General features: G+C 44.4%; 2 protein-coding genes across 3 annotated transcripts; one reads left to right on the forward strand and one right to left on the reverse strand.

The window, feature by feature from the left end:
- Positions 1-30,103: 30,103 nt before the first annotated feature.
- On the forward strand, positions 30,104-97,488 carry ANKFY1 (ankyrin repeat and FYVE domain containing 1). 2 transcript variants are annotated; one of them, XM_077296489.1, is made up of 25 exons: positions 30,104-30,248; positions 39,477-39,669; positions 44,006-44,124; positions 53,966-54,101; positions 54,283-54,406; positions 60,056-60,205; positions 63,510-63,675; positions 63,772-63,976; positions 67,168-67,236; positions 67,382-67,581; positions 79,339-79,436; positions 80,282-80,507; positions 80,643-80,741; positions 80,980-81,133; positions 81,458-81,626; positions 81,720-81,838; positions 82,275-82,431; positions 82,562-82,762; positions 84,294-84,470; positions 84,662-84,809; positions 90,210-90,300; positions 91,183-91,307; positions 91,999-92,145; positions 92,225-92,315; positions 96,641-97,488. In XM_077296489.1, the coding sequence occupies exons 1-25, from the start codon at positions 30,239-30,241 to the stop codon at positions 96,771-96,773; spliced, it is 3,507 nt and encodes a 1,168-aa protein (XP_077152604.1). In that variant the 5' UTR covers positions 30,104-30,238; the 3' UTR covers positions 96,774-97,488. The 2 variants fall into 2 exon arrangements, with proteins under 2 accessions (XP_077152604.1, XP_077152603.1); XM_077296488.1 differs by lacking the exon at positions 30,104-30,248 and adding an exon at positions 36,800-36,827.
- A 34,939-nt stretch (positions 97,489-132,427) lies between these two features.
- CYB5D2 (cytochrome b5 domain containing 2) lies at positions 132,428-139,003 on the reverse strand. Its single transcript, XM_077296492.1, has 4 exons — positions 138,668-139,003; positions 134,980-135,120; positions 134,666-134,849; positions 132,428-132,973 (listed from the first exon to the last, which is right to left on the reverse strand). The coding sequence occupies exons 1-4, from the start codon at positions 138,942-138,944 to the stop codon at positions 132,760-132,762; spliced, it is 816 nt and encodes a 271-aa protein (XP_077152607.1). The 5' UTR covers positions 138,945-139,003; the 3' UTR covers positions 132,428-132,759.
- Positions 139,004-144,179: the final 5,176 nt, after the last annotated feature.

The following is a 144,179-nucleotide window of genomic DNA, read 5'->3' on the forward strand; positions in this document are numbered from 1 at the left end:
ATGAGGCTTTCTATATTCTCGTGTATGGGGAATCCCTTTACAGTTTTGGGCTTTAACCCCCCGAACATGTCATCCTGTACAGAATGGCCCTCCACCTCCTCCTCCACCCCCATGGTGCCCCTCACCATAGACACTAATTCCTCCAAATCCTCGGAGGAAAAGAGGTATTTTTTGTTGTCAGATTTGGGAGCAGAGGTAGAGGCAGAACTCTCATTCTCTCAACGGTCCCCTGAGTCAGAAGTATGCACTTTTCCTGAGTCAGAGTCAGAGACTACAGGGGCTATTTTCCTTTTCTTAGCAGGAGGAGGCTGTGGTGTCGGGGGTTGGGAGAAGGTCGCCATGGAAGATTGAACTTCCTGCCTGATGAGAGTCCTGATGCTGTCCATAAGAGAGGGCTGTTCAGCACGCAGAACCTCGTCTGTGCATGGCTGGCAGAGCTTCTTTTTATGTGTGGGGGGAAGCTTGGACGCACATGCAACACACTTGCGACTGGGCACCTTCTTAGAGGCAGAAACTTTGTCTCCCTAAAAGAGAGAGAAAGACGGACTAAGTCAAATGAATTCTAGAAAAAATGGACAGCAAGGGACATCATCCCACTACTTACGGCAGGGGGGTGAGCGCTGGGCTCTGCAGAAGCAGAGTGAAGGGTTTTGTCGCCATCCATATCAGAGATCTGACTATAGGGAGTATAGACAGGAGGTCTTACCTGGAGGCTTCCTTAGCCAGGAATAAATAGGTTGTTACCGAGGCTCCCAGCGAGATTAGTGGTGCTCCTCCCCCTCGTGGTGTCCATTTGATGGGGGGGGGGGTCAGGAATGCCCCGTCCATGCCGCCGCTGCAAGTCCTGGGTCAGGACGCTGTACGGCGCGCGCGGGAGCTGCGGCGCAAGGAGCCGGCGAAAAAAACCGGAAGTTCGGCAGAACGTCACTTCCGGTGCGCGCGTGCCAGCTCCAGCAGCAGCGTGGAGGGAGGAGGAAGCCGGGGAGCTTGAGAAGGACCCCGGAGCACCGCACCGCCCTGCTTTGCCTCCCGAAAGAGGCGCGGGTAGGGCGGGCAGGGGTCCCAAGTCACGTGAAGGGACACGGAGATGGGAGCAGTCTGGATGGAGGAGGAGAGCGGAGCCCCCGACCTCGACTGCCCGGCTAAAGGTAACAGTGCTCCCGATCGCCGGCCACGGCAGCACTATCAGAGGACCTCTTCATGCCCCATAGGGGACAGGAAAAACACTGGTGGTTGCAGGAAGGGGAGGGGTATTTAACCTCTTTGTTCCTGTCCCCTATTAGGGCGGGGAGACATCCTCCGATACTGCTGTCGTGGAAGGTGACTGGAGAAATATATATATATATATATGTGTATATATATATGTATGTGTGTGTGTATATATATATATGTGTGTGTGTATATATATATATATATATATATACATACACTCACCGGCCACTTTATTAGGTACACCTGTCCAACTTCTTGTTAACACTTAATTTCTAATCAGCCAATCACATGGCGGCAACTCAGTGCATTTAGGCATGTAGACATGGTCAAGACAATCTCCTGCAGTTCAAACCGAGCATCAGTATGGGGAAGAAAGGTGATTTGAGTGCCTTTGAACGTGGCATGGTGGTTGGTGCCAGAAGGGCTGGTCTGAGTATTTCAGAAACTGCTGATCTACTGGGATTTTCACGCACAACTATCTCTAGGGTTTACAGAGAATGGTCCGAAAAAGAAAAAAAATCCAGTGAGCGGCAGTTCTGTGGGCGGAAATGCCTTGTTGATGCCAGAGGTCAGAGGAGAATGGGCAGACTGGTTCGAGCTGATAGAAAGGCAACAGTGACTCAAATCGCCACCCGTTACAACCAAGGTAGGCCTAAGAGCATCTCTGAACGCACAGTGCGTCGAACTTTGAGACAGATGGGCTACAGCAGCAGAAGACCACACCGGGTACCACTCCTTTCAGCTAAGAACAGGAAACTGAGGCTACAATTTGTACAAGCTCATCGAAATTGGACAGTAGAAGATTGGAAAAACGTTGCTTGGTCTGATGAGTCTCGATTTCTGCTGCGACATTCGGATGGTAGGGTCAGAATTTGGCGTAAACAACATGAAAGCATGGATCCATCCTGCCTTGTATGGAGCATCTTTGGGATGTGCAGCCGACAAATCTGCGGCAACTGTGTGATGCCATCATGTCAATATGGACCAAAATCTCTGAGGAATGCTTCCAGCACCTTGTTGAATCTATGCCACGAAGAATTGAGGCAGTTCTGAAGGCAAAAGGGGGTCCAACCCGTTACTAGCATGGTGTACCTAATAAAGTGGCCGGTGAGTGTATGTATGTATATATATATATATGTATATGTGTATATGTATGTGTATATATATGTATGTGTATATATATATGTATGTTTATATATATGTATGTGTATATATATGTGTATGTGTATGTGTATATGTATGTGTATATATATATGTGTATGTGTATATATATATGTGTATATATATATATGTATGTGTATATATGTGTATATGTATATATGTGTGTATGTATGTATATATGTGTATATAATTTCAGATAGCATAAAAGCCGGTAATTCAATTGCCGGCTTTTGCTATCTCTTTCACAAACCCGACAGGATATGAGACATGGTTTACATACAGTAAACCATGTCATATCCCTTCTTTTATTACTTATTCCTCTTTACTAATGTAACAAGTGTCTCTGTGTAAAATTTGGGGGCTCTAGCTATTAAATTAAAGGGTTAAATCCAGGAAAAAATTGGCGTGGGCTCCCGTGCAATTTTCTCCGCCAGAGTGGGAAAGCCAGTGACTGAGGGCAGATATTAATAGCCTAGAGAGGGACCAAGGTTATTGGTTAAACATCTGCCCCCAGCCACCCCAGAAAAGGCACATCTGGAAGATGCGCCTATTCTGGCACTTAGCCTCTCTTCCCACTCCCGTGTAGTGGTGGGATATGGGGTAATGAAGGGTTAATGTCACCTTGCTATTGTATTGCTATTACTCATATGAACTCGAGCCTGGGAAAATATTCTGAAAAGTTCCCAGGCTCGAGTTCATATGAGTTCATCCAGCAGGGGGCGCATCACCGCAACTCGAGGTAACTACAGGACATTCCCCTGCATTCCATTCATTCACCAAGTTTTACAGACAGGAGCACAGCTGCATTAGCAGAGCTCCTGGGTGTAAAATGATTTAACCCCTTCAGATGGATTTACAGCGTGGGACAAGACTGAACGACCGAACGTATGGAATATTGTTGTTTGTTTTGTTCAACTTTATTTCAGGTGACAAGGGTCTTCAGGTGGATTAAGAGTATAATAAAATATTAAAACACCATGTGTCTTTATTTCATTAAAATGCTGTTTAATAATGTGTGTTTTATTAACCATGTCATTCTATTGGATTAATAACGGATAGGTGTCATAATTGACGCCTCTGCATTATTAACCTGGCTTAATGTCACCTTACCATAGCAAGGTTACATTAACCCTTCATTACCCCATATCCCACCGCTACACGGGAGTGGGAAGAGAGAGGCTAAGTGCCAGAATAGGCGCATCTTCCAGATATGCCTTTTCTGGGGTGGCTGGGGGAAGGTGTTTTTAGCCGAGGGGGGGGGGGGGGGTCAATAACCTTGGTCCCTCTCTAGGCTATTAATATCTGCCCTCAGTCACTGGCTTTCCCACTCTGCCAGAGAAAATTGCGCGGGAGCCCACGCCAATTTTTTCCGGGATTTAACCCTTTTTAGTTTAATAGAGCCCCCAAATTTTACACAGAGACACTTGTTACATTGGTAAAGAGGAATATGTAATAAAAGACGGGATATGACGTGGTTTACTGTATGTAAACCATGTCTCATATCCTGTCGGGTTTGTGAAGGAGATAGCAAAAGCCGGCAATTGAATAACCGGCTTTTATGCTATCTAGCGCTATATGAAATATAAATATATATCTCTCTATTCTATGTGTACACATTTATTCTACCCATTCTATTCTGTCAGTGTGATTTTACTGTACACCGCACTGAATTGCCGGCTTTTCTAGAGAACACCGCTGCGTATTTCTCGCAAGTTACACGCATGGTCCGTGTGTAATCCGTAATTTTCTCGCCCCCATAGACTTTCATTGGCAGATTTTTTGCACAATACGCTGACAAACGCAGCATGCTGCGATTTTCTATGGCCGTACAAGACCGTATAATACGGATGAGTAATATACGGCTGCTATGAGCAGCCCCATAGAGATTCATTGGGCCGTGTGTAATGTGTATTTTACGGACGTATTTTCTGCGCTCAAACGTCCGTAAAACTCGCTAGTGTGACGCCGGCCTAAGTGTCAGGCGAGCATATATAGCAAAAGTGAGTGGCCAACACTGAACAGCTGAGACAATCCAAGTAGGAAAACTCCAGGAGCTTCAAGTGAGCAAATTAACGCGACATGGCATCCTATCTCAATTCCAGTCAATTTTGCATTGAAAAGTCAAACGGCACTCCTTCCCTTCCATGCACCCAAACAGTTGTTTACCCCCACATATGGGGTATCAGCGTACTCAGGACAAATTGCACAACAACTTTTGGTGTCCAATTTCTCCTGTTACCTTTGGGAAAATAAAAAATTAGGGGCGAAAAGATCATTTTTGTGAAAAATTATTTTTTATTTTTACGGCTCTACATTATAAACTTCTGTGAAGCACTTAGTGGGTCAAAGTGCTCACCACACATCTAGATTATACCTCCTAAGGAACTTCTCTCCAAAATGGTGTCACTTGTTTAGGCACATCAGGGGCTCTCCAAATGCGACATGGTGTCCTTTCTCAATTCCAGCCAATTTTGCATTGAAAAGTCAAACGGCACTCCTTCCCTTCCGAGCTCTGCCATGCGCCCAAACAGTGGTTCCCCCCCCCCCCCACATATGGGGTATCTGCGTACTCAGGACAAATTGTACAACAACTTTTGGGGTCCAACTTCTCCTGTTACCCTTGGTAAAATAAGACAAATTGGGTCTGAAGTCCATTTTTTGTAAAAAATAAAAAAAAGTGTTCTTTTTTTTTTTTTTTTTTTTTTTTTTTAAACATTCCAAAAATTCATGTGAAACACCTGAGGGGTTAATAAACTTCTTGAATGTGATTTTGAGCTTGAGGGGTGCAGTTTTTAGAATGGTGTCACACTTAGGTATTTTCCATCATATAGACCCCTCAAAGTGACTTCAAATGTGATGTGGTCCCTAAAAAAAAAAAATGGTGTTGTAAAAATAAGAAATTGCTGGTCAACTTTTAACCCTTAACTCCCTAAGAAAAAAAATGTTCCAAAATTGTGCTAATATAAAGTAGACATGTGGGAAATGTTACTTATTAAGTATTTTGTATGTCATATCTCTGAATTTTCATGCTCTTAAATCACAAAGTTGAAAAATTGCGAAATTTTTAAAATTTTCGCCAAATTTCCGTTTTTTTCCACAAATAAACGCGAGTAATGTTAAGAAAATTTTTACCACTAACATGAAGTATAATATGTCACGAGAAAACACTGTCAGAATCATCGGGATCTGTTGAAGCGTTCCAGAGTTATAACCTCATAAAGGGACAGTGGTCAGAATTGTAAAAATTGGCCCGGTCATTAACATGCAAACCACCCTTGGGGGGTTAAGGGGTTAAAATTAACCAAACGTGGATCCCACAGGACTTATCTGCATCTTTGGATGACTAGACAACTATACCAGCTGCACCCAGCCATTGTTCAACTCTATTTTGCCATTCATTTCATTTTGGTACGTCCCCAAATAATACAAAAAAAGTGTTGGCTACACCCTCTGCCTATTCAACCTACACCGCCACGTCTACCTTCTCCTCTTGGACCTCCGCCTGGTTCTAGAGCCTTATTTTTTGTTTGGTTAATTGTATGTTCTTTTATGTCAGTTCCATAGAAAAAAAAGGGGAAAAAAATAGTGTTGGATTATTCCTCCCTTGTCTCTTCCAACTACATCACGTCCAGCTCCACTTGGACCTCTATCTCCTAGGTCAAGATTTTTTTTGTCATTTTAAGTCATTTTTCTATCCACATTGGTTTGCAGGCAATTGTCCAGCACCTGTCCCCATTTTCTTAACTTTTGCAGCCCCCTAGCCCTTACTATAACCATTTTACAGCCATTTTAAAGCACCGAACATTGGGTCCCTATTGTCTTCTATTGGGTTCAGGGCCAAGTTCAGATGCCGAACTGAACTTTGAAATACCGTCCAAGATCTGCAATCTTGGACTTAAATTCTTACCAACGGAGGAAATGTTTGAGGAAGTAAAGGTGGCAGATTTTAATGAACTCAGAAAGAGGGTAAGAAAGGTCCAATGGTTGGATGTTCTAAATGATAGAAATGTACAAGAAGGATGTGAGATTTTGCTAAATGAAATTCTCACCGCACAACTCTGTAACAATCCCAAAAAGAAGGAAGAATTTGAAGCATTTAAAGAGACCAAGGTGGATGAACACAAAACTTAATCACTTGTTAAAAAGGAAAAAAGAAACGTAGATCAAATGGAAAGAGGGGGACATATCTAAAGAATAATATAATGCTGTTTACAGGGAATGCAGGGCAAGAGTTAGAAGAGCTAAAGCCAGTAATGAACTAAGGCTTGCAAGGGAGACCAAAAGTAGCAAAAAAGTATTTGGGGGGTATGTCAAAAGCAAAAGAAAAGTCAAAGATGCTGTAGGATTTTTACAGGATTAAAAGGGTTTAAAAAATGATGTTGAGAAGGGTGAACTTTTAAATTCCTTTTTTGCATCTGTGTCCTCTTAAGGCTAGGTTCACATTCTGTGCGCAGCGTATCTGCATGTGCAAACGCATGCCAAAACGCATGCAAAAGCATGCTTACCCCTGTGCAGCATCTTGCGCAAGACGCAAACAAAAACGCTGCATGTACATGCGTTTAAATGCATTTTGCCATGCGTTTGCGTTTATGTGCATGGTGGAGGCGGTGACATCATTTTCTGGACATGCGCAGTCTAAAGTACGCATGCGTACGCATGTCATTGCATACCAATGTGTTCCCATAGACAGTATGCTTTTTTTTGTTATGCACTCATCTGCATGTGCATGCATGCGCATATTTGATGGATTTTTGCCACCTCCAAAAATGCAACATGTTGTGTTCACTGCGCCCCACCGCACAATGACTCATGTGTACGCAAAAGCATGCAAATGCATATCCATGCGTACACCATGTTAAAGATATGTATGCATGGCGCATGCAGATCTATGCGGATCAAACAATATGCACAAAGAGGCAAATGTGAAATCAGCCTAAGAAAGATGATGTTCACGGTGCCATCGAACGAATAAAATAATCCACTCTATCCATAAGTAGAGAGGTGGTGAGGTAACACTTAGCTAATTTAATTGAATTTAAATATCCTGGTCCAGATGAAATACATCCTAGGGTACTGAAAGAGTTAGCAGAGACAATTGCAGAACCACTAGCCAAAATCTTGGAAAACAGGAGAAGTCCCAGAAGATTGGACAAATACACTGTGTGCAGAATTATTAGGCAAGTTGTATTTTAGAGGATTATTTTTTATTATTGATCAACAACTATGTTCTCAATCAACCCAAAAGAATCAAATATCAAAGCTTAATATTTTTGGAAGTTGGAGTGTTTTTTTTTTTTTTTTAGATTTGGCTATCTTAGGAGGATATCTGTTTGTGCAGCTAACTATTACTGTGCAGAATTATTAGGCAACTTAATAAAAACCAAATATATTCCCATCTCACTTGTTTATTTTCACCAGGTAAACCAATATAACTGCACAAAATTTAGAAATAAACATTTCTGACATGCAAAAACAAAACCCCAAAAAATTAATGACCAATAAAGCCAGCTTTCTTTATGATGACACTCAACAGCCTTCCATCCATAGATTCTGTCAGTTGCTTGATCTGTTAATGATCAGCATGGCGTGCAGCAGCCACCACAGCCTCCCAGACACTCTTCCGAGAGGTGTACTGTTTTCCCTCCCTGTATATCTCACATTTTATGAGAGACCACAGGTTCTCTATGGGGTTCAGATCAGGTGAACAAGGGGGCCATGTCATTATTTTTTCTTCTTTGAGACCTTTACTGGCCATCCACACTGTGGAGTAGTTGAAGGCATGTGATGGAGCATTGTCCTGCATGAAAATCATGTTTTTCTTGAACGATACTGACTTCTTCCTGTACCACTGCTTGAAGATGTTGTCTTCCAGAAACTGGCAGTAGGTCTGAGAGTTGAGCTTCACTCCATCCTCAACCCGAAAAGGTCCCACAAGTTCATCTTTGATGATACCAGCCCATATCAGTACCCCACCTCCATCTTGCTGGCGTCTGAGTCGGAGTGGAGCTCTCTGCCCTTTACTGATCCAGCCTCTGGCCCATCCATCTGACCCATCAAGAGTCACTCATTTCATTAGTCCATAAAACCTTTGAAAAGTCAGTCTTAAGATATTTCTTGGCCCAGTCTTGAAGTTTTATCTTATGTTTCTTGTTCAAAGGTGGTCGTTTTTCAGCCTTCCTTACCTTGGCCATGTCCCTGAGTATCGCACACCTTGTGCTTTTTGTTACTCCAGTAACGTTGCAGCTCTGAAATATGGCAAAACTGGTGGCAAATGGCATCTTGTCAGCTTCACGCTTGATTTTCCTTAATTCATAGGCAGTTATTTTGCGCCTTTTTTGCCCAACACGCTTCTTGCGACCCTGTTGGCTATTTGCCATGAAACGCTTGATTGTTTGGTGATCACGCTTCAAAAGTTTGGCAATTTCAAGACTTCTGCATCCCTCTGCAAGACATCTCACAATTTTGGACTTTTCAGAGCCCATCAAATCTCTATTCTGACCCATTTTGCCAAAGGAAAGGAAGTTGCCTAATAATTAAGCAATTATTAGGCAATAATAATTAGCTAATAATTAACCTATACCTTATATAGGGTTTTTATGTCATTAGACAACACCCCTTCTCATTACAGAGATGCACATCACCTGATTTACGTAATTGGTAGTTGGCTCTCAAGCCTGAACAGCTTGGAGTAGGACAACATGTATAAAAAGTATCATGTGATCAAAATACAACTTGCCTAATAATTCTGCACACAGTGTATTGTCCCTATCTTCAAAAAAAGGAAATAAGACAGAGCCAGGAAATTACAGGCCAGTGAGCATTACTTGTATACCAGGAAAGATTAAGATTTTAACAAATTATTAAATAGCATGTATGTAAGTACTTGGATAAGAATACAGTAATTACCATAGCCAGCATGGGTTTGTAGCAAACAAGTCATGCCAGACTAAGCTAATTTCCTTCGATGATGGAATCACTGACTTGGCGGATGAGGGAAATGCAGTAGATATAGTATATCTCGACTTCAGCAAAATATTTGATAAAGTATCTCATGCCATCCTTATTTTGAAAAAAATGACCAAGTATGGGATTGACAAGACTAATAACTTGATAACTGGCTCAGTGATTGTACTCAAAGAGTGGTAATAAATGGTTGCACATCCAATTGGAAAAGTGTTTCAAATGGGGTACCACAAGGTTCTGTCCTGGCCCTAATGTTGTTCAACATTTTTATAAATGATCTAGACAAGGGAACTGAAGGTAAACTAATCAAATTTGCAGATGATGCAAAGCTAGGAGAGATGGCTAACATTAGAAAAGACAAGTATTCAGAAGGATCTAGTTAAGCTTGAACAATGGACAGCGATGAATAGATTGGCATTTAACGGAGAAATGCAAGATTCTGCATCTGGGCAAGAAAAATGAAAATTACATCTATAGAATGGGAGGAGTAGAAATAAGCAACACCACGCATGAAAAAGACTTGGGTGTACTGCACTGTGGCTCAGTGGTTAGCACTGCACCATTGCAGCGCTGGGGTCCTGGGTTGAAATTCCACCAAGGACAACATCTGCAAGGAGCTTATATGTTTTCCCCATGTTTGCAAGGTTTTCCTCCGGGTACTCTGGTTTCCTCCCACATTCCAAAGACATACTGATAGGGATTCTAGATTGTGAGCCTCAATGGGGACAGTGCCAATAATGTTTGTAAAGCGCTGTGGAATTAATGGCGCTATATAAAATGAGTAAATAAATACTAGTAGATCACAGACTGCACATGAGTCAACAGTGTGATGCAGCAGCAAAAAAGGCAAACCCAGTTCTACGATGTATTAAGAGAAGCATAGAATCTAGATCATGTGAAGTAATACTTCCCCTCTACAAAAAAAAAAATCTAAAAAGTAAACCATATGGTGTGAAACTAGGATAAAAAGTCCTGTTTCATCAAAGTGTTTACATCAGAATTCTGGAATAAAATACTTCAAAATAATGTATACGTTTTGTGCAATGCAAGATTGTGCGACTTTGCAGTATTCATGGTACCTCTGCCAATATGCACAGATCTGGAGTGAAAAGTGGCGACACTGACTTAAGTTAAGTTATGATGAGTTGTGGTGTATCTTATGTCACAAATCTAAATCCAGTCCAACATGCGCATCTGACTCCCAACATGCCCACTCATCAGGATTGGCATGAATAATGCTGGTATTGATGAACCGAGGCCAAAGTGTCTAAAGATGTGCCCTGACTGAGGCAGTGTGCTGAAACGCGCATTGGGGAGGACGCCATCCAGGAGAGCGAGATCCATACCACCTGTGTAAGCAGCATTATTTTTTTCCACTTTTGGTTTGACTTTTACATACCGATATTTGATCTCTTCTCTATGCTTTACAGCACTCTTGCTGTTTCATTGTGCCTGCATGCTATCCATAACATTGCTCTTATCCACGCCATGGATTCATGTTAATATCCTCCTGTACTTTGCCTCACTAGAGATATTTATTTGCACTTAAGCACTTTATCAACATGACATCCATTCCACATAACTTCCTGTGTGCACTTTATTGTTTATAACCTTTACATTGTTACTGGCACTTTGTAATTGGCCGGTTTACATCTTATCGTTTATGGCCATTTCTCATCTGGGTGTGCGGCCTTGTTTTTAATGAACTTTTTGTGTACATTGATTTGGTTTTCCCATTGTAACCTGTATACTGTGTTAATAAATATTACTGATTTTTTTCACTGCACTTTGATTGGACTTTATGGGCGGCCCTTCTCTTCCGCATTTTGTTTCTCTGTGATACCCCGACTGTCCTATTGTAATGATATATAGTCCAGCTTCACGTTTGCAGGGATATTACCTTTAGTCAAATGGTACTTTGATTATTATTACACATTGGTACTCTGCCACTGTGAGCATTCCTTTGTACTGTTTCCTTTGTTTTATACAAAATGTATCAATTAGCATGACCCACTGTGATGAATTGGTGCATTTTCAGGTACCAGTCTCAGTTTACGATAGGATTAGTAAATGTGCCCCAGTGTCTCCTATTCTCACCCAGTTTTTCATTTGTTTTCGTATGCACTTTCTTTAAGGCATATTGATTTTTTGTTTTCTGCCCTGGAGCTTTGATGTCTACCATGTTTTTATTTTCTAACCTTCCCATTTTGTTTATACTTGTGCCAAATTTTACTCACAGCTGACTAAGAACAATCATCATCTTTTGCCACACTCCACACTGTATTTCCACTTTAAAAGCGCTGTACAATCATTTCAAAGGCAAAAGATGCTTGTAACCAGGGGTGTCTCTAGTGTCAGAGATCCATGGCTTTTGCCCTTAACTTTGCAGGTGTCTCTGGCTGACAGTGACACTTTAAACCGTGTCCACATCAACATGATGCCGAAACGGGGAGATAAAGTTCAATCCTGTGATTGAAGGAGTTTGTGGCTCGTTGCTCTATCACTTTCCATCTCATAGACCACAGGATGCTGTATGCCTATAGCTTTTTTTTTTTATAATTGTCAATTTTTATTGAAAATAAACATTTCCAAAGTGATTAACATATAACATGAATATAGACATTGTGATCGACACCGTATCAGACTCACCATCAGACACTGTACGCATGTCCATAGACGTGCTGGGGAACCCGGGGACTCCTGCAGTGAAAAGTGGACACGGCAGAAAATGTGGTGCAGGAGGAATAGGACCTGCAATCATGTGAGCACTGGGGGAGTGATTGGGGCGGAGCTAGGTCCCGAACTCCTAGCAGGGATAGTGGGACCCAGCAAAGCCGAGAGAATAGTCAGTAAAGTTAGACCAGAGGGCAGCACGGTAATAAGCGGGTAACACGAATAGAGTGGTAAGAAGCAAGCCGGGGGGTCAGAAGCCAGAGAAAGCAATGCAGTACCAGGGGAACAGGCAGGCGGGAAGTCAGGGACGTAGCAGGGGTAGAATCTAGAGTAATACAGTAAGTACAGAATCAGCAGATGAATATCAAACGGGAAACAGACCGGGTCTGTTGTGAACTCCGTTTTCAGGCTCCCTCTTGTGGTCACAGATGGTATTGTGTGACTTTGGTTTTTTTGCTCCCCCTGGTGGTTTGGTTTATTATCCTGTGGGTCTGGCTGGATCAGCTGCCTCGTTATTCACCAGGGAGGCTCCTATTTAGCTCTGCTTCACTTCCACTTGTTGCCGGCTGTCAATGTATTCAGTGCTATTCTGATTACTCCTGCATATCTCGTTTTCTGACTCTTCAGGATAAGCTAAGTTCTGTTTGAATATTTTTTGCTCATCTGCCTGCAATATGATTTCTGTGTATGATGAGTCTAGTCCAGCTTGCTAACATGTGATTTCTTTTTGCTGGTAAGCTCTGGGGTACGGAGTTGCTTTCCCTGCACCGTTAGTTGGTGCGGGGGCTCGAGCAATCTCTGCGTGGATATTTTGAATAGGGTTTTTTTTTTATTGACCGCACAGTTCCGTTCCTATTTTCTGCTATCTAGTATTAGCGGGCCTCATTTGCTAAATCTGATTTCATCTCTGCGTTTGTGCTTTCCCCTTAACTCACCGTTGATATTTGTGGGGGGCTATTCTATATCTTTGGGGTCATTCCACTGAGGCAAGTGAGGACTTACTTTCCCTCCAGGAATAGTCAGTTTCTCAGGCCGTGAAGAGACGTCTAGGATTGATTTTTAGGTAACGTTCCACGGCTGCCTATAGTTGTTTGCGGATAGGATCAGGTTGCGGTCAATCTAGTTACCACTTCCCCAGAGCTAGTAGTCTGTTCAGTTACTTAGCTAGTCCGACCTGCGATCCTTGCCACTAGGATCATAACACGGGTAGTGTTGAGCGATACCGTCCGATACTTGAAAGTATCGGTATCGGAAAGTATCAGCCGATACCGGCAAAGTATCGGATCCAATCCGATACCGATACCAATACAAGTCAATGGGACTCAAGTATCGGACGGTATTCCTGATGGTTCTCAGGGTCTGAAGGAGAGGAAACTCTCCTTCAGGCCCTGGGATCCATATTAATGTGTAAAAGAGAGAATTAAAATAAAAAATATTGCTATACTCACCTCTCCGACGCAGCCTGCACCTTACCGAGGGAAGCGGCAGCGTTCTTTGTTTAAAATTCGCGCTTTTCTTTCCTTACGTGAAGTCCCGGCTTTGTGATTGGTTGCGTCGCAGTCACATGGGCGACGCAACCAATCACAGCAAGCCGTGACGTAATTTCAGGTCCTTAAGGATTTTAAAATTACGTCCCAGCTTTGTGATTGGTTGCGTCACAGTCACATGGGCGACGCAACCAATCACAAGCCGTGACGTCACGGGAGGCTGGACACGCGCGCATTTTAAAATGCGCGCTTGTCCAACCTCCCGTGACGTCCCGGCTTGTGATTGGTTGCTTCGCGATCAACCAATCACAAGCCGGGAGGCTGGACACGCGCGCATTTTAAAATGCGCGCTTGTCCAACCTCCCGTGACGTCCCGGCTTGTGATTGGTTGCTTCGCGATCAACCAATCACAAGCCGGGAGGCTGGACACGCGCGCATTTTAAAATGTGTTGGTTGCGCGAATTTTAAACAAAGAACGCTGCCGCTTCCCTCGGTAAGGTGCAGGCTGCGTCGGAGAGGTGAGTATAGCAATATTTTTTATTTTAATTCTCTCTTTTACACATTTTTACATTAATGTTGTTTCGATACCGATACCCGATACCACAAAAGTATCGGATCTCGGTATCGGAATTCCGATACAGCAAATATCGGCCGATACCCGATACTTGCGGTATCGGAATGCTCAACACTAAACACGGGTCATACACAGAGCAATTGTACAGTAGCAGGCAATATACACAAGAATACAAGGGTCAGCTACTCAGCCAGGAACGGACGTATCACTGGCAACGAGTATAGCACCAGTGCGGTTACTTATAGCCTTCCCCAAATCAAAGAGAGGCCACATAGTTTTTTTTTTTTTTTTGTTAGGGAAGGTGGGAAAATGTTATGGAGAAAAATCTGGGGGTCCAGTGGCAACGTCAAATCCAAAACCTGACCTATCAATCCCTCCAACTGCTTCCAATATGGGCAAATCAGTAAGCAATCCCAGAATATGTGAAAAATCGATCCTCCCGAAAGGTTGCACCTCCAGCATAGGGGATAAATAGACGGGCCCAGCCCATGTAAGAATTCATAAAAAGTCACTACACTGTGTTCCAAATTATTATGCACAAAGAGTTTCGGAGTGATAAGGTTAGAATTTTTTTGTTTGTCATTTAAACTCATTGATGGTGATGTGTGACAGGGCTCTTTATATCACTGAAAGCAATTGCAGATACCTGTGCAAATTAGTTTGGCAGGTGTGTCCAAATAAAGGCAAGACTACTTAAGAAGTCTGTTCCACATTATTAAGCAGCCTACATTTTTTGCCAAAATGGGAAAGAAAAAGGATGTGTCGGCTGCTGAGAAGCAACAAATTGTGGAGTATTTAGGTCAAGGCATGACTACAATAAACATTGACAAGACACGTCATCGTGATCATCGCACAATCAAGAAGTATGTAGCTGATTCCCAGCACACACGTGTGCATGCTGATAAGGAAAAATTGAGGACTCTTTCCAACAGGCAATTGCGTAAGGTTAAAAGAGCAGCTGCAAAAACGCCTTGTCATAGCAGCAGACAAGTTTTTGAAGCTGCTGGTACCTCCAACATCCCCAGAACAACAAGATGCAGGGTCCTTCAGAGGTTTGCAGCTGTGCGTAAGCCATCCTGTCGACCACCTCTATCCACTGCACACAAGCAGAAACGGCTCCAGTGGGCCAAATGATACAAGAAGACTGACTTCCAAACTGTTTTGTTCATTGATGAGTGCCGTGCAACGCTCGATGGTCCAGTTGGATGGAGTGGAGGATGGCTGGTTGATGGACACCCCATGAAAACACAGCTAAGGTGCCAACAAAGAGGAGGTGGAGTAATGTTTTGGGCTGGAATCATGGGGAGAGAGATTGTCGGCCCCTTTATGATCCCTGAAGGGGTAAAGATGAACTCCATAATCTATGTGAAGTTTCTAAAACAACATTTCCTGCCATGGTTCAAGAGGAAGAACCGTGCTTTCCGCAGCAAAATCATTTTCATGCATGATAATGCACCGTCTCATGCTGCAAAAAACACATCTGCATCTCTGGCTGCTATGGGCATAAAAGAGGACAAACTTATGGTGTGGCCACCATCTTCCCCTGACCTCAACCCCATTGAGAACCTCTGGAGCATCATCAAAAGGATTGTCTATGATGGCGGGAGGCCGTTCACATCTAAGCAACAGCTCTCGAGGGTATTCTGTCTACATGCAAAACAATTGAAGCAGAAACCATCCAAAAACTGACAAATTCAATGGACGAGAGAGTTCAGAAGCTTCTTTCGAACAAGGGGTCCTATGTGCAAATGTAACATCACCTAGGATAAAGTTTCACGTGAAAACTGTTTGATTTCATTTTGTAATAAGCTGATAATGCTTATGACTTCACAATTGACCATTTTTTTGCACTCTGCTGTGCATAATACTTTGGAACATGCATTTTGAGTGTTTATTTTTTTTTAAAAAAGATACTGTTTTCATAGGCAGTTTGTTCCAAAACATTGCAATCATACTAGAATAGTAGATGACTGGAAAATAACAATGACTGCAATTCAGATAGGTAATTTAGAGAAAATATGCGGAAATATTATTTGCATAATAATTTGGAACACAGTGTATATATAACTGTACTGTAATCTCTTCTATGATTGGCCGGACTGATATCTACCACTATATGGGGGGATTAAGTGATATTTTTTCTTTAGGGACCATTTTGTACATTTCAGTCATTGTCTAATGGTGGTGGAACGGTGGTATTATTTGTCTTTGTACCGTGTGTGTTCAGTAGTGTTATAGCAATATTATCTACTCACTATGTAGTGGTGATTGTCTAGCAGTATTTTTTTGGCCTTGTGCATCGGTATTTCTACAGTTTGTGTTGTTCTGTAGATTATGGTAATGGTATATGGTAAGGTATGGTATAGTTATGGTAATATTTATTCACTGTATAGTGATTGCAGAGATAATGGTAGCGGTCATCATGTAGCTGCATAATTTGGGCCTTCTACAGTGGTAGTTTTGGCATAGTATGCTTTTGAACATATGTAATATTTAATCCTATTATAGCAGCAACAGTGGTATACGATAACTGTATACATACAGGTTTTATTGGAAATGGTGGGGGGTGTACATATAAAGAGACATTTCCTTTGGGGCTTGGGCCCCTTAATCTTTTAAGGCTACGTTCACATTTGAGTTGTGCGGCGCAGCGTCGGCGATGTAACGCACAACGCATGCACAACGCAGCGTTTTGTGACGCATGCGTTCATTTTTTGCATGATTTTTGGCGCAGAAAAAACTGCACCATGCAGCATCCTCTGCGCCCTGACAGTTGCGCCAAAATGACACATGCGTCACAAAACGCAAGACAACGCATGTCCATGCGCCCCCCATGTTAAATATAGGGGCGCATGATGCATGCGTCGCCGCGGCTGCGCCCGACGCTGCGCCGCACAACGTTAATGTGAACGTAGCCTTCGACAGTAGCAATGCCTCTGCTTGTGACTGACACAAGTACACCAAATTTAAATGTTATGTAGATTGGATTTTTAGGTAAAGCAACATGTTTTGTGTTTTTTTTTTTAAGGTGCCTGAAAACTTTTTTAACTCCACGGCAATGTGGAGAGTATAGCTTTGTTCAAACCCCTATAGAAACACCTTCTGAAATAAAGAAACAGTGAACACAGCATAAGGTACTACAGAAACATTTATTATATAAGGAACGCTGTCACTTTTGATTAATTTGGAGCTACGCCCGTTGTCTCCACAGCTTAGCTCATTTTGGAAGAGCTAACCAAAACTGTCAAAAAAACTCCAAAAGTAGCTACGGTACTTTTTGTGCAAAAAAAAAAAAAAAAAATCTGCACAAAAATCTAGTGACTTTTCAAAGCCCAAACTTAATCACTCTCTAGCCACCAACCTCTCCGCTGCAGCTTGTATTTCGCAATGTGCGATCTCTGCACCAGGGAGGGGGGACACTGAGGAGCTGCCAATCTTGCTAGCTGAGTGGAGACTGAGTTTACACATTTAAGGCCACATGCACACATTCAGTTTTTGGTCAGTATCTTACATCAGTATCTGTAAGCAGAAATCAGGAGAGGAACAATCAGAGGAAAAGTATAATAGAAACACGTCACCACTGCATTCATCACCCATATTGGCTTACAAATACTGAGGCAAAATACTGACCAAATACTGAATGTGTGCACGAGGCTTAAAAGGGATTATACAGCCATTCTGACATGGGTTTTCATAGTAAGTACACCAGCCTCATCAAGTCTTTGAAAACTATTCAGGTCCTTTTTAAGTTACTCATTTATTCCAGCCATATATGAGAATTCTAGTGGCAAATATTCTACTTGAGATGAATAAATATACAGTGACTTGGTTAAACATTTCCTTGATTCTTCAGTGGTGACAAGGTCCAACACCAAGCGATGACCACTATTGAATGCAATAATGCCATGCAGTGTCTGCTGTATGTCCTTATTGAAACGTGTTATATTCATTATCTGTTATATCCTTTTGGTAGTAAACATTTGCAATTCTAGATGTACGCGCATTATGTTCTAACATTTTTTTTGCTGTACTTTTCCTAATAATCTCTTCAATCCAGGTCCATGAGATGGTTCAGTCTCTCAGAGCTGGAAATGGAGAGCTGGAAATTGCCTAGCATCTTGATCAGTTACTTTAATAACTCTCATAGAAGTGAATGTAGAGAGCCGGCCATGTGCAGATACCTCTCCATTTCCAGCACTGTTAGGTGGGACTAACCATAGAACCTGGATTGAAGCAAATATTAGGAACAGTACAGCAGAAATTGTTAGTACAGAACAATGCTTGTAATGGGAGTATAGAACAAATTACAAAGCACCAGAGACATCTGAGGACTGACCTCCTCAGATCAGATCCTACGCTAAGGGAATGGTTGCCAACCCAATTCTTCTATTCTTCCCTGGTCAACTGATACAAATAGTGATATGTCTGCAGCCCATAAGACTGATATGAAAAATGACAACAGCTGAAATGAGAATTGCAATAAAAACCAGCACAAACCTCTCCTGCCTAAAGAAGTCACAGGAAAAATGGGCCCACATTTTAGGGACTGTGCAGCAATTTAAGGATAGTTGGTAACACTTGGCGAAGGTTATGTGCTCCTCACATTGCCACAAGCATGGCCAGCGTTAGGTGAGGGGTGTAAACTGGGAAAATGCCCAGGGCCCCCACACATAAAGGGGGCACCCTGCTTCTGCAGCTCCTTTATGAAGTGCACAGAGTGTGTACAACATTCCTTACAGGAAATAATGTACATCCTCTGTAATCCCGGCACACATCTCTCTCCCTCTATCTTGGGGTTCTGTGGACCCTTTCAATTGCTCCCTAAATTAGTATGGCTGGGTTCTCTCACAACAAATTGATTTTGATAATTTGTCAGCAGAAGCAATACAAGTGTTCACAAAATCGGGGACCTCTGATTAACCTACATTTATCCCTGTAGCTTTTCAGAATCTATTTAAAATCTTTAAACCACATACACGATCCTGGTGGGAAGTTGCTTAGTTTAGATTCCTATTTGAAACAAAGATTAGTGTATTGTGCTTTATGTATTTCTCTTTTACCCAACTCACATAAAGATCAAGAATTCTTAAAGGGTTGGGAATGTTTACTTACTGAAAATTCTTTACGGCTGATAAAATATTTGCTAGACTACGAAAAGAAGTATTTTTCTGAAAATTATCAGTAGAAAAGGAAATTGAGAAAATTAAACTATTTGCTACTAGTCAAGAATTCAAAGATTTGGAAAATAAATTACAGAAAAATATTGAAAATTTTAAAGGGTTATAAAAGAAAGAAAACATAATTAGTTTATCGGAGATTTGAACGACTTCTATACCGGTGTCATAGACCTGTCTGGTTCAATGAGGCGGCGTGGGGCAGTTGGCGCTGGCGGGGTGGGAGTCGGCGCTGTAGGCAGGCGACTGGCTGGGGGCCCCTGGGGGAACAGGGGCCCTAGGCAGCTGCCTGGTCTACCGCTAGAATGTAGCCCCATCAGAGTATGATGCAATCCTCCCCATAGAATATAATAGAGCCCCCCCATAGAATATAATACAGCCCTCCACCATAGAATATAATACAGCCCTCCCCCATAGAATCTAATACAGCCCTCTCCCACAGAATCTAATACAGCCCTCTCCCACAGAATCTAATACAGCCCTCCCCCATAGAATTTAATACAGCCCTCCCCATAGAATCTAATACAGCCCTCCCCCATAGAATCTAATACAGCCCTCTTCCATAGAATCTAATACAGCCCTCCCCCATAGAATCTAATACAGCCCTCTCCCATAGAATATAATACAGCCCCCCCATAGAATATAATACAGCCCTCCACCATAGAATCTAATACAGCCCTCCACCATAGAATCTAATACAGCCCTCCACCATAGAATCTAATACAGCCGACCCCCCTGAAAATGGCCCCACAGTCCAGAAATCACTCATTGATATATTTAAAAAAACACACACACAATCCTCACCTCTCCTCGTGCCCTGCGCTGCTCCCGGCTTGGCTCCGGTCTCAGCGGCTGCAGTCTGCCCGACACACAGCAGGTACGCAATGAAATTACGTCATCACGCACCCGCAGTGTCAGAGGCGAGGGGAATGATGGGAGAGGGACCGTCAGCTGACGCTCTCTCCTCCATCATTGCTTTGAACTCTACTGGCGTCTATGACGCCGATATAGTTCAGTGCGGCGGCAGGGGGGCATTTGGCGCTGGAGGGGGGGAGTCGGCGCTGGCAGCAGGCGACTGGCTGGGGGCCACAGGGGCCCTAGGCAGCTGCCTGGTCTGCCTGCCGCTAACGCCGGCCCTGTCAAATACAATTGCAGGACAGAAACAAATGGGCATATCAACAAATGCCAAAATCTAATTCAAAAAAGTGATCTACAAATCTTTAATCTGTCCTCAATTGTATTAACCGATAAACAAGAAGATCTTTTATGCAAGGGTTATCCTTTACTATGACCAAAATGTAATACACCTTTAATTGGATGAAAGGTTTAAACTTATTTGCTAGGAAGTTGGCACTCTATAAATTGCATAAATATCGTAATAAAAATTTGAATTGGCTCATGAGAAGGGCACAGGAGTCCGTGGATGCACTTCTTAAAGAAAATGAAGTAGGTACTCTAAATTGTTCGGGACCATTTACATCTCTTAAGCCAAGATCCTTAACAACTCATTCTCTTTCTACATATCACTCTGTTGCTAATTTTGTGGATTCGGTAACAAGAGATTTGGAAAGTATTCACTATTCCTATGATAACTGTGACTATATTACCCCCTAAGAACAAAAAGAAATTGAAAACCTCCTTCAAAATAAGAACATAGTAATTAAAGCAGAGGATAATGGGGGTAACATTGTTGTAGTGGATAGAGCATTCTAAATCTTCATGGTTGAACGTATTCTTCTTGATTAGGACACATATGAGAAATTAAAAACAGATTCGACCATGCAGTTTTTGAGTGTGATGAAGAATATTTTGGAGGAGGGAAAAAGAGGGAACCTTATCAGTGAAGATGAATATAAATTTATTTACACTACATACCCTACTATTGCAACTTTCTATGCACTACCTAAAGTGCACAAATGGGCAGCACGGTGGCTCAGTGGTTAGCACTGCAGCCTTGCTAGGGTCCTGGGTTCAAATCCCAAGGAATTTGTATGTTCTCCCCATGTTTACATGGGTTTCTTCAGGTTTCCTCCAACACTCCAAAGATATACTGATAAGGAATTTAGATTGTGAGCCCCATTGGGGACAGTATGTAAAGTGCTGCAGAATATGATAGCTCTATATATGAAAAGCATAATAAATACAGAAGAATAAGGTTAATCCTCCAGGGATATAAGTGTTTAACAGAGAAAGCCAGTATATATGTGGACAAAATCATTCAACCCTTTGTTCGTACACTTCCTTATTATTTAAAATATACTAAATACACTGTATGTAAACTTCAAAATGTATCCGTTTCCAATAATATGTTTATAGCCAGCCTGGATGTAGAAATGCATTATATCAGCATTAAACAGGATATCGGCATACAGGCTGTTGAATTTTTCTTAAAATCATGTGGTTCTCATCACCGTGAACACAATTTCTATGTTCTTGCACATTTGTTTTCGAGCACCATTTATTTATTTATTTGTTGTTCAAGAGATGAAGATTTTTTGGAGGAATGTTCTGTTCTCTATAAAAGGTTTAAAGATAAGGGCTATCTTCAAAAACCCCTTAAAAAAAGCTTTTCACTGTGCGATATATACTCAGAGAATCCGGCTTCTGCAAGTTAAAAAAACCCTGTCTACAGAATAAAGATGTACAATTGATATGATGCATTGGTACATGTATGATCAAGGTGCATTTGAGGTTAAAAAGATATTGATACTTTAAAGGAGGATAAGGACTTGTGTGATAGACCCAATTTACTACCATGATATTTTGAAGAGGACCCAATTTGAAGAATATGCTAGTTCCAATTCATTTTTCATAAGTGATTGAACCAAGTAATAACTGTAGTATGATTTAAGTGTGGTCATTGCAAGGCGTATAGTTATATTTCTACAATAAAACCCAAAACAGCCAGAAAAAAACATATGTTATTAAAAATTTTGCAAACTGCACCACCTCAGCTATAGTTTATGCAGCTAGATGTTCTTGTCCCCTTCTGTATATTGGCAAAACTAGTCAACAATTTAGAATACGTGTATTACAGCATATCGGGGCTATAAGAAATAGTTATGACACTCCAGTGTCACGACACATGAGATTTTGTCATAATTTGGACTCTCTAGCTATATAATTTTGTGGTATTCAAAAAATACCCTCAAACAGAGAAAAGGCAATCTTGATCAACTACTATTGAAAGAGGAAGCAAGTTGGATATGTCGTCTTGGTACCTTAAGTGCTTTAACGGGCACTGTAATGCTATGTCTTGCCTTTAGAATATATACTATATGTACTTTGAGTCGTTAACCTATGTTAAAATGATGTGTGAATATATTATAGGAGTACTATACCTTCTCTTATGTTTGTGCAGGTTTTTTAACCAATGAGAATATGTTGGTCATCTAAAGTTCTGCTATTGTGCAAAAAAAAGCTACCACGAGATTACTGCGACAGAGAGGAGCCAGAAGACTGCAGCGTCTGATTTCTCCTACTCCTGAACTTATTAGAAGCACTTCATCTTCATATTAAAGATGAACTTAAAGATTAAACTTCTGTCCCTTACTTCATCCTTTGGACTTACTCAGTGATCCTCCGCAGCCACCCACACAGAAGGACATACATTAGACCTGGTATTCACCTGTCTCTGCTCTCTATTTAACTTCACCACCTCCCCTCTCCCTCTATCCGACCACCATCTACTCACCTTCTCATCCCTGTCCTCCTCACCGGTCTCCCATGTCCAGCAACATGCACACCCCCGCAGAAACCTTGCACACCTAGACACCCACACACTCTCTGACTCCATCCTACCACTGGCATCCATATCCTCACTCCACGACACAGACAGGCTGCTTTCTACAATGCCACTCTCGCATCAGCTATTGACACGGTTGCCCCTCTCGTCCATGGCAGAGACAACCTTGGCACAATAACGCCACTAAAAAGCTCCTGCAAGTGTCCAGGGTTGCAGAGCGGCGTTGGAAAAAAACACACTCGCAAGATGACTTCACTGTATTCAGACAAGCAACACTCGCTTTTAAATCTGCTCTCACCTCTGCTAAACAGGCCTACTTCACAACCCTCATATCTTCCCTATCCTACAACCCCAAACAGTTATTCAAAACCTTTAACTCCCTCCTCCGCCCCCCACTGCCCCCTCCAACCTCCCTCATCTCTGCCGAGGACTTTGCCACACACTTTAAAAATAAGATTGACCAGACAAGGCAAGTCTTCATTGTTCAACCACCACAACCCCTTTGTATACCAGACCAATGCCCAAACCCCATAACTTCCCTATCCAACATCACTGAAGGGGGCTTAATTGTCTCTTCTCCAAATCGCACCTCACCACCTGTGCGCTCGACCCCATCCCATCTCCTCCCCAACCTCACTTATCCCATCCCTAACCCACCTCTTCAACCTATCACTAACTTCTGGCACCTTCCCTTCTGCTTTCAAACATGCCACAATCACGCCTATCCTTAAAAAGCCAACCCTCGATCCAACTGCTATGTCAAGCTATCGCCCAATATCGCTGCTCCCATTCGCTTCCAAACTCCTGGAGCAGCACGTCCACTCTGAACTTTCCTCCCACCTCTCATCTAACTTGCTCTTTGACAATCTACAATCTGGTTTCCGCCCCATCACTCAACTGAGACAGCCCTGACCAAAATCACTAACGACCTACTTACTGCCAAAGCTAATGGACAATACTCTGTACTCCTTCTAGACCTGTCCTCTGCTTTCGACACAGTTGACCACTGCCTCCTACTACAGATCCTCTCCTCCTTTGGCATCAAAGACCTCACCCTATCCGGGATCTCCTCGTACCTTTCCAACCGCACATTCAGGGTCTCCCACTCCCACACTACCTCCTCATCCCACCCTCTCTCTGTTGGAGTCCCCCAAGGCTCTGTTCTAGGACCCTTACTCTTCTCAATCTATACACTTGGCCTGGGACATCTCATAAAGTCCCATGGATTCCAGTACCACCTCTATGCTGATGACACTCAGATCTACCTCTCTGGCCCAGACGTCACCGCTCTGCTGTCCAGAATCCCAGAGTGTCTATCAGCCATATCCTTCTCTCGCTTCCTCAAACTCAATGTGGACAAATCTGAACTCATCATCTTTCCTCCATCCCATAGATCTTCCTTACCTGACCAATCTATCGCAATCAATGACATCATGCTTTCCCCCGTAACGGAAGTCCGCTGCCTCAGAGTAACCATTGACTCTGCCCTGTCCTTCAAACCGCACATCCAAGCTCTGTCCACCTCCTGTCACCTCTAGCTCAAAAATATCTCCAGAATCCGTCCTTTCCTCAACCGTGAATCTACTAAAATGCTTGTGCATGCCCTCATCATCTCCCTCCTTGACTACTGCAACATCCTTTGCTGCGGCATTCTGTAATGCTGTAGATAAGCCCCCGATGTATCCTTAAAGATGAGAAAAAGAGGTTAGATTATACTCACCCAGGGGCGGTCCCGCTGCAGTCCGGTCCGATGGGCATCGCGGCCCGGGGTGACATCTTCTTGTCTTCACGCTGCGGCTCCGGCGTACTTTGTCTGCCCTGTTGAGGGCAGAGCAAAGTACTGCAGTGCGCAGGTGGTGGGCCTCTGACCTTTCCCGGCGCCTGCGTACTGCAGTACTTTGCTCTGCCCTCAACAGGGCAGACAAAGTACACCTGCGCCGGAAGACAAGAAGAAGAGGACATCATCCTATGAAGATGGGAGGCACCGGACCGCGACGCCCATCGGATCGGACCGCCCGCCCAGGTGAGTATAAGCTAACCTCTTTTTCTCATCTTTCAGGATACATCGGGGGCTTATCTGCAGCATTACAGAATGCTGTAGATAAGCCCCTGATGCCGGTGGGCTTAGCTCACCTTCGATTTTGGGGGTGACAGGTTCCCTTTAAATGATGATAATTTATTTTAGCAGTGCAGGGGTAAGTCTGCTCAGTTGAAAGCTCCTGGTAACTTTCCTGTGTTTAGGCTCTCCACTGTGCCATCTCCTATATAATCTGGGCTTAACAAAATAAGTAATGTTTAACCTATTACTAATTATCAAAATGTACAAACAAAATAAGTAACTATTTACTGAACAATCAAATGTAAAACTGAGGCACATTAATGAGAGAGCTTGATATTACTATGATAAAAAACTTATACAGCTCTGAAAAAATTAAGAGACCACTGCAAAATGTTCAGTTTGTCTAATCTTTCTCTTCATAGGTATATTTTTGAGTAAAATGTAAATTGTTCTTTTATTCTATAATCTTCTGACAACATGTCTCCAAATTTCCAAGCAATGATTTTTGTATTTTTTTTTCTGACAAAGAAAAATGGTCAAAATAAAAAAAAAACAAAACAGTGCTTTCACACCTCAAATAATGCAAAGAAAACAAGTTCATAATCCTTTAGAAAAAACAATACTAATGTTTTAACTCAGGAAGAGTTCAGAAATCAATATTTTGTGGAATAACCATGATTTTTAATCACAGATTTCATGCGTCTTGGCATGCTTGCCACCAGTCTTTCACACTGCTCCTGGCGCATAAATGTAAGCAGTTATTATTATTATTATTTATTTATATAGCACCATTAATTCCATGGTGCTGTACATGAGAAAGGGGTTACATACAGGGTTATAAATATCGTTTACAGTAAACAAGTTACAGTGACAGACTGGTACAGAGGGGAGAGGATTCTTAGAATTGGCCCAATATTTATGGACGTAACTGTTTATCACCCATGGTAATTCTGCTTCATGTCACCTGGCTTATCCATGGTTTCTTTCCCCTCTTTTTTTTTTTTTTTCTCTATACTATGTTGTGCATAAATATGTGATTATTCAGAATTTGTTTTAGTCTTTGCCTGATGAAGAGACGTATGTAGTCTCGAAAGCTTGCAATTTGTTACCATCTTTTCAGTTAGCCATTAAAAGGTATCTACCACTGAGGACTCTCAATTCTAAGTGTTTTGAATATTAAGCTATATATCGTTCAGCCATATTTATCACCACCCCTGGTTATATAATTTTGATCTATGAGTAAATGTTATTGAAGACTAAAGGCAGTTTAATCCGAATTACCACTGTCAATCAGTCTGACAGTATCGCCGATCGTCCCCAATGTTGTCCCCTTCGAGGTGCACTTAGGGGATAATGAGGATCCGCACTCTGCTGCTATCCACTTTGTGCAGCTTAGAGCAGAAATGGCTAATGGATTAGCTAACATTCAATTGGCGTGCAAACACCAGGAAAAAAAACAGGGCACTGGTCAAGCACCAATGTTACTCCTGCAAGTCAAGCATTTAGAGACCATGCGAGGATGAGAATGGCCCGTTGAATAGCTAGGAGCACTAACCGCGTCTCAAATTTAGAGACCATGCGGGAATTAGATAGTATACTAGCTCCCTAGGGTCAATATTCACGTCTTGTACAACTAGATGTCATATGGAAGTCTCAGTGGTATGATGCCATTAATTGTCCTGCAGTCAAAACTAAAGACAGCACTGTCAGCACACCTAGAGCAGGTATGCTTATTTCCTAGAATCACTCCCAACGCCTCACACAATTAGAAATCCTGCGGGGGTGAGCGTAACATACTAATAAACTAGCAACAATGCCTGAGTCTCATACGTTCAGAGACCTGTGGGGATCAAAAGGTGCGCTAACTCTCTAGTGTGACTGCCTGCGTCTCATCAGGTCCGAGACCATGCTTGATTTGGAATAATATAGTGCAGATGGATAGCATCATGCCGATATTCGCAGTATCACACTATTTGATTAACAACCACTGCCTGTGTCTCATACATTCAGAGACCAGCGGGATCAAGGTGTGCTAACTCTCTAGTGTGACTGCCCGCGTCTCAATTAGAGATCATGCAGGAATCGGAGTAGCGTGGTGCAGGTGGATAACATAGTGCAAGTATTTCTTTGAAATCAATACATCTCAAGATTTTGTCCCTGACAGGTGTTTCGCTGGGGGAAATCGGCTTTCTCTAAGGGCGGGGGTCAGCCGCATTAGCAACCCATTTATACACTCAGTCATGATTGACAGGTCTATTGGCCAATATCAATGCAAGTTTCTTCAGGATTTATAATCCAGTTATGGGGCAAGTATGAGGATACACACGTGGTCAAAATTGTTGGTACCCCTCGGTTAATGACAGAAAAACCTACAACGGTCACAGACTTGAATCTGACAAAAGTAATAAATAAAAGATCTATGAAAAAGAACAAGTGAGAGTCAGACATTGCTTTTCAACCATGCTTCCACAGAATTAAAAAACAAAACAAAAACTCATTAAATAGGCCTGGACAGAAATGATGGTACCCTTAACTTAATATTTTGTTGCACAACCTTTTGAGGCAATCACTGCAAACGATTCCTGTAACTGTCAATGAGACTTCTGCACCTCTCGACAGGTACTTTGGCCCACTCCTCAAGAGCAAACTGCTCCAGTTATCTTGTGTTTGAAGGTTTCCTTTTCCAGAAGGCATGTTTCAGCTCTTTCCAAAGAGGCTCAACAGGATTTAGGTCAGGGCTCATAGAAGGCCACTTCAGAATAGTCCAATGTTTTCCTCTTAGCCATTATTGGATGTTTTAGGTCATTATCCTGTTGTAAGACCCATGACCTGTAACTGAGACCAAGCTTTCTGACACTGGGCAGCACATTTCTCTTGAGAATCCCTTGATAGTCTTGAGATTTCATTGTACCCTGCACAGATTCTAGACACCCTGTGAAAGATGCAGCAAAGCAGCCCCAGAACATAACAGAGCCTCCTCCATGGTTCACAGTAGGCACAGTGTTCTTTTCTTGATATGATTCATTTTTCCATCTGTGAACATAGAGCTGATGTGCCTTGCCATAAAGTTCCATTTTTGTCTCACCTGTCCATAGGACATTCTCTCAGAAGCTTTGTGGCTTGTCAACATGTAGTTTGGCAAATTCCAGTCTGGCTTTTATAGGATTTTTTCAACAATGATGTCCTCCTTGGTCGTCTCCCATGAAGTCCACTTTGGCTCATACAACAGTGCCATCTGACACTGATGTTACTTGGGATTGAAGTTCACCTTTAATCTGTTTAGATGTTTTTCTGGGCTCTTCTGTTACCATTTGTATCATCCGTCTCTTTGATTTGTCATCAATTTTCCTCCTGCGGCCATGTCTAGGGATGTTAGCTACAGTCCCATGGATCTTAAATTTCTAAATAATATGTGCAACTGTAGTCACAGGAACATCAATCTGCTTGGAGATGGTCTTATAACTTTTACCTTTAACATGTTTGTCTATAATTTTCTTTCTAATCTCCTGAGACAACTCTTTCCTTTGCTTCCTCTGGTCCATGTTGAGTGTGATGCACACCATATCACCAAACAGCACAGTGAGTATCTGTAGCCCTATATACAGGCCCACTCACTGACTCCAAGATTTTAAACACCTGTGATGCTAATTAGTGGACACTAGTGATGAGCGAATAGACTCGTTACTCGAGAATACCCGAGCACGCTCGGGTGTCCTCCGATTTTATTTGTAACTGCTCAGAGATTTAGTTTTCTTTGCCGCAGCTGAACGATTTACAGCTACAAACCAGCTTGATTACATGTGGGGATTCAAAAGCAACCCCCACATGTACTTATGCTGGCTAGTAGCTGTAAATTATTTCTCCCGAGTACGCCGATACTCTATATGTGGGGGAAATCTACTGTTTGGGCACACGGCAGGGCTCGGAAGGGAAGGAGCGCCACTTGACTTTTTGAATGTAAAATATGCTGGAATAATTAGCGGTTGCCATGTCATGTTTGGAGAGCCCCAGATGTGCCTAAATAGTGGAAACCCCCACAAGTGACACCATTTTGGAAACCAGACTCCTTATGGAACTTATCTAGACGTGTGTTGAGCACCAGGAACCCCCAGGTGCTTCACAGAAGTTTATAACGTAGAGCCGTGGAAAAAAAAAAAAAAAAAATAAATTTTTCCCAAATAAATCTTTTTTAGCTCCATATTTTGCATTTTAATAAGGGTAAAAGGGGAAATTGCTCCATACAATTTGTTGTGCAATTTCTCCTGAGCATGTCGATACCCCATATGTGGGGGAACACTACTGCTTGTGCGCACGGCAGGGCTCAGAAGGGAAGGAGCACCGTGTGACTTTTTGAAAGTAAAATTTGATGGAATAATTAGCGGACGCCATGTCATGTTTGGAGAGCCCCTGACGTGCCTAATCCGTGGAAACCCCCCCACAAGTGACCCCATTTTGGAAATTATAACCCATAGGGAACTCATCTAGATGTGTATTGAGCACCTTAAGCCCCCAGGTGCTTCACAGAAGTTTATAACAATATATTTGTGTTGGTCTTCGTATAGAGATTATTTTCAGTATGCTGATGTACCCCTACAGCCACTATTAGGGTGTGCCGCCATAGTTATTACCTGGTTAGGGGCCCACTCAGAAGTTTCCCCTCCTCTCCCCCAAACAAAACCCCTAGCTACACCTCTTCATTGTAGTATACCCATATTTCTCGGCCATAGCCGTGCATCATGAGTCGTGGTATGGGTTAGCGGGGCCCACTGAGACTTTCGCCAGGCGCCCACAAATGCCATGCACTGTTACATGACTCCGTGCCGCCAACAGCTGCTATGGTCTCCTCACACCACGGATGGTTTCCATCACTTTCATGACTAAATAGTGTTTGCTCCATGTATTTTAGCTGTGGCAAGGGCGTCGGGATAACAGAAAAGCAGCTACAGCGGCGGCCATATACACGGCCCACTATCCCAGTGGAATGAGCCCCTCTTTCGTGGTCGGTGTGGTATTTGCGTCATTTCGCCACTAGATGGCGCCGAACGTCTTCTCAGTGCGCAAACACAAAGGCAGCGAATGAGTTAATGGGTTTCCGTTCTTTCACATCTCCCGGGATCTACCTCACCCCGCCTGCCCGTGTTACTTCCCATCAACCCGCTCTTCTCGCGATATCAGCCGGGCGGATCCATCATGGCGGAAGGTAAAGAAGTGGCCCTGGGGGAACCTAAGGGGGAGCTTTATGGCAGGGGGCTGGCGGCAGGTCCCTCAGTGACAGCTAGTAAGGCGGCTGACAGCAGGCAGCGGAAGTCCAGGTGTGCGCGTGTGTCGGCAGAGGTTGGTCAGGTGACCCACAGTTCGCTGTGTGCAGTAGTGTCGGGCTGCAGTCAGTGTGGGCGTGCGGTGCTGTGTGCCCTGTACGCTGCAGTCCTGGCACCCTGCACTGGTCACTGGGGCTGCACAGACTGCCCCGGCCATAGCAATACACTGGTCAGCTGTGGTGTCACAGTCCACAGGGATACACTGGTCAGCTGTGGTGTCACAGTCCACAGGGATACACTGGTCAGCTGTAGTGTCACGGTCCACAGGGATACACTGGTCAGCTGTAGTGTCACAGTCCACAGGGATACACTGGTCAGCTGTAGTGTCACAGTCCACAGGGATACACTGGTCAGCTGTAGTGTCACAGTCCACAGGGATACACTGGTCAGCTGTGGTGTCACAGTCCACAGGGATACACTGGTCAGCTGTAGTGTCACAGTCCACAGGAATACACTGGTCAGCTGTGGTGTCACGGTCCATATGAATACACTGGTCAGCTGTGGTGTCACGGTCCACAGGAATACACTGGTCAGCTGTGGTGTCACAGTCCACAGGGATACACTGGTCAGCTGTAGTGTCACGGTCCACAGGAATACACTGGTCAGCTGTGGTGTCACAGTCCACAGGAATACACTGGTCAGCTGTGGTGTCACGGTCCACAGGAATACACTGGTCAGCTGTGGTGTCACAGTCCACAGGGATACACTGGTCAGCTGTAGTGTCACGGTCCACAGGAATACACTGGTCAGCTGTGGTGTCACGGTCCACAGGAATACACTGGTCAGCTGTAGTGTCACAGTCCACAGGAATACACTGGTCAGCTGTAGTGTCAGTCCACAGGAATACACTGGTCAGCTGTGGTGTCACGGTCCACAGGAATACACTGGTCAGCTGTAGTGTCACAGTCCACAGGAATACACTGGTCAGCTGTGGTGTCACGGTCCACAGGGATACACTGGTCAGCTGTAGTGTCACGGTCCATATGAATACACTGGTCAGCTGTAGTGTCACGGTCCATATGAATACACTGGTCAGCTGTAGTGTCACGGTCCACAGGAATACACTGGTCAGCTGTGGTGTCACGGTCCACAGGAATACACTGGTCAGCTGTGGTGTCACAGTCCACAGGGATACACTGGTCAGCTGTAGTGTCACGGTCCACAGGAATACACTGGTCAGCTGTGGTGTCACGGTCCACAGGAATACACTGGTCAGCTGTAGTGTCACAGTCCACAGGAATACACTGGTCAGCTGTAGTGTCAGTCCACAGGAATACACTGGTCAGCTGTGGTGTCACGGTCCACAGGAATACACTGGTCAGCTGTAGTGTCACAGTCCACAGGAATACACTGGTCAGCTGTGGTGTCACGGTCCACAGGAATACACTGGTCAGCTGTGGTGTCACAGTCCACAGGAATACACTGGTCAGCTGTGGTGTCACGGTCCACAGGAATACACTGGTCAGCTGTGGTGTCACAGTCCACAGGAATACACTGGTCAGCTGTGGTGTCACTGTCCACAGGGATACACTGACCTGATATATGGGGTACATGAGAATATACTGACCCGATATATGGGGTACATCTGTATACACTGACCCCCATATGAGGTACATGGGAATACACTGACCCGGTATATGGGGTACCTGGGAATACAGTGACCCTGTATATGGGAATACAGTGACCTGCTATAAGGGCTACATAGGACTATATTGTGTTTGGCAAATCTGTATATAGGAACACATTTGCTCATGGCCCAACACCTGCAGTTTATATCTTAATATATACTTACCTTGTAATGTCTTCACATCCTGTTCCGTCCAGATGTGTCCGGATCCCAGAATTCCAAGCTGCGGAAGTTCACCGACCTTCATATTGGGACACCCAAGTGATGGGTGTCTCAATATGGAAACTGCTGGTGGTGCCAGCCTCTTGCACGGTACCACCAGCGGAACACCGTCACACCACACACACACACACTGTGTACGCCGTACGCAGCCTCTTGCACGGTACGACCAGCGGAGCAACGTCGCGATCAGCCGAATGATTCACTGACCACAGCCATCTTTGTACAGGAGGAGCGCATGCGCAGTTTTAATGTGACCGCCGCTATCTGTCTGCACAAAGATGGTGGCAGTCTAATTTACTGCGCCTGCGTGAATACCACGCAGGCGCAGTGAATCATTCGGCTGATCCCGGCGGCAGATGAACGTGTCTACAGGCAGAGGAAGCCGGTCACTTTAAAGGGGTTTTCCCACGAACAAAAGTTCATTTTAAAAATTGTCTGTCTGACCGTGTACAAGAGCACATGGGGTACACAGGTCAAAGAGGAGATGACATGAGAGGAGAAGACATCAGATGGGGGAGAGAAAGCGTACAGGGGTGAGAGAGACAGAGCACAGGGGGGAGACAGCTCAAACAGGACAGCACATGAGGGGAGAACACAGCACAGGAAGGAGACAGCAGACAAGGGGGCTAGCACATGGGGTAGACAGGTCAAAGAAGAGAGCACAGACGGGAGAAGTCAGCACATGGGGAAAGAGAGAGTGGATAGGTGGGTGAGCACATGGGGGGGGGAGATTCTCATCTCTGCAAAGCCTGCCCCATCGTGACATTACCGCCCTCCCAGTGCAATAACATCTGACCTCCATCTAGTATAATATACTTTTAGTTATGGCATGACAACCATAGTCCATAAACAAAGGGCATTGGCTTGTGGCGCCACGACTGCAGTGTGCACTACTATCTATTACGTTGGGCCACTGCTCACTAGCGGTAATATTTCACAGATATTGTCCAAGCATCTTTAGCAGACAATCTATGGCTCTGATTCATCAAGTTTGGCTTTTTACACAGCGGTCTGGAGGAAGTGTGTGCTGGAATAACGTGCACCAAATTCATTAAAGACCTTGGATGAGCGTCTTATGTTCAGTGGATACTGTTGGTGTGCAGCTGCTTATCAGTGCTGCAGACCAGCGGTGCCACCGCCGTAGTTCTTAGTAGTGAGCAGGGCGCTCCGCCGTTCCATTGATAGCAGAGTTGTGTCTTGGAAAGAAAGAACTACTGCAGCAGTGAAATCTTAGACAAATAAAGCAACCCTGGGGAAATGAGAGGAATACGTTGTGCTCTCCCACGTGTGATGTTACAGTATTATACATTTGTAAGTGACTCCAGGGTTGTGCAAGGATGATGTGTCTACATGTCTCTGGAAGACTTGGAACTTTACTTTTATTGTATCCTCTTTTTTTAGAGTAAGTGTTCGCGTCCCTCTTGTACAGTTCTCCCTGGTTTCTCTACTTCTAATTGACATGCTGAAATCAATGTTTTGTCACCATTTTCTTCCAATAGTAAAGTAGTACTGATGTCATTATTAATACCTGGACTGTCAGCAGCTTACTGTGATGGTGATCACGGGGTCTCACAGCTGAATGCACAGAACTTTGGACTTCAGACTGTTTTTTGATTATCCATTTGTTAGCTGTTTTTCCTAAATATTTTAGCTACGAAACCATAAATTCTTTACGTTCACAGTCACATAAATTAGAAATTAGAAGTATCCCCTTTAACTATAAATCCTTAGAATAAGTGCACATAAAGTCTTTTCAGACGCCGAGGGGGTTATAAAAGTGGCATGTGCATTTTGGCATGTTCAGCTCTGTATATTACAATACAAGTCAGTGGGAAAGCTTAAAAGACACCTAAACGTTGCTGTAACGCCTAAGGGTATGTTTCCACGTGCCGGATTACATCAGGATTTGCTGCGGATTGGACGCTGCGTCCAGATGTTACAGCATAGTGGAGGGGATGCGTAACCGGACATGCGGCGTGTCTTTATATTATTATTTATCTTGCGGAGACGCTCTGTCTCCGCAAGAAAAATAACCCGGTCTATGAATATGATGCGGTGATTCCGCATGTGTTTAGTGAACACATCCGGAATCACCATGCTTACAACAGGGGGTGGAGCGGGGTATCCGCTGCATCCAAAGCGCCAAGCTACCGGACGGTAGATACATACATACCCTTATGGAGCGCTGTGCCATCACAGGAAAAGGGATATCACAAAAATCTTGTGAAAACCGTAAAAAAAATGCCAGTGGCTAAAACTATCTGACAAACACTCAGGAAACAACCAAAAAATAGCACAAAAAACTCTTCTAGGGAAAAAAAAATTCCTGGAGCATTTTTTGCTTGAAAAACTGCTTGTTTGCCTGATTTTAAAAAGGTTGTGTGCACATACCCTTAAATTATCTGTCAACTCTTAGGGTCTAACTCATCCAAGCTTTCACATCAGAATTCTGGTATAAAAGCTTTGAAAAGTCACAAAATTTAGGCACAACTTGGACTTTGCCCGTTTTCACACCAGTTTCTCCCAGCTCTGATAAAATTGGGGCAGGAGGGGTGTGACGCCACCACCATCTGATTGATGGTGAGCTCTGGCATTCCATACTCCAGAAATCTCACTGTTCCTGACTGGAGTGAGGTTTCTGGTGTAGCAAGCGGAGGCACACGCCACCATCAGACGCTCCTGATTCATAAAGAGGCGTGCGGTATTGATGGAGTTTATGGTCTCCAGATAGTTTTGGCTGATTTTTCAATTTCAACTTTTTAAAAAAATTGTAACATTTTTGCAAGAATGTATTCCAGTCCCCCTCTGGAAAGATTTTTTGTGTATTTGAAATTATTGTGTAAAATTTGTGACATTTTAGCGGCTTAAAGAAATATGAATCTGGGTCTTTAGCTTAGATTTTTGATCCATGAGACTGATGTTGATAGCACTTTCATAAGATTTGGTGGAACTGTACAGGTGCCACCAAACACTTCTCAGTTGTCCAAATGCTCCTTTAGCTGGCAGCTATTCCTCCCAACCATCCCATACTTATGGGAATTAATCTGCTGTCAAATACTGACTAATCTTATACGAAAACTAAGAATCGTTATTGTTGAAATCAAACGGCCCATCCTTCTCTTTTTTTTTTTTTCAACATTTGACTTTCATCATTCTGCGGGCCCTAACTGTGTGATGGTGCAAGCAGACGCCTTTGCCTCGGCAGCATCATAGGAGTTCAGGGGCACTGAAGCTGGCCAAACTGAATAATACGAAAAAAGCTTGTAAGTGCTGTGCTCCTTGCTTGGGAGATTGGCCGCAGCTGATAGATTTGCAGAGATGGCCGGTAACCTAGGCAATAAATTGTAAACTATAGAATTAAAAATCACCACGTTATAGATAACAACGAGGATTTTTAGTAAGAGATCAATTGTAAAGTTGCTTGTTATGATGAGCACTTTGCAATTTAAGAAAATCAGACAGTCCCCTTAAAGGTACCAACACAAGTTTAAAAAATCAATACTCCACAAATCTGTGGTGCGTTTGTAATTTGTATTTTTTTTTTTTAAATTCGTTTATTGATTCCAAAATAAATCAAACATTACACAGAGTTGCATTCGTTATTATCAATTATAACATGAAACACAAATAATTACAGTGCATCATCATATCCAAACTTTTACAGAAATGGCAAACTGTGCATGTTAAATCATTAGTATCTTATAAATCACCTATTGTATAACACTAACTACTTTAACTACCAATAGTGAGTCGCCAAAAGGAAATTATACATAAGTCCCGCCCTGTAAGTGATGCCCCCCGAAACCATAAACCCAACTTCTTGCATAAGTGTCCAGTTAGTGTAGACTATAGAGTATGATAAGAGGAGTTCCATCTACCCCAAATCTTCTCAAATTTACCAGGACATCCTCTATTTTGGTACAGTGTTCTTTCATACGGGATAATCGAGTTCACTAAATCAATCCAAGCTCTGAGAGACGGTTGAGAACCACCCATTCACTTTGAGGCCATGTGCACACGTTCAGGATTTTTAGCGTTTTTTTCGCATTTTTTCGCTATAAAAACGTGATAAAAACGCGAAAAAAACGCTTACATATGCCTCCTATTATTTACAAGGTATTCCGCATTTTTTGTGCAAATGTTGCGATTTTTTCCGCGAAAAAATCGCATAGCGGAAAAAAAAGCAACATGTTCATTAAAAATGCGGAATTGCAGGGATTCCGCACACCTAGGAGTCCATTGATCTGCTTACTTCCCGCACGGGGCTGTGCACACCATGCGGGAAGTAAGCAGATTATGTGCGGTTGGTACCCAGGGTGGAGGAGAGGAGACTCTCCTCCACGCACTGGGCACCATATAAGTGGTCAAAAAATAAGAAATAAAATAAAAAATAGTCCTATACTCACCCTCGATGTCTTCCCGCCTCCACTGCACGCTGCCGTTCGGTTCCTGTAGCTGATGTGCGGCGAAGGACCTTGCCGATGACGTCACTGTCCTGTGATTGGTCGTGAGCGGTCATGTGACCGCTCACGTGACCGTGACGTCACGGAAGGCCCTGTGCGCACAGACCAGCTATAGGAAGACGAACGGACGCCGCTGATGAGATGTCTGGGTGAGTATAAGCATTTTTTTATTTTTTTTATTATTTTTAAACATTCTATCTTTTACTATAGATGCTGCATAAGCTGCATCTATAGTAAAAAGTTGGTCACACTTGTCAAACAGTATGTTTGACAAGTGTGACCAACTTGTCAGTCAGTTTTCCAAGCGATGCTACAGATCGCTTGGAAAACTTTAGCATTCTGCAAGCTAATTACGCTTGCAGAATGCTAAAAAAACGCGAAAAAAACGGGAAAAAAACGCAAAAAAAAAAATGCGGATTTCTTGCAGAAAATTTCCGGTTTTCTTCAGGAAATTTCTGCAAGAAATCCGCAACGTGTGCACATGGCCTAACGCTAACACCTTCCGTGCCATAAAGAGCGTCTCTCGTAGAAAGATCCCAGTGTAATGATCCCATATCTCGAACAAACAGGTCAGTGGCTCAAGTGGGACAGGGATCGACAATAAAGATGTTAGTAATGTCATCACCTCCTTCCAATAATGAAAAACTACAGGGCACCTCCAAATCATATGAATAAAATCTGCATCACGTGTATGACACCGCAAGGAATCTGACGAGTGGAGGCGACCCATTTTAAAGAGTCGTGTCGGGGTCACATAAGATTGATATATAATATATAACTGGGTCATCCTATTATTAATTGAAGGGGAGACTTTAGTTGGAGATTCCAGAATATCTTCCCAGATGAGCGATTTCTGCGTGGACTGAGTTTTGTTTTATTTATTTATTTATTTATTTATTTATTTATTTTTAAAAAGCATTGTCTGAAATCAAAGGGTGCATCCTGTAGCATCTGGATTTAATGGATCAATTGCAAACATTGCATAGAAACTGAATTGCAGCTTTTGTTATTTTTTTTAATTGTGAATGTAAAAAACTGGATTTCAAAAAATTATGGACATGGATAAAATGTAAAGGTAAAAAAAATGGATTAACTGGATAAAAAATAGGGTTTTTTTTCACTTTTTTTTTCCGAGTCGTAAAAAATATTGTTTCATTCTCTTGTTGGGTGACCTTTTTTTTCCCGTTTAGACATGCATATAATCATGAAACCAGCATTCCTAAGAATGTTCTTTCCCAAATAGCGGCTTCTCCAAATGGGCTTTTAGGTTGTGTGTGCACAAACCTTAAAGGGTCACTGGTCTATACACTGACAGGCGTCTCACAGTGCATGAGGCTTCAGTTTCCCCGATCACTTCTGCACAGGGGATTTGATGGCACATCATCTCATTAAGCGAGCGCAGCGCTAACTCTAATTGTTCACTTCCTTTGCCTTATAGTATAAGACCAGTTACTGACATGATGCAATGAAAGTGATGATCCTTGCGAGGAAGCACAGTCTTTCCTTAGAAGCATGTTTTGTCATCAGGTGGAGCGAGTGAAACGTGCAGCGCCAGTGATGTTTCTGCCTTCGGCTTCTCTGCACTTTCCGTTATACTTGATAATTGAGCAGTAATTGTGATGAATGATGATTATGTAGCTTCACATTTCTGAATGATGCTGCTGGATTCCTTTTACTGCTTCCCCAGGGGCTCATTGTATTTTCTGGCAAACTTATCCTCAGCATTATTATATATGATGTGTAAAGCGAGTGTATGGCCTGAACCGTTCATCCTTTTAAGTACGCGGTACAATGTGTCTGAGCCCAGATGACCATTTATAATACAAAGTGATAGCTGCATAGTCAGTGTAAGCTTTTTATTTCAAGTTGTTTAGATATTGTAGGATGTCCACATATTATACATACCGTAGTCTTCTTATAATGCAAAACACTTTTTACAAGTTACAGTGGCCTCTGACAGGTCCTGTTGTTGCCAGTTTAAAGGGAAACTGTCAGAGAACCTGCAGCATGCAGAGAAAACTTCTCTCTTCCCAATTCCAGTTGATTGACAGGTCTCTATTTATGCACATGGGAGAGACCTGTCAATCAACTGCAGTTGGGTTGGGAGAAGCCAGTCGGAGTTAATACCGGACTATTGAGGTCTCTCCTTATAGTCTTCGACTGGCTTTTGAAACTGTGATTTCTTCCAAATACCACAGCGTTTCATAGAAGACATACCAGGCTGCAGACACAGCCAGGCTCTCATTCATGCTGCCCGTGGTTCGGGCACGGGGAATCCAATGACGAGGTCCCTTTAAATATTGACATGACAGATGCCAGATTATAAAATGTTTTTCATTATCAGACAGTGTATAAGATTATAATATGTCGTTCTAAATTCCATCCTTTGGGAGCCATACAAACTCTGCCCACAAAGTACATCCAGACTCTGGCGCTGGTCTCAGGACGTAATCTTTCATTGCATGCCCTTCAGTATTCAGTAGTGAACACTGCATGTGTGTGCTAACAGAGCAAGAAGAAATTAATGAGCTGGTGGCAATCAAAATACACCTCCCTGCCCAAGAATGCGGTCCCTGAGAATATGCCCGGGGGCCTGATAAAAGGTCATCGAGGGCCGTAAATGGCCCTGGGGCCTGAGGTTCCCACCCCTGTTCTAAAGGGTGGCAACCGGGGCAGCATGAATCTATTGATGGTATCCCTTTACTAAAATTTCTACTTACATGTTTTTATTAGACCGGTAGACTGAAGCTTTATAAACAGAAAAAAGTGAAAACTAATTTTTTATTTCTCTGTTAAAGAGGAAGTGGGCAAATTACAGAAGCACTTGGCTCTTCTACGCCAGGAATATGTGAAATTGCAGAAGAAACTGGCAGAAACAGAGAAGAAATGCACCCTACTAACAGCCCAGACAAACAAAGAGGCTTCCGACGACTCCTTCATCAGCCGCCTCCTGGCTATCGTTGCACAGTTGTACCAACAGGAGCAGTACAGGTCAGACGGGGGAGATTTTTTCCTTTATTTATTACAGAGTGTTTTCATTCATTCTCTTTTTTTATCCTTAAAGGGAACCTGTCACTGTTTTTTTATGTCTGAACTAAGACTAGCACCTTAATCAGCACCTATGCTGCATTTCATAAAAGGTATATAACACACTGACTCCACCTTTATAACCCCTCAAACACCTTTTGAAATTCTCCTGTGCTCTTTGTAAATCCTGCCGATTAGGTGTGATACTGGCTGCAGATACTTTAAAGATCTGTTTGAAAGTCTTAACCGTAGATGATAAATCTGGATCACCACTGCGTTGAGAAACACGTGATGGTGTCTCCGCGGTGTTGGATGTTTTGATCTCCCCGAGGTCATTCATCCTTATGTTCATAGCCTTTTCACTAGGCACTGCTCCTAATAGCCAATTTCCTACTCCACACTGATGAGGGGCAAATACCCCAAAACAGCTGTCTGTGGATGGATACCATGTTTTGGCATAGGTGGTTTTCCTTTATTGGATGCTGCCCTTCCCGTGGTTGTTCCTTCCCGGTGAAAGACCTGGCTATTCATTGCTTGCGTTGAGAAACACGTGATGGTGTCTCCGCGGCTTTTCTACATGCATCTACATGCACTAAGCATTAACCGTAGATGAGACTGGTCAAGCGTTGCTCCCTATCTGGGTCTTTAAAGTATATTTTCTCTTAAAAGCCACAGCATCTCAGAGAAAAATATCCCTGGCTGAAATCGTGCAGCCCAGCTCAGATTCAAGCTTTGGGGAGCATTAATTGTCAGGTTCCATTTAATGCACTATACAGTATGTAAATCAAGGCAAATTTTCTGTCAATTTGGTTACTCATCTGAGGATTCCATAGAATAGAATGAGTCACACAGTTTTTGCAACTTTCTGCATTTTTCTTATCACTGTCATTGGTTTGTTTCATTTTTATGGAAGAATGTATTGTTTGAACACTTTTTTTTCTCCCAAAGCTAAAATTTGAAACATTTAAAAAAAAAAAAAAAAAAAAAAAAAAAAAATACAACTAAAACCAGAGATGTACAAAGAAAACAATCTTGGTAGCTTAAAAAAAATCCCTACCCTAAAAAATATTGTAATTCCAGAAACAAAAAGCTCCAATTGGGAATATAAAGTGGCCATGAAATTATCTTTAGGCCACGTTCACACTTTGCGGTTTTTCCCGCGGATCCGCGGCGATTTTGAGGCTGCGGGTCCGCAGCAGTTTCCATAGCGTTTACATTAACATGTAAACCCTATGGAAACCGCAAACCACTGTGCACATGCTGCGGGAAAAACCGCGCAGAAACGCAGCGGTTTAAAACCCGCAGCATGTCACTTCTTTGTGCAGAATCGCTGCGATTCTGCACCCATAGGAAAGCATTGAACCGCTTACTTCCCGCATGGGGCTGTGCCCACGTTGCGGGAAGTAAGCGGTTCAATGTGCGGGTGGTACCCGGGGTGGAGGAGAGGAGACTCTCCTCCAGGCCCTGGGAACCATAAATAGTGTAAAAAAAAAAAAAGAATTAAAATAAAAAATGATGTTATACTCACCTCTCAGCGCTGCCCGCGGCCGTCCGGTCTTCGGTTTGCTGTGCGAGCAGGACCTGTGGTGACGTCGCGGTCACATGACCGTGATGACGACGCGGTCACATGACCGTGACGTCACGAAGGTCCTTCTCGGCACAGCATCTTTGGAATCGGAGCGCCGCGTGCAGCGCCGAGGAGATCCGGACATCGGTGGGTGAGTATAACCAATTTTGATTATTTTTAACATTACTATTGATGCTGCATATTGCTGCATATGCAGCATCAATAGTACAGGAGTAATCCCGCAGCGGAAACCGCGGAACAAACCGCGATAAATCTGCAGGGATAACCGCAGCGGTTTTGCCCTGCAGATTTATCAATTCCGCTGCGGGATAAACCTGCAGAGCACGCCGCAAAGTGTGAACGTGGCCTTAAAATTAGCCCTATGTTGATGGGTCCAAGTTGACAGCAGTCAGGGTCAACATAAGGAGGTAGGGGTGTCAGCAAACTTTTTGACAACGTCGAGTAAGGCTACTTTCACACTAGCGTTTTTGGCAGCACGTTGCAATGCGTCGTTTAGGAGAAAAAACGCATCCTGCAAAGTTGTCTGCAGGATGCGTTTTTTCCCCATAGACTAACATTACCGACGCATTGCGACGCAGTGCCACACGTCGCAACCGTCGTGCAACGGTTGCGTCGTGTTTTGGTGCACCGCCGCCACAAAAAAAGTTACATGTAACTTTTTTGTGCGTCGGGACCTTGCAATGGGGCAGCGGAAGCATCTTAAGACTGCTTCCGCTGCCCACGTCGGGCATTTTTGTCACAGTATGCGTCGGTACGTCGGGCCGACGCAGCGCGATGGCCCCGTACCGACGCTAGTGTGAAAGCAGCGTTAGTAGGTGGGGGACCAGTCGAAAAATCTAAGCACATCTTATAGACGCCTCTCCATTACTAAATTGTGGACTTGATGTCAGCGGCCATAAAACAGCCGACATCAGCCCCACTTGGCACCGCCACAGGGCAAGTGGGAAGAGATGGGAAAAACACCAGAATTGGCGTATCTAATAGATGCCCCTTTTCGGGGGCAGTTGCGGGCTGCTATTTTTTAGGCTGGATGGGGGGCAATATCCATGGCTCCTTACCAGCCCTCTGCTTTAGCTTGGTAGGATGTCAAAAATGGGGGAAATCTCACACTTTTTTTTAACTATGTATTTAACTAATTTTAAAAAACAGTGTGGGGACCCCTCTATTCTTGATAACCAGCCATGATAAAACTGACAGCTGAGGGTTGCAGCCTGCAGCTGTCAGTTTTGCCATGCTGGTTATCAAAAATAGAGGGAAACCCACGCCGATTTCTTTATAGCGCTGAGTGAATACTGTTATCAGTAATACTCTCCCATCAGTTGGACACCTGTGACAGGAGGTAAACTTTTTACCGCTTCTCACAGCTTCTGGCTCATGCTGTGATCTGACAGCATGGGGGCCGCAGCGCTCTGACTGGTGGTAATAATCTTACCGCCAATTAGAGCAGCCGGTGTCTCTCGTGCTGTCATGCAGAAGACACTGTGGGAAACACCCGATGTTTGAGGTGCCAAACTGAACAGTAACAAGGACTTCCTGGAGAAGTCCGTGTTTGGGGTCTGTGCCCGAACAGTGTTTGGTACAGACCCCGAACTTTACTGTTTGGGTTTGCCCATCTCAAATTATGAGCCCCATTGGGAACAGCGATGATAATGTATGTAAAGCGCTCTGGAATAAGATGGCACTATATAAGCAAAAGCATAATAATAATTGGGAAAATGATGGAAAGCATGTTTTGCAGAGTCTGCTAGTCTGCCAAGCAGTATAACTACCACTTTATTGCTAAGTTAGTTCCTGTGTACATTTCCGAGAACAAAGCTTTTATCACAGGATACTGGTAGAAAGCTGATTTTCCCTGCAGTGGAAGCAATTTTTATGTTCTCCATGATTTTTGCACTGGTCAGGTTTCCTGCTTTGTTACATTCCTGCCACTGACTCCATTCATTCACTGTATGAAGTCCTGTATTTTTTCATTGTAAATGTTCATGAGTCCCAGTCTGACCTTTTTCATGCCTGCAGAATTTTGTCATCACCTTATGAGTTTGGGATTTGGATACAAAGAAGAGTTTTATAAAATGCAGTACCTAAAAGGTCCAGTGAACTTCACCTGACTGCATACAAAAGGATCTGATGTGACTCTTAGTAATTAACTGTATTCCCCCTGCTATAGAGTTCTGGATCAAGCTTTTTTTCTATAACTGTCCATTGTGCCGTTCCTCTGTTATTCCTCCAAGAAATTTATGAATAAACTGACATCTGGGTGTTACCATTCCTCCTCGTCAAAGGGGCGTGTCCCTACGCAGTCTGATATGGCCAGCGCTAATTGGACAGGGTGAAACTCTCCAAAATGATAACACTAAGTTGCCAGTTTATTCATAATTTCCTCAAATCGAGCATCATTGTTGTGTGCTGGGAAAAAAAGCCTTTTCCATACAGACTCCACCACGCACCTAACAAAGGCTAAAAGATCTGCTGCTACCACCATGTTGGATATTACAGGACACCTTTATTGGTCTTGTGGAGCCCATAGTAGCACCCGACCAGATAGAGATGGCCTATCCAATCAGGATGCCATAACTTAGTAGGGGAAAGAAAACCCCTGTAGGTACTGACAATAGCACACAATTATTAAAACTTATTTAATATAATTTAATGTAAGATTATTATAATCCACGCTCCCAGGTTTCACGCATTTGCTTTCCTTCTGTGCCTTAGTGACCTGATGATAAAAGTTGGAGATCAAGACATCAATGCTCACAAGTTTGTGTTGGCTGCAAGAAGTGAGGCCTGGAGCTTGGCCAGTTTGGCATCTACAAAGGAACTAAACCTGTCAGGTGAGGACAGTCTGAGTTCTGCTTTACAACACTGGATGCGCTTAATCTGTTCTTCCTGCTCCTTCTGTGAATATGCTGCAAATACACAGCAGACATCGAAATAACAAAATGAACCCACCACTAAATGGTGCTTAGGAGCTGAATGCATATGTCTTAGGCTGGTTTCACATTTGGGGAAGGAGGTGCTGCGGAGGGCTGCGTACATCCTCCGTTAAGCTCCGCCCACCGCCGCACCTCCTCCGGTCAACACCTACGTCGGCGTGGATACCCTATCTTTACCATTGGGTACGCAGGCCATGCCGATGTATGTGGATGCCTCCGCATGGGTCGTTTTGACGGTGTGGCGACCTACGCCGAACGCAACGGGTTGCATTTTGGTACGGTCGCCGCACCGTCAAAACGACGCATGCTGAGGCATCCGCATACATCGGCATGGCCTGCGTACCCAATGGTAAAGATAGGGTATCCATGCCGACGTAGGCGGAGCTGACCGGAGGAGGTGCGGCAGTGGGCGGAGCTTCACGGAGGATGTACGCAGCCCTCCGCAGCACCTCCATCCACAAATGTGAAACCAGCCTTACACAATGAACTCAATAATAGCACAGCATGTAGTACCCTTAGGCCCCTGTTAGTGGTGGCTGCAGCATGTCGTCATTTATATCTCTATCTATACTGGGAATTTGGAGAACTGTACAGAAAACACTTAAGCTCTGATCACACAACATGTATGCAAAGAAATTACTTAGCACAGAAGATTACACCTAAAAAATTCCAAGATCCTAAATTTAATTTAGAGGGCTATTCCCTAGCCGATGGTGCCGAGCTTGTCTTTTTCCAGCAGTCCCTTTGGGAATGAATAAAGCCGTTGCTGTATTCTGATTCTGGTGCCGTTGAACTGGGTAAGGGCTTATTACTCTGTCGCCTCATTGGGGGACACAGGACCATGGGTGTTATGCTGCTGTCCACTAGGAGGCGACACTATGCACAATCTGAAAAAGATTAACTGTGGCTCCTCCTGCACAGTATACACCCCTGGACGGCATCAGCCTTCTCCAGTTTTTGCTTAGTGTCGCAAAGGAGGCACACCTAAAGATTTTTACTCCGTTTTACTCCGTTTCCCGTTTTCCGACGGGATTACAGATGAAGAAAAGAGGGTCTCCTGTGAGACCCCCGGCATGGCTCCTTCCTCGGCCCCCTATTATGGGGTGCCCAGTTGAAGTTGAGATGGCTATTCCCCATGCTGCTCCTTCCCCAACCCCTCGGGTGTTGGTTCGAAGTCGAGACCCCCCCTCCTTTTGGTTTCTGGGTTGAGGTCGAGGCGAGGATAAAGGCCCCTGATGGTGACAACAGCACCCTCCCTATCCCCCTCTGGGGGTATTAGGTTGAGACACCTCAGGTAGGGCCTGTACAGGCAGCATCCTACAGCTCCCAGCAATGGGCCAGCATACTGCGCCTGCATCCAGGGACCCCAGCTCAGCTGCGGGCTCCTGTTGGGGCCGGGGGGAGTGCAGGCAGGCATGGCACATACAGACACAGGGCTCCCAGCGTCCCTGTCTCTGCGGCAGCACCAGCTCTCTACTGCCTCAGGGGGACCCCTCACCGGGCTCCCCCTTCCGCTTATAGCCCCACCGCCATCCTGCCTTCAAATCCGGAGGGGACCGGTTCAGATCCGACCCCCTCCCGGACTTTCGCGCCGGCCTGGAGCCCTTCTGGGCCTCAGGCATCTAATTTAGGCCCCGGCTTCGGCCTAGCTGAAGCAGCAGCCTCCTCTCCGCCCCCCGGCCCGCCCCCCGGATGACAAATATGACACTCTACAGTGTCATACAAGGGGCGGATCGAGACAGAAAGGGCGGGTTTTTTATAGCCTTGCCGCCTTTTTTCAGCTCTCCGTCCCCTTCTCCTCCTCTCTCCTCTGTCTCTGCAGCGATTTTCGGCTGCAGATTAACCCTGCATCTCCCGGTCTACAGGACCAGGCAGCCAGTCTCCGGGGGGCACAGGACTGTGGATCTTCGGCGCTGGACCTCTGGGCACACTGGTGGGGTAAGATCACAGCTGGGTTATTTTTACTCAGCTGTGAATCCATATTACCTATAAGACTCCCCTGTAGGTTCTCTACCCCTGTAAGGTCCATCTGCTGGCAGCACCTCTGCACTTTGTGCACTATGCAAGGCTCAAGGTCCAAGAGAACCAGGCAGATCTGCTATTATGCATTCTGCACAGCCTGCGGGACCGCTCTCCCCAGTAGTAGCACGTACCCGCATGGTCAGAACTGTATACAAACTACTGTGTCACAGCCTCAAGAAGCCCCTGCCAATGCCTCGGTGTCTAATGCCACGCCGGAATGGGCTACTCAGTTATCGCAATCTATGACGCAGTCTATAGATAACCTAACTTCCACATTGCTTCAGGCTCTGCAGGGTCATGCCCCGGCTATGACCGTTACCCAACAACGGGAGAGCTTGACTCAGGAACAAGATGACCCTGGCACATCCACGTCTAGGTCAGGACGCAAGCGGATCCATAGATCAAGTCCATCTGCGTCATCCCATAGCACACGGTCATCCCCCTCTAGGGAGAGACACCGTAGCTCCAGGTCATCTAGACCGTCCCATTCCAGGGACAGACAATGCAGATCTCCGCAATCCCCAACCAGAGAAGGCCTCCTCCCCAGCCCACCCAGCAGGGGACGCCTCAGTGATACACAGGATTCGGAAGGCATCTGCGACTCTGACTCGGACAGAGAAACAGAGGGGTCCCTGATCCCAATCCCTCCTAGCAATACAGCGCTAGTTGAGGACATATCGTCCATCCATCGGGTGCTGGACATTTCTGATCCGCCACCAGAGGTCCCAGAACATAAGATTTCCTTTTAAGGACCTCTGAAGCCGCCTAAGGTTTTCTCTAACCACCCAGAGTTTAAGGCGATCCTTAAAAAAAAAACAGCTCTACAGCCTGAGAAAAAATTCGCAAATCGCAAATATCTGGGGGCGAGGTACCCCTTCCCACAGAAGGACACCAAGGAATGGACAGATCCACCTGAAGTGGATTAAAAGTCTCCAGGCTAGCAGCACAGACCCTCCTTTCACTGCCAGATAGCTCAACCCTCAGGGACGCAGCAGACCGGCAGGTAGAACGCATGGCTCGTTCAATTTTCGAGGCAGCAGGGGCATCCATGGCTCCCGCGTTCGCCTCAGCTTGGGCTGCCAAGGTCATCCTGACCTGGGCAAAGAATTTACAAGCCTTCCAAGCATCCGCTCCTGAACTGTCGGACAAAGCGGTTCAAATTGCAGTTGTAGCAGATTACATGCTCCATGCAGCTCTGGTTTCAGCAAGGGGAGTCGCGGGGATAGCATCAAACGCCATCACGATTCGGCGTATCCTCTGGCTGCGGGAATGGAAAGCGGACGCAGCCTCAAAGGAGTCCCTCACGCACCTCCCCTACCTCAGTGGGAGTCTTTTTCGGTGAACAGTTGGACACTATGATATCCAACGCCACAGGGGGTAAGAGTACTTCTCTTCCCCAACTGAAACCTAAACGCACTTACAAGAAGCGTAACCAAACCCGATTCCGACCCTTTCGGAATTCCTCCGGCTGGTCCGTCTCACGTCCGGTACAAAATCGTAACCGTTCCCCACGCAGGGACAACTCACGATCGACGCAAAGGTCGGACAAGACCTGGCAGTCAAAAGCAGGCCAGTCTAAGCCCAGAGGAGGAAAATCCAGACTTCTCCTCCTCATGACTCACGGACTCCGGAAAACACCACACCAGTAGGCGGCCGACTTTTGCAAAACCGCCAGCCAAGGCTCGAGCCTACCACCAAGCGGTCTCCTCGCTTTATCAATCAGGAGTCATAGTACCGGTACCCACGACCGACCACTTCCGAGGGTTCTACTCCAATCTGTTCGTAGTTCCCAAGAAAGGAGGCAGCGTACGGCCCATACTAGACCTAAAACAGCTCAACAAATATGTACGGGTCCGTCACTTCCGCATGGAGTCCCTTCGGTTCATCTTGCGTCCATGGAGAAGGGAGAATATCTCGCCTCCATAGACATACGTGCATATACCCATTGCACCTGCCCATCAGAGGTTTCTCAGGTTCGCAATAGGCCAGGACCACTACCAATTCGTGGCTCTCCCCTTTGGACTCGCCACGGCTCCCAGAGTCTTCACCAAGGTCATGGCAGCAACCATGGACGTCCTGCATTCTAGAGGCATAGTAGTCGTTCCATACCTGGACGACCTACTCATCTAGGCTCCCACCTTCAAGGAATGCGAGCTCAGCGTCTCAATCACAACCGATACTCTCAGTCGCATGGGCTGGTTAATCAACCTACAAAAGTCATCACCAACCCCGAGTCAGTCCCTGACTTTCCTGGGAATGTTATTCAACACTTCCAGGGGTCTAGTGCTCCTTCCCAAGGATAAGGCACTGGCCCTCCGACTAGCAGATGAAGAAAGAGGGTCTCTTGTGAGACTCCCGGCATGGCTCCTTCCTCGACCCCCTATTATGGGGTGCCCAGTTGAAGTTGAGATGGCTATTCCCCATGCTGCTCCTTCCCCAGTCCCTCGGGTGCTGGTTCGAAGTCGAGAACCCCCCCCCCCCTTTCCCCAATTCCCTTTGGTTTCTGGGTTGAGGTCGAGGCGAGGATAAAGGCCCCTGAAGGTGACAACAGCACCCTCCCTATCCCCCTCTGGGGGTATTAGGTTGAGACACCTCAGGTAGGGCCTGTACAGGCAGCATCCTACAGCTCCCAGCAATGGGCCAGCACACTGCGCCTGCATCCAGGGACCCCAGCCCAGCTGCGGGCTCCTGTTGGGCAAGTGGTCTTCAGCGGAAGCGTCCATGCCCATCAACATCCTGGAAATTCGTGCCATCCTTCTGGCATTGAGGGCTTTCCATCACTCACTGGCAGCCTCTCACATCAGGATACAGTTGGACAATGCCACGGCTGTGGCATATGTGACTCATCAAGGGGGGACCCGCAGTACCCAAGCGATGCGGGAAGTGCCACATATCCTCCGCTGGGCGGAGGACACAGGGTCGGTCCTTTCGGCGGTCCACGCTCCGGGTGTGGACAACTGGGAAGCAGACTTCCTCAGCCGACAAGGAATAGACTCGGGAGAGTGGTCTCTCCATCCCGAAATTTTTCAACAGATGGGACCTCAACCTGGTCCTGACAGCATTGCAGGAACCACCCTTCGAACCCCTTAAGGAGGTCCCGCTCCGCCTTTCTCTCCCAGAAGGTGGTTTTTTCCTGGTGGCAATCACCTCACTACGCAGGGTGTCTGAACTGACAGCACTCTCCTGCAGATGGCCTTTCCTGGTATTTCACCAGGACAAGGTAGTTCTTCGTACGGTCCCATCCTTCCTTCCGAGGGTTGGTCCGACTTCCACCTCAATGAGGAAATTTCTCTACCATCCCTTTGTCTGGTTCCGGTTCATAGAGTGGAGAAGACTCTGCATACGCTTGACCTTGTCAGGCCTTTGCATATATGCGTGTCAAGGACTGCGTCCTTCCGGAGGTCTGATTCTCTTTTCCTCCTTCCGGAAGGCGACCACAAGGGTAGGCCAGCTTCCAAAGCTACTCTTGCCAGGTGGATCAAATCCACCATACAAGAGGCGTACCGCCTTAAGAATCCTCCTCTTCCAGCCGGTGTTACGGCACACTCTACACGGGCGGTAGGGGCCTCCTGGGCCATTCGGCACCAGGCTTCGGCACAACAAGTGTGTAAGGCGGCCACTTGGACTAGCTTACATACATTTACTAAACACTACAGGGTTCATACCCAGTCCTCAGCGGACGCGAGCCTGGGTAGACGTGTCCTGCAGGCGGCGGTGCCCTAAGTGTACGGGCCTGTCTGCACAATATTCGTCCATTGCTTCCCACCCAGGGACTGCTTTAGGACGTCCCATGGTCCTGTGTCCCCCAATGAGGCGACAGAGTAAAGGAGATTTTTGTGTACTCACCGTAAAATCTCTTTCTCTTAGCCTCTAATTGGGGGACACAGCTCCCACCCTGTTGCCCTTTCCGGGCTGTTGTAACTGTTGAGTTCTCATATTGTTTCTTGAGCTCGTACATAGTTGCCTTCTTACAGGCATAATTATGTTATTCATGTTACGTTCCTCCTACTGCTTTGGCACAAAACTGGAGAAGGCTGATGCCGTCCAGGGGTGTATACTGCGCAGGAGGAGCCACAGTTAATCTTTTTCAGATTGTGCATAGTGTCGCCTCCTAGTGGACAGCAGCATAACACCCATGGTCCTGTGTCCCCCAATTAGAGGCTAAGAGAAAGAGATTTTACGGTGAGTACACAAAAATCTCCTTTTTTTGCGGCCCAAGCTGACGTTTTTATTGATACTATTTTTGTGTAGATATGATCTTTTGATCGCATTTTATTGCAGTGTAGTGGCAAACAAAAAATCGTAATTCTGACGTTTTAAATTTGTTTCTCATTACGCCGTTTAGCGATGGGGTTAATTTTTTTTTATATTGATAGAACGCGGCGATACCAAATATGTGTATGTTTGATTTTTATTTATTATTGTTTTATTTTGAATGGGGCGAAAGTGGGGTGATTTGAACTTTTTATATTTTTTTATTATTATTTTTAAAAACTTTTAAAACTTTTTTTTTGTTTTTTACTTTTTGAATGCTTTAATGGTCTCCATGGGAAACTAGAAGCTGCAGTTGTCTGATTGGCTCTGCTACACACAGGCAATGATGAGATCACCTGTATGTAGCAAAAATGCTATGAGCACCAACCACCGGGTGGCGCTCATAGCAATCTGGCTAGGACAGCCATAGAGGTCTGCTGGAGAGCTCTGGTTGTCACGCCAACCCATCGGTGACCCGCAATCACGTGATGGGGTCACCGATGGGCAGGATTTCTGGCGCGCTTACCAGAAGCGTGAGTTAATTGCCGCTGTCAAAGATTTAACAGCATTTAACAGATTTAATAAATATTTGACAGCATTTAACAGGCTAACAGCCACCGGTGGATCACGATTCCACCCATGGCTGTTAGAGGCACATGTCATCTGGTCAAAGCAGCTGACATGTGCCGGGAAAGATGTGGGCTCAAAATGCCAGAATTGCGGGGTTTTTTGGTCACATCACCACCTTAAAAAAAGAATGCAGTAAAATGCAATCAAAATATCGTATGTACCCGATATTGGTATCAATAAAAATATCAGCTCACTATGAGGGAAAAAAAAGCCCTCGTCTGAGCTCCATCAACCGAAAAATAAAAATGTTACTTGTCTCAGAAAATGCCAAAACAAAGCAAATATATATATCCCTGCAATTGCACTGACCCCAAAAATCCAGTTTCTGGGTCACTTTTCCAGACAGTGCCTTAAACACATAACAAAAAATGGCAGAATTGCATTATTTTCTCCATTTCATTGCACTTGGAATTTTTTTCCCGTTTTTCAGGATATTGAATGACAAAATGAATGATGTCATTCAAAACTAAATGTTGCCTCACAAAAAAGAAGCCCTCATACTGCTATGCTGACTGAAAACCAAAGAAGTTATGGCTCTTGGAAGAAAAATAGAAAAAAAGGGCAAAAAGCCTCCTGCTCCTTAAAGGGTTAAGGACAGCCTATTATGTAGAGACTAGATGGTGGCCAGATTCTAACGCATCGGGTATTCTAGAATATGTATGCGTAGTGTATAGCACAGCCCACGCAGTACATTGCGCAGCCCACACAGTACACGTTGTATATTGCGCAGCCCACGTAGTGTATTGCGCAGCCCACGTAGTACATTGCGCAGCGCACGTTGTATATTGCGCAACCCACGTTGTATATTGCACAGCCCACGTAGTATATTGCCCAGCCCACGTTGTATATTGCGCAGCCCACGTTGTATATTGCGCAGCCCACGTTGTATATTGCGCAGCCCACGTAGTATATTGCGCAGCCCACGTAGTATATTGCGCAGCCCACGTAGTATATTGCGCAGCCCACGTAGTATATTGCCCAGCCACGTGGTTTATTGCCCAGCCACGTAGTATATTGCCCAGTCACGTAGTATATTGCCCAGTCACGTAGTATATTGCCCAGTCACGTAGTATATTGCCCAGTCACGTAGTATATTGCCCAGCCACGTAGTATATTGCCCAGCCACGTAGTATATTGCCCAGTCACAATATTGCCCAGTCACGTAGTATATTGCCCAGCCACGTAGTATATTGCCCAGCCACATAGTATATTGCCCAGCCACGTAGTATATTGCCCAGCCACGTAGTATATTGCCCAGCCACGTAGTATATTGCCCAGCCACGTAGTATATTGCCCAGCCACGTAGTATATTGCCCAGTCACGTAGTATATTGCCCAGTCACGTAGTATACTGCCCAGTGACGTAGTATATTGTCCAGCCAAGTAGTATATTGCCCAGCCACATAGTATATTGCCCAGCCACATAGTATACAGCACAGAGCTACGTAGTATATTGCCCAGTCACGTAGTATATTGCCCAGCCGCGTAGTATATTGCCCAGCCACGTAGTATATTGCCCAGCCACGTAATATATTGCCCAGCCGCGTAGTATATTGCCCTGCCACGTAGTATATTGCCCAGCCACATAGTATACAGCACAGAGCCACGTAGTATACGGCCCAGTCACGTAGTATGCACTATATCCCGGTTAAAAAAAAAAGAATTAAAATAAAAAATAGTTACATACTCACCTTCTGGAGCCTCCGGATCGAAGCATCCGGTTACCGATGCTCCTCGCGCACTCCGGTCTGAAGATTGCATTGCGGTCTCGCGAGATGATGACGTAGCGGTGTCGCGAGACCGCACGTCATCATCTCGCGAGACCGCACTGCATGCAGCGGTCACCGGGGCGTCGCGAGGAGCATCGGTAACCGGCCGCTTCGATCCGGGGGGCCACCGGAGGGTGAGTATGTAACTATTTTTTATTTTTTTATTATTTTTAACATTTAGATATTTTTACTATTCATGCTGCATAGGCAGCATGAATAGTAAAAAGTTGGTCACACAGGGTTAATAGCAGCGTTAACCGAGTGCGTTACACCGCGGTCAACGCTGCCATTAACCCTGTGTGGGCGCTGACCGGAGGGGAGTACGGAGCGGGCGCTGTGACCGGAGGGGAGTACGGAGCGGGCGCTGTGACCGGAGGGGAGTACTTAGCGGGCGCTGTGACCGGAGGGGAGTACGGAGCGGGCGCTGTGACCGGAGGGGAGTACGGAGCGGGCACTGTGACCGGAGGGGAGTGCGGAGCGGGCGCTGTGACCGGAGGGGAGTGCGGAGCGGGCGCTGTGACCGGAGGGGAGTACGGAGCGGGCGCTGTGCCCGGAGGGGAGTGCGGAGCGGGCGCTGTGACCGGAGGGGAGTGCGGAGCGGGCGCTGTGACCGGAGGGGAGTACGGAGCGGGCGCTGTGACCGGAGGGGAGTACGGAGCGGGCGCTGTGACCGGAGGGGAGTACGGAGCGGGCACTGACTGCGGGGAGGAAGGAGCGGCCATTTTCTTCCGGACTGTGCCCGTCGCTGATTGGTCGAGGCTGTTTTGCCACGACCAATCAGCGACTTGGATTTCCATGGCTGACAGAGGCCGCGACCAATGAATATCCGTGACAGACAGAAAGACAGACAGACAGAAGGACAGACAGAAAGACGGAAGTGACCCTTAGACAATTATATAGTAGATGAATGCACACAGGCAGACATCATTTATTTTGCTTTCACAACACTATGGGAATAAAGCAGCTCTTTACAGTGATTTGTAGTGCATTAGGTTTTCGATTCCTCTCTCTGCGGCTGACATGTATGGGGTAAAACCTTGTTCACGAAGTCTGATCTGTTCTCAGATTCTAACCCCGAGGTGACCATGGCAATGCTGCGTTGGATCTATACAGATGAGCTGGACTTGCGGGAAGATGATATCTACTTAACAGAGTTGATGAAGCTTGCAAATAGATTTCAGCTTCAGCTTCTTAGAGAAAGGTACAACTTTCATATTTCCCTCCAAGTATCAGTGTAGTTGTCTTGCTACTTTCTGATATGCCATGATTAGATATGGATGATGAATGCATCCTATCAACGACGGGGGTGGCATATGGTCTGGGGATTTTCTACTTTTCTGTGAAAATTTATCTGGATGGCTCCGTTTGTGTCTTTATGGCAGGTGTGAAAAGGGTGTCATGTCATTAGTTAATGTGAGGAACTGCATCCGCTTCTACCAGACGGCAGAGGAACTCCATGCCACCACACTATTGAACTATTGTGCCGAGATTATTGCAAGTCACTGGGTAAGAAGATGATAAATTAGGCAGAATAAATAGCTGTGCTGTGTTGTTTCTTTATCTCTTCATTGGGGGACACAGGTAGCCATGGGTGTATGCTGCCGACACTAGGTAAAAAAGGAAAATCGCTCCTCCTCCGCAGTATACACCCGCCGACAGGCACCAAGTATCTCAGTTTAAGCTTAGTGTCTGTAGGAGGCAGACATGGATCTGATCCCAGATCCGCATTTTCCTTTTCAGGTATCTTGTGTGTTTTTATTAATCTTTTCTTTCTTTCAGGTTCTTCTTCCTTAGGGTAACAGGGTGTTTTCCCGTACTTATGCAACTAAGAGAGCAGTGTAGTGTCACCCACATCGCCCACTCTTAAAACCGCAGGCAGGACCTTAACCCCTGTCACCCTTAGGGGTGCTTCAGGGTGATTCCCGGTGGCCGGTCCTTTGTCTTTTCCCCTCCCCACCCCTCTCCTCGGAGAGGGCTGGGAAGGAAGCCTGTGGTCACCAGTGGTGACCTCCCCCTTCTCGTAAGGGGTCGACGCTGTCTTCTGCACCGTCTGGAGACAGTGCGGGAAGGAGGATCCCTGATTCCAGCGACCCTCAACCACCCGAGGGCTTCTGATGTGATCCTCATTGGCGAATAGGAACCTTGGACCCACCTTGCAGGTATGTATGTTTCCTCCCCCACAGCAGCGCATGGCAGGACTTGTCAGCATTTCTGTCACTTAACAGGGTGGTTTTAGTACATTATTCCCTGCACAGCCGCGGCCATTTTTCCCATGTTGCCGATCCCAGTCCTTGGGAACAACCTCCTTTCTTTCCTGGCTGCGCCTCTTCTCTGTCTTTCCCGGCCACCCGCCAACGCGCATTTGACTTTCATGCTCTTTTGGACCAATAGGAGGTCTCGCCGGGTCAGAGATTCTTCTGCTCTGACCTGGCCACACCCTGCGATTTGCGTGCATCTCCTTGGCGCCCATTTTTCTGCTCCTATCATGGAGCTTCCTGCCGATACACGCCAGCTATTCACCAATCGGAGGAGCGCTTTCTGTTGCTTGCCAGCAGGCAGATCCTCCTGGCTGTTCACACCCCCCGCATGTCAGCCTATCGGAGGCATACTTTCTTTTTCACTGACCGGCTTTTTAGTCATGCCCACTGCGCTACATCGTGCTTGTTGTGATCAGCATAGCTGATTCTATTTTGGATCTTGTGCCTCAGCAGATCGTGAGTCCTGTCTGAGACTTCCTTTATCTGCACATTTCCTGTGCATTTGGCATTAGACCTCACTGCATCTACCTGCGGATATCTGACACAGGGGGACACATGTAACCTCACAGTAATCTGCTGACCGTCGCTGGCATCGGGTAGGCTCTGCTCTCTCCTTCCTTTCTTCTGTACCACTATATAGCCCTTCTCAGCAGTATCACCAAGGCTTGACTTATGCCCAATCCTGCAGAGGCTTCTCTTCCTCCCTCTAGGCCTAGTGTGATTCATTACACCCGCCAAGACTCCCGTCTCCGGGCCCAGGGATTCTTCAGGCTGTATTTTCCCTACTATACAAAGGAGTAATCGTCCCCGTTCCCCGGAACAAACGGTTTTCAGGGTTCTACTCTAATATTTTCGTAGTCCTGAAGAAAGGCGGATCGCTTCATCCGATTTTGGACCTCAAGCGACTGAATCGTCACTTTCGGATCCGTCCTTTAAGAATGGAGTCCCTACGTTCGGTAATTGCCAAAATGGAACCGGGAGAATTTCTTTGCTCTGTAGACATTCAGGATGCTTATCTTCACATTCCTGTTTGTGTTCAGCATCAGAGATTCCTACGGTTTGCGATCCAGAAGGACCGCTATCAGTTCACGGCTCTTTCCTTCGGCCTGGCCTCTGCCCCCAGAGTATTCACTAAGGTCATGGCAGCGGTCATAACCATCCTTCGTTCCAAGGGGATTCTGATAATCCCTTACTTTGACGATCTCATGATCAAGGGGCCGTCCCGCCGAGACAGTGGCCAGAGTCTTCAGATCACTCTGGACACTCTGGTCTGTCTCGGCTGGATTGTCACAAAGAGAAGTCCTCCCTGACTCCAGCTCAGCACCTGGTGTTTCTGGGTATGAGGTTCGACACGGCCCAAGCCCGTGTCTTCCTTCCAAAAGAGAAGTTTTCATCCCTTTGCCAGGGGATCCGCACTGTAAAGCGACCAGCTCCTCTTCCCCTGCGGTCGTACATGAGAGTTCTGGGGAAGATGATTGCCGCCATGGAAGCTGTTCCTTTTGCCCAGTTCCATACCCATTCTCTTCAGCTGGCCCTCTTTTCTGCTTGGGACAAGAGGACCGTCTCTCTGGACTGGCCCATGTTTCTATTCCTCAAGGTGAGGCAATCCCTAACCTGGTGGACACTTTCCACCTCAGTCCTGCTCCTGCGCGGGATTTCCTTCCTCCCTCTCCGGTGGCAGATCATCACCACCGACACCTGTCTCCTAGGTTGGGGAGCGGTGTTTCTTCATCACACAGCGCAGGGTCGTTGGAACGTCCAAGAAGCCGATCTCCCCATCAATCTTCTGGATATCAGAGCAATTTTTCTTGCCCTTTGCCACTGGCAATCCCTCCTCGCAGGCCAGCCGGTCCACATACAATCGGACAAGGCCATTGCCATGGCTTACATAAACCATCAAGGAGGGACTCACAGCAAACAGGTGATGGCAGACGTAACAAGGATTCTGCGATAGGTGGAGCATCACATTCCCACCATATCAGCCGTAGACATTCCGGGGGTGGAGAATTGGGCAGCCGATTTTCTCAGTCGTCAGGGTCTCACATCGGGCAAGTGGTCTCTCAACCCCTGCTGTCTTCAACCAGTTATGCCAGAGATGGGGCACGCCGGATGTCGACCTGATGGCATCTCGGATGAACCACAAGATTACTAAGTTCATAGCCAGGTCCTGGGATCCACTAGCCATTGGTTGCGATGCCCTAGTGATCCCGTGGTACCAATTACAGCTGCCTTATCTTTTTCCGCCTCTCCCCTTGATTCCGAGAGCCATGAAAAAGATAAAGGCGGAAGGAATTCCCGTCATCCTGTTAGCTCCAGGCTGGCCAAGAAGGGCTTGGTATGCGGAGCTGGTGAACATGTTCATGGAGGCTTCCAGACCGTCCAGATCTTCTCTCACAAGGCACCCTCTTCCACCAGAGTTCACAGTCTCTGAGTTTAACAGCATGGCCATTGAGGCTGCAGTCCTAAGGGAGGCCGGTTTTTCCCATCAGGTCATTCAGACCATGATTAGGACAAGAAAACCAGCATCCTCGCGTATCTACCCCAGATGCTGGAAGGCCTTCTTTCGGTGGAGTGAGAACAACAATTTGGTCCCTATGTCTTTTTCCCTTCCTTCCATCCTGGGGGTTTCTACAAGCGTGTCTTGATCCTGGCCTGTCTCTCAGTATCTTAAAGTGTCAGGTTTCTGCTCTGTCAGTTCTTTTGCAGCTAAATCTGGCTTCTCGTTCCCAGGTAAAGACTTTTCTTCAAGCAGGCGCCTACTTAGCACCTCCTTATCTTCCTCCGACAGATCCATGGGATCTTAACCTTGTCCTTGGCGCACTCCAGCATGCTCCTTTTGAGCCCATTCAAGACATTCCGTCTTCTCTCCTGTCATGGAAAGTTGCCATAACATCCATTAGGAGAATTTGAGTTAGCGGCATTATCCTGCTGTTCTCCGTTCTTGATAATACATCAGGACAAGGTAGTTTGCAGACCCGTTCCTTATTTCCTACCTGAGGTGGTTTCTTCATGTCACATTAATGAAGACCTCATCCTTCCTTCTCTGTGTCCCTCTCCGGTCCATCTCCTGGAGAAGTCCCTCCACAAGTTGGATCTGGTCACAGCCATCCGAGCCTATCTTCTAGGACTGCTTCCTTTCGCCACTTTGATGCCCTGTTTGTTATCTCCGAAGATAGTCGCAAAGGGCTCCCTGCATCTAAATCCACTATTGCCCATTGGATTAGTTCGGCAATATTGGAGGCATACCAAGTGCAGGACAAACAGCCTCCTCTGGGGTGAAGGCTCACTCCACTCGGGCAGTGGGGGATTCCTGGGCAGTTCGTCACCAAGCTTTGGCTTTACAGTCATCAGTGCACACATTCGCGAGGTTCTACAGGGTTCATACCCATGCCTCGTCTGATGCAGGCCTGGGACAGAAGGTGCTGCAGGCGGCTACGTACTGGCTGACCTAAGACTGTTTTCTTTGCCTTTTTTCCTGGCTCCCACCCTAGGGACTGCTTTGGGACGCCCCCATGGTTACCTGTGTCCTCCAATGAAGCGATAAAGAAAGAGGGATTTTTGGTACTCACTGTAAAATCTCTTTCTTGGAGCCTTCTTGGGGGACACAGCATCCTTCCTAACTGTTTGTACCACTTTTGGGCCTACGTGCCTTGTTGTTGGGTTGTTACATATGTTGAGTTTTTGGTTGCTTCCCCTACTGCTTTTACACTAGCTGAGGTGCTTTGTGCCAGTCGGTCGGTATGTACTGCTGTGGATGATCTACTTTTTCCATTTTTGCCCAGTGTCAGCCTCCTAGCGACAGCAGCATACACCCATGGTTACCTTTGTCCCCCAATGAAGGCTCCAAGAAAGAAATTTTACGGTTAGTACCAAAAATACCTCTTTTTCAGCATGGGTCCTGGGAAAATGTATGCAGGCTTTTTTGTGCATGGCTTTAGGGGAGGCTTCCTTCTTAGGTGACACCTATCCATGCCTTTCCTCCGCAGTGCACACATAATTGTGCCACCAGAAACACTCCAGTTTTACTTTCGACTTCTCTAGTGAAATTGCATGTCAATTTTGATCAACCCTTCTCCTGAGAAGATGCTCATGTTAGGTGTTTCGTGGTCCGCCAGGATGTCTCTGTCAGATGATTGCAGTTCCATCTTTGTTAGGATATGTGCTCATGTTCAGGAATTGGCAGCGATTTGGACGCAGTGCATTTCTGTAGCACATCTCCGCTGCTTCCAAAACTCTGCCGGCTATTGAACGCAGGTAATTGTGCATGTGTTCACTGAAGTGTGCGGTTTTATCTCGTCAATACATTAGACATTAAATAGACATGTGGTCTGGAGAGACACACACCGCATGTCCATCTCCGTGGGTGAGCAGCGGGCGTTTCTTGAAATCCCATCCACTATGCAGTAACATCTGGACGCTGCACAAGTACTCGTGACATTTCTCTTCCTTGTGGTGCCATTGCTGACTGCATAAATTCGGAAAGGGTTTTCTTTAAGTAACAGCATTTTACAGTCAGTTGTCTGATTGACACATTTAATGAATAATTGTACTTAGATGTGGTTAAATTTTTGTTGATTTGAATTTTATAGTCTGAGCATTAGCTTTGGTCCTAAGACTTTCATTGGGGTGTATTCATTTTTGCAACATGGTCTTTAATGATTTTGTTTGGAAAATTTCCTTTTTTGGGTGTGCAAAATAATAAATTTTATTTACAATCAATGGTCAACATTTGTGGGAGTATTTTGTAGAATGATATCCCAGAGAAAATGTGGAATCTGAAAGGAAAATAAAGGTTTGCTGACAAATCTGGTGGGGTGTACTCATTTACGCTGAGCACTGTTTATGCTGTAGTAGACAGATGCATGATAATTGATATTTTCTTTGCTTGTACCTTTAGGATGACCTAAGAAAGGAAGACTTCAGCTCAATGAGTGCTCAGCTGCTGTACAAAATGTTTAAATCAAAGACTCAATTCCCATTACATAAAGCAATTAAAGTGGAAAGAGAAGATGTTGTTTTTTTGTATCTGATAGAAATGGATTCCCAGGTATGGTAACAATACAGCAAAAATAGAACTTGGACACAAAATCAATGAAAGAGTCTGCAATAGATTGCGAACTGTTGCTCTTTTATTGTTAGTTTCCTAAAAAGGGGTGCAGGTGGAGTTTGTGGCTGCTGTCTGTCTTTTCTGCAGGTTCTATAGCATAAATATATGTACCGTATATACTCGAGTATAAGCCGAGATTTTCAGCCCAAATTTTTGGGCTGAAAGTGCCCCTCTCGGCTTATACTCGAGTCATGATCGGTGGTGGGGTCGGCGGGTGAGCACTGTCATATACTTACCTGCTTCCGGGGCTCCTGACGCTCCCCCTGCCCGTCCCACTGTCTATGGTGCCGCAGCCTCTTCCCCTGTTCAGCGGTCACGTGGGACCGCTCATTAGAGAAATGAATAGGCTGCTCCACCTCCCATAGGGGCGGAGCCGCATAATTCATTTCTCTAATCAGCGGTGCCGGTGACCGCTGACAGAGGAAGAGGCTGCGGCACCGAAGACCAGCTGTCCGGGGGAAGGAGCGGGACGCCGGGAGCAGGTAAGTATCGCATATTCACCTGTCCTCGTTCCACACGCCGGGCGTCGCGCCATCTTCCCGGCGTCTCTCCGCACTGACTGTGCAGGTCAGAGGGCGCGATGACGCATATAGTGTGCGCGGCGCCCTCTGCCTGATCAGTGAGTGCAGGGAGACGCCGGGAAGATGGCGCCGAGGAGCTGCAAGCAAGAGAGGTGAGTATGTGTTTTTTTTTTTTATTGCAGCAGCAGCAATGGCACAGATTTATGTGGAGTATCTATGGGTCAATGGTGCAGAGCACTATATGGCACAGCTATGGGGCAACGGTGCAGAGCACTATATGGCACAGCTATGGGGCAACGGTGCAGAGCACTATATGGCACAGCTATGGGGCAACAGTGCAGAGCATTATATATATGGCATAGCTATGGGGCAACGGTGCAGAGCACTATATGGCACAGCTATGGGGCAACGGTGCAGAGCACTATATGGCACAGCTATGGGGCAACGGTGCAGAGCACTATATGGCACAGCTATGGGGCAACGGTGCAGAGCACTATATGGCACAGCTATGGGGCAACGGTGCAGAGCACTATATGGCACAGCTATGGGGCAACGGTGCAGAGCACTATATGGCACAGCTATGGGGCAACGGTGCAGAGCACTATATGGCACAGCTATGGGGCAACGGTGCAGAGCACTATATGGCACAGCTATGGGGCAACGGTGCAGAGCACTATATGGCACAGCTATGGGGCAACGGTGCAGAGCATTATATATATGGCACAGCTATGGGGCAACGGTGCAGAGCATTATATATATGGCACAGCTATCTATGGGGCAACGGTGCAGAGCATTATATATATGGCACAGCTATCTATGGGGCAACGGTGCAGAGCATTGTATATGGCACAGCTTTATGTGGAGCATCTATGGGGCCATAATGAATGGTATGGAGTATCTATTTTTAATTTTGAAATTCACCGGTAGCTGCTGCATTTTCCACCCTAGGCTTATACTCGAGTCAATAAGTTTTCCCAGATTTTTGTGGCAAAATTAGGGGGGTCGGCTTATACTCGGGTCAGCTTATACTCGAGTATATACGGTATATTATTAATTTAGATGGCAATGTTATAATAGTTATAGTGATCAGACATGGATTCCCAATTACTCACACAATCGAACATTAAGTATAGTTAGATTACTTATAACCCACAATGCCATTTGTTGTGAGAAAAGCTTCTAGCCCTTTTTTTCAACATCTTCATGCTCTAGCCCATTTTCTTTTTTTTTTCGTTTCCAGTTTCTCCTCTCCTTCCTCCCAGAGTCATAACTCTTTTTTTTTTTCCGTCCACATAGACATATGAAGGCTTGTTTTTTGTGGGAAGAGTTGTACTTTTAAATGACACCATTCTTTTTATTACATAGTGTACTAGAAAACGGGAAGAAAAAAAATTATTTCCTAGCCTCCACCATTTTCATTTTCAGAGTGTTAGGCAGCTGCATAGAAAAACCCATGGCTGCCGTTTTTTGGCACAAGGATAGACGAGGCTTGGTTTTTATGAAGCTGGGAAATTTGCATCACCTGGTCTTTCCTAACAATGATAGTGAACAAGCCATAACCCTAACAGGCTACTTAACCCCTTCATGACCTTGGGATTTTCCGTTTTTCCGTGTTCGTTTTTCACTCCCCTCCTTCCCAGAGCCATAACTTTTTTATTTTTCCGTCAATTTGGCCATGTGAGGGCTTATTTTTTGCAGGACGAGTTGTACTTTTGAACGACATCATTGGTTTTACCATGTCGTGTACTAGAAAACGGGAAAAAAATTCCAAGTGCGGTGAAATTGCAAAAAAAAAGTGCAGTCCCACACTTGTTTTTTGTTTGGCTTTTTTGCTAGGTTCACTAAATGCTAAAACTGACCTGCCATTATGATTCTCCAGGTCACTACGAGTTCATAGACACCTAACATGACTAGGTTATTTTTTTATCTAAGTGGTGAAAAAAAATTCCAAACTTTGCTTAAATAAAAAAAAAAAAAAAAAAAAATTGCGTCATTTTCCGATACTCGTAGCGTCTTCATTTTTGATGATCTGGGGTTGGTTGAGGGCTTATTTTTTGCGTGCCGAGCTGGCGTTTTTAATGATACCATTTAGGTGCAGATACGTTCTTTTGATCGCCTTTTATTGCATTTTAATGCAATGTCGCGGCGACCAAAAAAATGTAATTCTGGCGTTTCCAATTTTTTTCTCGCTACGCTGTTTAGCGATCAGGTTAATGCTTTTTTTTATTGATAGATCGGGCGATTCTGAATGCGGCGATACCAAATATGTGTAGGTTTTATTTTTTTTTTTATTGATTTATTTCGATTGGGGCGAAAGGGGGGGGTGATTAGTAATTTTGACCGGGGGTGCCTAAACTTTTACATGTGACTGTATATGTAATAGTGTAGGTGTAATAATATACTCACCGCTGCTCTGTACCTCTTTTGGGTGATCTTGTTTGCTTTTGCGGCTGCTGCCTGACATTGAGTATATGTCCCCGCTTAATTGTAAAGTGCTGAGAAATATGTTGGCGCTATATAAATAAAAATTATTCTTATTATTATTGAGTGCTGCTGTTCAGCTTACTTGTAACCAGAGCCCCCAAGTCCTTCTGTTGTGTATCCCTAGTATACTACATGTAATGTGTATGTCACAATATGACTACTCCGGGCCAGATGCATTACTTTGTTTTGCCATGAGAATTCAGATCAGCAAAATAATGGTGTTTAATTTTTCTTTTTAGTTGCCTGATAAGTTAAATGAGCTGGACCAAAATGGAGATCTTGCCCTGGATCTTGCACTGTCTCGGAAGCTAGAGGGTATAGCCACGACCTTAGTTAACAGTAGGGCAGATGTTGATTTGGTAGACAAGAAAGGTTGGAGTCTGTTGCACAAAGCAATCCAGAGAGGTGAGTAGTCATTAGTTTTAGTTACAGGGTACGTTTTGGTATTCTATTTCTATTGTATGCTTTATCATGAATGTCAAATTGTTTATTTTTCAACAGATGATAAGTTTGCTGCCAATTTCCTCATTAAAAATGGTGCACTTGTAAATTCTGCTACACTTGGGGAACAAGAGACTCCACTCCATCTGGTCGCTGCTTGCACAATGAAGGACCACTCTTTGGAAGTCATGTCCGATATAGCACAAATTGCTGAGGCACTTTTGCATGCAGGAGCTAATCCCAACATGCAGGACTGTAAAGGAAGGTAGGCTTATGCTTTACTGTGGGGCTATCTAATTAACAAAGACTTTTTCACATATCCACTTTGCAGAAATTAAAGTGGAAAGCGGTTTATAAAGTGATTTTTTTGTTCACTCTGAATGATCTTTTGGGGCTCTCATTTCACAGACTGATTTAATTGCTTTAAATGGGCACTGTAAGATTTCTCTTACTGAGTGTATTGGGGGACACTCACTTGGCGCGGGATTAATGTAGCCAGGCACAATTTTCTAACAAAACAGTCCATGTGGTTTATTGAATATGCCCTAAACCGGGTTATGCAAAGTTCATTACTTATATCACATAAAACACAACAGGCACCAACAGTCTCTTTGGTACCTGACGGGAGCTCCTGCTCCTCATGCCGACTCCGTTAACCTCTTCTGGGTAAGCTGCCTAACGGGGATCCCCAACTTGCCTGGTCGGCACCCAGTAGTCAGTCCAGACCTCACCGAAGGACTCCAGCTTCCCCACACAGTAACTGTCCCTGGCTCCGCAGATCCCGGTCCTCACCTCGTGCTATTCAGGGATCCGGTCCACCTCGCAGGACCTCCCAACACCCAGGTAGCCGGGACCCCGCCTGGTGGCCTAGTCCGGGTACTCTTCAGGACGTCCTTCCCCAGCCGGGAACGTCCAATACCCAGGCCACCCGAAGCCAAGTCTCACGGTCTCAGGTGCTTGCAGGACCCTAGTCATTCCTAGGACAATCCAGCACCGACCATCTCAGGTGCTTGCAGGACCCTAGTCATTCCTAGGACAATCCAGCACCATCCATACATCAGGTTCCTCGGTTCCAGGTGCTCACAGGACCCTAGTCATTCCTAGGACGATCCAGCACCTTCACCGGTCAGCTCCAGACACAGGGAGCTCACAACGAACACTGACCCACACCCTGGTCACGTTACATACTGGTGCATCCAACACTGCGGAGACACCATCACGTGTTTCTCAACGCAGTGATCCAGAACACTGCCCCCATCCCTTATGGGAAATATGCAAACGCATGTAAAGTAAGCTGCGGAGACACCATCACGTGTTTCTCAACGCAAGCAATGAATAGCCAGGCCTTTCTCCGGGAAGGAACAACCACGGGAAGGGCAGCATCCAATAAAGGAGAATATCCAATAAAGGAAGACCACCTATGCCAAGCATGGTATCCATCCACAAACAGCTGTTTCGGGGTTTTTGCCCCTCATCAGTGTGGAGTAGGAAACTGGCTATTAGGAGCAGTGCCTGGTGAAAGGCTATGAAGGAACAGATGAATGACCTCGGGGAGACCAAAACATCCAACACTGCGGAGACACCATCACGTGTTTCTCAACGCAGTGATCCAGATGGTGTCTCCGCAGTGTTGGATGTTTTGGTCTCCCCGAGGTCATTCATCTGTTCCTTCATAGCCTTTCACCAGGCACTGCTCCTAATAGCCAGTTTCCTACTCCACACTGATGAGGGGCAAAAACCCCGAAACAGCTGTTTGTGGATGGATACCATGCTTGGCATAGGTGGTCATTTATTGGATATACTCCTTTATTGGATGCTGCCCTTCCCGTGGTTGTTCCTTCCCGGAGAAAGGCCTGGCTATTCATTGCTTGCGTTGAGAAACACGTGATGGTGTCTCCGCAGCTTACTTTATATACGTTACATACTGGTAACCACTCCCCTGGGTGGGAGTGTGTGTGTGGCTAGTCTGACCCTCCCATCTCTCATGACTAGCCCTGCCAATCTCCCATGAGAACTATACACATAACACAAACTCTTGAGGGACTACAGGTCCCAGCAGACCAACTTACATTCAGATTGACAGTGCAGAGTAACCTCCTCTGCAACACACATATTGGCCATTTACAATTCTGCCAAACTTTCTCTCTACACCATCACGCCTCCAAGCGCATACTGGGGAGATCATGCAGCGCCCCCTACCTGTCACAGGGGTTACTGCATCACATATATCACAGCACATTAAGGGTTAATTTCACCTATGCTCCTCAATATCTGGTTGTCTCACAGGGATTGTCAAATATCTTATACTTGTTTTATAGATTAAAAAAAATTGAGTTAGGCCTTATTCATGCATTCATTTCCATTTTGTGTCCACCATTGTGCGACTCCTTTTTTCATCAGTGTATGTTTTTTTTCACTGATCCTTTTGCTTGTATGACTGAGTTTTTTTATATTCAAAACGGACCACAGTTGGACATGTCTCAATTTTTTTTTCATGCAGACCCTCAGTCAGTAAAGAAAACCTGACATATCAGCCCCATGGAATATCATATCTATGTGCTGTCAGATGACATGCACATGGCAAACAACTGTGAATAAAGCCCTCCTAAAATATTGGAAGACGACCTAACATTCTGAGCTGGGCTGCTGAGCAAAATATCCATTGTGTTGATGGAAGATTGGACTCTTGCCACACTGCCAAAAAGACCCCAGACTTGTCACTTGTTTTAAATACCATGGAATATGTCTGAACTGTGCTTACTGATGCAGTGAGATGACATCCATGATAATCTGCTGCACGTAGAGAACTTCTAGAGTTTTCGCGTGATTAGAGCGTTAACATTACACAGGTCAAGATGGCAGAACTCATTGATTTCATGCTCCCCCGGGTGATGGCTTTGAAGAAAACAAGTGGTGGAATAGCTACATTTTAATATGCATATTTGCCATTTGTATAGCATGGATACTGTGAGATAGAACTGTTCCTGAGAGTAACTGCTTACTGACTGTTTGACCCTGTGTATGACAGACCAAATATAAGAGTCATTTGAAGACATGTTCCTCAAAAGTAACAATGTCCTCAATGGGTATTCCTCTTTTGTACTAAAATCATCCCCTGCCCCCTGAAGCATAGAATAGTTGTAAAGCCAGTCTTTGATTTATGCTGCCTATACTTTGGGCATCATGAATCAGATGACCCATTTCCTTTGATAATTAATGGGTAGCTGCTTGCTGGAGAGTATTCCCTTTTTGACCCTTCTTGAAAGAAAGAACCAAAAGGCAAAATTCTGTATTTTTCACTGTTACCAAACGTCTAAAAGATGAATATAACTGTGGGCGCCCTTTACGTTTGGATGTTGTGACATTGTAATTAACAGCAGATGTTTAATATTTTCCTTCCCATTGACGAGCAGCTACTATGTGGAGATGTCTCCTAATTCTTGTTCTTATTTTCAGGACTCCTCTACATACAGCGATTCTTTCTAGAAACGAATATGTGTTTAACCAGCTGCTTCAATGCAAACAGTAAGTAAGAAAAGATTGATGTCTTAGTTGTTTTTTTTACAGATTGATTTCAGGTTCTATTCTAATACATGTTCTGCATTGTACTTAACATGTCCTCTTAGATACAGATTGGTGGTGAGGCTTTGACAATGTCTTCTTTTGTTAGACTAGATTTAGAACTTAAGGATCATGAAGGAAGCACAGCATTGTGGCTTGCTGTCCAGTACATCACCGTGTCCTCTGATCAGTCCGTGAACCCTTTTGATGATGTCCCTGTTGTCAATGGCACTTCATTCGATGAGAATAGCTTTGCGGCTAGACTAATAAAACGAGGCAGCAACACAGATGCCCCCGACACAGTAACAGGTAAAAACAAGAGGTTTGTATTCGCTATAGAGCTATGACTTCAATAATGAAACTACCCGGTCCAAGGGTTTTCATCATTTTCATTGTTATTTACTCGATTTACTTAACCTTACTACTCAGACTTTCCTTCATAGAGGATTATCACAGAGAGGCAATTTTTGAAAATGAATATATAAAAGGCTGTTCTTCAGGTATTTTGCAGTGTTTAAAAGTCTGTTCAGTAAGTGTATGTACTCGACGGGCAAATCCGAAATTGAAACCTGGGGGGGGGGGGGGGGGTCGGAGGGTGGAAAAATGGCGGTGCTTACCCAGAAGAACTGTCGTTTTGATCATTCTTGCCCCTGACCCGTTCCATTTAATGTAGCTTATAATGCACCACACAATGGTCACATACCAGTGTATACAGACGCTGTGCAGAATATTCTCATCCTGCAGACTATACAAGAGACTACCACACAGATGCAGCTAGAGGCAGAATACACAACAATTAATGAGTCTCCTGACATACTTGTTCTGGTAAATAGTTTCATGCTTTGTGAAGTTGGAATTTTGAAGCATCTTTTCCTAGAACTTTGTTATTCATCCTGCAAATGTATGTATGGGTTATTATATTCCTTCTCATTATTTTTTTTCTTCCAACACATCAAGTCGTCATTTACACTATGAGCACAACATAGCAGAACAATGGGGACATTTTCTCTGATTATAGACATTTTCTTTCCTTCTTCATCCTGCCCTTATTGCTATGACAAATTCTCCTGCCAATACATTGTTGGCTTCTCGCTACTACAATTCCCAATTTATCAACTCCAAATAGTCACACCCCAGAAACCTAAATAAATAAAAATTTCAGTCCAAATCCCCTAATTTTACTGATATGCCAAACTATACCTCAAAATAACAGAATCCCTTAGACCTCTTCAGTTAATGAAGACCTCATCCCACAACCCCTTTCTTAACTTAACTTCCTCTCCTGAGATCCTTTTAGCTCCAAATGCCACCACACACAAAGTTTCTTGTGCTGCCAGTGTCAAGAGCCATGCAGGGGGTTACAGAGGTGGAGTAGCTTGGTGATGAAAATTAACCCCTTCACGACCATGAGGTTTTCCATATATGCATTTGTTTTTCCTCCCATTCTTCCCAGAGTCATATTTTTTTCTCCTACGCCTTATTGAGGGACACTGGACCATGGGTGTTATGCTGCTTGCCACTAGGAGGACACTAAGTAAACACAAAGAATTACCTCCTCCTCTTCAGTATACACCCTTTGACTGGCCAGTAATGACCCAGTTCTTGCTTAGTGTCTATAGGAGGCACTTGGGTCTGTTTTTCAGACCCCCACCGGTTTTATTTTTTTATTTTTATTTTCTGTAAATTTTTATTTTTTAAACAACGGAGTGAAGGGGGCGACAGATTCCTTTTCAGGGTCTGCTCTCCCCCTCGAACCTTCAACAGGCGAGCACGGCGAGTATACCTCCCCGTATCTCTCCTGCGACGACTGGGGCACGCCTAATCTACGCTACGGAGACGGTTCCTATATGGTCCCGATCTCCCCCCTGTAAGATGGAGAGCACATAGAGTATACCTCTTATGTGCATCTCCCGGGCTCCTCCGCAACTAAGCCCTCACCTGACGGCATCATGTTGTCCCCACAGTAGCCGTAAGTCCCCTGCGGCAGGCACATCCGTAAGTCCCCTGCGGCAGGCACATCCGTAAGTCCCCTGCGGCATGCACATCCGTAAGTCCCCTGCGGCAGGCACATCCGTAAGTCCCCTGCGGCAGGCACATCCGTAAGTCCCCTGCGGCAGGCACATCCGTAAGTCCCCTGCGGCAGGCACATCCGTAAGTCCCCTGCGGCAGGCACATCCGTAAGTCCCCTGCGGCAGGCACATCCGTAAGTCCCCTGCGGCAGGCACATCCGTAAGTCCCCTGCGGCAGGCACATCCGTAAGTCCCCTGCGGCAGGCACATCCGTAAGTCCCCTGCGGCAGGCACATCCGTAAGTCCCCTGCGGCAGGCACATCCGTAAGTCCCCTGCGGCAGGCACATCTGAACACGCACAGACACTCTCCATCCCCCGGCATAGGGAGGATCGATTGAGCTGGAGGCGGCATCCCTCCTTGGTGAGTAATACCCTTCCTCATGCTGCCTGCGTGGGAAGATGCGGTCCGGGTCCCTGGGGAGAGGTACCGCTGGCTAGAAGCCAGCGGCGATCATTAGACGCGGCATCGCGGCCTCCGGCGCTTTCCGCCGGCCGGCTCCATGAATTTAGTCCCTGGCTTCTTCAGCCCGACTAGGCCGCAGTTAAAATTCCCGCCCACCGCCGGAGCCCCGCCCACTACTCAGGCGCTTCTCGCTCTGAACGAGAAGAGCCCTGCAAATCTCTGGCGCCATCTTGGGACTCCACTTCTGCGGGAAAATCAGCCGAAAACGCTACTTTCCCTCTCTTCCTCCCCGGGGACACCAGCACAGGACCGTGGGTAAGCTGCTCCACTCCATAGGGAAAAGTTTAACCCCTTCTCTGCACCCATAGCCCTGCTATCGCAGTTTATTGGAGAATAGACATACACTATGTCTCAATCTAAGGAGGCTAAAAGGGGCAATAAAAAGCACACTGTGTATTTTTACTTCATGTGCCACTTGCAATTCTGCGTTGCCATGTGCCTACAATACCTCTTTGTGCCAGAACTGTGACCTGGCCTGTGCACAGCCGCCTTCTACCTCCACCGACCCCGTTGAACCTAACCCTCCTGAGTGGGCCGCTTCGTTGTCACGTTCAATGGATTCTTTGGTCAAGGCATTGGACTCTTTCCGGGGATCCTCCCTAAGTCAGAACTCCCCTCCGTCGACCGCGACGGAATCTGGCGCCGATACGGGGCTGTCCGACCACAGGGGGCGTACTGTACTATGGGAATCTCGGGGTTCCAGGAAAAGAAACCTTCCCTTGTCCCCCGTTCACGCTTCAGCATCTGCGAGCTCATCTTCTCGCTCCCCCTCCCTCCGAGGGTCGCCGCGTACATGACTCGGAATACGTGTCGGAGGAATCTTTAACCCAAGACTCCTCGATCGGTCAGGAGACACTTGACTCCCTTATTGAGGCAGTCAACGAAACACTAATGGTGGACAAGGAATCTGTATCCACTCAGGAACACGTTGTGTCTTTTAAAAAGACTAAACGCGTCCAAAAGACATTTGCTAATCACCCTGAGTTTCAGGACATTGTCCAAAAAACACAGGGAACACGCGGATAAGCGATTTACGGCTCAAAAGGCCACTGAAGCTAAATATCCTTTCTCCAAGGACCTGATGAAGGAGTTGCTTCTCTCTCCTGTGGATCATGCTGTATCGCGACTCGCATCCAAAACAGTCCTATCTCTGTCCGACGGTTCATCAGTTAAAAACCCTTCTGACCGTCAAATTGACCAACTGGCTCGCTCAGTCTTTCAGGCCTCGGGAGCAGCACTCGTTCCATCTTTTGCTGTTATCTGGGTGGCTAAGGCAATGGTCGCCTTGGCAGAGGTGTTAACCTCTATGTCCACAACAGTAATCTTCCCCCAGAGGTGGCCAGACTCGCTAACTAGATAGTTCAGGCCGGAGACTTCGTAGTTAATGCTTCCATAGATAAGGCTGCAAACGCAATCTCCATCAGGAGGGCCTTGTGACTCCGCGATTGGCGAGCAGATTCTGCTTCTAAAAAGTCGCTGACTTCTTTACCTTACCAAGCTGGCCGTTTATTTGGGGAGAAACTAGACCAAATCATTTCTGACGCTACCGGAGGGAAGAGTAAATTTCTTCCTCAGCAAAAACCTGCCCTGCCCTTTCGGAGTCAACAACAGTTTTGATTCCGATCCTTTCGTAACAACTCCAGTTGGTCATCCACTTCCCCTGGTTCGGGAAGACAGAAATCCCCAGGTCTCATACAGACCGAACCGTTCCTGGAAACCCAGACCGAGACCTTCTGGCCCTACGGCATCCGCATCCCTTAAACCTTCTACACAATGACTCGTCGACGTGTCCGGCAGACACCGACAAAGTAGGCGGACGTCTTCTTTCGTTCCGTCAAAATTGGCTCTCTGTCATTCACGACGAGTGGGTCAGAGAGCTTGTGTCCTCCGGATACAAAATCGAGTTTTCTTCTATCCCCCCTCCGCGCTTCTTCCAGTCCTCTCCCCCCAAATCAAGAGCGTCACATCATCTTCAGGCCATACAGGCGCTTCAAAGGGACGGTGTCATCTTTCCGGTTCCTCGAGACCAAAGGTTCAAGGGGTTTTACTTCAACCTATTCGAGGTCCCAAAGAAGGACGGGACTCTACGGCCCATACTGGACCTCAAGCTGCTAAACAAGTTTGTGCGGGTCCGACACTTCAGGATGGACTCGCTCCGTTCTGTTGTCGTGTCCCTGGAAAAAGGAGAGTTCCTTGCATCCATAGACATCATGGATGCTTATCTACACATCCCAGTTTTTCCCTGTCATCAGCAGTTTCTGCGCTTCGCAGTCCAGGACGAACACTTCCAGTTTGTGGCCTTGCCCTTCGGACTCGCCACTGCACCCAGAGTTTTCACGAAGGTCATGGCAGCTGTCATGGCCATCCTTCACGCTCGGGGAGTGGTAGTTCTTCTGTATCTGGATGACCTATTAATCAAGGGTCCGTCCCATTCTGCCTGTGAGGAGTCTGTAAGTATCACCGTGGATTCTCTTTCTCGCCTGGGTTGGAAAATCAACTTCGAGAAATCATCTCCAGTGACGGCTCAGCAAATCTGCTTCCTGGGCATGATTTTGGACTCTTCCCACGGGTTAGTCATTCTCCCTCCAGAGAAGGTCTTGTCCTTACAACAGGGAGCGCGCAAGCTCTCCTGCCCAGTCCCTCACTCCATTCACTTCACGATGCACATCCTCGGGAAAATGGTTGCGGCGATGGAAGCCGTTCCGTTTGCGCAGTTCCATCTCCGTCCCCTTCTGCTGTTAGCCTGGGACAGGAGTCCGTTCTACCTCGACCGTCGTTTTCGCCTGTCCCCACAGGTCAGGCAGACCCTCAGGTGGTGGACGCTACAGTCCTCCCTGAACCAAGGGAAGTCCTGGTTAGTGGTGACCACCGATGCCTGCCTTTTGGGCTGGGGCACAGTTTTCAATCACCACACGGCACAGGGTCGTTGGTCCACACGAGAGTCGCGTCTTCCAATCAATATCTTGGAGATTCGAGCCATCACACTTGCCTTACGCAATTTTCACCACCTTCTCGCAGGCCATCCCATCAGAATCCAATCTTGACAACACCACAGCCGTGGCGTATATCAACCGGCAAGGGGGAACCCGCAGCAGGGCAGCCATGCTCGAAGTCTCCCACATCCTACGCTGGGCCGAGACCAATCATTCACTCATCTCGGCGATCCACATACCGGGTGTGGAGAATTGGGAAGCGGACTTCCTCAGTCGCCAAGGTCTTGCCTCGGGCGAGTGGTCCCTCCATCCGGAAGTCTTCCAGCAGATTTGTCTTCGCTCGGGGACGCCGGATGTGGATCTCATGGCCTCAAGACTAAACAACCAGGTTCCCCAGTTCATTGCTCGATCCCGTGATCCTTGCGCCATCGGAGCAGACATCTGGTTCTATCGTGGCATCGCTTCCAGCTGCCTTACATATTTCCTCCTCTTCCTCTGCTCCCGAGGGTCATCAAGAAGATCAGGGCAGAGGGGAGACCGGTGATCCTTGTCGCGCCGGTCTGGCCGCGCCGAGCATGGTATGCGGAACTCGTCCAAATGGTCGCCGACATTCCCTGGCGACTTCCAGATCGCATGGATCTTCTCTCACAGGGCCCGATTTGTCACCAGAACTCCGGGGCTCTGTCTTTGACGGCTTGGCCGTTGAATCCTGGATTTTAGCCCAAGCCGGATTCTTTTCAGGGGTTTCTTCCACCATGATTCGTGTTAGGAAACCCGTATCCATGCGCATTTATCATCGCACCTGGCGCATCTTCTTTTCATGGTGCAATGCCCATGGACGTTCTCCTCTGTTGTTTTCCATTCCGTCCATTCTGGATTTCCTCCAATCAGGTTTAGAGTCAGGCCTTGCCCTAGGCTCGCTCAAGGGACAAGTGTCCGCATTGTCAGTTCTATTCCAACGAAAGATCGCTTCCAGACTGCCGGTTAATACGTTCATTCAAGGAGTCTCCCGGGTTGTCCCTCCCTATAGAATGCCTTTAGCTTCATGGGATCTTATCTTGGTTCTCGGAGTTCTTCAGGAGGCCCCTTTCAAACCATTGCAGGACATCTCTCTCACCCTCCTTTCATGGAAGGTGGTCTTTCTAGTGGCGATTACGTCAATCAGGAAAGTCTCTGAGTTGGCGGCTCTCTTGCCAACCCCCTTTTCTGATTTTTCACCCAGACGAGGCAGTTTTGAGGACTTCTCCCTCTTTCCTACCTGAAGTCGTCTCCTCTTTTCATCTAAATGAGGACATTGTCTTGCCGTCATTCTGTCCTGCACCAACCCATCGTATCGAGAAAGCTCTCCATACTCTGGATGTAGTTAGAGCTCTTGGCGGTACATATCTCGCACGGCTCCCTTCCGTAAGTCGGATGTCCTGTTCGTGCTTCCAGAGGGACATAGGAAAGGTCTACCTGCCTCAAAGGCCAGTCTAGCCAAGTGGATTCGCTCCACTATTCAGGAATCCTACTGAGTCAGGATCACCCCTGTCCCAGCAGGGATTAAGGCGCATACAACTCGGTCGGTCGGTGCTTCTTGGGCCATTCGGCACCAGGCATCAGCACAACATCTTTGCAAAGCTGCGACTTGGTCCAGTCTGCATACCTTTACGAAGCACTATCACGTTCATGCCCAGGCTTCGGCAGACGCTGCCCTTGGCAGGTGCATTCTGCAGACAGCGGTACCTCAGTAAGCCAGTGGTACATGGGGTTTTTAGCAGTGCAATTGCTCCCCACCCAGGGACTGCTTTAGGACGTTCCATGGTCCTGTGTCCCCCAATGAGGCGTAGGAGAAAAGGAGATTTCTGTGGACTCACCGTAAAATCTTTTCCTCCGAGCCAATCATTGGGGGACACAGCACCCACCCTGTTAGCCTATTGGCTGGTTGTTGTTGTGGTTTGTTCCTCAGTTTTTGACATAGTTTACTTGTCTTGCTTTTTATTATACTCCTACTGCTTTACTACCGAACTGGGTCATTACTGGCCACTCAAGGGGTGTATACTGCAGAGGAGGAGTTAATTATTTGTGTTTACTTAGTGTCCTCCTAGTGGCAAGCAGCATAACACCCATGGTCCTGTGTCCCCCAATGATTGGCTCGGAGAAAAAGATTTTACTTTGAGTACACAAAAATCTCCTTTTGCACTTTTCTGTTAATAAGGCCATGGGAGGTTTTGTTTTTTGTGGGACAAATGGTACTTTTGAGTGACAACATTGGTTTTACCATATTGTGTACTGGAAAACGGGAAAAAAAATTCTAAGTGCAGAGGAGTTGTAGAAATGATTACAATTCTGCAATTGTATGTTTTTGGTTTTTTTTGTTACTATGTTTGCTAAATGCTCAAACTGGCCTGCCCCTACAATTCTCCAGGTCATTATGAATTCATAGATACCGAACATGAATAGGTTCTCTCTTATTTTAGTGGTGAAAAAAGTATAAAGTTTGCAAGAAAAAAAAAGGCACCATTTTCTGGGACCTTAGGCTATGTGCACACGTAGGAAATGTGGTGCAGAATTTTCTGCACTAAATCTGCATCTCCTGGCAGAAAACGCAGGTGCAGTTTTGATGCAGTTTCTGTGCAGATTTTACCAGTGCAGATTTTTATCATGGAGTGGTGCAGAAACGCTGCAGAACTGCACAAAAGAAGCGACATGCACTTCTTTGAAATCTGCAGCGTTTATGCGCAGATTTTTCTGCACCATGTGCACAGCTTTTTTTTTTCACATTGATTTACATTGTACTGTAAATCACAGTGCAGTTCTGCAGCGTTTCTGCAGCAGAAAAATCTGCTGCAGTTCTGCACCAATTCTGCACTAAATCTGCATCGTGTGCACATACCCTTAGCGTCTCCATTTTTTGGGACCTGGGGCTGGAGAAGGACCTATTTTTTGCGTGCAAAGCTGACGGTTTTATTGTTACCATTTTGATGTAGATACGATCTTTTGATCGTCCATTATTACTAGAGATGGGCGGACACATGGATGTTTGGGTCCTACGGATTTGGCCAAACAGTTACAAAAAGTTCAGGTTCGGGTACCAGAACAGTACCTGGACCCGAAGCCAGACCACATTCACTTGAATGAGGGGCCGAACATCCAATGCTTGCCAGGCTGTCATGTCCATGACAGCGCAGCAAACACCGCTTCTGATCAGCAGTGAAATCATCCCCGCTGGTCAGAGAGCCGCAATTTCCACGCTGTCAAAAGACAGTGTGAGCACTCAGCTGTGATCAGAGGTACATGTACGTATATAGTTAACCTCCAATCACTGGTGTCAGCTGATAGGACTACTGCTCCCATCATGCGACACCTGCTGCCTCTAATAACAGCGAGAGCAGGAGCAGATGATGGGTGTATTCATTAGCTGCTGCGTTGTAATAATTTTTTTTTTTAAATGGCGTAGGTTCCCCTGTATTTTTGATAACCAGGTAGGCAAAACTCTCAGCTAAATGGGGCATATTTTAATACGGAGCATCTTATGGGGCCATTATAAACTTTATGGAGCATTACAGTATATGGGGCTCCTGATTCAATATGGATATTCAAAAACACTTAACCTACTGATGTCTCAATTAATTTTACTTTTATTGGTATCTATTTCTACTTTTGACATTTACCGGTAGCTGCTGCATTTTCCACCCTAGGCTTATACTTGAGTCATTAAGTTTTTCCAGTTTTTTGTGGCAAAATTAGATTAGGGGGGTCGGCTTATACTCGGGCTGGCTTATACTCGAGTATATACGGTATTTAAATAAATATATTAAAAAAAAAGAAAAACACGTCGTCGGGTCTCCCCCCCCCCCCCCATTTTTAACAACCAGCCTTGCTAAAGCAGACAGCTGAGGGCTGGTATTCTCAGGCTGGTAAGGGGCTATGGATATTGCCCCCCCCAGCCTAAAATGAGTAGCCCGCAGCTGCCCGGAAAAGGCACATCTATTGGATGCGCCATTTCTGGCGCTTTGCCCAGCTCTTCCCAATTGCCCTGTAGCACGGTGGCAAGTGAGGTTAATATTAGTGGGGTTGATGTCACTTTTGTTTTGTCAGGTGACATCAAGCCCACGGATTACTAATGGAGAGGCTTCTATGATACACCTATCCATTACTTATCCTATAGTTACATGGTAACATGGTTTCTGGTGAATTTTTGATGCTGTGTGTTTTTGCTGCATCAAAAACACAGCGTCTTACAGTTCTAGCAAAGTTGATGGAATATGGAAATCTCATGCCCTCTGTGCTTCTTTTTAAGGCCGGCGTCACACTCAGTGTATGAAAATACGGTACGTTTTTACGGCCGTAATACGCAGAAATGTTCCCAAAATAGTGGTCCGTATGTCATCCGTAGGCAGGGTGTGGCAGCGTATTTTGCGCATGTCATCCTCCGTATGTAATCCTTATGGCATCAGTACAGCGATATTTTCTCGCAGGCTTGAAAAAACCCGACATCTAATGGATTTATGTGCTCAAATGTTCGTTAAAACATATATACAGTATATATATATATATATATATATATATATATATATATATATATATATATATATATATAAATATTTAATTCAGCGCTAGATATCAGAGAAGCCGGTAATTCAATTGCCGGCTTTTCATTTCTCCTTCACAAACCCGACATGATATGAGACATGGTTTACATACAGTAAACCATCTCATATCCCTTTTTTTTTTGCATATTCCACACTACTAATGTTAGTAGTGTGTATGCGCAAAATTTGGGCGCTGTAGCTGCTAAAATAAAGGGTTAAATCGCGGAAAAAATTGGTGTGGGCTCCCGCGCAATTTTCTCCGCCATAGTGGTAAAGCCAGTGACTGATAGCAGATATTAATAGCCTAGAGAGGGTCTATGGTTATTGGCCCCCCCTGGCTAAAAACATATGTTCCCCAGCCACCCCAGAAAAGGAACATCTGGAAGATGCGCCTATTCTGGCACTTGGCCACTCTCTTCCCACTCCCGTGTAGCGGTGGGATATGGGGTAATGAAGGGTTAATGTCACCTTGCTATTGTAAGGTGACATTAAGCCAGATTAATAATGGAGAGGCGTCAATTATGACACCTATCCATTATTAATCCAATCGTACGAAATGGTTATTAAAACACACACAGATTATTTGAAAGTATTTTAATGAAACAAAGACACGACACAGGGTGTTTTAATATTTTATTATACTGGTAATCCATCTGAAGACCCTTGTCACCTGAAATAAAGTAGAAAAAAAACAAACAACAATATCCCATACCTTCTGTCGTTCCGTGTGTAATCCGTGTGTAATCCGTATTTTTCTCGCCCCCATAGACTTTCATTGGCGATTTTTTTTGCACAATACGGTGACAAACGCAGCATGCTGCGATTTTCTACGGCTGTACAAGAACGTATAATATGGATCAGTAAAATACGGCAGATAGGAGCTGCGCCATAGAGAATCATTGTACCGTATGCAATCCTTATTTTCTGCACCTCTCATACGTCCGTAAAACTCGCTAGTGTGACGCCGGCCTAACACTGCGTAAACTGACCTGCAGGGTCAACTTCAATGTCAACTTCTATTGCGGTATGCTGTGCTTTCTGTGCAGGTTCCCCAAGTAGACTTATATTTATTTGCAGAAAATTCACCCCAAATATATGCACATACATTTTTAGTGCATTTCTGTGGTGGAGACACGCAAAAAAAAACGCATGTAATCTGCACCTAAGTGTATCAATAACGTTTTGTCAAAGCAAAAAAGCATCAAAAACGAACACGGATAAAAAACACAGCATCAAAAACATGATAAAAACGCATTTTAAAAAAGCATACAAAAATACAATAGAAAAACGCAAGTAACCTAATTTAAATAATGGGTGTAGACATTCAGCAAAATCAAAAGCTCATTGTGGGATCATACCCTTATTTTTCAAAGATCTATTGATTACAATTAACTTTGTGGGAAAACCCCTTTAAGTATTTTTGCCTCTTGTATGTTTAATAAATCCAATGGCTGCCTCTATCCTCTTCAGAGAGGAGGAAGAAAAGGGACTCTCCTGCCATCTACTGGAAGTAACAGTCCAAGTCAATTTCACCTATTTAAAGAACCTTGCCCCATGACTTGGGATAGGAAGCTAAACCAAAAGCTCCATTTTGCAGACGTGTCTCTGGTGTTTTGCTCTTCATTAGTGCAAAGCAAGCGAGCTGGTTGGCTGACATGTAATGAATGTACAATATCTGTAGTGCAGCTCGGCACTAATGTACACCAAAATGTGTTATGTGGTGAAGAAACACCAGTGCCATATCATCAGCTAATAGTGGAGTGCTATAGTGCCTCTGAGGATAGTATGTTAGTCTGCCAGAATAGGAGCCGCTACTAAGGAATATGGAATAACCCCTTTAACATGCCTATGCCAGTGTCCGTGAAAATGTTTAATTACAGGAAAATATTTGTTGAGTAGAACTAGTACAAACCTATGTTGACTCGTATAGCAGGCTAGAAAGTCTTACCATAATCTAAACATACTGCTATCTTACATAAACTTGATCCTACATATAATATCCTCCTATCCTGTATGTTCCACCTAGGTAACTGCTTGTTACAAAGAGCTGCTGGGGCAGGGAACGAGGCTGCTGCGCTCTTCTTGGCAACCCATGGGGCAAAAGTCAATCATAAAAATAAATGGGTAAGTCTTGTGTTCTAAATGGCAAATCAAGGCAACTGTTTGAGGTGTTTTAGTACAGACTATTCTTATGAACTTGAATTAATTCCTGAAATATGATTAAAAGTTTGGACACACTTGTTCATGCTATGGTTTTCCATGTTGTTAAAGGGGTTGTCTGGTCCAAATTGAGAAGTCTACAGTCACTCTGTGTGCCTGCAGACTTATGAATCCCCCAGTGCACAGACTGTTTGGAGATTTACTGGTTTCTGAGCCGGAGACTAAGAGGGTATGTATGCGTTATACATACTCCCGGCCAGTGGGCGACATCTCGCTTCCATTCTAGTGATGCGGCTGTCCAGTGGGCCTGGCCAACTAGAGGGCGCGGCCCCGCTCCATGCATGTGTATGGAAGCGAGATGTCGCCCACTGGCCAGGAGTATGTATAACACATACATACCCTCTAGTCTCCGGCTCAGAAACCAGCGAATCCTGCAGCGCACAGTGCAGTGCTGGGGGGTTTAATTCTCTTCAGTCACAGAGTAATTGCAGACTTATCAGTTTGGACCGGACAACCCCTTTACGTGTCTTCAAGGTTACCATCTCTCTTTAATGCTTTATGAAATTCCTCTGTGAGGACCGTGGTCACATCTGTATAATGGTTCCTATTTATAATGGAAGCCACATTGCTGTGACAGATCCATCAGATGACAGACCTCATTGATCTTTATGGTCTTCTGGGTTTCTATTGTGGTTTCCATTATTCTCATAAGAACAGCGCAGTTATTCTTGTCTTCAAATCTGACAGAAATGCTGACAAAGCAAATGTGAACAGGACCTTAATTCCTGATTATGTTGTTCTCATCCTAGGGGGAGACACCATTGCACACTGCTTGCCGACATGGACTTCCCAACCTTACTACAGAGCTTTTACAGCAAGGAGCCAATCCAAACTTACAGACTCAAGAAGCCATCCCTGCTCCTAAAGGATCTCCACCAACCAGCCCATCGTCCAGCACATATTTACAGACCCCACTGCACATGGCAATAGCTTATAATCATCCAGATGTAGTGACCGTCATATTAGAACAGAAAGGTGAGAGCGCGCCACCTTGTGGTGATCATTACAAGTGCATTGCACAGTTTGCCACACTACTAAATCATTGATTTCCGTCTTTTTCCATGAAAGTGTTTATTATATAGCGATATATTTATTCTATTTTCCTTAAAGCAAATGCTCTGCATGCAACAAATAATCTTCAAATCATTCCTGACTTCAGCCTGAAGGACTCAAGAGAACAAACTGTATTGGCGTTGGCATTATGGACAGGTGAGATGTTTTTTTATACTAAGAACATTAACCAAGCGTGCAGTAGGAAACGGTCCCACCACCTGATTAGATGCAGTTACTCTACTACCACAAGGCTATCCCTTTCTTTTGCTTGATACCAGCAGTTTGTGGGGTCTTCGTATTAGATGCTATTACATGTACTAGGAATATGACCTGATAGCTTTGTGTGTGAATGACTACCACTGTCCTGCACTGACAACCCTGGCGCTTCCTTTAGGTATGCACGTCATTGCTGCACAATTGCTTGGATCCGGCGCCTCAATCAATGACACCATGTCAGATGGACAGACCCTGCTGCACATGGCAATACGAAGACAAGACAGTAAAAGTGCTCTTTTCCTCCTGGAACACCAAGCCGATATTAATATCAGGTATGGTTAGATACTATGGTAATGGAATTCTTATAGTGTACAATTAGTGGTAGTGACAACGCTGCATTAGATAGGTGTGATGCGCCTGTGATCTCTTACCAGACTACACGTTGCGCCGATGTCCCTACATTTATGACATCATTGGTATTGTTACATCCGCATTACACTTTCGTTGATAACCTTTGTGATCTTTGGTTAATCTGTTGCCTGTTTGGAGCCATTAAAAAGAGTGCTCAGAGATACAGAAATGTCAATGTATCTTTTTATACATACAAAGAAGAAAACCATGACTGCTCCATAGATGACGGCTATGATCTCTTTTAGGACCCAAGATGGGGAGACTGCACTTCAGTTAGCCATTAAAAATCAGCTCCCGTTAGTGGTTGATGCTATTTGCACACGAGGGGCCGACATGTCTGTTACCGATGAACAAGGGAACCCTCCCCTGTGGATTGCTCTGGAAAACGAACTAGAGGACATTGCATCCACATTGGTGAGATAAATTTGTTCCACAAAATTGTTTGGTTTGATTAACCTGTGAAATCTTCTTTCTATCGTGGGTCATTTAAATCTTTTCCTGCCCTAGGTAAGACATGGATGTGACGCAACATTTTGGGGACCAGGCCCAAGTGGCTGTCTACAGACTCTTCTGCACAGAGCCATTGATGAGAACAAAGAGCAGGTGGCTTGCTTCCTTGTACGCAGGTTGGCTCCACGGATTCTTTACTACTTGTATTATTCTTACACTAATTGTTCTAAGAATATAATTTCCACTTTTCACAAAGTCTGTCAGTACAAGATGACTCTTCAAAACAAACACTGGTGCCCGCTGACCCCTTTGTTTGGCCAAACAATTTAGTGCTCCTTTCCATCGACTTGTTTTCCAGCTTTCCCCCACTTCTTTGATTTACAACTTTGGCTTTGCAGGAGCTAGAAAAGGGATGGAAAGAAAGTAGGTGCACTGAATTACTGCAGCGTGCCAAGGGTTCACTGAACACCTGTGCTTGGTTTGAACAGTCATTTTGTGCTGACAAATTCTTTTTAAGGAATTACATTTACATAGTCATACTTTTATAAAATTAGTTTCTGAAAGCAGTAAGCATGGGCGTAAACTGGCATTGCATTTTGTGTTCTCTTTCAGTGGCTGTGATGTGAACAGTCCTAGAAAACCAGGGCCAAATGGAGAAGGGGAAGAGGAGGCCAGAGATGGACAGACACCTCTACACTTGGCAGCAAGTTGGGGATTAGAAGAAGTAGTTCAGTGCCTTTTGGAGTTTGGTGCCAATGTGAATGCACAGGTATGGTGATTATTATCAGCTGTTATTGTGCAAAAGTCAGTCGGTGCAGATTGCCCTGAAGAGATATACAGTGCTCTGGCCATTAAGTGAAATGTTTGCTATAGCAATAAGTCCTGTATTTGTATTACAGGATGCAGAAGGAAGAACTCCAATACATGTCGCCATCAGCAACCAGCACCGTGTAATTATCCAGTTAATGATCTCACACCCCGAAATCCGGCTGAATGTGAGGGACAGACAGGGTATGACGCCCTTCGCATGTGCCATGACATTCAAAAATAACAAAGCTGCAGAGGCCATTCTAAAACGGGAAGCCGGAGCAGCTGAGCAGGTAATAAAGGAAACCTTTCTACGCTGCACAGTTTTGTTAACATCAGTTTATTTCTATGGACTTACAATTGTGTTACTTGCCCTATCTCATGTGGCTGACCCCAGGACACTGTGACACCCATCTCAACCATGGATGCCTGAGGTTTTAACATCCCTTTAAAGTACCGTTAATAATCAGGTGGTTAAAAGGGTTGGCCTCTACGTTTGTGACTTATTCTTAGTGTAATTCATCTCATCTCATACAACTCCCCCACCGATCGGCTATTATCACCTGCCACAATGGCTGGATGTAAACAGTGAACAGAGCCGAAACACGGAACCACCGCTCACGGTGTGGTGGCTGCTGCCCGGTACTGTGTCTCTGTTCATATTGCAGAGAATAGAAGCTGATCTGCGGTTCTTTGCCGCAGCCAACCAACAATGTATGAGTTACGGCTGTGTACACGGTTTCCATCCGACAGTCAGCAAAACTAATAACCGCTGACTAGTGAGGGATTCTGAGTGCTAGACCCCCACCAATCTTACATGGTATACCTGTGCTACACATTGCACTCATACAAACGTGTGCTCCAGCTCGTTTCTTTGGTTTTGCTGTACTAGCGATAGCTAATTAATTTAAAAGCAGTGGACAACCCCGTTTTGTCACTCGCCCCATACACCTCACTTGATTTTAAAGTAGGTGTAGGGATTGATTGATTGATTGATTGATTGATTGATGGACATCCTTTCTCTGATCTTCCAATAAATAAGAAGCTGCAGCATCCACAGATGATTAAACCGAAATAAAGTACTTGGGTCAACAATAAAAATAATTTTGATCGAACTTAAAACGATTTTGACATAGTGGCTTCTTTTATTGAAACAGGAGCTCTACATATACACTGTTCCTTTCTAATTATTATTACTAATTACTAAAAGATCAATAGGAAAAAGTCCAGCACTCCACCTCAGCAGCATAAATTCTTCTTCACTTTACAAATACATCAGGAGAGGACAAAAACTCCCAGCTTTTATCAACGCGTTCCAACCGATCGGTCGTAACCAATGCTACCAGTAACTAAGACTCACGGATTGAAACACATTAAATGAATGCTGGGACTTGTTATCCAGTTATGATGTTTTTTTTAAATAAAGCAAAACCTATTTTATACAGTGGAAATGGAGAGCTGGACTTTTTGCTTTTGATCTTTATATATCACATACTTGAGTGACCATGCATCAGTCATGGGGAGGCAACGATGAATCTCATACTTACATGTTATTGATTCCAATTATTTTCACACATCACGCAGAGAGCGGATTTCAATGGCCATTGCAAAATGCTTCATTTTCTCTAGTGTTGGTTTTGTAGGTGAAATGAACACTTACTATAATTTCTTTCACCAATTGGAACTGACCGTTGGGGTCCCAGCATGGACAGACCATGAGATTCGCTTATTGCCATAGGGACCACAATGAGGAGGATTTTGGACTTTATTTGTGTTACTTAAATTTATTAACGTCTGTTATTGGTTTTCTTCTCACTTTTCTAGGTAGATAACAAAGGAAGGAATTTTCTGCATGTTGCCGTGCAGAATTCCGACATTGAGAGTGTGCTATTCCTAATCAGTGTGCAAGCCAATGTCAATTCAAGAGTGCAGGATGCTTCAAAGCTGACTCCTCTTCACCTGGCGGTGCAGGCTGGATCTGAGATTATTGTCCGTAACCTGGTATGTAATATGTACATCTCTAGATCATGGGATTTACACAATCTACACAATAGATTTCTTTATATTTTTTGGGAATCATAATGTTTGCTCTACAAGACATCAATAACATCCTAGTTTGCAGACACGAGACTTTGTATGCTCTTATTTTCTTGATTTTGGCGTCTAGATCAATAATTTCTCTGCTGTTTTAGCTTCTTGCAGGTGCCAAAGTGAATGAACTAACAAAGCATCGCCAGACTGCCCTTCACCTCGCAGCACAGCAAGATCTCCCCACTATCTGTTCTGTGCTCCTCGAGAATGGTGTGGACTTTGGGGCTGCAGATGAAAATGGAAACAATGGTAATTGCATTAATTAATAGATGATCTTTGACAAGAGCCTTTTTTGTTAAAGACCGTGCCCTATCAATCTCCAAATATGTAATACATGAGAGAACAAGTCCAGCTGGAGAGCAAATTTAAGATTCTCCATATTCTCTCATAGATGTGGGTATATTTTTATAGTTTCTCTTTGCCTTGATTAGACCAAACTGCATATGCATAGGGGTGTTCAGATGGTGCAACAACTCTTAAAGGGACTAACTCATTCAAGTACAGTGAGTGAAATAAGTATTGAACACTTCACCAATTCTCTAATTAAATATATTTCTAAAGGTGCTATTGACATGAAATTCTGACCAGATGTCCGTAACAACCCATCCAATCCACACAAGCAAAGAAATCAAACCATAGATGTCCATAAATTAAGTTATGTGTAATAATAAGAGATGACACAGGGAAACAGTATTGAACACAAGAAGAAAGAGGTGCAAAAATCAATGGAAAGTCATGACACCAGCTGAATTCAACCAGTAATAGGAAAGCAATCCTGGCACTTACTGAAAGCTGTAAGCTGATTCAACTGATGTCCTATAAAAAGGTTTCTCAATACCAAGGTGCCACGCAAGAAATATCTCATGATGGGTAAAGTCAGTGCGCTGTCTTAGTGTTGCAAAACATACTGATGGCATTGGTTGCAGAAGAATTTCTAAACTACTGAAGGTTCCAGTGACCATTGTTGGTGCTATAATCTGGAGGTGGAAAGAACTTAATTTCCCCACAAACAGACCACACCTAGGTGCTCCACTCAAGATTTCAGACAGAGGAGTGAAAAGAATTATCAGAAGAGTTGTCAAGAGCCAAGGATCACCTGTGGAGAGCTCCAGAAAGACCTGGAATCAGCTGGTACAATTGTTACAAAGAAAACTTTGAGTAATGCACTCATCCTCCATGACCTGTAAGCACGCTCACCACGCAAGACTCCATTGCTGAACAAGAAGCATGTTCATGAGTGTTTAAAGTTTACTCAACATTTAGACAAGTCTGTTAAATACTGGGAGAATATAGTCTGGTCAGATGATACCAAAATCAAATTATTTGGATTCTATAATGCACAACATGTTTGGAGGCCAAAAGGCACTGTATATCCCCCAAAACACCATACCAACAGTGAAAGTTGGAGGTGGGAACATTATGGTGTAGGGCTGTTTTTCAGCATATAACACTGGGAAACTTCATAGAATGAAGGAAGGATGAATGGACAAATGTAGTAAGACATTCTTGATAAAAATCTTCTGCCATATACCAGGATGATGATGAAACACGGGTGGACATTTCAGCTAGACAATGATCACAGTAAAATAAACTCCCAATTGGTTTTAGTGAAATAAAATAAAGCTGTTAGAATGGCCCAGCCAATTACCTTACCTAAATTTAATTGAAAACTTATGGAAGGAACTAAAGTTGTGTTCATAGAAGAAGCCACAGAACCTTCAGGATTTGAAGAGTGTGTGGAAGAATGGGCCAAAATCACACATGAGCGATGCATGCAACTAGTTTCTCCAGACAAAAGGTGTCTTGAAGCTGTCATCACCAACAAAGGCTTTTGTACAAATTAGTGAATACATTTCACTAAATGTGTTAAATACTTTTCCCTGTGTCATTTCCCATTATTAAATAAAACAAACAAGGCAGCACTCTGTAGCGCCACAGCTTGCAAATATGAAAATTGAATTGCATTACTGCACTAGAAATATAAAAAATTGAGAAAGCTTAGCGCATAAATTGGCCAGTTCATGTGTACCTGGAAGCCACGTTAAGGCATTTCTCGTTTCCAGGACCTAACAATGCCAATTCTCTCTTAGAATAAAGTCTTCATCTGTATGGGAACCTGTGAATCCTCTCTTAGACTGAAATCTATATCTCTGTGGAGGGGTAGGGTCCTGCTATGATTAAAAACACCTGAGGCTAAAAGGCAGAGTGCTCAGTCAGAAGGCTAATGAATACAAATTTAAAAAACCTGACCGTCACATCCAAACATAGACTAGGTGTGAAAAGGTGCTTACCTAGAGTCACCAGCTCATATACAATCAAACATACAAGGCAGCACTCTGTAGCACCACAGCTTGCAAACATGAAATATGAAAATTGAATTGCATTACTGCACGAGAAATATGAAAAATTGAGAAAGCTTAGCGCATAAATTGGCCATTTCATGTGTACCTGGAAGCCATGTTAAGGTGTTTCTCGTTTCCATGACCTAACAATGCCATTCCTCTTTTAGAATAAAGCCTTTATCTGTATGGGAACCTGTGAATCCTCTCTTAGACTGAAATCTGACAAAGACCACACTGTTGCGATGTTTCATTCTCACATGGAAAGAGGTTGATACTAGACTAGTGCATGGATGTGATTGTCAGATTTTTGAAATTTGTATTAATTAGCCTTCTGACTGAGCACTCTGCCTCTTAGCCTCGGCGTTTTTAATCACAGCAGGACCCTATCCCTCCACAGAGATATAGATTTCAGTCTAAGACAGGACCCACAGGTTCCCATACAGATGAAGACTTTATTCTGAAAGAGGAATGACATTGTTAGGTCCTGGAAACGAGAAACACCTTAACGTGGCTTCCAGGTACACATGAATTGGCCAATTTATGCGTTAAGCTTTCTCAATTTTTCATATTTCTAGTGCAGTAATGCAATTCAATTTTCATATTTCATATTTGCAAGCTGTGGCGCTATAGAGTGCTGCCTTGTTTGTTTGATTGTATATGAGTTGGTGACTCTAGGTAAGCACCTGTTCACAACTAGTCTATGTTTGGATGTGACGGTCAGTTTTCTTAAAATTTCTCATTATTACATATAATTTATGGACATATATGGTTTGATTGAATGGATTGTTACCGATATTTGGTGAGAATTTCATGTCATTACTACCTTTAGAAATATATTTACTGAGAAAATTGGTGACGTGTTCAAAACTTATTTCACCCGCATTATGTAAAGCAAAACTAAAAAGTGTCTTAACTAGAACATTTTCTTTAGGGTATGTGCACACGTTCAGGTTTTTTCGCTATAAAAATGCGATAAAAACGCATACATATGCATCCTATCATTTAGAATGCATTCCGCAATTTTTGGGCACATGATGCATTTTTTTCTGCGAAAAAAAACGCATCGCGGTAAAAAAAAGCAGCATGTTCATTAATTTAGCAGATTTTTTGCGTTTTTCCCGCTATTTAATGCATTGGGAAAAACAGCGAAAAAAAAAAAAAAACACGTAAAAACCGCAAAAAAAACGCATGCGGATTTCTGGCAGAAATGTCTGGTTTTTGTCAGGAAATTTCTGCAAGAAATCCTGACGTGTGCACATAGCCTTAAGGCTGTGTGCACACGTTGCGGATTTTTTGCGGTTTTTTTTTTGCGTTTTTTAGCAATAAAAACGCATAAAACTCGCATACATTATGCATCCCATCATTTAGAATGCATTCCGCAATTTTTGTGCACATGATGCGTTTTTTTCCGCTCCGGAAAAAAATGTGTCAAAAACTCACAAAAAACACGCAAAAACGGCGTCAAAAACGCACAAAAAACGCATGCGGATTTCTTGCAGAAAATGTCTGGTTTTGCTCAGGAAATTTCTGCAAGAAATCCTGAACGTGTGCACATAGCCTTAAGGAATTGGTCAACCACTTAGGCTATGTGCACACGTTCAGGATTTCTTGCAGAAATTTCCTGAGCAAAACCGGACATTTTCTGCAAGAAATCCGCATGTGTTTTTGTTGCGTTTTTGACGCATTTTTTTCCGGAGCTTCCCAATGCATTAAATAGCGGGAAAAACGTGAAAAATCCGCAAAATTAATGAACATGCTGGGTTTTTTACCGCAATGCGTTTTTTTTGCGGAAAAAAATACATCATGTGCACAAAAATTGCGGAATGCATTCTAAATGATGGGATGCATAATGTATGCGTTTTTATAGTGTTTTTATAGCGAAAAAAACGCAACGTGTGCACACAGCCTTAAAATCCAACCACAGGATAGGTGATATTTGTCTGTTCTTTGGGGGTTTGACCACTGTGAACATAACTATTCCTTAGAATGGTGCTATGGGGGCCCTGTTTGAATTGAATGATGGTCTTGCGTGGTTTCCATTGCTCTATTACCGGTAATTGGCTATGCGACTAAGAGCCATGTAGAGAACTTTGCTACTTCAGTTTGTCCCATAAACAGTGAACAGGGTGCTGATGCACGTGTGTGACCATTTATAAGATGGACTATAGAGCAGGGATGTCATACTCCAATACACAGATGGCCAGAATTAAAACTTTAACAAAGTCGAAGGCCAACCTTGAGATATATTTAAAAAAATGTGTTCAGTTGAGGAAGTTTTTCCGTATCAAATATGGAAACAAACGTAAAAGATTTTTTCCACAAAGTAAGTACATTTTAATTAATAAATCTTAAGAGACAGACCTCTTGACTGGAGCATTGGGTATTTCCTCATAGGCAGGGACATACATGGAAATCATGGGGTTCCTTAGCATAAGTTGTAATTGGGCCCCACCCTCCCTAAAAAAAACAAACAAACCTGTAGTATCCGGTGGGGGCAGAGACGAGCCTATCTCACAACTTTGCAGCCCTTACAAAGTAATTTTCCTCTTATTGACACCCCTAGATCGCCCTTTCATTGCCCCCATAAAGTATGACGCCAACAAAAATGCCCCCCAAACACAGTAGGATACCCCCAACAGTACATGCCACACGCACGATATGATGACCCTACTGTACGCTGCCCCCCCCCCCCCTCAATTCTCCTGGCATAGTATGGTGACTCCAGCACAGTATGAGGCCCCAACTGTGATCCGCACAGTATAATGGGCCCACATAGTCCTCCATACAGTATAATGGGCCCCACATAGTCTTGAATACAGTTTAATGGGTCCCACGTAGTCCTCCATACAGAATACTGACCCCACTTTGTCTTCAATACAGTATAATGGGTCCCACGTAGTCCTCCATACAGAATAGTGACCCCACATAGTCCTTCATATGGCGTTGCGGGCCAAATTTAATCACCCAGAGTTTGACATGTATGCTCTAGTCTAGAGCAATATTCATAGGACTGACTAGGGTCTCAGCAATCAGACACTTATCTGCTATTCTGTAGATAGGTGATAACTTATGTATGCCGACCCCTTTAAGGTAGCAAAACCCCAAGCTGCAACCAATTTTTATTCACTGAGACCAAGTGGTCTTATGCACTAAAAGTGGAGCAAAGTCATGCAAATAGATGAGGAGCTTAGGTGCAGCTCACTTGGCAGCACTAATGTAGGTTTGCTGAATTATTTAAAACACATTGATGGGTTACAGTAGTCTCCTCATACATCATAGGTCTGACTTGTTTTATTCCCCCTTTCAGCACTTCATCTGGCAGTAATGCATGGCCGCCTGAACAATATTCGCTGTCTTTTAACAGAATGTAATGTTGATGCAGAGGCACTTAACTTGAGGTAAGCAGTAAATAAATACGTATTGAGCATCACTACTGCCGTCTTTCACCGGGTTAATAGTGAATTTACTGTGAACGTATCCCTGCCTAAATGTAAACAATATGTGGCCCAAATGCCATTCTACAAGGTCTACCGTGGGCAGAATACACACATCAGGCATCATATATGCAAAATGGTCTTGTATATAAAAGAAAATCTGCCAGCAGCATTTCCCTCCGCTATTTATATGTGCATGTAGCTCTTTCAAAGGCAAGTCATACAATACTTTTATATGACCAGTTCATTCCTCCGTTACTGAGAAATCCTCACTTGAATTAATAAGCAAATGAGGCTAAAGAGCTATATGTAGATCTGAAGCCTCTGTCACACCAGCTCTACTCCCTGTCCTCCTCCTGCTTGACTGACAGTATCTATGCTATGTGACTTCAAGCAAAGGAGCTGTGGGACAAGAAGGAGGAGGAGGTGACACTGGGCAGGGAATAGAGCTGGAGTGACAGAAGCTTCAGATCTACCATAGCTCTTCAGCCTCAGTTGCATATCAATTCAAACACTGATTTCTCAGTGACAGAGGAACGGACTGGCCATGTAAAGGTATTGCTGGACTTGTCTTTGAAAAAGCTACACGTACATATGAATAGTGTGGCGGGTGAAATACTACTTTCAGATTCCCTTAAAAAATTAAGTGTAATTTATTAAGAAAAGCCAGAAAATTACCATAGGCCAGGGAAGAAACATACGGTATATTACTGGTTGTTATTTTCACACTATGTGCTTGCCTTAAAGGACATTGGGTCAGGACCCAGCAGATGTCCAGAGAGAGAGGTGCTGGTGATAGTAGTCCTTCCACTGTGGCTCTACTTAACATCCTGTTCCTTTTGACAGGGGCCAATCGCCAATGCACATTTTAGGGCAGTACGGGAAGGAGAATGCTGCTGCTATCTTTGAACTCTTCCTGGAATGTATGCCAGAATACCCACTTGATAAACCAGATTCAGAGGGAAACACAGGTGATTACTTTTTTACCAACCATTAGTGCCGTCAGTCTCCTATTATTTGTGTTTTAGTATAGTGTTTGTTGCATTCATTATGCTTTCATTATTCACACATCGTTTTATCCCTATATTATGCTAACCAGTTGTTTGTTTAGATTGTGGTAGAAGTTGTAACAACAAATTAAAGGGATAATCTGAGATGTTAACAGAATCTGGCTAACAGGTTGAAATGTGTTAAAATAACAAAAATAAAAATCATTATTTAATGCAGGGCTCCCTTGGCATATCAATCAGCAGCCATTATTAGGCTGCCGCGCTCTCACTCCTTCTGCTTGTCCGATTTCCATCTGAAGGTAGTGAGAGGGCAGCAGCCCGATAGGAGCTGCTGATTTGCTGCAGGGCTCACGTGGCATATCATTGTGGGCGAGACTCTGCGCAGACATCGCTGGAATGGTGCCGGTGTGGGAGGTAAGCATGTCATTTTTATTCTACAAGGGGGTATACTTTATTTTTAAAGGCTTTGTGGACAACCCCTTTAAGTTCTAATCAGCTCCAGAGATACTAACCTATTATTACTCAATGGAAATATATTTTTATCCGCTATAATTTCCGAGTAATCATACTACAAAATTTACTTTTAGGAAAAGGTGTTTTCAGATTTGCTTATTATTATTATTACATGACGGCCTTGCCATTTTTATTCTAGTTCTTCTGTTGGCCTATATGAAAGGAAATGCCAACCTCTGCCGGGCCATTGTGAAGGCTGGAGCCAGACTGGGAGTGAACAACAACCAAGGGATCAACATATTTAACTATCAAGTAGCTACTAAACAGCTTCTGTTTCGCCTTTTAGGCAAGTTATAATAGTATCAGTTTAAACTTGTGCTCCATTTTCCATACATTTACTTAAGTATCTTTTTTTCTTTTCCCAGATATGCTAACTCAGGAACCTCCATGGTGCGATGGTTCCAATTGCTATGAGTGTGCGGCCAAGTTTGGCGTTACAACACGCAAGCACCACTGGTAAGATGGATCACTTTTCGAACATCACGATAGCACAAATTCTCTTTAACCCTTTAAGCATGCTGCTCATTTACACCTTTGCACTTTTTTTTTTTTTTTATTTTCTTCTCCTAAGAGCCATAATCTTTTTAATTTTATGACACCATGGCCATAGAAGGGCTTAATTTTTGCAGGACAAGTTGGAATTTTGATTGTCACCATTATTTTACCTTTATATTGTACTGAAAAAACCAGGAAAAAAAAATCTTATTTCAATGAAAGGGTGAAAAAAATAAAATGTAGTTCTTACATTGTGTTCATTTTGCAGTAAAAATGAGCTGACAAATTGATTCTTCACTTCAGTACACACAGTAATACAAAACTTTTATGTAGTTTTGTTACTTTAGTGGCTTCAAAAACATTGATGTTTTGAAAAAAAAAATTGGGTTTAGTCACTTTTATCTAAGACCTATAACTTTCACCAATGGACCAAGGTCTTGTGTTTTGCGAGCTGAGCTGTAGTTTCTATTGGCTCCATTTTTTGATACATATAATGTATTAATCACTTTGTATTGCAAATAAGGCAATTCTAGCGATTTCCATTTTTTTCCCTTTTTTGGCATTTGCCTTATTTGCTAAATACTAAATAACTTGATAGAGCAGACCTTTATGGATGTGGCAATATTAAATGTTTGTTTTATTCTTATTTTTGAATTGGATGGTAATGGGAAGAAATGATTCAAACTTTTGTTTTCTAAAACACAATGTGTGTGATCTATTTACACTTCTCAAAACATAAAGGGAACACTTAAACAACAGAATATAACTCCAAGTAAATCAAACTTCTGTGAAATCAATCTGTCCACTTAGGAAGCAACACTTTGACAATCAATTTCACATGCTGTTGTGCAAAATGGAATAGACAACAGATGGAAATTATTGGCAATAATCAAGACACACTCAATAAAGGAGTGGTTCTGCAGGTGGGGACCACAGACCACATCTCAGTACCAATGCTTTCTGACTGATGTTTTGGTCACTTTTGAATGTTGGTTGTGCTTTCACACTCATGGTAGCATGAGACGGACTCTACAACCCACACAAGTGGCTCAGGTAGTGCAGCTCATCCAGGATGGCACATCAGTCCGAGCAGTGGCAAGAAGGTTTGCTGTGTCTGTCAGCGTAGTGTCCAGAGGTTGGAGGCACTACCAGGAGTCAGGCCAGTACACCAGGAGACGTGGATGGGGCCGTAGGAGGGCAACAACCCAGCAGAAGGACCGCTACCTCAGCCTTTGTGCAAGGAGGAGCACTGCCAGAGCCCTGCAGAATGACCTCCAGCAGGCCACAAATAATAATCTAATAATAATAATCTTTATTTTTATATATAGCGCTAACATATTACGCAGCGCTTTACAGTTTGCACACATTATCTTCGCTGTCCCCGATGGGGCTCACAATCTGAATTCCCTATCAGTATATCTTTGGAATGTGGGAGGAAACCGGAGTACCCGGAGGAAACCCACGCAAACACGGAGAGAACATGCAAACTCTTTGCAGATGTTGTCCAAGGTGGGATTAGAACCCAGGACTCCAGTGCTGCAAGGCTGCTGTGCTAACCACTGCCCCACCGTGCTGCCCAAATGCCACAAATGTGCATGTGTCTGCACAAATGGATAGAAACCGACTCCATGAGGCCGGTCTGAGTGCCCGACGTCCAAAGATGGGGGTTGTGTTCACAGCCCAACACCGTGCAAAACGCTTGGCATTTGCCACAGAACACCAGGATTGGCAAATTCGCCACTGGCGCCCTGTGCTCTTCACAGATGAAAGCAGATTCACACTGAGCACATGTGACAGATGGGACAGAGTCTGGAGACGCCGTGGAGAGCGATCTGCTACCTGCAACATCCTTCAGCATGACCGGCAGTGGGTCAGTAATGGTGTGGGGTGGCATTCCTTTGGAGGGCTGCACAGCCCTCCATGTGCTCGCCAGAGATCCTCAGACCCCTTGTGAGATCATGTGCTGGTGCGGTTGGCCCTTGGTTCCTCCTAATGCAGGACAATGCCAAACCTCATGTGGCTGGAGTGTGTCAGCAGTTCATGCAAGATGAAGCTATGGACTGGCCTGCCTGTTCCCCAGACCTGAATCCGATTGAACACATCTGGGACATCATGTCTCGCACCATCCACCTTCACGTTGCACCACAGACTGTCCAGGAGTTGGCGGATGCTTTAGTCCAGGTCTGGGAGGAGATCCCTCAGGAGACCATCTACCGCCTCATCAGGAGCATGCCCAGGCATTGTAGGGAGGTCATACAGGCACGTGGAGGCCACACACACTACTGAGCATCATTTCCTTGTCTTGCGGCATTTCCACTGAAGTTGGATCAGCCTGTAACTTCATTTTCCACTTTGATTTTGAGCATCGTCCAACTCCAGACCTCCGTGGGATATTAGTTGTGATTTACGTTGATCATTTTTAGGTTTTATTGTTCTCAATGCATTCCACTATGTAATGAATAAAGATTTACAACTGGAATATTTCATTCAGTGATATCTAGGATGTGGGATTTTAGTGTTCCCTTTATTTTTTTGAGCAGTGTATTTAAAAACATATTTTTAGATCTCTTGGCCTCTATAAGAAATGAAATTATTACTTGTATAGGAAGCATGTATCAGACAATGGCATGATTTAAGCCAGGTATATTGGACTCTGAAATACTGCAGCGTTTCTGAGAAAAACATACTTTTAAAAGCTGCCAAGGACTGCGCCACACTGGAGACTAGTCGGACAGGCGGGTATAGCACGAGACCTATCACTCTAGGGCAAGTTGGCAAGGCGGGAGGCCGCCAGCCTGTGTCTGATACATGCTGCCCACGGATTGGGCAGTATGTATCAGCTGTCAGTTTCACTTTAAGGCTGAGCTTACACATCAATGTTTATCATTTTGACTGAGAAACCGCAGTGTCACATTGCGACATGGAATCTAATGAGCTCATATGTTGTTCTTATTGCTTCCTCCTGCAACTGTAACACAGTGTTGCAAATGTTTCCAAATGTGTTGGATTTTCTGTTGCCAGACACAACCAACTACCTTGCCATGAACTTCACTGCAATTCTCACGTGACTGCATCTTGTGTGCGATATCTCGATGATTTGGCTATTTTATTTTTTTACAGCAAAATCAGAGCTCTAAAATAGTCACGTGACCAAAAGTTGCAGACAAGTTGCTCAGATCTTTTTTGTCACAAGACTTGTCTGAGAGTTGCTGTCATGTCACACGTCGCCTTGTAGCCCTAGCAATATTCTTTACAGCAGAGGTCTCAAACTGCATTCCTCGAGGGCCGCAAACAGGTCATGTTTTCAGGATTTCCTTGTATTGCACAGGTGATAATTTAATCACCTTGTGCAATGCTAAGGAAATCTTGAAAACACGCATGGTTTGAGGCCCTCGAGGAATGCAGTTTGAGACCCCTGCTTTACAGGAACCTCAACATGGTGCTGCTGGCTGCCATGACAACCCACAGCACTCTTTGATCACAGTTGGTGTACGCCCTGCTTTGGGGCGGGATCAGTTCCTGAGCCAGCAGAATATACAACCACACCATGACAGACATATAGTCATGGAGCAAATAAATATAAAATATAAAATAAATATAAAAAATAAAAAAATATAGGCTGGGCCATCATTGTCAGATCCTACTTCTAACACCGCCAACAATCAGCTGTTTGAATGACCTGGGATGCGCTATCTTATTGTTAGGCCTCTAACCGCTGCCCATTCGCTGCCCATAATGAAGTCCGGGAAGGAGGGGGCGGAGTTTCGGCCGAGCATGCGCGGCCGGAAATGGCGGATCCGACAGACGAAAAAACGTTCCCTTGAATGTTTTTTCGTCACGACTGTCCTCAAAAACACGACGCATCCGTTGCACGACAGATGCGACGTGTGGCCATCCGTCCCAATCCCTCGCCAATAAAAGTTTATGGCAAAAAAACGCATTCTGCAGGCACATTTGCAGGATCCGGTTTTTTTGCCAAAACGACGGATTGCGACGGATGGCATAAAACTGAAGTGTGAAAGAGGCCTTATTCATGGACAGCGCCATACTCGTTGTCATGGCTGTGCCCAGTACTGCAGCTCTCTGAACCTCAGTCAATAGAGTAAACAGGACTACAATGCCAGATATAAGCAATTAAGAAATTTTAAGTAGAACCTTAACCAGAATACAGATTATTATGCTACTAAAACTTATTTGCTTTCTCATCATTAGCATAATAATTTTTCTAAGTAATGTCTGACTATAATTGTCATGTTAATTTTATTTTTTTTCCCCTCTTTCTACAGTCGACATTGTGGACGACTCCTATGTCATAAGTGCTCAACAAAGGAGATTCCTATTATCAAGTTTGACTTGAATAAACCAGTGCGAGTTTGCAACATATGCTTTGATGTCTTGACTCTGGGTGGAGTGTCTTAGTACACTTATTGGCATTTTCTTGCCACGTGAAGGACGGCAGCGTAAAAGGCTGTTGGGTAAAGCTGCAGATGTTTGCACTTCATTACGGACAGAGGACCATAATATGATATATTCCAGTATAAATAATTGATTGTACGTGTATAGGCTTTGCTTGATACTAACTGGACTCCTTTTGAAGTCAAGTGAGAAATATGTACTAGTTTGGGAAGATACAACGTTGATCTGGCTTCATGGTTTGGTCTGAAGATCAATGCGTCACATCTACAGTAACTTGCTCTTGGGAACTTTTCCAACTACCACTCATTTACATGATCTTAAAATAATGTCTTCTGCCTGTAAATTGTGTGCGGTGGGTCCCCATAAGCTGTGGGTCAATATACAAGAGGAGCTTTTTTTTGTAAAACAGGGTTTAGTTTTGAGGAAAGCCAATAAAATTGTGGCCTTAAAATAGAAGCTGTATAACCAACTTATAATGAAACCTTTCTAGCACCTTCCTCATTTAGTATGCCCATATCATAAACAACTGGTTTCACCATTATTACCAAGGCCTCTATAATTTTGTCATTACCTTTCCTGATAATTTAATCGTACAATGTTTCTCATTTGTTCCTAATACCAAGTGCTCCATGTAATAGATTTAACACTAACATGTCATAAGGTAAAGATGTCGAGCCTAATCATTTGTTATACAAATTAAATATCCAAGCTACACTGACATGATGTGACTATTGTATCTGTTAACCAAAAAATTAGCATATTAGTGTTGGGTCTCACCAAAAACTGGTCAATTGATAACTGTCAGAAATGATAGCTCTGTTATGTACGCACTAGTCTGAAAACGTAGAATTCATATTATGTAATGTGATGCAGTAAAACTGCGGGTGCTGGATTGTGAACGTTGCGAGATGGCGGTTTGCCTAGACTTGTCTATCTATCTGATCATTACTTCCCATAGTACCCGACACTAGGCCTACAAGACATAATGTGGACCCTCAGATTACAACAGGTTTGATGCAAGGCTAAACCAGTCAACAGAGTCTAAGTGATTGTACCGTCAGAAAATGACCTATTGTTTTAAGAGAACCTTTCACCACTTTTTACATTTTAAACTGACTGCCTTATGATAAAGGGGCTGAAGAGCTGAATAAAACACAGTTATTATTTTTCTATTTCTCTTGTCCATTAGGGACATATTGGATTTTAGAGTTTTAGGGTGCTCGATATGCTAACTTCCCCTAAAACCAAGGGGGCATTAGCAGAGATTCTTCCCTGGGGGCGTTTACAATTTCTTCTATTTGACATTACCCAATGTTTAGAAGGCAGCGTCATACAGGGAAAGGAAGACGCCCCCAGAGAAGATTGCAACCTCTTTTCGGCAGTGTGTATGATAACACTGATGTGTAATAGAACCAAGGAAATTTGTGAGAATGAAAAAGGCCTAAAATTTAATGTTTTTGTTTCAACAAAAGTTATAACATCAATGATTAATAGTGGAAACTCACCAAAAACTTGTCTCAGCTCGGTCACAGTATCTCTACTGACCAATGATGGACACACAAAAAGAACTTGACATCTACACAGCATAACCACTGACTGAATTGTATAGGAGGTTAACAGTAGTTCCTTTTAACCCAGCAATGATTGCAGTATCTAGGGCTAGCTGATTTGGTTACGACACTGAATACATGTAGAGCTGACCTCATCGGTTGTCAGTGCAACCTTGTAAATACAATACGTGATCCTGCTCTGTATGACAGGTAAAATAGATTAATGGCAGAGGTGGACAGAGATCCTATATCTGATCCTAACATGATGCTGTAAACCTGGAAATGTAGTAATTATTGGTCTACAACATAGGTAATTGTAAAAAAGGGGTTTAGGAGATAGGAGTCACATTTAGATGTATAAGAAAAGAAGGTCTATACCCGTGATGGTTAACCTTTTATAGATCAAGTGCAGCCCAAGACCCACTTACTTATCGCAAAGTGCCAACACGGCAATTTAACTTGAATACTGAGGTTTTAGTTTAGAAAAACAACTCGTGCAGAGAGCAGGCGGGGACAGCAGAGAGCAGCCACAGATAGGGGCAGGTATATGCACCCACATCCTGATATATGCGCCTCATCCTAGTATATGCTTCCCGATACCCATCATTGTATATGTTCCCCCAGTATTGTATATGCGCCCCAATCCTGGTATATGCCTCCCATCATTGTATATCCATCCCCATCCTTTTATATGTCACCCCATATTTGTAAATGTCCCCTATCATTGTATTATCATTGTATATTCACTACCATGCTGCCGGCCAGCTGCAGTTCAATGCATAGAAGGAATAAAAAACACCAATAAGCACTGCTATTCACCTTCTTTCCTCTCACCCGCTGCGTCATCTTCTGAAGCTAGCAGATGATTTCAGCATCCAAGCAACGAGGGGCACGTGACGTCACTGCCATGCGCCCAGTCGATTGTTTGCTGATGCCAGCTGCTGGCCTCTGACGCCAGCAGCGTGTATTGCTGCGCACAGACCCGTCAAGTTCGTGCGCTGCAATACACTTCAGCTGGATGTGAGGCCGAGGATGCAGATCCAGCTGAAGTAGGGGCCGGTCCACTAATGCGGAGGAATGGCGATGGCACGTGTGCCCATAGGCAAGGCAGTGCATGCCAGCCATAGGTATGTCACCACTGGTCTACACCAACCCTGGTGGCATATAATGCCAAAAATACCTAAATAAAATATCCATAACTTTAAAGGGAATCTGATAGCAGGTTTTTGCTATGTAATCTGAGAGCACCATGATATAAAAGAGACCCTGATTCCAGAAATTTGGAAATTTCAATACAACCATGTTTTTATGAGCAGGAGATTATCACTACAGGACAAGATGACTCTTAGTCCAACCACTCCCTCACCACTGATCAGCATCTTTCTGTCAATATATTCTGTATTGTACACTTACAGCTGCTAATCCGTGGTGTGGGCAGAATTACACAGTGCTCAACGTTCTGTGCTCAAATAGATCTGCAGCAGAGAAAACTGATTCTATCACAACTACTGCACCTAGAAAACTAAGTGATACATTGCTGGAACTAGTGTCTCTGTCCCTATATCACGTTACTGTCAGATTTCATAGCAAAAACCTGCTGACAGATTCCCTTTAATTGCTCATTAAGATGTGGTTCTCAAGCAAAATATCCATTTTCCTATCGCCATGACAGCACCCCTACGAGAGAGGGGATCCGCCCACCTTCCGGACAGGAACCTACAGGATTTAAAGGGGCGGTCCCCCTCATCACTCCAGTTTGGGTTCCTGTCCGGACGGCGGGAGCCTGCAGGCAGTCTTACCCGGGCCTCCATGCCTCTGCGCGGTGTCTTTAGGAACGGCAGAATCGGGGGCTCGGAAGCAGCGTCAGGGGTGTTCTGCTGGCAGACCCCCCCTCGTCTGGCCAAGTGGATCGCGTCCCAGGAGTCGGGCAGTGCCGTCCTGGTCCGCAGTTGAGCGTGGTGCACACCGGCGCTGGTGAACCCGGAAGTAGTTCTTACACTTCCGGGGTAAGCCGGGGGAGGAGCGCTGCAGCGTTGTAAAAGAGCGCCGCCTTTGGGATGATGCGTGCAGCTATGTCCTCAGTCGGGGACGCCGAGCACCCTCATGGAGAGGGAACGGAGCAGCGCAGTAAAGACGGTAGCGGCCGCTCAAGAAGAAGCAGCAGCAGCGTGGTACGGGGGCAACGTGCGAGCGCCCCAGCGTCACATTTGAATCCCACTCATTCAGAATCGGTATTCACAAAGTCAGCCTTATGGTGAGTGTTAAACAAAACTCCTGGTGCTGATATGGTCTGTTATTGTGTGCTTTGTTTTAGGGGAAAAAAAACAACTAAATATAAGCACAAGCAATGTGCTCTATGCACGACTCCAATGCCTGACAGTTATACCAAGAGGCTGTGTCAGGCTTGCATATGTCAGACCTTAGAAGAGGAAGCTCCCCTCCGGTCATCAGACCTTAGAGCGGTCATCAGGGAGAAAATAAGCTATTCCCTTAAAAGCAGCTGCCAGGGAAGGTCGGGCAGGGACATATCTCCAGGATCTAGTCTGTCCCTGCAAGAAGGTGAATGTTCCCGCTCCTCATCTCCATCCTCCTCAGATGAAGAGGGAAGGCCTTGTTTCTCGGTGGATAACATGGACACGTTAGTTAAAGGAGTCCGAGCTACCATGGGTGTTACAGAGAGCAAGGAACCAAGGTCCGCACAGGACATAATGTTTGCGGGCTTGTGCCAGAGGAGTCGTAAAGCATTCCCGGTTGTGCATACAGTTAAGACCCTTATAAAACGGGAATGGGATAAGCAGGATAAGGGTTTCCTGCCGTCATCAGCCAAGAGGAGGTATCCCTTTGAAGACAATGATCTGGCAGAATGGATGAAAGTCCCGAAAGTGGACGCAGCGGTGGCTTCTACATCTAAAGCCGGTACTTTGCCGCTGGAGGATGTGGGCCTTCTAAAAGATCCGTCGGATAGGAAGGCGGACATGTTTTTGAAAAAAGTATGGGAGTCATCTGCGGGGGCGTTCAAACCTGCCATCTCTAGCACATGTACGGCTAGATCCGTTATGGTGTGGATATCCCAGCTGGAGGAACAGCTGAAATCCAAGGTGCCCAGAGACAAGATGCTGAACTCCCTTTCGCAAATACGGGATGGTGTGGCGTATTTAGCGGATGCATCAGTGGATTCCTTAAAATTAACGAGATCGGCGGGTCTCTCAAATGCTGCTCGCCGAGCCCTATGGCTTAAGACCTGGAAAGGGGATGCCCAGGCGAGAGCTAAACTGTGTACAATACCGTGTAGGGGTGAGTACCTGTTTGGCCCGGTATTGGATGACATCCTAGCTAAGGCTGAGGATAGGAAGAAAGGTTTTCCTAAAACTTTCAATCCTACCTTTAGGAATACCTTCAGAAGACGCTTCCAATACCGAAGACCTTACCACAACCGAGACTGGGAACCAACAGACCCAAAAAAGAAAGGTTCGGACTTTAATACCTCATCATCTTCCTCAAGAAGAAGAAGAAATTATCGCTAATAAAAATCTTCCAGTAGGGGGCAGGTTAAAATATTTCTATGCTCAGTGGGCTAAAATAACTGCAAGCAATTGGGTTTTAGGTATAATTAATTCAGGGTTAAAATTAGAGTTCCGGGAAAAACCTTCTGATTTTTATATCTTGACTGCCCCCGATTCCTTACACCAACAAGAGGCCCTTGAGAAAGAGGTCCAGACGTTAATACGGAAGAAAGTTATAGTGGAGGTTCCTAAACATCAGCAGGGGAAAGGGTTCTATTCCCCTTTATTTTTAATCTCCAAACCAGATGGATCCTTTCGAACCATCATAAATTTACGGAGATTGAACAAACCTCTACAATATCATGCCTTTAAAATGGAATCTATTAAAACGGCAACTAAACTTCTTTTTCCCAGATGTTATATGACAGTCCTGGATTTAAAAGATGCATATTACCATCTGCCCATTCACCAGGATCATCAACAATTCCTCAGAATGGCGGTGCGCTTAAACGACCAGGTCAGACACTTTCAGTTTACTGCAATGCCGTTTGGTCTATTTATGGCACCGAGGGTGTTTACTAAGGTCATGGCGGAAGTAATGGCCTATGTCAGAGAACATGATACGTTAATTGTACCCTACTTGGATGACTTCCTGGTAGTGGGAAATTCGTTTTTCCAGTGTGGTGGTCGCCTAAATCATGTAATATCTTCCTTACAGGACTTGGGTTGGATAGTCAATATGGAAAAATCAAGATTGGAACCATCAATGACTCAGACTTTCCTAGGCATTCTGCTAAATTCGGAAGAGCAACTATGTTTCCTTCCGGAAGAGAAAAAGCAGAGGATTCTGCACAAAGTCAGTACGGTAACAAAAAAACCAGATCTGACTTTGAGAGACGCTATGTCCCTTCTGGGGTCCCTAACGTCTTGCATACCAGCCGTTCAGTGGGCTCAATTCCACACTCGGGTGTTGCAGGCCCAGGTCTTGAATGCAGAGAGCAGTCTTCAAGGGCAATTAAGCGGAAGACTCAGGCTGTCCGCCGCCACTCTACACAGTCTGAGATGGTGGTTAAACAAGCGACATTTAGGAAAAGGAGTACGCTGGAGTATAGTTCCAGACAACGTGGTTACAACCGATGCCAGTCCAATAGGATGGGGAGCTCATATAGGAGATGTTTGGACTCAAGGGCAATGGTCTCTCTTAGAGGCCCAGGAGTCCTCCAATTGGAAGGAGCTCACGGCAGTAAAAAAGGCCCTTCTCAGGTTACTACCATCTCTGCAGGATTCACATGTAAGAGTCCAATCAGACAACACAACAGTAGTAGCGTATCTCAACCATCAAGGAGGTACAAGGTCAAGATCTCTAATGAACACCACCACAGACATATTCAACATAGCCGAAACCCACTTTCGCTCTCTGTCAGCCGTTCACATTCAGGGAGAGCTCAACACAGAGGCAGATTACCTCAGCCGTCATTCTCTGCATCAGGGAGAATGGGTTCTAAGTCGACGGGTGTTCAAACGGATAGTAGACCTATGGGGATTGCCCGTTATAGACCTATTTGCAACGAGAGAGAACAGACAGACCAACAGATTTGCTTCTCTTCGGGTGGCGGACAAGCCCTGTATAATAGACTCCCTTCAAATACACTGGGATTTCCCTCTAGCTTATGCGTTCCCCCCAATGTGTCTGATCCCTATAGTACTCAGGAAGATCAGGGAGGAGAGGGCGAGAGTGATCCTGATTGCCCCCTTTTGGCCCAGGAGGGCATGGTTCTCGTTACTCAGGACAATGTCTGTGACCGATCCCTGGGTATTGCCAGTCAGTCCAGAGCTTCCGTTACCCCAATGTGGAATCCCTGCATCTGACGGCGTGGAATTTGAGAGGGAGTTATTGAGGAGAAGAGGGTTTTCAGAGGCTCTGATAGCTACCCTTTTAAATAGTCGGAAAGAGATTACTACCAAGATCTATGCTAAGACTTGGAAAAAGTTCCTTGCCTTCTACCAAAAACCCTTTTCAGGCAAGGTTCCAATTCCGGCTATTCTGGAGTTTTTACAGAAGGGCCGAGAATTGGGCTTGGCAGTAAATACCCTTAGAGTCCAAATTTCAGCTTTAGGGGCGTTATATAACAACGATGTGGCAGGAAATAGATGGGTTTCCCGATTTATTAGGGCCACTGAACGCAGTAACCCAGTGTATATTCCTAGATTACCCCCATGGGATTTAAATTTGGTTTTAGACGCCTTAACAGAACCCCCCTTTGAGCCATTAGATTCTGTCTCCATAAAAAATTTAACTTTAAAAACAGCCTTCCTGGTAGCCCTGACCTCTGCTAGGAGAGTGAGTGATTTACAAGCATTGTCAATTGATCCTCCTTATTTAATGGTCTTTCAAGATAGGGTAGTATTAAAACCGGACCCCGCATACCTACCAAAAGTAGCTTCTAAATTTCATAGAAGTCAAGAAATAGTTTTACCATCTTTCTGTGACAATCCGAATTCAGCGGATGAGCAGAAATATCACATGTTGGATGTTAGAAGAGCTTTATTAGAATACCTACACAAAACAGAACCATGGAGGCAGAGTAGGGCTCTGTTTGTTTCCTTTCAGAATCCAAGGAAGGGGGCGACTGTAACTAAGACGTCTATCGCCAGATGGATAAGAGATGCCATATATCTTGCTTATACGGCTAGAGGCCAGACACCACCAGATGGCATCAGGGCCCACTCCACTCGAGCCATGGCCTCATCCTGGGCGGAAAGAGCGGACGTCTCCATAGACGTAATATGTAAGGCGGCAACGTGGTCATCTCCTTCCACCTTTTATAGACACTACCGTCTTGACCTATCATCAGAGGCCAATTTAGTTTTTGGCCGTTAAGTACTTAGTGCTGTAGTCCCTCCCAGGTGATTGATCTTTGAAAATCTCTCGTAGGGGTGCTGTCGTGGCGATAGGAAAACCGGTGTTTACGTACCGGTAATAGGATTTTACGGAGCCACGTCAGCACCCGCACATTCCCCCCCGTAGTTGATCACTGGTTTCTGCACCCTTTGGGAAAAGTGTGCCTTTTAAAAAATCACTCTTTAGAAGGTGATGGTATTTAGTAATGTTTAAGTATATATGTTTATGTACTAACTCAATGGCGGTGTCCCTTATGCTCTGAAACACAAACTGGAGTGATGAGGGGGACCGCCCCTTTAAATCCTGTAGGTTCCTGTCCGGAAGGTGGGCGGATCCCCTCTCTCGTAGGGGTGCTGTCGTGGCTCCGTAAAATCCTATTACCGGTACGTAAACACCGGTTTTGCTTCTCTTTGCCAGACTAAATGGCCCCAGTCAGCACTCCTCATCAATTCCGGTAAACTTCAGTGAGGTGCACTCTCCCTCCCCAATGTTTCTGATTGAGATGGAAAGCAAAAAAGGTATCCCTTTTATGTCTGATATTCCCAATGCGATGATCCTGAATGCTCGTTTGGCCATTCCCATTTATGCAAAGCCAGTTGTGTCTGTGGGATTGAATATCACGCTTCGGGTCCTACAGCTAATAAGAACATTGACGTTGCATTGCTCACCCATAACCTTGCCTATGAAGGATTTATTTTTCTATTTAAAAGGACATGTTACACAGTCGCCACATGTATGACATCCTTTAATTTTTAGAGAAGAGGTACATTGTACGTTTTTAGATTACTGAAATGGCTGCGTATCAATCTGTTCTTGAGGAATCTGCCTCTCCTATACGTAGGTTATTTGGCCATGGAAACGGGAAACTCCTCTGATATTATTGTTCCTCTCAAGGATGGGCCAATGTTATCTATAATGGCCCGGAGGACTGTCTGAGCCACATTGACAAAAGTAGTGTTAAGTCTGATCTTATTTACGCCAAAGAAGATTTGGCAATTGGGTAAGTAATTGTTCAATCTGTTTAACCCTATCTTCATTAGATGCCTTCTTCAACCCACTTTTGGGGTGTCCTCTTTTAAGAAATCTAGGCTTGTGCCTTGAACCTCTTAGTATCTGGACAGTTTGGCTATGTGTGCATGTTGAGTATTTGTTCCAGAAATTTCTGCACGGTTTCTGCATTTTTTATGCGTTTTTGCAGCAGTTTTGTACAGCAATGAAGGCTTTTTTTTAGCTAAAGATATTAAAAAAAAAAAAGTTTTGTGATGTAATTTCATGGTTCAACACCACCTTTTTCATTCTGATGCAGAGTATTGGGATTAGATTTTGGTGTCAGCAGCTGTCATTGACACCAAGCCCTAGGCTTAGTAATGAAAAGGTGTCAGCCAGACACCCTCATTACTAATCCTGTAAGTAAACACACACACACATTGTCACCAGCCTATGAGAAAGTTCTCACACTGCCATTCCCTAAGTTAGGGCCCCTTCACACTGTGCAATCAAAGTCTGAACGAGCGTTCGATTTGTGACGTTTATCCGTCCTCGTTCCGAGGTTGCAAAGTGTGACATGGCGTTACGATTTGCGACGCAGCCCAGCATCGTACGATGTGAAAGAAAGAGCAGAACTTTCTTTCGTCGTAAATGTCTCGCTGTGGCGGTCGAAATCGTAGTATGTGACGGCGGTCATACGAGCTCGTAATGCGACTACGTGGGTTGGGCTTCCGCATACCTGTCTCCTGATTGGGCGTGACGTTTTAGCACGCCCATGCTGGTAATACGTCACGCTCGGAGTCGTAGGACTATGGCGGTGTGAAGGGTAGCGTACGATTGCGACGCGTGACGTTCACATCGCAACTACGTCAGAAAAAGCGTTAACATCGTAGAGTGTGACCGCTGGCTACGAGCTCGTACTGCGATGTCGAATATGACGCAAATGCGTCGTAATCGTAGCAGAATCGACCAGTGTGAAGGGGCCCTTAGAGGACCAGAGCTGATCATCTGATGAACTCCGATGAACTCTCACGGCAGCTCAGTGATACACTGCCGGTGCAATTACCTCCTGTCAGTGTATTGCCGGGTAGAGCGGTCACATCTACCGATGTGACTGTTGTATACGTGAGATCGCCGTGGGACACTCGGGATTATGTGGACTATGGGGGACAGGCGAGTATATGGTGATTTTTTTTCTACGAGACGAGGGCATTGGTGGATTTGGTGTTAAGCAAGTATAATTGTTTTTTTTATTTGAATATGTATGTAATAATTTTACATGTTTTGTTCTTTGTTTTTTTTAAGTGTGAGGACATGTGCCAGCTGACGGGAGACTACGTCTCCCATCAGCAGCTCCTGCCAACACTGTACTCAGTGACATCAGACATAGGTTGATGGGAGGAATAGTCTCATCAGCCCATGCCTGCTGACCTGCGGTAAGCGTTTTACAGCAGGTCACCACTGCAGGGTCACGCATGACCGACGGTCTTACCAGCGGTAGCGTTACCACCGATAAGAACCACTGCGCCGGTGTTTCCCACGCTGTCACACAGATGACAGCGTGGGAAACACCATAGGAAGACGGTAAAAACGCAAACAAAAACTCGGCAAATCCGCAAACGTTTTTATACCTGCGTTTTTGCTGCGGATTTGACTGATTTAATTGAAGTCAATGTGTGAAAAACGCTACAGATCCACACAAAGAATTGACATGCTGCAGAAAAAAAATCATACTGCAAATATTTGAAGGAAATTTACTGATCATCCACACAAGACTTCAGGATTGTCATTGAATAAGCTTTATAAGGTTTCCATAGCATTTTTGTCCCATTTCCGAGTGGAAAAAACACAGCAAAAACGCACCGTATGCACATAGCCTTTCTCTGTATCCTTAAATACTGCCCCTCAGTTATTCCCTTCATAAGTGGTGTAGGATGGCTACGGTCACACCTAAGCAGAAGTGGATTTTTTAAATACCTGGGTCTCAATGTTTCCGCCATTTGTTTTTATTAATCAGTACTTCTAGAAACGGTAGACATTTTTCATTACCCTCCTATGTACAGGTCCTTCTCAAAAAATTAGCATATAGTGTTAAATTTCATTATTTACCATAATGTAATGATTACAATTAAACTTTCATATACTATAGATTCATTATCCACCAACTGAAATTTGTCAGGTCTTTTATTGTTTTAATACTGATGATTTTGGCATACAACTCCTGATAACCCAAAAAACCTGTCTCAATAAATTAGCATATCAAGAAAAGGTTCTCTAAATGACCTATTACCCTACTCTTCTGAATCAACTAATTAACTCTAAACACATGCAAAAGATACCTGAGGCTTTTAAAAACTCCCTGCCTGGTTCATTACTCAAAACCCCCATCATGGGTAAGACTAGCGACCTGACAGATGTCAAGAAGGCCATCATTGACACCCTCAAGCAAGAGGGTAAGACCCAGAAAGAAATTTCTCAACAAATAGGCTGTTCCCAGAGTGCTGTATCAAGGCACCTCAATGGTAAGTCTGTTGGAAGGAAACAATGTGGCAGAAAACGCTGTACAACGAGAAGAGGTGACCGGAACCTGAGGAAGCAGTGGACTGAGTCTGGTGTGGAAACATCCAGAGCCACCGTGCACAGGCGTGTGCAGGAAATGGGCTACAGGTGCCGCATTCCCCAGGTAAAGCCACTTTTGAACCATAAACAGCGGCAGAAGCGCCTGACCTGGGCTACAGAGAAGCAGCACTGGACTGTTGCTAAGTGGTCCCAAGTACTTTTTTCTGATGAAAGCAAATTTTGCATGTCATTCGGAAATCAAGGTGCCAGAGTCTGGAGGAAGACTGGGGAGAAGGAAATGCCAAAATGCCTGAAGTCCAGTGTCAAGTACCCACAGTCAGTGATGGTGTGGGGTGCCATGTCAGCTGCTGGTGTTGGTCCACTGTGTTTCATCAAGGGCAGGGTCAATGCAGCTAGCTATCAGGAGATTTTGGAGCACTTCATGCTTCCATCGGCTGAAATGCTTTATGGAGATGAAGATTTCATTTTTCAGCACGACCTGGCACCTGCTCACAGTGCCAAAACCACTGGTAAATGGTTTACTGACCATGGTATTACTGTGCTCAATTGGCCTGCCAACTCTCCTGACCTGAACCCCATAGAGAATCTGTGGGATATTGTGAAGAGAAAGTTGAGAGACGCAAGACCCAACACTCTGGATGAGCTTAAGGCCGCTATTGAAGCATCCTGGGCCTCCATAACATCTCAGCAGTGTCACAGGCTGATTGCCTCCATGCCACGCCGCATTGAAGCAGTCATTTCTGCCAAAGGATTCCCGACCAAGTATTGAGTGCATAACTGAACATTATTATTTGATGGTTTTTTTGTTTGGTATTAAAAAACACTTTTTTTTGATTGGTCGGGTGAAATATGCTAATTTATTGAGACAGGTTTTTTGGGTCATCAGGAGTTGTATGCCAAAATCATCAGTATTAAAACAATAAAAGACCTGACAAATTTCAGTTGGTGGATAATGAATCTATAGTATATGAAAGTTTAATTGTAATCATTACATTATGGTAAATAATGAAATTTAACACTATATGCTAATTTTTTGAGAAGGACCTGTATAATGAAGACTCGGTATGTTAGAGTTCAACTTTTCCATGGACTTAGAGAATTGTGTGACTGACCACTTCCAGATCAAAAAAATGTCTCTGTAGCGTGTCCATAGTGTAATTCTCTCAGCACCCACATCTTTGTCGGTGCCAAAAATAACAGTCTTCTCCTACCATCCCAGGCTCAGATTGGCATACGTGGGGGCACATGGGCTCCTATTAGCAGTGACCTAGAGCTGGTGGTGGAACCTGTGCTTAAACATGAAGTGATTTCTGGTAAGGCAAAATGTCAAATTCATCAGAACAAATTAATTTTGAGTGCGGAATTGACAACATCTTGAATCTAAAAAAAAAAATATCTTATGGCCTCCACCCACTTAACTTTGGGGATGGATTAATATAGGACCTCCGCATCAATACTACCTAGTAAAATATCAAAATTAAAGGTTAGACCTTCTAATCTCAAGAGATCGGTTGTGTCCCTTGTAAATGATTGCAGTGCAGTCCCAAAGGGCCTGAGAACATTATCCAGGTATATGCTCCAATCATTCCCTCTCTGTGTCTGACATCTCAGGGCAGTGAGTGCGATGCTGTCATTACAACTGTACCAAGATGTGCAGAGGATTTGAACACACCAGGCACAGGTTGTTAGTTTTTTTTTTTTTGTAAATGGGGCCTATTATAAAGTATGGAGCATTATTTGGGATGCATTATACTGTATGGAGCCCTATGCGGCCCTATTATATTGTGTGGAGCACTATGTGGGGCCATAATAATGTAAGGAGCATCATGTTGGACTATTATATTGTATGGATCACTAAGTGAAGCCATTATACTGCATGGACAGCAATGCAGTGCCCCGTTATACTGTATGGAAGACTATGTGGGGCCCACTATACTGTATGGAGCCCTCTTTGTGGCCATTATGCTGTAAGGAGGGATGTGGGGATTATAGTTGGAATATCATACTGTAATGAGGTAATCATTCTTTGCGGGGGGAGGGGATTGAGGGAGAGGGATACATTAGGGTCATCATACCGTGCGTGTGGAGGGTACTATGGAGGAGTTCATTTGTAAGGATGTCACTGTGCTTGGGAGGCATTTTTGATGACATCATACTTTGTCTCCATTATTCAAGGTGTTTTTTCTTTTGTTATAACTAGTGATGAGCGAGTATACTCGTTGCTCCGGTTTTCCTGAGCACGCTCGGGTGTCCTCCGAGTATTTGTTAGTGTTCGGAGATTGGCAGCTGAAAGATTTACAGCTACTAGCCAGCCTGACTACATGTGGGGGTTTCCTGGTTGCTAGGGAATCCCCACATGTAATTAAGCAGGCTAATAGCTTTAAATCATTCAGCTGCCATGATGAAAACTAAATCTCCGAGCACTTACAAATACTCGGAGGTCACCCGAGCGTACACTCGCTCACCACTAGTTATAACATACAGTATTTAAATTAGGATATTGGGCCATATGCTTTTATTGCTCTTACATAATATATTATATTCGAATATTCTAAGATCTATTTAACTAAAATGTAATTTGTACTTTGGAACAACCCCTTTAAGTTTGTCTCCATATGAAAAAGATCATTGTGTCATATTTGATAATAAGGAAAAATACTTTTTTTTAATAAATATCAAGGTTGGCCCACAACTTTGTCCTAGCTTTTAATTTTTGCCCTCTGTGTACTTGAGTTTGACATCCCTGCTCTAGGAGGATAGTGAAAAGTTTCTCGTTAACAATAATCCATGAGAGTTTCAATTTTGCTTGATCGAGTCTTCCAGGCATCGGCAAACCTTATCCTAGCTGCAAGAAACACAAATATTATGGGTTTCTGAATATTCTTTGGGTATCAGATACTGGTCTATTTAAAGAGAATGGGAGGTGGAAGTGGTGAATATTCCTTTCGCATTTACATACACTTTACTAGCGTGGCTATAAATTTTCCTGGGATAACATGACAAGGAGGCAGCGTACAGCAATATGTTACATATCCTGAAAGGGCTGCCCAAGCCCTGTTTCAGGATACTATTCGAATTGTGTGGGAAAATGACCTGACAGATTCCCTTTAACAAAGCCTCCCAATGAGACCCAATTAAAGACATCTGAGTGATTTTATAAAGTGATAGTAGCATATCCAAAATCTTTGTACCTTGGGACAGGATAGCATATATGAAATGTTTCTTCACTTCCACAACCTATAAATCAACATGAGGACCCTGGTATAATCCCCTCCATTCTCTGAGGTGTCATGTACCATCTCATAAGAAGCTCATAGACAGATTTAGCCAATGCTGTAATAAAGAAGCACTCTCATTAACTTTTTCATTGATTAAATAAGTGTATATGTACATGTAATGTAGTGGTAAAGTGCAGCAGAGTGGTAGTCCTGACCGATGTGTGGTCCGGTTTCTCTCTGACACTTTACAAAAAGGGGTGTCTAAGTCCCAGTATGTTGTAGGGTGTGGGGTGGATCACACTCACTTGTAGGCCACAGGTCTCCGCTGCCTTCAGTCTTCCGTCCTCAGGAGCAGCCACACACAATGCATGGGACATCAAGTTCTTTGTAACAGTCAATCTTTTACTAAACAGTCTAAGTTCATCAGGTGGTGACAGATGGGATGGGGCACAACAATTCACATTTTCCTCCTCCTTAGGCTACTATCACACTTCAGTTTTTTTGAATCCATCACAATGTGTCGGCGCGATGTATTGACGGATGCGTCAAAAATAGTGAAAAACGAATGCAACGCATCCAGTATTTCGACGGATCCGCTAGACTGTTCCGTCGAAAAACTGGATCTGTTGCATCCGTTTTGTCCGTTTTTACCATCCGTTTCATCTGGTTTTTTGATGGATCCGCTTTCCATGCCTAAAAATGGGAGTCTCCCAAATGTGATTGGCTACTGGAAAATAGGGAAACCAATATATTGACTGGCTGGCTGTCTTCAGGCTGGCAGGAGTCTTGCTGGCACATTTGGTGGTGATGCCCCAGGCCAGGATTATATAGATTTGGGACCTGTCTGGCCAATTGGCTACAAATTCCTGATTCTGAGCATGCTCAGTGTAAAAAAACTGATTCCAGCGCTGGATTCCGTCATATGACGTGTCACGACGGATCCTGCGTCCATAGGCTTCCATTCTAGTCAACGACGTATGTGGGTCCCTGTCCATTATCCACTGTGTTTCAGAGGACACAATGTGTCTGGCAGCCCCTATGCTAGACCTCCAGACATGACAGGATCGGCTGCTCGGGATCCTAGTAATGCCTCCCACTGCCTGGAACAAGTGACACATGCTGCCCCTAGCAGCCCACCACACCTGAACTTGACCTTCACTAACTGACACTGAACTCATTTTAACCAGGAAGTGTCCCCTTCTTATTAACACAAGTGCCCACCCACTGGGCTAGTTCTATCATTAACTATATCCTTATATACTGTTATAAACTCACTTACTATATAAACCTGACTTATGCTATCCTAAGCCTATCCTATGCTATACTGTATGCATTAACACTTTCCTTACTGTACATCACACATACATTACTTTTACATATAAAACCGCACTACTGTAGTCACATGACACATTTGTTGTCTTCATGGGCAGGACAGTCCACATCCTTATATAGTGTCAGTGTATTACTATACTCACCTACTGCTGCTGTCAGTGTCGGACTGGGGTGCCTGGGCCCACCAGTAGAATTGACTCGAGGGACCCACTCTAAAGTTCAATGCTTAGGATAGGTTCACACTCATGTACTTTTAAGTTCCATCATATTTACTGGAAGAACAGATGCAACATGCTTTGTTAAAAAGATAGACACTCTTAAAGGAACCTAAAAAGATCTGATTATATTCAATTGGTTCTGTCCATCACCATTTATTTGTCATGTGACAGATGAATTTTCGGGGGGAGTTTAATTTTTCTGTTCCTATAACAATGCAAAAAAAAAAAAAACCTGAACTCCTACATGGTCCTAGCTATACCTGTTAATTTTTAGGCATGCAGGATGCAGTATTTTGTGTTACGTTTCCCAGAGCCATATTTTTTTTATTTTTGAATTTCCATAAAACCTTGATTTTTTTAATGCTATGACACAATGCCATGTGCATATTATTTACCCCTTCATGACCAGGCTATTTTCCGTTTTCACGTTTTCCTCTCCTTCAAAGAGCCATAACTTTTTAATTTTTCCATCCACATAGCCATATGAGGGCTTGTTGTACTTTTGAATTACATCATTAATTTTATCACATGATGCACTAGAAAGCGGGAAGAAAATTCAGATTCCAAGTGTGTAGAAATTGCAGAAAAGGTGCAATTCCACAATTGTGTTTTTTTTTTTTATTTACCATGTTCACTATACAGTAAAACTGATCTGGCTATATGGTTCTCCAGTTCAGTACGATTACACAGATACCAAACATGTATAGTTTTGTTTAAGTGGTGAAAAACATTTCAGACATTTGTACAAAAATTTTTTTTTTCTTGTATCACCATTTTCTGAGACCTGTAATGTTTTAAATTTTTGGTTGATGGGGCTATGTAATGGCTTTTTTTTGCGCCTTGAGCTTTTTTTTTTTATGATACCCTTTTGATGTAGATACAATGTTTTGATTGCATCTCATATTTTATTGAAATGTTTCAATATTTTTCTCATTGTACTGTTTACCAGTCGCATTAATTCGTCATATTTTGATGGATCACACATTTAGGCTGCCGCCACATTAGCAGTATTTGGTCAGTATTTTACATCAGTATTTGTAAGCCAAAACCAGGAGTGGGTGATAAATGCAGAAGTGGTGATGTGTTTCTATTATACTTTTCCTCTGATTGTTCCACTCCTGGTTTTGGCTTACAAATACTGATGTAATATACTGACCAAATACTTGATAGTGTGACGGCAGCCTTATAGATGCAGCGATACCAAATATTTGTATTTTTTTATTTTTAATGGCAGAAAAGAAAGGGGGTGTGATCTGATTTTTTTTAATTTTTCATATTTTTAAAAACGGTTTTTCTTCACTGTCTACTGTACTTGTTAGTCCTTAAGGAACTTGAACATGCGATTGTCTGATTTCTTCTACTATATGCAGCAATAGTACAACTGTGTGTAGCAAAAATCATGATCAATGAACGCCAACTTAGGCTACTTTCACACATCAGGCTTTTTGTTTCTGGCACAATCCAGCAATTTTTTGAAAAAATTGATCCGTTTTTTTTTTACGCCAGATCCGTTTTTTCCCATAGAGTTGTAGTAGCGCTGGATTGTGCCTGATGGCCAGACGTTTCATCCGTTTTTTTCCGGATCTGTCCAAATAGTCGTTTCTGGTGGACGGAGAAAACGTCCACAGCAACGTTTTTTTGTCCGGCGAAAAAAAATGCACAGTGACAGAATCGGCCAAAAACACATGAAACAGAGGTGTGAAACAATGAATCCGGCACCCGGATCCTGTTTTCAAAGCATTTTCCATACAAATCATGCAGATTTTCTGTTCTGGTCGGTCTCTCTCTCTCCCTCGTCCCCGCAACAGGAAGTCAAAAATCCATGCGCATTAAAGAAGACCGGATCCAGCTAAAAAACGGATCTGGCGCATCGGTTTTTCACAATTTGCGCCGGATCCGGTTTTTTTTACAAATTTGCCGGATTTAGCCTGAAAACATAAAACTGATGTGTGAAACTAGCCTAAATGCTGAATTTCACAGGAGTATAGTAATGACAGGCACGGGGGTTATCAGCAGACCTCCGGATGCCATGGCAACACATCAGCGCCCCACGATCACGCTACAGGTGTGCCATTCCGCGTATGGAATGACGCGCCTGCGTGCCGGCGCATATTAAATGCTATTGTCAGAGACTGACAGCGGCATTTAATTGGCTAACAGCAATGGGCGGAGCTCCCCTCCTCCGGCGACTGTTAGAGGCAGATGATGGCTGGATAACACATGCCGTAGGAAAAATAATTTTGCTCTACTGCAAAACTTTTAAGAGGAGCTCAGAAGTAAGACGTAGACTTCATATATTCAAAAAGATACTTTGGCACTCAAATTTCAAATTCAAGAGAGAATTTTATTCAAGGACCCATGTGAACAACAGATAAATGCAGAAATCCAACATTTCGGCTGTATCAGGCCTTTTTCAAGGTATGTCTGTCGATATAAAAATATGCATAATAAAAAAAAGCTCGGGGCACAAGAAATAAGCCACACAGCCCCATCAATCCAAAATTTAAACTGCTATGGGTCTTGAAAAATGGTGACTAGGGTTGAGCGACCTTGACCTTTTTAGGGTCGAGTCATGTTTTCTGAAACCCGACTTTTTGAAAAGTCGAGTCGGGCGAAATCGGCCGATTACTGCGAAAAGTCGAGGATCGGCCGGAACACGAAACCCTATGCATGTCTCTCTCTCTCTCTCTCTCTCTCTCCTCCGTCCCAGCCCCGAAAATTTCGTTTTACACATTGCTGCGCACAAGCGCTAGAATGATCATAGGCGTACACGCCCCTAACCCCTATGTCATCACTCTGCCCACACTCCTACATTGGCTGAAAAAATGGCGCTAAACGCGTCATACGAAACGCGACTTTGGCGCCAAGATCGCGTACCGCATGGCCGACCCCACACAGGGATCGGGTCGGGTTTCATGACACGCCGACTTTGCCAAAAGTCGGCGACTTATGAAAATGAACGATCCGTTTCGCTCAACCCTAATGGTGACACAAGCAAAAAATGTTTTTTTACAATATGTCTACTTTGGAGGACCAAAGGAACCCTGAACCCTATATTGACAGATATACCTTGAAAAAGGCCTGATATAGCAGAAAAGTTGGATTTCTGCATTTATCTGTTTTTCACATGGGTCCTAAAATAAAATTGTCTCTTAATTTTAATACAAACATACAACACCTTCCTAACTCCAGACCAGAAGGGGGAGCTCTGAGCCCGGTTTCAGGGCTGCTTCCCTATAAGTTCTGGTCTTGAGGCGGGGTTAGGGAGTTTAGTGTAAGACACTGAAGAGGAAGGAAGCATGAGAGAGGAGCCAGGGGTCTGGAGCTGCAAATGGGCTCACCCCAAGATAAAGCGCAAAGAGACCGGACAACGGAGTCCGTGGTGGTGAGAGGATTACATACTCAGCCACCAAATCCGGAGGGCGGGAGATTCCAAGTCTCCTGTCCCCAACTGACATCCAGAGGCAACACAGCAGGTCAGGAGCCTGGGACTGCCAGTGAGAAGGCAGTGCCCAAGACAGGCTCAGGCTGTCAGCTATACGGGTTGGACGTACAGACACTGAGAGGACTTGTGCAGAGCTTCAGGCAGCAAGGGTCAGAGTACAAAGCGCAGAAGGAAGGCCTCCAAACCCACCTGGTTAGGGGGACCCCATCACCAACTGCTACCTGTACCTTGGACTGTACCTGCATTTCATCAGTAAAAGGTAAAGGAAACTGCTATCCCTGTGTCCTTCAATTATTTCCTGCACCCATCAATCATATCTCTTATCAACTGTACCGGTAGCCCTGGGGACTAAGCTCTACCTGTGGGTAGCTATACCAACTCTGCTGCAACTCCAGCAGCCCCAGTGGACCCCTTTAAGCAGCGTCGGCCATCCCTGGCCGAATACCACAGGTGGCTTCACAAATTATCCTTTATAGACTTATTCTCCACTTCCACTCATCCCTTTACTGGACGCCCAGGCCACAGACCGGGTCACTGCCACTGTAACCACCCCTTTAACCCCTTCAAGTCGCAGCCCTTTTTCGTTTTTGTTTTTCGCTCCCCTCCTTCCCAGAGCCATAACTTTTTTATTTTTCCGTCAATATGGTCATGTGAGGGCTTATTTTTTGCAGAATGAGTTGTACTTTTGAACGACACCATTGGTTTTACCATGTCTTTTACTAGAAAACGGGAAAAAAATTCCAAGTGCGGTGAAATTGCAAAAAAAGTGCAATCTCACACTTGTTTTTTGTTTGGCTTTTTTGCTAGGTTCACTAAATGCTAAAACTAACCTGCCATTATGATTCTCCAGGTCATTACGAGTTCATAGACACCTAACATGTCTAAGTGAAAAAAAATTCAAAACTTTGCTTAAAAAAAAAAAAGTGCCATTTTCAGATACCCGAAGCGTCTCCATTTTTCGTGATCTGGGGTCGGGTGAGGGCTTATTTTTTGCGTGCCAAGCTGTCGTTTTTAATAATATCACTTTTGTGCAGATACGTTCTTTTGATCGCCCGTTATTGCATTTTAATGCAATGTCGCGGCGACCAAAAAAACGTAATTCTGGCGTTTCAATTTTTTTTTTCGCTACGCTGTTTAGCGATCAGGTTAATGCTTTTTTTTTTATTGATAGATCGGGCGATTCTGAACGCGGCGATACCAAATACGTGTAGGTTGATTTTTTTTTTAATTGTTTTATTTAGGATGGGGCGAAAGGGGGGTGTTTTAAACTTTTTTATATTTTTTTCATATTTTTAAAAACATTTTATTTTTTACTTGTGCCATGCTTCAATAGCCTCCATGGGAGGCTAGAAGCTGGCACAACTCGATTGGCTCAGCTACATAGCAGCGATCATCAGATCGCTGCTATGTAGCTGAATTGCAGGTGTGCTGTGAGCGCCGACCACAGGGGGGCGCTCACAGCAGGCCGGCATCAGTAACCATAGAGGTCTCAAGGACCTCTATGGTTACTGTTCTGACACATCGCCGACCCCCGATCATGTGACGGGTCGGCGATGCGCTCATTTCCGGCCGCACGGCCGGAAGCGGTAGTTAAATGCCGCTGTCAGCGTTTGACAGCGGCATTTAACAGGTTAATAGCGGCGGGTGAATAGCGATTTCACCCGCCGCTATTGCGCGCACATGTCAAAACAGCTGACATGTCGTGACTTTGATGTGGGCTCACCGCCGGAGCCCACATCAAGGCAGGGGACCCGACATGCGCAGTACAGCGCATGTCGTGAAAGGGTTAAGTTCCCCTGGGCCCGGCCTGAGTACCCCACGGCCCTCCACATCCACCAATAGATTAACAAGAGCTTCTAATCTTGCACATCTCTAAGGATTCTGGAGAGATCGTTCCAATCTATTTTACCTAATACCGTTCATGCAAATGCAGTCATTTGTGTAACATGAAGACGGTCTATATAATGTTAGACAAGACACACGTTACTATCTTAGTGCTGCGGTTATTTTCTTTGCATGCATGTGCAATGTATAAAGGAGTTTATAGCACTTACCAGGATGTTTGATTGACACTGGTATAGCATTTTACTTTTGGCCAGTCAGCATGGGATGCTTTGTCTGCTACGTTAACCCCTTCACCCCAAGGGTGTTTTGCATGTCCAGGCCAATTTTTACAATTCTGACCACTGTCCCTTTATGAGGTTATAACTCTGGAACGCTTCAACGGAACCCGGTGATTCTGACATTTTTTTTCTCGTGACATATTGTGCTTCATGATAGTGGCAAAATTTCTTTGATATGACTTGTGTTTATTTGTGAAAAAAACGGAAATTTGGCGAAAAATTCTCAATTTTCCAGCTTTGAATTTTCATGCCCTTAAATTACACAGAAATGTCATACAAAATAAGTAACATTTCCCACATGTCTACTTTACATCAGCACAGTTTTGGAATCAACTTTTTTTTTGTTAGGGAGTTATAAGGGTTAAAAGTTGACCAGCACTTTCTCATTTTTACAACACCATTTTTCTTTTTTAGTGACCACATCACATTTGAAGTCACTTTGAGGGGTCTATATGATAGAAAATACCCAAATTGACTCCATTCTAAAAACTACACCACTCAAGGTGCGCAAAACCACATTCAAGAAGTTTATTAATTCTCCTGCTGCTTCACAGGAATTTTTGGAATCTTTAAAAAAAAAAAAAAAAATGAACATTTCACTTTTTTCACAAAAAAATTCATTCAGATTCAAATTTTTTTATTTTCCCAAGGGTAACAGGAGAAATTGGACAGCGAAAGTTATTGTGCAATTTGTCCTGAGTACGCTGATACCCCATATGTGATGGGGGAAACCACTGTTTGGGCGCATGGCAGAGCTCGGAAGGGAAGGATCCCCGTTTGACTTTTTCAACGCAAAATTGGCTGGAATTGAGATTGGATGCCATGTCACATTTGGAGAGCCACGGATGTGCCTAAACAGTGGAAACCCCCCACAAGTGACATCATTTTAGAAACTAGACCCCTCAAGGAACTTTTCTAGATGTGTGGTTGTACCCCATATGTGAGGGTAAACAACTGTTTGGGCGCATGGCAGACCTCGGAAGCGAAGGAGCACTGTTTGACTTTTTCAATGCAGAATTGTCTGGAATTGAGATCAGATGCCATGTCGTGTTTGGAGAGCACCTGATGTGCCTAAACAGTGGAAACCCCCCAATTCTAACTCCAACCCTAACCCCAACACACCCCTAACCCTAACCCCAACACACCCCTAACCCCAACACACCCCTAACACTAATCCCAACCCTAACCCTAATCCCAAAAGTATCCGTAATCCTAACTTTAGCCCCATCCTTAATGGGAAAATGGAAATAAATGCATTTTATTTATTTTAGAATTTTTCCCTAACTAAGGGGGTGTTAAAGGCAGGTTTGATTTACTATTTATAGAGGGGTTTTATGTTTGGCAGCTGTCACACACTAAAAGACACTTTTTATTGCAAAAAGTAGGAATTAGTCCTACCGGTAATGGTGTTTCTAGGAGTCCATCATGACAGCACCACCAGGAGGTTGTTTTTCGTATCCTTGATAGGGACAGGAACACAGAAGAGGTTAAATAGCCCCTCCCCACCACCACTCTTTAGTGATTTTCCCAAGTACCACACCAGGATGGATGCAACACTATTTTATTGAACTTCCTCTCTACACATGTTCATATCACATATCAGACAGGAAATCCAAGGGAGGGTATATAAGGGGTGCTGTCATGATGGACTCCTGGAAATACCATTACCGGTAGGACTAATTTCTACTTTCCAGGACGTCCCTCCTGACAGCACCACCAGGAGAAATACCAAATAACTCCTATTTAGGCCGGCGTCACACTCGGCGTAAGACAATACGGTCCATATTTTACGGCCGTAATACGGAGAAATGTTCCCAAAATAGTGATCCGTAGTCAGGGTGTGTCAGCGTATTTTGCGCATGGCATCCTCCGTATGGCATCCGTACTGCGAGATTTTCGTGCAAGCTTGCAAAACCGACATCAAATGGATTTATGTGCTCAAATGTTCGGGAAAACATATATACAGTATATATATATATATATATATATATATATATATATATATATATATATATATATATATATATATGTCATTGAGACACACATATATATATATATATATATATATATATATATATATATATATTCTGTATTTAGATTTCATTCAGCGCGATATCTGTGAGCAGCCGGTAATTCAATTGCCTTCTTTTCATTTCTCCTGCACAAACCCGACATATGAGACATGGTTTACATATAGTAAACCATCTCATATCCCCATTTTTTTTGCATATTCCACACTACTAATGTTAGTAGTGTGTATGTGCAAAATTTCAGCGCTGTAGCTGCTAAAATAAAGGGTTAAATGGCGGAAAAAATTGGCGTGGGCTCCCGCGCAATTTTCTCCGCCAGAATGGTAAAGCCAGTGACTGAGGGCAGATATTAATAGCCAGGAGAGGGTCCATGGTTATTGGCCCCCCCTTGGCTACAAACATCTGCCCCCAGCCACCCCAGAAAAGGCACATCTGGAAGATGCGCCTATTCTGGCACTTGGCCACTCTCTTCCCACTCCCTGTAGCGGTGGGATATGGGGTAATGAAGGGTTAATGCCACCTTGCTATTGTAAGGTGACATTAAGCCAGATTAATAATGGAGAGGCGTCAATTATGACACCTATCCATTATTAATCCAATTGTATGAAAGGGTTAAAAAACACACACATTATTAAAAATTATTTTAATGAAATAAACACACAGGTTGTTTTAATAATTTATTGCTCTCTCAATCCATTTGCAGGCCCTCGCTTGGCAAAATAATAAACACACAAGATACATACCTTCTGATGTCCGATCACGTCCCACGAGGTAATCCATCTGAAGGGGTTAACTAATATTACAGGCACGAGCTGCGATAAACCACTCGCTCGTGCCTGTAATCCCCGGGTGCTGAAAGGAAAGCAGTGATCTATACTTACATTGAGTTGCGGTGATGCGCCCCTGCTGGATGTTCTCATGAACTGCAGCCTGGGAACTTTTTCCCACGCTCCAGGTCATATGAGGACATCCACCAGGGGGCGCATCACCGCGACTGAAGGAAATGTAGGTCAATGACCTACATTTCATTCATTCGCCGGGGAATTACAAGCACGAGCACTCAGCTGCATTAGCAGGGCTCCTGCTTGTAAATTATTTTAACCCCTTCAGATGGATTACATCGTGGGACGTGACAGTTCAGCTGAGGGTATGTATCTTGTGCGTTTATTATTTTTCCAAGCGAGGGCCTGCAAATGGATTGAGAGAGCAATAAATTATTAAAACAACTGCTGTGTTTATTTCATTAAAATACTTTTAAATCATGTGTGTGTGTGTTTTTTAACCCTTTCATACAATTGGATTAATAATGGATAGGTGTAATAATTGACGCCTCTCCATTATTAATCTGGCTTAATGTCACCTTACAATAGCAAGGTGGCATTAACCCTTCATTACCCCATATCCCACCGCTACAGGGATTGGGAAGAGAGTGGCCAAGTGCCAGAATAGGTGCATCTTCCAGATGTGCCTTTTCTGGGGTGGCTGGGGGCAGATGTTTTTAGCCAGGGGGGGCCAGTAACCATGGACCCTCTCTAGGCTATTAATATCTGCCCTCAGCCACTGGCTTTACCGCTCTGGCGGAGAAAATTGCGCGGGAGCCCACGCCAATTTTTTCCGCCATTTAACCCTTTATTTTAGCAGCTACAGCGCTGAAATTTTGCACATACACACTACTAACATTAGTAGTGTGGAATATGCAAAAAAAAAAGGGGATATGAGATAGTTTACTATATGTAAACCATGTCTCATATCCTGTCGGGTTTGTGCAGGAGAAATGAAAAGCCGGCAATTGAATTACCGACTTTTCACTAACACCGCTGCGTATTTCTCGCAAGTCACACTGCTGGTCCGTGTGGAATCCGTATTTTTCTCGCCCCCATAGACTTTCATTGGCGATTTTTTTTGTGCAATGCGCTGACAAACGCAGCATGCTGCGATTTTGTACGGCCGTAGAAAGCCGTATAATACTGAACCGTAATATACGGCTGATAGGAGCAGCCCCATTGAGAATAATTGTGCCGTTTATTTTGCGAGTTTTACGGACGTAATTTCTGCGCTCTTACGTCCGTAAAACTCGCCAGTGTGACGCCGGCCTTAGGGTAGGATTACAGCTTGGAGGACTTTCCTCCCAAAGGCCGTCTGTTGGCTTGACAGAACATCCAACTTATAATGCCTGCAAAAGGTATTTGACTTAGAACAAGTTGCGGCCCTGCAGATCTGGTCCATAGAAGCCCCAACGCTTTCTGCCCACGAAGCCGAGATTGCGCTCAGTGAGTGAGCTTTGAGGCTTTCTGGTGGGGTTTTCCCCGCTGCGACATATGCTGTGGTAATAGCCGATTTTATCCATCTAGCTAGTGTAGCTTTGGACGCCTTCTTCCCTCTGTTTCTTCCAGCCATCTGGATGAAGAGATTAGAGTCCACTCTCCAGTTGTCTGTGATTTTTAAGTAATGAAGAACTGAGTGAAGAGAGCGCTCCTTCTCGTTGTTATAGTTTTGGCAAAAAGTTGGCAGAAGAATTTCCTGACTTCTATGGAAATCTGAAACAACTTTGGGAAGGAAGGCGGGATCCAGTCTTAAGACATTACACTCCTCTTGAATCTTCAAATATGGGTCCCTTATGGAGAGGGCCCGAATTTCGCTAATACGTCTTGCTGATGTTATTGCTACCAAGAAAAGGGCTTTGAGGGTTACTGATCTTAGGTGTGCCCGATCTAGGGGCTCGTATGGCTCTTTAAATAGTTCATTCAAAACCAGGTTGAGATCCCAGGGGGGTACTGGGCTATGTATTGTGGGCCCGAGACATTGAGTGGCCTTAATAAATCTCGCTACCCAGGGATGATTGACTAACGGAAAGTAAAAGAAGGAACTCAGGGCTGAAATTTGCACCTTAAATGAATTAGGCCTTAACCCCTTATCGAAGCCAGACTGAAGGAAGTCCAGGAACCTAGGAATATCTGGGCCCTGAGAAAAGGATACCGGAACTGTTGTTTGTGAGCAGAACTTTTTCCAGACTTCTAGATATATTGCTGAAGTCACCGGCTTCCTGCTCTTTTGGATGGTAGCAATGACTAGTTCTGACAGGCCTTTTGACCTCAGGATCTCTTTCTCAGGATACAAGCCGCCAATTGTAATATTCCCGGGTTTTGATGGACTAGAGGGCCCTGAATTAAGAGGTCCGATGTTGCTGGTAGATGGACTGGTTCTTCCAAGGACATCCACTTCAGTAGAGAGAACTAGCTCCTTTTGGGCCAGTATGGTACTATTAGGATTATTGATGCCTGGCTCTACAGGATCTTCCTTAAGACTCTCGGTATTAGAGCCAGTGGTGGAAATGCATAAGCGAGACTCATGTTCCAACTCTGTGCCAAGGCGTCTATCCCTGTCGGCCTGTCTCCAGGATTTAAAGAGAAGAACTTTTCTGTTTTTGTATTTTTCCTGGAGGTGAAGAGATCCATTTTCGGTGTGCCCCATCGATGGGTTAACTGAACAAAGACCTCCTGGTTTAGGGACCACTCTGTGGGTTGCACCTTTTCCCTGCTTAGAAAGTCTGCCACTTGATTTTCCGAGCCTTTCAAGTGTACTGCCATGATTGCTTTTACTGTGAGTTCTGCCCAGGAGAATATTGCGTCTGACAAGTCCTGTAAGTGATGGTGTCTTGGACCTCCCTGATGTAGTAGGAAGGCAACTGTTTTCGAGTTGTCTGAGAAGATTCAGACCTTTAACTCTTCCCGATATCTCTTTAGAGCTTCCCAGACTGCTCTGAGCTCTCTGTAGTTTGACGACCTGTTGCGTATTGATGCGGGCCATGCTCCTTGGAGGTAACTTTCCTCCATGTGAGCCCCCCAGCCTACGAGGCTTGCGTCCGTAGTGATGTTCACACACGGAGATGTTCTCCAGGGTCTTCCTTTCTTGAGATTTGTTATAGTGGTCCACCATGACAGTGACCTTTTTGCTTCTTTGGATAATTGCATTCTGTTGTCCAGTCTCTCTCCCGTCCCATTCTGTAAGGACCTCTTGCTGTAAAAGTGTCTTAAGTGATACTGGCTCCATTGAACACTGGGAATACATGAGGTCATCAAACCCAGGACCCTCATGGCTTTCCTTATGGAGATGTACTTTCGCCTCTGTACCATCTGAATCTCCTTCCTGATTGCTGTTTGTGTTGCGGAAGATATGAGTGTTCCTGTGTTGAGTCCAGGAGAACTCCGAGAAACAGCTTCCATGTTTCTGGTCTGAAATTTGATTTTTTTACATTTATTAGCCACCCTTGTTTCTCTAGGACTGACATGGTTGTCGTCAAATGTTCTTCCATCTGTTGTGGGCAATCCCCCATGAGCAGGATGTCGTCCAAGTAAGGAACTATCAGGATTTCCTTCTGCCAGGAGCTTGGTGAAGATTCGGGGAGCAGAAGAGGGACCGAATGGTAGGCATCTGAACTGGAAGTGTTGTATGCGATCTCGGTCTTTGATAGCAAATCTGAGGTATTGCTGATGGGAAGCGTGGATAGGGACCTGGTAGTAGGCACTTTTTAAATCTAATGTGCTCATTACTGAGCCCTTCCGGATTAGTGGTATAACAGATTTGAGAGACTCCATTTTGAATTGCTTGTAGGCTACCCACCGGTTTAGTGGTTTGAGATTTATTATTGTTCGATATTCCACACCTGGATCCTTTATAGAAAAGAGGCTTGAATAATGTCCCCTGAACCTTTGAGAGTGAGGAACCGGGACAATGGCCCTTAACTGTAGAAGGTCCTGTACATCTTTTAGGAGTCTTTGATGAACTGCCGGAGACTGGGTCTGAGTCAGGCAAAATCTCTTGGGGGGTAACTGGCTGAATTCTATTCTGTACCCCTGCTCTACTGTGCTTAGAATCCATGGATTCTGGGTGATTTCTCGCCAGTCTTCCAGGAAGTTCTGGAGTCTCCCACCCACTGTTCTGGCATCATTGCCTGTTGGACCTTGGCCTCTGATACTGGAATGGTATTGAACGAAGTTTGTTCTTTGATTGGGTATCTCCTGACCATGACCTAAGCCACAGAGCTAGTCTTGCTGCATTGGATAAGGAATTGTTTATTGCCGCAAAACAGACTGATTCTGCTGAGACGTCTGCCATAAAATCGGTCGCCATCTTCAATAAGGGTAACGACTTCAGAATTTCCTCTCTAGGAATTTTATTCTTAATCTGGTCTTCCATTTTTTCGATCCATAGACTCATTGATCTGGCTGCCGAGGTAGCCGCGATGTTAGCCTTCATGATGGCCGATGATGTCTCCCAGGTCTTCTTGAGGAGATCCTCTGATCTTTTGTCTATAGGGTCCTTGAGACCGGACGACTCCTCAAAAAGGTATGGCGGTTTTCTTTGAAACTTTAGCCACTGGTATATCAACCTTTGGCACAGATTCCCATACTTTAGTTTCCTCTGGATCGAATGGAAGGCAATATTTAATGTCTCTTGGGACTATGAGCTTTTTCCCGACGTCTTCCTATTCTTCCAGGATCATCTCCGTTATATGATGAGTTACTGGAAACACTCTGTTTCTGCGAGCCCTAAGTCCGCCAAACATCTCAACTTGGACTGTTAGAAGTTCTGTGGCGTTTACCACCTTAAGGGCTCATTTCCACTGGTGAGGAAAACGGACGAGTGCAATCCGATAAAAAAATCGGATTGCACTCGGACCCATGTTATTCAATAGGTGTCTTTTCATTTGCGATTTTTTTTCTCAGCCGAAATCGGACTGAGAAAAAAATCGCAGCATGCTGCGATTCTCGGACGAGACTCGCCAATGCAAGTCAATGGGTGCGAGAAAAAAATCGCACAGCACTCGCACCATGCGAGTTCTGTCCGATTTTTACGCACCGGAGTCCTTTGAAAAGCCGGTAATTCAGCGCGGTGTACAGTAAAATCACACTGACAGGTTAGAATAGAGTAGATATATACACATAGAATAGGTATATATACATATATATGTCAGTGAGACACCTATATATGTATATTTATATTTAATGCAGCGCTAGATAGCTTAAAAGCTGCTAATTCAATTGCCGGCTTTTCATTTCTCCTTCCCATACCCGACAGGATATGAGACATGGTTTACATACAGTAAACCATCTCATATCCCCCTTTTTTTTGCATATTCCACACTACTAATGTTAGTAGTGTGTATGTGCAAAATTTCGGCACTGTAGCTATTAAATTTAAGGGTTAATTCGCGGAAAAAATTGGCGTGGGCTCCCGCGCAATTTTCTCCGCCAGAGTGGTAAAGCCAGTGACTGAGGGCAGATATTAATAGCCAGGAGAGGGTCCATGGTTATTGCCCCCCCCCCTGGCTACAAACATCTGCCCCCAGCCACCCCAGAAAAGGCACATCTGGAAGATGCGCCTATTCTGGCACTTGGCCACTCTCTTCCCACTCCCGTGTAGCGGTGGGATATGGGGTAATGAGGGGTTAATGTCACCTTGCTATTGTAAGGTGACATTAAGCCAGATTAATAATGGAGAGGCGTCAATTATTACACCTATCCATTTTTAATCCAATTGTATGAAAGGGTTAAAAAAACACACATGATTAAAAAGTATTTTAATGAAATAAACACAGCGGTTGTTTTAATATTTTATTGCTCTCTCAATCCATGTGAAGACCCTCGCTTGGAAAAATAATAAAACAACAATATACATACCCTCTCTGATGAACTGTCACGTCCCACGAGGTAATCCATCTGAAGGGGTTAAAATATTTTACAAGCAGGAGCCCTGCAAATGCAGCTGTGCTCCGTGCCTGTAAGCCCCGGCGAATGAAGGAAATGTAGGTCAATGACCTATAGTTACCTTCAGTCGCGGTGATGCGCCCCCTGCTGGCTGTTCTCATGAACAGCAGCCTGGGAACTTTTTCCCACGCTCGAGGTCATATGAGGACAACCACCAGGGGGCGCATCACCGTGACTGAAGGTAACTATAGGTCATTGACCTACATTTCCTTCATTCCCCGGGGCTTACAAGCACGAGCACAGCTGCATTATAGCAGGGCTCCTGCTTGTAAAATATTTTAACCCCTTCAGATGGATTACCTCGTGGGACGTGTGACAGTTCATCAGAGGGTATGTATATTGTTGGTTTATTATTTTTCCAAGCGAGGGTCATCACATGGATTGAGAGAGCAATAAAATATTAAAACAACCTGTGTGTTTTTCATTAAAATACTTTTTAATCATGTGTGTGTGGTTTTTTTTAACCCTTTCATACAATTGGATTAATAATGGATAGGTGACATAATTGACGCCTCTCCATTATTAATCTGGCTTAATGTCACCTTACAATAGCAAGGTGGCATTAACCCTTCATTACCCCATATCCCACCGCTACACAGGAGTGGGAAGAGTGGCCAAGTGCCAGAATAGGCGCATCTTCCAGATGTGCCTTTTCTGGGGTGGCTGGGGGCAGATGTTTTTAGCCACGGGGGGGCCAATAACCATGGACCCTCTCTAGGCTATTAATATCTGTCCTCAGTCACTGGCTTTACCACTCTGGCGGAGAAAATTGCGCGGGAGCCCACGCCAATTTTTTCCGCGATTTAACCCTTAAATTTAATAGCTACAGCGCCGAAATTTTGCACATACACACTACTAACATTAGTAGTGTGGAATATGCAAAAAAAAGGGGGATATGAGATGGTTTACTGTATGTAAACCATGTCTCATATCCTGTCGGGTATGGGAAGGAGAAATGAAAAGCCGGCAATTGAATTAGCGGCTTTAATGCTATCTTGCGCTGCAATAAATATAAATATACATATATAGGTGTCTCACTGACATATATATATGTATATATACCTATTCTATGTGTATATATCTACTCTATTCTAACCTGTCAGTGTGATTTTACTGTACACAGCACTGATTTGCCGGCTTTTCAAAGGACACCGGTGCGTACAAATCAGACAGTAATAAGGATGTCATACGGATGATGCGATTAAAAATCGCATTGCACTCGCATGACAATCGCATACGTTACATCCGTTTTTTCGGTCCAGATTACAGACCGATTTGTCTCTCGCCAGTGGAAATGAGCCCTAATGGTGCTTCTGACGGCCTGCAGGCGCGTGTCTGTGTTTTCAGAAGAAACCAGATACCTCTTCCTTTCTTCTAGAACTACGGCTGAGGAACATTCGCCTTCCCCGGAATCCGATATAGAATAGGCTGAGACTTCTCCTTCCGAGCTCAGATCTTGCTCCCATCTGGGTCTTTTAGGACGGGGAGACTGTACCGGTACTAGAGTTGATACCGTAGTATCTACTTCTTCTCTGATCATGGATCTTATGCTGTCCAAAAAAGAGGTTTGTTCCTCTTTAAGTAGCCCCGACATACACCCATCGCATAGTTTCTTAAAGTGTCCTTCTGGGAGTCTGTTCGAGCATATGGGTCATCTATTAGCCTTGCATTTAGTTACTGCCGTTGAACGCTTGGGCGGTTCTTTATCATGGTCCGGGGCAAGCTCTGAGGACTGGACATCTGAATGGTGTGCTCCCAGTCTGTCTCACCTGGCTTCAAAACATCTGATACATCCTCCTTCCGAGCTCACCTGCTGATGATCCTGTTATTTCCGGCCGTCTTGCGCACACTCCCGTTGGAATGCACGCCAAATCCAGCTCCAGGTTCCGAAGCTACACTCCCCAGGCCCACCCGGCACCAATGCATGGCGGAAGTTTGCTAGCCGGGGCCGCGCGCCTCCAGGCCATCGGCGTCACCACATTGGATCCAACGGGCGCGACGACGGCCAGAAACTCCGCCCCTGGAAGTCATCACAAGCGCGCCGCTAGTGATGCGACACGCCAGAAGTTCCAGGATCACCACCCGCATGTGGCCGAAACAGCAGCTATCCACCCAGAGCCCCCTCGAGAGGGATGCGGCAGGGGATGGGAGTACACAGCTCGACCTGCACTGAGGGAACGCCCAGAGCCCTCTAAAGCGGGATGAAGCTGTCCCCGGGAGCCCTGCTCGACCGGCTACTAAGAGATCTTCGTCACGGTAATTCCGCATCCCTGCACTCCTCTGCGTCTGTCCCTGATAGGGACAGGTAAAACACTGAAGGGTGGTGGTGGAGAGGGGCTATTAAACCTCTTCTGTGTTCCTGTCCCTATCAAGGATACGAAAGACAACCTCCTGGTGGTGCTGTCAGGAGGGAGGTCCTGGAAAATAGGTTTTGCATCACCACATTTTGAGAGCTAAAAGTTTTCCATATTTTGGCCCACAGAGTCACGTGAGGTCTTGTTTTTTGCAGGACGAGTTGATGATTTTATTGGTACCATTTTCAGGCACATTACTTTTTTGATCGATTTTTATTCCGGTTTTTGTGAGGCAGAATGAACAAAAAACAGCAATTCATGAATTTCTTTTGGGGGTGGGTATTTATACCGTTTCATGTGTGGTAAAATTGATAAGGCAGTTTTATTCTTCGGGTTAGTACGATTACAGCAATACCTCATATCATTTTTTTCATGTTTTGGCACTTTTATAAAATAAAAACTATTTTATATAAAAAATATTTTTGCATAGCTTTATTCCAACAGCTATAACTTTTTTTATTTTTCCGGTGCTGGAGCTGTATGTTTTCAGCAGCACCATGTTTATTTATATCTGTCTTTTTGATCGCGTGTTATTCCACTTTTTGTTCGGCGGTATGATGATAAAGCATTGCTTTTTGCCTTTTTTTTTTTTTATGGTGTTCACTAAATGGGTTAACTAATGGGACAGTTTTATAGGGTGGGTCGTTACGGACGCAAGGATACCAAATATGTGTACTTTTTATTCAGATTTTTTTTTCACTCAATATTTGTTTACTGATAGAATAAATTTTTTTATTATTTTTTTAAAATATTTTTACAATTTTTTTTTTTTTTTTAAATTCATTATTACTTTTACACTGTATCCCACTATGGGACACTCATTTTTTGCAGGCTGATCGCTTCTATAGCATGCAGATCTGCATGCTACAGAAGCTGTCAGCGCTGCAGCTTCTGTGCACTGACACTGAGAAACTTCCTGACATGCACTGCGCATGACAGGAAGTCTCTCAGATCTAGAGACACGGATGTCGTCATGACAACATTGGGTCTCCATGGCAATGATTAGCTGTCAGCCCCTGTGCCGGCTCCGAAACGCTGAAATCATGTTTGATTGAAGTGTTCCGGGGGTTAAAGTGACGGGAGCCGTCCGTGACCTCTCCTGGCACTTAGTGCCGGTTGTCAGCTGTGAGAATCAGGTGACACCCGGCCGCGATCACGGCCAATCGCTTAGACGTACTATCCCGTCCATGGTCATAAGGGCCCAGGTCACAAGGATGGGATAGTACGTCTAATGTCAGAAAGGGGTTAACAGAATCCATGTTCTCAAGACACCCATACTGTTAAGAGTTGTGACAGAGCACAAAGTTGCTGACTCCGTCACTTATTCCAGCAGGCCACAGGTATCATTAGAAATATTAATCTTGTAGTAAATCTTCCTTTCCTCCATCCAGGGTAATATTAGTAATATATCCCATTTGGTGCTTGGGGACGGGGACGGCATTGGCTTTTAATTTCAAATGCCAGGGCTGAATTTCAACTCTAGTCCGTACCTGGTTATTATGAAATCCTTTTGGTATGCCACAGTTTTTATACTGGTAAACTAGGATATATATGCACTTTGTCCAAATTATGTCTGTCAATGGTATACAAAATACCTACAAAGGACAATAAGACCTAGGCACACCCTCAAATATATAGGGGTATCTGGGGTTATATCCTGTAGGAAACATTATATGTTGATTTACCCCTACCTGCCTCCAATAATTTGAATTCAATAAAGGAGCAAAATAGGGTCTGACTAATTTGAAGACAAACAACATACCAATCTGTACAGGTTTTGTATGCTTATTTTTGTTGCACCTTGCATTTTAAGTTTGTTTCACAAATTGTACGTTGTTTTTAGAAATTCTACATTAAAAGTTACTTTTTAACCCCATTTGCTATATATCTACTTCTGTGAAGCTGCTCATGGACAAGCTGGACAAACTTACAATTATGTTCCCGTCTTCACTGTGATTGCTTTTCTTCCTCCTAATTAATCAAAAGTAGTATAGATAATTGGCTGTTTCAGCAAAGACCTCATAGAGATCTTATTTGGACATGATTTAACCTGCTGGCGATCCTGTTATACCTCAAAAAATTTATGAATAAATTGACAACAGGGTGGCACCATTTCCATTCACAAGAGGGTTTGTCCAACGGCGGCCACTGTCAACACTGACTGGATAGTGATTGTGGGGAGGGACACTCCCCCAACTTGTAATGTACTGATGTCAACTTATGAATTTCTAGAAATAATAACAAAGGAAAAACACACAACACAGAGTGGTAAAAAAAGATGTCCCAGAATCAGCAATGTCAGGATAGCTACCGTGTTACGGTGTAGCTATGTATAGTGATCAAGCTTTCTAATCACTTTCTGTGGGGTTCACAATTGATAACTAATGATGTTTGGTGAGGTTATTCTTAATGTAGTGCTTATAGGAAAAGCATCAATGAATGACATACCCCAAGGAACAATCCATGTGAATACAAAAACTAAGAAATCAGATTAGGGGCTATAGGAAAAAACTTTGGAAAACTACAGGAAGGCTGCCATTGTTTTTGTCCTAAGTCAAAATTTTCAAGTGGTTGTGCATCCTGTAGATAAATCTATAACACAAACTGCACCACTTGTATTACGCACCAATAAGACATGTGGCACAGTGTTTTTCCAATGTGACATCATAATTTGTAGGTATCACAATTTTACTAAAACCATATATTAGTAATAGAAGTCTTCCAGCGTCCATCTTTATCAATAACAGCCCTTAGAATTGCAGTTTGTTACGTATTCTCGGCATGAGGTCATGCTTGTGTTACATTGAAACGATAATGTCATGCCCGACCTACTAAACAGTCACCAAGGATGTTGCCAGATAGGCAGAGGTTCGCAGTGCTCTGATCCATTGGACTAGCGTCCTGCAAACCTTTTTGCTCATCTCTACTTAGCATGTTATAAGTATCTGTCCATTATGTATAAGTTACAGATATCCATAATTTATTCTTTAAGCAGGCACCAGTCAAAAAGAGGATTGCAGTCTTTATATTCCTTCAGGGAAGGATTATCTAGATCTCCATGGTCATCATGTTCTATTGTCTCAGGATTTTCTGATGGGGGACCAGTAGTCCTGACACATACACAGCGATATCCATCATATCCAGCTAGGTACAATTTTCTGGGGACTCCGACCCAATCTCTTTGTATTCCACCACTACAAAGACAAACAATAATCAGTTGTAGCTGGCTTTATAAAAGTTATTGTATATATACACAGTCTGCCTCTTTAGTTTCTGGCAATTTAGCTACCAGGGTATCTGTCAATACTGTAAATCTACAGTGGGACTAGATAAATCTTAGTAAGCTCAAAAAGTTAGTTGTAACAGCTGCAATGCAACCAAAAGCTCTTTTTACTTATATTTTGGCCTCCAAAATTATAATCCGCTCATTATGTATTAACTATTATATGTGCAACGCCTGGATCTGTATAGACATACAGTAGATCAATAACTGCCAACAGCAGCACAAGTTCATAACTTCTTACAGTATATTTAAAGGACTGTCCACCCTCTGAATTGTATTTTTCATAACCCTTTCTGCTCAGTGTAAAATTAAAAAAAAAAAGAAAAGTCTACTCACTTCTTCAAAACTAGCCAATGACTAGTCACAAATGTGACCATCAGTGTTGAGTTCAGTGATTGATTGCAATGATCACATGTCATGACTAACAGGATCTTGCTGGTGTTTTTGTGACATATGAACACTGCAGCCAATCAGTGGCCACAGTTGATCAACACGGCAATCAAATGCATTGACTGATGAGGATACATGGAAAATGACAAGGGACAAGGGCAGCACTAGAACAAGTGCAGCGGGGGCTCGGTACGGCAATTAATTATTTTTTAACTGTTACTGAAAAAGAAATCAAGTGGAAACATGTTTTATAGAGAAAGCAAATAAATTATGTCCCTTTCACGGCAGACTAAAATATGAGTGCCATTTTTTACTGTCAGCTACATACACTATAGATATATAGGCTATGTGCACACGTAGGAAAAGAGGTGCAGAATTTTCTGCTCAAAATCCGCATCTCCTGGCAGAATCCGCAGCCGTGGATTTTGTGCGGTTTTTATGCGGAATTGATGCGGATTTTGTGCGGTTTTTGCCACTGCGGATTTTTATCATGGAGGGGCGCAGAAACGCTGCAGATCCGCACAACAGAAGTGACATGCACTTCTTTGAAATACGCAGCAATTCCGCACTGATTTTTACGCACCATCTGCACAGCATTTTTTTTGGCCCATTGATTTACATTGTGCTTATTTTTCGATGCCGTCCGTCATTTAATGTTGCAAATTGGGGCTCAGACTTAGCCAGAACCCAACTTTAGGCTACCTTCACATGTAAAATACTGACCAAATACTGAACATCAGAAAACCAGGAGTGGGTAAAAAATGCAAAAGTTGTGACATGCTTCTATCATACTTTTGCCCTGATTGCTCCACTCCTGGTTTTGGCTTACAGATACTAATTAATGATGAGTGAGTATACTCGTTACTCGAGATTTCTCGAGCACGCTCAGGTGACCTCCGAGTATTATTTATTGCTCGGAGATTTAGTTTTCATTGACGCAGCTGAATGATTTACAACTGTTAGCCAGGCTGAGTACATGTGGGGGTTGCCTGGTTGCTAGGGAATCCCCACATGTAATCAAGCTGGCTAACAGATGTAAATCATTCAGTTGAGGTGAGGAAAACTAAATCTCCGAGCAGTAAAAAATACTCGGAGGACCCCCGAGCGTGCTTGGGAAATCTCGAGTAACGAGTATATTCGCTCATCACTAATACTGATGTAAAATACTGACAAAATACTGAATGTGTGCATGTGGCCTGTGGCTGTTACTCACCTATTTTTGGAACACCACACTCTGCTGGAACCAGAGTTAAATTCGGAGTTACATGGTGGAAACTGCTTATTCTCTTCAAATCTCTGCTCTTTTAACTTTACCCCAATATCAATAACTGCTAATGCTTTTTCTAAAGCTTTTGTAGGATTTCCTTCATCATCATAAAAGTGTCCTATGAGTTTACCTTATAGAAAGAAAAATAAAACTGTAAGTACTGACTTTTTAATATATGTTTCTACCCATGAGCTGGTTACCAGCAGTACATTATTATCAGCACAACAGTCTCTAATATTGGGGACAAAAAAAAAACATACCAACCACTGCATAGTTCTTGTGATAAAAACTAAGCCAGTTGTGGAGGTGTAACATCTGCGTAGGCGACAGTTCCGTCACATCCTCTACTAATCCACCTTCTGTAAAGTCACCAGTCACATAGGCTCTAGAGGCATCTCTCGCTGTGAAAAAGAAATACAAAATTTAGTTGCTTTTAGTAAACTCTTTAAGCTGGTGCACGACAAAAATGCATACTTCTGGAACTTTTCTGAAATAAATACAATGCCAATCACTCCAACTGCCCTATGGGCCATTCAATAGCAGTTGTGTAAATCTCTATGCACCATCTACATTTAGAATACATTTTATGCACGGAGGAACAAATATGCTGTGGATTTTTACTAAGAATTTCTTCACATCAATGTACAGGGGTGAAATCTGTAGGGAGTCTGTAGCAAGAAATAAGGAGAAGCAAAGAGTGCGCGCTGTTTTTAAAGGGAATCTGTCACCTCCGGGGACATATATGACCTATTAATATGGGCATACAGGTAATAGAAATTATACACTAGTCCTAGCTGTGTGCCTCATATTAATGGTCTTGATGCTGAGAAATCTTATATTCTTTCTGTATGCTAATGATTTCTTCCAGGCTCCGAGGCATGCGGTGCCTGTAAGAAATCCCTGCCCCCAGTCCTTATAACAAAACTACCCCCCGCCCATGCACATCAGTTATGGCCCCCGGAATCCCGTGCCTGTGCCCTGCACTCCCTCACAAATACGTGCCTCATCCTCCCTTCTATGGGCGCTGCATTAAGGGATCCTCTGTGCAGGGAGTCACTGTGACCTCCTGTGTGCGTGCCGATATGCTCTCCCCACTTCCTCCCTGCACAGTAATCGCTAGGAACCATGTGTACATAGCGATGACAATGCAGGTAGAAAGTGGGGAGAGAATCTTATCGGCGCGCAGGCCTGAGGTCACTAGATCAGAAGTCACCGGCGCCTGCACAGAAGATCCCTGAATGCAGTGCCCACAGAAGGAAGGGTGAGACATGTATTTCTGAGGGAGTGCAGGGAACAGACGTGGGATTTCGGGGATATAACTGATGTGCATGGGAAGGGGTTGTATTGTAATGAGGACTGGGGGCAGGAATTTCTTGCAAGCACCGCACGCCTAGGGGCCTGGAAAAAATCATTAACATACAGAAAGAATAAAAGATTTCTGAAAAACAAGACCGTTAATATGAGGCATACAGGTAGGACTAGTGTAACATTTCTATTACCTGTATGCCCATATTATTAGGTCATATATGTCCCTGGGGGTGACAGATTCCCTTTAACAGTCTGAGCTGCTAATAGCTGCCTCTATGATCAGTTCAGCCATAGACTAAAGGTATGTGCACAGGGGGGTCCGCTCCAAAACATGCCTGAAAAAGTGCTGAGAAAACGCTTGAAAGAAAGTTTTTACATAGAAACGCATATGTTCTATTTGATGTTCATACGTTCATTCTTTTGAGTAACTTTTAACAGATTCAGGTTTAAAAAAAAAAAATTCCAAGCGGCTGACCTGACCAATCTTCAGACATTTTCCACTCTGAAGATGCTCTTTAAAATAGAAGTCATCGGGAAGGATTTTTCCCTTCAGAAACTACTAGCAGATTCTTCATTATCAATAGAGAGAAAAAAAAAACGGCCAGTACAAAAGACGCCATAAAAATAATGGAAAAATGCTTAAAAAAACACTGATGAACAAACGCTGGGGAAACAAAAAGACAGCAAAAGAAAAAAAAAGAAAAGACATTCAGGACAAAAAACACTGCCGTGTATTGTAACGTGTTCCTCTTGGAAAACACAGTGAGTTCGCCCACGTGTATGGCAGAAGACTTATCTACAGTTTATGCTTTCTCGTGGATTCCAGTATACGGCGTCCAGGACAGAAATGACAACGGATCCTGACAGAATTCATTGGCTGATAATGGATCAGTCCCATTGTTGTATTCCATTAGAATACATGTAAGGAATAGGGACATTCTTAAAAAAAAAAACAACAAACCTGCCAAATGGGATCTATTGTAACATGGACCTGGCACTGGATCATGGATCTGGTTAGAAAAGCCCATTATTACAAAAGGATTTTAATGAAATAGAACCACAACTGCAATGTGAACATGGCCTTATAGAAATATACAATTATATAAAGAGTTAAATAGGACCAGGACACCTACTAACTTGTTTGTTTTGGTAAAATGTATTCCCATACAATAATTCCAAGCTTAGAACTGTTAGATGTACTGTTCCTCCTTCATGCCCATTGGAAATGTATGAGTAACCTAAAATTGAGTATAACACTGTTCTCACCATATACCATGCACTTTTTGTGTTATGCTCACATCATCCACATATACTGTACAAAAAAAGGTGCAAAACCAAAATGGTGCAGGATAAAGCTAGACCACCTACACCACTAGGTTCTGACCATCAGGCCTGGGAAGGAGCTGCAGAACATAAAAAGATGCTGCAGTCAGGAAAGACAGGGGGCTGAGGAGTTCTGCCAAGGGGGGAGTCAGAGGGGAAAAATAAGGCCATGTTCACACGTTCAGTACATGTACACCAAAATCAGAAGTGGAACAGGCAGAGGAAAATTATAATAGAAACACGTCACCACTTCTGTATTTATCGCCCACTCCTGGTTTTGGCTTACAAATACTTATGTAAAATACTGATAGTGTGGACGTGGCCTTACTCTGTGTTAGGGGTGTGCCAGCAGCAGGACTCTAGTGTAGGGTCATTATAGAATAACAAATCCCGGCGTGTTTCCCTGGAAGAAGCTAGTGGCGAAACGCGCGTCGGGGTGAGGGGACGCCTGAGCTGCTCTCCTGTGACAAGCTCCCATTATACAGATAATAACTATTTAGTTACCTTTGAATAGCTCTGTACTTGGCTGATCATATAGCATTACTGATGTGAGCATTTATTCTCTGATCCAGCCTCATCCTGTTTATGCTATTAGAAGGCATATAACGGTTTTCGTCTTTTTGCCTCATGATTAGAATTGGCTGTATACTTGCCACTTTAATATAGGTCTTTTCAGTGGATTAATACATTGTGGTCTGCCATTTTAAGGGGGTCACTGTATTATTTATTAATTTTTTTGTCCTTATCCCTTATTTTTACAGCTCTTCCCTCGCTTTGCTCGGCGTCCACTATACCGCATTTCTGCTTTAGTCTTTATAGTGTGGTTTTATATGGATTAAATACAAATTATTATTTAATTACTTTGCTGGATCTCTTCTTGTACCCTCATATTTATCTTATATGTTGTCTGAAGTGCCATCATTTACATAGGACGCTTTTTATTTCATTGTAGGGTCATGACTCTGCATCCAAACCGGGGAAACATCTGCAGATCGCAGCGGTGCTTAGGACACCCAGCAAACTAGCGCTCTCCTCCTGGAGTCAGGGATGTCCCTACTTTTTCTGGGAGTCTTCCAGGCCATGCGCCACCGTTGGAAGCATCGGTAACAGTTTCCCATTGCTGCATACACTTCCAGGAGGAATAACAGAGTAACACAGTGCAGCAGATAGTACTTACTCCAGAATTATTTTATAAAGAAAACTTTAAAAAAATGTCAAGAAGGGAATCCAATGAGTGTTAATTCATTGACTGCCCTCTATAGTGAGTGGCATTTACATGGCACATTGCCCCCTATAGGCAGAAATTAGGATTTGTACCTGCAAAGAAGCTGTAGGAGCCCCCAGGCCCATAATGCTTTATCCCCTTGTGCACGTCAAACACCTGCCCTAGCACTGCCAGGTACAAGCCAGGGCTGCCATGCCCCCCGTGATAGCTGGACAGCTCCCCCTTACTCAGCAGCCGTCCCGGGGTCACACTGCACTGCTTGGGAAAGATAAAGCTCAGCCCGGGGATCTGTACCAAGGCCCATGGATCCGTCCGCATGCCCAGCAGTGCCGCCAGGCCCAGAGCTGCGGCTGCCAGGTACCCGAGCATGCCTGGCACTGCACAGACGCTTCACCTGCCCAGCACACTGCTTGTTTGTTCCGGGTACTCAAGGGGGCGGAGCTAATGCTTTGTGGTGAACCAAAACAGTCATCACACTGCCATCTAGTGGCAACAATACGGATTACAGCCTGCATGAACCACACAGTCCGCAATGATTTTGGCGAACGAGTCCACAACTCAGTCACTGCGTATTGCTGTGGACTCTGCATATTCTCCCTCCCACTGGCACACGGCTTTATGGCATCTGTGCTGCATAATACTATGGGGGTGCATTATACTATATATGACAATGGGTTGCATTATATTATAGGGGTGCATTACACTATGGGGGTGCATGATATTATGGGGTGCATAGTAACAGTTACATATTATACCGCCATGGGCCTGCATTATACTGCTATGGGATGCATTATACTTGTATGAGGCTGCATTATACTATATATAACTGGGGGTGCACAGGGCTGCCACTAGAAATTTCGGGGCCCCATACTGGCAAAATTTCTGGGGCCCCCTTTGAGACTCCGCCCAGGCTCCACCCCAGCCCCGCCTCCACGCTCCACCCCTCAAACTGTCCACAGTCCCACCGCTCTCTCTTGGAAAAACTCCACTTCTCACCTATCACACATTGACAGTTCCCATCACCAGATCACACATGTAGCCGGCAGCTTTTGTTTTGGCCAAAAGATTTTTTAAGCCACCAAAATGACAAGGTAGACACTTTTGGCCAGGACCTACTCTACTGTAACCTACTAAATATTTGTTAAAATATGCAATACAATTTAGGTTTATTTTTATTTATTTTTCAATTTTTAAAATGACCTATAATACCACATACAAGGAACAAATACCACAGCACCATGACCAGACACCATATTATCACCACAGTGACCTATAATACGATCTACAAGGCACAAATACCGCCACACCATGACCAGATGACATATTACCACCACAGTGATCGAATAATATCAAATACAAGGAACAAATACCACAACACCATGACCAGACCACATATTACCACCACATACTGACTGAATACTACAATACTGATCAGTAATAAAAAAAAAACCCACAATACTATCACCATAAGTGCCAGTATTCACAGGAGATCTGTACTTAGTATGCAGTGTCTGTGTACAGGTAACACAGTGATCGCCGGTGACATTATACACAGGATCTCTGTATATAGTATATAGGTAATCCAGTGATCACTGGTGACATTGTACACAGGACCTCTGTATATAGTATACAGTGTATAGTGTCAGTGTATAGGTAACACTGACTCACCAGTGATGTCTCTAGGTGAAGTCCTTCATCTTTCATCCAGCACAGACTGCCATCATTTCTTCCAGCCAGGACTCGTTTCTGCAGGAAATAACAGTTATCTCGAGTTCCACTTGCATAACACATTACTTAATTTTCCCAACTTCTACATTACACCACATGAAGAAAAAGAGGCAACATAGTGTCACTCTACACAGTAACAGGACCGCCCCTCCATTTAAAACAGTGTACTCAAAAAATAAACTAAATACATCACTGCAGTAATAATATCCCTTAATTAGCCCCTATGGTAATAATATTCCCCATCCTGGCCCCCGTGTGTCTCATTCCTGGCGTCAGCTATATGTTCTCCCATCCTGCCCTAATGAGTATCCATTCTGTCCCATATGATCTCCCCATCCTGCCCCATCTGTCTCCATCGTATCCATCCTGCCCCATGATCCTGCCCCATCTGTCTCCAATCCTGCCTCCAGTGTCTCCAATCATGCCCATATCACCATTCTGCCCCGTCTCCAATCATGCCCCCATTTCTGCAATCATGCCCCCTGTGTCTCAATTCTGCCCCATCTGTTTCCAATCCTGCCCCATCTGTCTCCAGTAATGCCCCAGTGTCTCCAGTCATGCCGCCATGTCTGTCATCCTGCCCCCTGTGTCTCCAATCATGCCCCATTTCTCCATTCTGCCCCGTGTCCAGCATACTGCCCCAGTGTCCAGCATTCTGCTCCAGTGTCCAGCATTCTGCCCCAGTGTCCAGCAATCTGCCCGTGTCCAGCAATCTGCCCCAGTGTCCAGCATTCTGCCCCAGTGTCCAGCAATCTGCCCGTGTCCAGCTTTCTGCCCCTGTGTCCAGCTTTCTGCCCCTGTGTCCAGCATTCTGCCCCTGTGTCCAGCATTCTGCCCCCGTGTCCAGCATTCTGCCCCCGTGTCCAGCGTTCTGCCCCCGTGTCCAGCGTTCTGCCCCCGTGTCCAGCGTTCTGCCCCGTGTCCCGCGTTCTGTCCCCGTGTCCAGCGTTCTGCCCGTGTCCAGCGTTCTGCCCTTGTCCAGCGTTCTGCCCGTGTCCAGCGTTCTGCCCCTGTGTCCAGCAATCTGCCCCTGTGTCCAGCGTTCTGCCCCTGTGTCCAGCGTTCTGCCCCTGTGTCCAGCGTTCTGCCCCTGTGTCCAGCGTTCTGCCCCTGTGTCCAGCGTTCTGCCCGTGTCCAGCGTTCTGCCCGTGTCCAGCGTTCTGCCCGTGTCCAGCGTTCTGCCCCAGTGTCCAGCAATCTGCCCCTGTGTCCAGCTTTCTGCCCGTGTCCAGCGTTCTGCCCCTGTGTCCAGCAATCTGCCCGTGTCCAGCGTTGTGCCCGTGTCCAGCGTTGTGCCCGTGTCCAGCGTTGTGCCCGTGTCCAGCGTTGTGCCCGTGTCCAGCGTTGTGCCCGTGTCCAGCGTTGTGCCCGTGTCCAGCGTTCTGCCCCTGTGTCCAGCGTTCTGCCCCTGTGTCCAGCAATCTGCCTCTGTGTCCAGCGTTCTGCCCCTGTGTCCAGCTTTCTGCCCTGGGCCGCCCGGATCGCCGCTCTCAATAAAAAAAAAAAAAAAAAAAAAGAAGTTCTGCTTACCTGCCGCGCTCCTGCTCTCTCCACGCAGCTGAAGCGTGCACTCGCCGGCGACTGACAATGACGTCAGACGCCGGCGACATGCATGCTGCGGCTGACGTCAGCTGCCAGCCTCGGATTGGCTGGCGGCTGTTAACTTTTGACGTGCGGGCGCGGGCCTGCACGTCAATAGCGTTAAACAGCTGCAGCGCCGGCCGCCGCTAAGGGCCCGGTTCAGCCTGCGGCTGCCGGTAGGAGCCCGGTGAGCAGATGAGACGGGGCCCGATACGGGCCCCCTCTGCTCACCGGGCCCCATACGCCAGTCACGGCTGTAATGCCCTGATGGCGGCCCTGGGGGTGCATTATACTATATATTACTATGGGTACATTATACTACTATGGGGCTGCATACTACTACTATGGGGGTGCATTATACCACTATGGGGGTGCATTATACTATATATGACAAGGATGTGCATTATAATATGGGGGAGCATTCTACTATATATGACAAGGGGGTGCATTATACTATGAGGTGCATTATTCACATGTACAGCACGATGGAATTAATGGTGCTATATAAATAATAATAATACTATGGGGGTGCATTATACCACCATGGTAGTGCATTATACCACCATGGGAGTGCATTATACCACCATGGGAGTGCATTATACCACCATGGGGCTGCATTATACCACCATGGGGCTGTATTATACTGGTATGGGGTTACATAGTAACATAGTTAACACTATACACTGTGTACTATATATATAGCTCCTGTGTATAATGGTGCTTATGGTAAACTTAGTATTGTTTTTTTTATTATTATTAATGATCAGTATTGTAGTATTCAGTCACTATGTGGTGGTAATATGTGGTCTGGTCATGGTGTGGGAGTATTTGTCCCTTGTATGTGGGATTATAGGTCGCTATGTGGTGGCCATATGTGGTCCGGCCATGGTGTGACAGTATTTGTGCCTTGTATGTGGTATTATTTGGTCACTATGTGGTGATAATATGTGATCTGGTCATGGTGTGACAGTATTTGTCCCTTATATGTGGTGTTAAAATTGTATGTGACACATTCCCTCAAAGAAACATAAATAAATAAATAAAAATATACCTAAACAGAGTACTGGATATTTTAACAAATATTTCATAGGTTAGAGCAGAGTAGGGCCCAGCCAAAAGGTTTACCCATAGATACAGTTCTGATACTAAAACACACTGTAAACCTTTGAATGACAATACTATCCTACATGCAAATTGTAGTCAACCAAAACACACTATTAATTCTGTCCCTGTGGGTGAATTTATAAGAATAAGAAGGAATTGTAGTGATAGTAGTGATCTTGAAGCAGAATTTGGTCTATTGGCCAATAAATTAAAACGCCGCAATTACCCTCAGTGGATACTGAATAGAGCGCATAAAATTCTGAATCAAGAAAAAACGGAGGATTTTGTTACACAGCTCAATAAAGAAATGGAATTTACTACTAATAAAACACAGAAACCATTCGTCTGTTTGCAGTATAGTCCCCAATTTGGATAATTCAAAAAACTCATTAACAAATTTCCTCCTATTTCATATGAGGATCAGAGCCTAGAAAATATTTGTGTCTCCTCACGCGTGAGGCCTTTTGGATCTATCAGTTGAACACTAGATTTCCCAATGGTCTTAATAAACGTAACAAAATAATGTTTCATTATTAATGTCATATGCATATTTACATGATTGTTATTTTACAATTCTTGTTTGTGTTGTGTTGATTTTATTATTGGCCTATTAATAAAAAACAACAACATAATCACGTTCCTCCATCATGTTCTCATACACTTTATGCAGTTAATAGCCTCTGTGTCTGTACTGTTACATACTTAGGCAGTTAACTGGTTCATGCAGCTTTACATGAACACCCGAGCCTTACACTATGGCTGGTCCAAATAACTAAAGCAATTGTTACCATCCACCTCTTGTGTCTCCCCTTTTCCTCATAGTTTGTAAGCTTGCGAGCAGGGCCCTCATTCCTCCTGGTATCTGTTTTGAACTGTGATTTCTGTTATGCTGTAATGTCTGTTGTCTGTATAAGTCCCCTCTATAAGTTGTAAAGCGCTGCGGAATATGTTGGCGCTATATAAATAAAATTATTATTATTATTATTATTATTCGCACTTATGATTTGTGATTTGAACTTTCGGGACCTTTTGAAATGTCATGTGACATTTAGGAACTCTTGCATTGGTTGATGCAAACTATATAACGTTTGACTTGCCATAAGCGATTCAGCTTTGACAAAGATCGCTACTGATCGAAATATGTTGTTCTTTCCCTGTGACAATAGTTCTGAGGAGCATTTACCACTTGTA

Source organism: Ranitomeya variabilis, chromosome 3 (genome assembly GCF_051348905.1).
Source record: "Ranitomeya variabilis isolate aRanVar5 chromosome 3, aRanVar5.hap1, whole genome shotgun sequence".
Classification (NCBI taxonomy): Eukaryota; Metazoa; Chordata; class Amphibia; order Anura; family Dendrobatidae; genus Ranitomeya; species Ranitomeya variabilis.

What these genes read in the sequence shown, in the direction of transcription:
- ANKFY1 (XM_077296488.1), top strand. An exon ending in ATGCAGGACTGTAAAGGAAG is followed by an intron (nt 63,977 to 67,167) that starts GTAGGCTTATGC and finishes TCTTATTTTCAG; the next exon opens with GACTCCTCTACATACAGCGA. An exon ending in ACAACACGCAAGCACCACTG is followed by an intron (nt 92,316 to 96,640) that starts GTAAGATGGATC and finishes CTCTTTCTACAG; the next exon opens with TCGACATTGTGGACGACTCC.
- CYB5D2 (XM_077296492.1), bottom strand. Translation starts at nt 138,944, where the DNA reads ATGCTCGGGTACCTGGCAGCCGCAGCTCTGGGCCTGGCGGCACTGCTG. An exon ending in CTCCTACAGCTTCTTTGCAG is followed by an intron (nt 135,121 to 138,667) that starts GTACAAATCCTA and finishes TCTTTTTCACAG; the next exon opens with CGAGAGATGCCTCTAGAGCC. An exon ending in CAAGAACTATGCAGTGGTTG is followed by an intron (nt 134,850 to 134,979) that starts GTATGTTTTTTT and finishes TCTTTCTATAAG; the next exon opens with GTAAACTCATAGGACACTTT.